Below are 144,179 nucleotides of genomic sequence, written 5' to 3' on the forward strand. Positions count from 1 at the left end.
TCGTTGATTTGAAGGTCCAAGGGATACAGTAAACCTGCAATGGTGCATCAGAATCTAATACTGCTGTCCCAGGAAAGGCTAAAAGCACGAACTATTAGAAGAGTTACTCGTCTTGTAAATAAGTCTTCATTTTGCCTTTTATATTCAATGTTTATGCAATTTCTGTGTTTCATCGTTGATTTGAAGGTCCAAGGGATACAGTAAATCTGCAGTGGATCATCGGAATCTAATACTGCTGTCCCAGGAAACGCTCAAAGCTCGAACTATTAGAAGAGTTACTCCCCTTGTAAATAAGTCCACATTTTGCATTTTGTATTCAATATCTATGCAATTTCTGTGTTTCATCGTTGATTTGATGGTCCAACAGGTACAGTAAATCTGCAGTGGTTCATCGGAATCTAATACTGCTGTCCCAGGAAACGCTCAAACACGAACTGTTAGAAGAGTTACTCCCCTTGTAAATAAGTCGACATTTTGCCCTTTGTATTCAATATCGATGCTATTTCTGTGTTTCATCGTTGATTTTAAGGTCCAAGGGATACAGTAAACCTTGCAATGGTGCGTCAGAATCCAATACTGCTGTCCCAGGAAACGCTCAAAGCACGAGCTTTTAGAAGAGTTACTCCTCTTGTAAATAAGTCGACATTTTGCCCTTTGTATTCAATATCGATGCAATTTCTGTGTTTCATCGTTGATTTGAAGGTCCAAGAGATACAGCAAATCTGCCATGGTTCATCGGAATCCAATACTGCTGTCCCAGGAAACGCTCAAAGAACGAACTATTAGAAGAGTTACTCCCCTTGTAAATTAGTCGACATTTTGCCCTTTGTATTCAATATCGATGCTATTTCTGTGTTTCATCGTTGATTTGAAGGTCCAAGGGATACAGTAAACCTGCAATGATGCATCAGAATCTAATACTGCTGTCCCAGGAAAGGCTAAAAGCACGAACTATTAGAAGAGTTACTCCTCTTGTAAATAAGTCGACATTTTGTCTTTTTATTCAATATCGATGCAATTTCTGTGTTTCATCGTTGATTTGAATGTCCAAGGGATAAAGGAACCCTGCAATGGTGCATCGGAATCTAATACTGCTGTCCCAGGAAAGGCTAAAAGCACGAACCATTAGAAGAGTTACTCCTCTTATAAATAAGTGGACATTTTGCATTTTGTATTAAATATCGATGCAATTTCTGTGTTTCATCGTTGATTTGAAGGTCCAAGGGATACAGTAAACCTGCAATGGTGCATCGGAATCTTTACTGCTTTCCCAGGAAAGGCTAAAAGCACGAACTGTTAGAAGACTTACTCCTCTTGTAAGTAAGTCGACATTTTGCCATTTGTATTCAATATCGATGCAATTTCTGTGTTTCATCGTTGTTTTGAAGGACCAAGGGATACAGTAAACCTGCAATGGTGCATCGGAATCCATTACTGCTGTCCCAGGAAAGGCTCAAAAGACGAACTATTAGAAGACTTACTCCTCTTGTAAATAAGTCGAAATTTTGCCTTTTGGTTTCAATATCGATGCAATTTCTATGCTTCATCGTTAATTTGAAGGTCCAAGGGATACAGTGAACCTGCAATGGTGAATCGGAATCTAATACTGCTGTCCCAGGAAAGGCTCAAAGCACGAACTATTAGAAGAGTTACTCCTGTTGTAAATAAGTCGATATTTTGCCTTTTGTATTCAATATCGATGCAATTTCTGTGTTTCATCGTTGATTTGAAGGTCCAAGGGATACAGTAAATCTGCAGTGGTTCATCGGAATCTAATACTGCTGTCCCAGGAAAGGCTAAAACAACGAACTATTAGAAGAGTTACTCCGCTTGGAAATAAGTCGAAATTTTGCCTTTTGTATTCAATATCGATGCATTTTCTGTGTTTCATCGTTGATTTGAAGCCCCAAGGGATACAGTAAACCTGCAATGTTGCATCGGAATCTAATACTGCTGTCCCAGGAAAGGCTCAAAGCACGAACTATTAGAAGAGTTACTCCTCTTGTAAATAAGTCGACATTTTGCCTTTTATATTGAATATCTATGCAATTTCTGTGTTTCATCGTTGATTTGAAGGTCCAAGGGATACAGTAAATCTGCAGTGGTTCATCGGAATCTAATACAGCAGTCCCAGGAAACGCTCAAAGCACGAACAATTAGAAGAGTTTCTCCTCTTATATATAGGTCGACATTTGGCATTTTGTATTCAATATCGATGCAATTTCTGTGTTTTATGGTTGATTTGAAGGTCCAAGGGATACGGTAAATCTGCAATGGTGCATCGGAATCTAATACTGCTGCCCCATGAGTAGCTCAAAACACGAACTATTAGAAGAGTTACTTCTCTTGTAAATAAGTCGACATCGTGCGTTTTGTATTCAAAATCGATGCAATTTCTGTGTTTCATCGTTGATTTGAAGGTCCAAGGAATACAGTAAATCTGCAATGTTGCATCGGAATCTAATACTGCTATCCGAGGAAAGGCTAAAACCACGAACTATTAGAAGAGTTACTCCCCTTGTAAATAAGTCGAGATTTTGCCCTTTGTATTCAATATCGATGCTATTTCTGTGTTTCATCGTTGATTTGAAGGTCCAAGGGATACAGTAATTCTGCAGTGGTTCATCGGAATCTAATACTGCTGTCCCAGGAAACGCTCAAAGCACGAACTATTGGAAGAGTTTCTCCTCTTATAAATAAGTCGGCATTTGGCCTTTTGTATTCAATATCGATGCAATTTCTGTGTTTCATCGTTGATTTGAAGGTCCAAGGGATACAGTAAATCTGCAGTGGTTCATCGGAATCTAATACTGCTGTCCCAGGAAACGCTTAAAGCACGAGCTCTTAGAAGAGTTTCTCCTCTTATAAATAGGTCGACATTTTGCCTTTTGTATTCAATATCGATACAATTTCTGTGTTTCATGGTTGATTTGAAGGTCCAAGGGATACGGTAAATCTGCAATGGTGCATCGGAATCTAATACTGCTGTCCCTGGAAAGGCTAAAAGCACGAACTACTAGAAGAGTTACTCCTCTTGTAAATAATTCGACATTTTGCCTTTTTTATTCAATATCGATGCAATTTCTGTGTTTCATCGTTGATTTGAAGGTACAAGGGATACAGTAAACCTGCAATGGTGCATCGAAGTCTAATACTGCTGTCCCTGGAAAGGCTAAAAGCACGAACTATTAGAAGAGTTACTCCTCTTGTAAATAAGTCGACATTTTGCCTTTTATATTCAATATCAATGCAATTTCTGTGTTTCATCATTGATTTGAAGGTCCAAGGGATACAGTAAATCTGCAGTGGTTCATCGGAATCTAATACTGCTGTCCCAGGAAACGCTCAAAGCACGAACTATTAGAAGAGTTTCTCCTCTTACATATTGGTCGACATTTGGCTTTTGTATTCAATATCGATGCAATTTCTGTGTTTCATGGTTGATTTGAAGGGCCAAGGGATACGGTAAATCTGCAATGGTGCATCGGAATCTAATACTGCTGCCCCAGGAGAGGCTCAAAACACGAACTATTAGAAGAGTTACTCCTCTTGTAAATAAGTCGACATTTTGCCTTTTGTATTCAATATCGATCCAATTTCTGTGTGTCATCGTTGATTTGAAGGTCCAAGGGATACAGTAAACCTGCAATGGTGCATCGGAATCTTTACTGCTGTCCCAGGAAAGGCTAAAACCACGAACTATTAGAACAGTTACTCCGCTTGTAAATAAGTCGACATTTTGCCTTTAGTATTCAATATCGATGCAATTTCTGTGTTTCATCGTTGATTTGAAGGTCCATGGGATACAGTAAACCTGCAATGGTGCATCGGAATCTAATACTGCTGTCCCAGGAAAGGCTCAAAGCACGAACTATTAGAACAGTTACTCCTCTAGTAAATAAGTCGACATTTTGCCTTTTTTATTTAATATCGATGCAATTTCTGTGTTTCATCGTTGATTTGAAGGTCCAAGGGATACAGTAAACCTGCAATGGTACATCGGAATCTTTACTGCTGTCCCAGGAAAGGCTAAAAGCACGAACTATTAGAAGAGTTACTCCTCTTGTAAATAAAACGACATTTTGGACTTTATATTCAATATCGATGCAATTTCTGTGTTTCATCGTTGATTTGAAGGTCCAAGGGATACAGTAAACCTGCAATGGTGCATCAGAATCTAATACTGCTGTCCCAGGAAAGGCTAAAAGCACGAACTATTAGAAGAGTTACTCCTATTGTAAATAAGTCGACATTTTGCATTTTATATTCAATATCTATGCAATTTCTGTGTTTCATCGTTGATTTGAAGGTCCAAGGGATACAGTAAGTCTGCAGTGGTTCATCGGAATCTAATACTGCTGTCCCAGGAAACGCTCAAAGAACGAACTATTAGAAGAGTTACTCCCCTTGTAAATTAGTCGACATTTTGCCCTTTGTATTCAATATCGATGCTACTTCTGTGTTTCATCGTTGATTTGAAGGTCCGAGGGATACAGTAAACCTGCAATGGCGCATCAGAATCTAATACTGCTGTCCCAGGAAAGGCTCAAATCACGAACTATTAGAAGACTTACTCCTCTTGTAAATAAGTCGACATTTTGCTTTTTATTCAATATCGATGCAATTTCTGTGTTTCATCGTTGATTTGAATGTCCAAGGGATAACGTAAACCTGTAATGGTGCATCGGAATCTAATACTGCTGTCCCAGGAAAATGCTAAAAGCACGAACTATTAGAAGAGTTACTCCTCTTATAAATAAGTGGGCATTTTGCACTTTGTACTCAATATCGATGCAATTTCTGTGTTTCATCGATGATTCGAATGTCCAAGGGATACAGTAAACCTGCAATGGTGCATCGGAATCTAATACTGCTGTCCCAGGAAAGGCTAAAAGCACGAACTGTTAGAAGACTTACTCCTCTTGTAAATAAGTCGACATTTTGCCATTTGTATTCAATATCGATGCAATTTCTAGTTTTCATCGTTGTTTTGAAGGACCAAGGGATGCAGTAAACCTGCAATGGTGCATCGGAATCTATTACTGCTGTCCCAGGAAAGGCTCAAAAGTCGAACTATTAGAAGAGTTACTCCTCTTGTAAATAAGTCGACATTTTGCCTTTTGTATTCAATATCGATTCAATTTCTATGCTTCATCGTTAATTTGAAAGTCCAAGGGATGCAGCAAACCTGCAATGGTGCATCGGATACCAATACTGCTGTCCCAGGAAAGGCTAAAAGCACGAACTATTAGAAGAGTTACTCCTCTTGTAAATAAGTTGACATTTTGCCTTTTGTATTCAATATCGATGCAATTTCTGTGTTTCATCGTTGATTTGAAGGTCCAAGGGATACAGCAAATCAGCAGTGGTTCATCGGAATCTAGTACTGCTGTCCCAGGAAACGCTCAAAGCACGAACTATTAGAAGAGTTACTCCCCTTGTAAATAAGTCGACATTTTGCCCTTTGTATTCAATATCGATGCAATTTCTGTGCTTCATCTTTGATTTGAAGGTCCAAGGGATACAGTAAACCTGCAATGGTGCATCAGAATCTAATACTGCTGTCCCAGGAAAGGCTAAAAGCACGGACTATTAGAAGTGTTACTCCTCTTGTAAATAAGTCGACATTTTGCCTTTTTATTCAATATCGATGCAATTTCTGTGTTTCATCGTTGATTTGATGGTCCAAGGGATAAAGTAAACCTGCAATGGTGCATCGGAATCTAATACTACTGTCCCAGGAAAGGCTAAAAGCACGAATTATTAGAAGAGTTACTCCTCTTATAAATAAGTGGACATTTTGCATTTTGTAATCAATATCGATGCAATTTCTGTGTTTCATCGTTGATTTGAAGGTCCAAGGGATACAGTAAACCTGCAATGGTGCATCGGAATCTAATACTGATGTCCCAAGAAAGGCTAAAAGCACGAAATGTTAGAAGACTTACTACTCTTGTAAATCAGTCGACATTTCGCCATTTGTATTCAATGTCGATGCAATTTCTGGGTTTCATCGTTGATTTGAAGGTCCAAGGGATACAGTAAACCTGCAATGGTGCATCGGAATCTATTACTGCTGTCCCAGGAAAGGCTCAAAGCACGAACTATTTGAAGAGTTACTACTCTTGTAAATAAGTCTACATTTGCCATTCGTATTCAATATCGATGCAATTTCTATGCTTCATCGTTAATTTGAAGGTCCAAGGGATTCAGTAAACCTGCAATGGTGCATCGGAATCTAATACTGCTGTCCCAGGAAACGCTCAAAGCACGAACTATTAGAAGAGTTACTCCCCTTGTAAATAAGTCGACATTTTGCCCTTTGTATTCAATATCGATGCAATTTCTGTGCTTCATCTTTGATTTGAAGGTCCAAGGGATACAGTAAACCTGCAATGGTGTATCGGAATCTAATACTGCTGTCCCAGGAAAGGCTAAAAGCACGAACTATTAGAAGAGTTACTCCTCTTGTAAATAAGTCGACATTTTGCCTTTTGTATTCAATATCGATGCAATATCTGTGTTTCATCGTAGATTTGAAAGTCCAAGGGATACAGTAAACCTGGAATGGTGCATCGGAATCTAATACTGCTGTCCCAGGAAAGGCTAAAATCACTAACTATTAGAAGAGTTACTAATCTTGTAAATAAGTCGACATTTTGCTTTTTGTATTAAATATCGATGCAATTTCTGTGTTTCATCGTTGATTTGAAGGTCCAAGGGATGCAGTAAACCTGCACTGGTGCATCGAAAACTAATACTGCTGTCCCAGGAAAAGCTAAAAGCACGAACTATTAGAAGAGTTACTCCTCTTGTAAATAATTCGGCATTTTGCTTCTTGTATTCAATATCGATGCAATTTTTGTGTTTCATCGTTGATTTGAAGGTCCAAAGGATACAGTAAACATGCAATGGTGCATCGGAATCTAATACTGCTGTCCAAGGAAAGGCTAAAAGCACGAACTATTAGAAGAGTTACTCCTCTTGTAAATAAGTTGACATTTTGCATTTTGTATTCAATACTGAAGCAATTTCTGTGTTTCATCGTTGATTTGAAGGTCCAAGGGATACAGTAAACCTGCAATGGTGTATCGGAATCTAATACTGCTGTCCCAGGAAAGGCTCAAAGCACGAACTATTAGAAGAGTTACTCCTCTCGTAAATAAGTCGGCATTTTGCCTTTTGCATTCAATATAGATGCAATTTTTGTGTTTCATCGTTGATTTGAAGGTCCAAGGGATACAGTAAACCTGCAATGGTGTATCGGAATGTAATACTGCTGTCCCAGGAAAGGTTAAAAGCACGAACTATTAGAAGAGTTACTCCTGTTGTATATAAGTCGACATTTTGCCTTTTGTATTCAATATCGACGTAATTTCTGTGTTTCATCGTTGATTTGAAGGTCCAAGGGATACAGTAAACCTGCAATGGTGCACGGAATCTAATACTGCTGTCCCAGGAAAGGCTCAAAGCACGAACTATTAGAAGAGTTACTCCTCTCGTAAATAAGTCGGCATTTTGCCTTTTGCATTCAATATAGATGCAATTTTTGTGTTTCATCGTTGATTTGAAGGTCCAAGGGATACAGTAAACCTGCAATGATGCATCGGAATCTAATAATGCTGTCCCAGGAAAGGCTCAACGCACGAACTATTAGGAGAGTTACTCCTCTTATAAATAAGTTGAAATTTTGCCTTTTGTATTCAATATCGATGCAATTTCTGTGTTACATCGTTGATTTGAAGGTCCAAGCGATACAGTAAAACTGCAATGGTGCATCGGAATCTAATACTGCTGTCCCAGGAAAGGCTCAATGCACGAACTATTAGAAGAGTTACTCCTCTTGTAAATAAGTCGACATTTTGCCTTTTGTATTCAATATCGATGCAATTTCTGTGTTTCATCGTTGATTTGAAGGTCCAAGGGATACAGTAAACTACAATGGTGCATCGGAATTTAATACTGCTGTCCCAGGAAAGGCTAAAAGCACGAACTGTTAGAAGAGTTACTCCTCTTGTAAATAAGTCGACATTTTGCCTTTTGTATTCAATATCGATGCAATTTCTGTGTTTCATCGTTGATTTGAAGGTCCAAGGGATACAGTAAACCTGCAATGGTGCATCGGAATCTAATACTACTGCTCCAGGAAAGGCTCAAAGCACGAACTGTTAGAAGAGTTACTCCTCTTGTAAATAAGTCGACATTTTGCCATTTGTATTCAATATAGATGCAATTTCTGTGTTTCATCGTTGATTTGAAGGTCCAAGAGATATAGTAAAACTGCAATGGAGTATCGGAATCTAATACTGCTGTTCCAGGAAGGACTCATAGCACGAACTATTAGAAGAGTTACTCCTCTTGTAAATAAGTCGACATTTTGCCTTTTGTATTCAATATCGATGCAATTTCTGTGTTTAACGTTGATTTGAAGGTCCAAGGGATACAGTAAACCTGGAATGGTGCATCGGAATCTAATACTGCTGTCCCAGGAAATGCTAAAAGCACGAACTATTAGAAGAGTTACTCCTCTTGTAAATAATTCGGCATTTTGCCTTTTGTATTCAATATCGATGCAATTTTTGTGTTTCATCGTTGATTTGAAGGTCCAAGGGATGCAGTAAACCTGCACTGGTGCATCGAAAACTAATACTGCTGTCCCAGGAAATGCTAAAAGCACGAACTATTAGAAGAGTTACTCCTCTTGTAAATAATTCGGCATTTTGCCTTTTGCATTCAATATCGATGCAATTTTTTTGTTTCATCGTTGATTTGAAGGTCCAAGGGATACAGTAAACCTGCAATGGTTCATCGGAATCTAATACTGCTGTCCCAGGAAAGGCTCAAAAACACGAACAATTAGAAGAGTTATTCCTCTTGTAAATAAGTTGACATTTTGCCTTTTGTATTCAATATCGATGTAATTTCTGTGTTTCATCGTTGATTTGAAGGTCCAAGGGATACGGTAAACTTGCAATGGTGCATCGTAATCTAATACTGCTGTCCCAGGAAAGGCTCAAAGCACGAGCTATTAGAAGAGTTACTCCTCTTGTAAATAAGTCGACATTTTGTCTTTTGTATTCAATATAGATGCAATTTCTGTGTTTCATCGTTGATTTGAAGGTCCAAGGGATACAGTAAACCTGCAATGGTGCATCGGAATCTAATACTGCTGTCCCAGGAGAGGCTAAAAGCACGAACTATTCGAAGAGTTACTCCCCTTGTAAATGAGTCGACATTTTGCCTTTTGTATTCAATATCGATACAATTTCTGTGTTTGATCGTTGATTTGAAGGTCCAAGGGATACAGTAATTCTGCAATGGTGCATCGGAATCTAATACTGCTGTTCCAGGAAAGGTTCAAAGCACGAACTATTAGAAGAGTTACTCCTCTTGTAAATAAGTTGACATTTTGCCTTTTGTATTCAATATCGATGCAATTTTTGTGTTTCATCGTTGATTTGCTGGTCCAAGGGATACAGTAAACCTGCATTGGTGCATTGGAATCTAATACTGCTGTCCCACGAAACGCTCAAAGCACGATATATTAGAAGAGTTACTCCTCTTGTAAATAAGTCGGCATTTTGCTTTTTGTATTCGATATCGATGCAATTTCTGTCTTTCATAGTTGATTTGTAGGTCCAAGGTATACAGTAATCCTGCAATGGTGCATCGGAATCTAATACTGCTGTCCCAGGAAAGGCTCAGAGCACGAACTATTAGAAGAGTTACTCCTCTTGTAAATAAGTCGATATTCTGCCTATTGTATTCAATATCCATGCAATTTCTGTGTTTCATCGTTGATTTGAAGGTATAAGGGATACAGTAGACCTGCAATGGTGCATCGTAATCTAATACTGCTGTCCCAGGAAAGGCTCACAGCACGAACTATTAGAAGAGTTACTCCTCTTGTAAATAAGTCGGCATTTTGCCTTTTGTATTCAATATCGATGCAGTTTTTGTGTTTCATCGTTGATTTGAAGGTCCAAGGGATACGGAAAACCTGCAATGGTGCATCGGAATCTAATACTGCTGTCCCAGGAAAGGCTCAGAGCACGAACTATTAGAAGAGTTACTCCTCTTGTAAATAAGTCGATATTCTGCCTATTGTATTCAATATCCATGCAATTTCTGTGTTTCATCGTTGATTTGAAGGTACAAGGGATACAGTAAACCTGCAATGGTGCATCGGAATCTAATACTGCTGTCCCAGGAAAGGCTAAGATCACGAACTATTAGAAGAGTTACTCCTCTTGTAAATAAGTTGACATTTTGACTTTTGTATTCAATATCGATGTAATATCTGTGTTTCATCGTTGATTTGAAGGTCCAAGCGATACAGTAAACCTGCAATGGTGCATCGGAATCTAATACTGCTGTCCCAGGAAAGGCTCAAAGCACGAGCAATTAGAAGAGTTATTCCTCTTGTAAACAAGTCGACATTTTGCCTTTTGTATTCAATATCGATGCAATTTCTGTGTTTCATCGTTGATTTGAAGGTCCAAGGGATACAGTAAACTACAATGGTGCATCGGAATTTAATACTGCTGTCCCAGGAAAGGCTCAAAGCACGAACTATTAGAAGAGTTACTTGTCTAGTAAATAAGTCGACATTTTGCCTTTTGTATTCAATATCGACGCAATTTCTGTTTTTCATCGTTGATTTGAAGGTCCAAGCGATACAGTAAACCTGCAATGGTGCGTCGGAAACTAATACTGTTGTCCCAGGAAAGGCTCAAAGCACGAACTATTAGAAGAGTTACTCCTCTTGGAAATAAGCCGACACTTAGCTTTTGTGTTCAATATCGATGCAATTTCTGTGTTTCATCGTTGATTTGAAGGTCCAAGCTATTCAGTAAATCTGAAATGGTGCATCGGAATCTAATACTGCTGTCCCAGGAAAGGCTCAAAGCACGAGCTATTAGAAGAGTTACTCCTCTTGTAAACAAGTCGACATTTTCCCCTTTGTATTCAATATCGATACAATTTCTGTGTTTCATCATTGATTTGAAGGTCCAAGGGATACAGTAAACCTGCAATGGTGTATCGGAATCTAATACTGCTGTCCCAGGAAAGGCTAAAAGCACGAACTATTCGAAGAGATACTCCTCTTGTAAATGAGTCGACATTTTGCCTTTTGTATTCAATATCGATACAATTTCTGTGTTTCATCGTTGATTTGAAGGTCCAAGGGATACAGTAAATCTGCAATGGTGCATCGGAATCTAATACTGCTGTTCCAGGAAAGGTTCAAAGCACGAACTATTAGAAGAGTTACTCCTCTTGTAAATAAGTCGGCATTTTGCCTTTTGTATTCGATATCGATGCAATTTCTGTGTTTCATAGTTGATTTGGAGGTCCAAGGTATACAGTAATCCTGCAATGGTGCATCGGAATCTAATACTGCTGTCCCAGGAAAGGCTCAGAGCACGAACCATTAGAAGAGTTACTCCTCTTGTAAATAAGACGACATTTTGCCTATTGTATTCAATATCGATACAATTTCTGTGTTTCATCGTTGATTTGAAGGTATAAGGGATACAGTAAACCTGCAAAGGTGCAACGGAATCTAATACTGCTGTCCCAGGAAAGGCTCAAAGCACGAACTATTAGAAGAGTTATTGCTCTTGAAAATAAGTCGGCATTTTGCCTTTTGTATTCAATATCGATGCAATTTTTCTGTTTCAACGTTGATTTGAAGGTCCAAGGGATACGGTAAACGTGCAATGGTGCATCGGAATCTAATACTACTGCTCCAGGAAAGGCTCAAAGCACGAACTGTTAGAAGAGTTACTCCTCTTGTAAATAAGTCGACATTTTGCCTTTTGTATTCAATATAGATGCAATTTCTGTGTTTCATCGTTGATTTGAAGGTCCAAGGGATATAGTAAACCTGCAATGGTGCATCGGAATCTAATACTGCTGTTCCAGGAAGGGCTCATAGCACGAACTATTAGAAGAGTTACTCCTCTTGTAAATAAGTCGACATTTTGCCTTTTGTATTCAATATCGATGCAATTTCTGTGTTTCATCAGTGATTTGAAGGTCCAAGGGATACAGTAAACCTGGAATGGTGCATCGGAATCTAATACTGTTGTCCCATGAAAGGCTAAAAGCACGAACTATTAGAAGAGTTACTAATCTTGTAAATAAGTCGACATTTTGCTTTTTGTATTGAATATCGATGCAATTTCTGTGTTTCATCGTTGATTTGAAGGTCCAAGGGATGCAGTAAACCTGCACTGGTGCATCGAAAACTAATACTGCTGTCCCAGGAAATGCTAAAAGCACGAACTGTTAGAAGAGTTACTCCTCTTGTAAATAATTCGGCATTTTGCCTTTTGTATTCAATATCGATGCAATTTTTGTGTTTCATCGTTGATTTGAAGGTCCAAGGGATACAGTAAACCTGCAATGGTTCATCGGAATCTAATACTGCTGTCCCAGGAAAGGCTCAAAACACGAACTATTAGAAGAGTTATTCCTCTTGTAAATAAGTTGACATTTTGCCTTTTGTATTCAATATCGATGTAATTTCTGTGTTTCATCGTTGATTTGAAGGTTTAAGGGATACGGTAAACCTGCAATGGTGCATCGGAATCTAATACTACTGCTCCAGGAAAGGCTCAAACCACGAACTATTAGAAGAGTTACTCCTCTTGTAAATAAGTCGACATTTTGCCTTTTGTATTCAATATAGATGCAATTTCTGTGTTTCATCGTTGATTTGAAGGTCCAAGGGATACAGTAAACCTGCATGGGTGAATCGGAATCTAATACTGCTGTTCCAGGAAAGGCTCAAGGCACGAACTATTAGAAGAGTTACTCCTCTTGTAAATAAGTCGACATTTTGCCATTTGTATTCAATACCGATGCAATTTCTGTGTTTCATCGTTGATTTGAAGGTCCAAAGGATACAGTAAACTTGCAATGGTGCATCGGAATCTAATACTGCTGTCCAAAGAAAGGCTAAAAGCACGAACTATTAGAAGAGTTACTCCACTTGTAAATAAGTCAACATTTTGCCTTTTGTATTGAATATCGATGCAATTTTTGTGTTTCATCGTTGATTTGAAGGTCAAAGGGATACAGTAAACCTGCACTGGTGCATCGAAATGTAATACTGCTGTCCCAGGAACGTCTCAAAGCACGAACTATTAGAAGAGTTAATCCTCTTGTAAATAAGTCGACATATTGCATTTTGTATTCAATACCGAAGCAATTTCTGTGTTTCATCGTTGATTTGAAGGTCCAAGGGATACAGTAAACCTGCAATGGTGTATCGGAATCTAATACTGCTGTCCCAGGAAAGGCTAAAAGCACGAACTATTAGAAGAGTTACTCCTCTTGTAAATAAGTCGACATTTTGCCTTTTGTATTCAATATCGATGCAATATCTGTGTTTCATCGTAGATTTGAAAGTCCAAGGGATACAGTAAACCTGGAATGGTGCATCGGAATCTAATACTGCTGTCCCAGGAAAGGCTAAAATCACCAACTATTAGAAGAGTTACTAATCTTGTAAATAAGTCGACATTTTGCTTTTTGTATTAAATATCGATGCAATTTCTGTGTTTCATCGTTGATTTGAAGGTCCAAGGGATGCAGTAAACCTGCACTGGTGCATCGAAAACTAATACTGCTGTCCCAGGAAAAGCTAAAAGCACGAACTATTAGAAGAGTTACGCCTCTTGTAAATAATTCGGCATTTTGCTTCTTGTATTCAATATCGATGCAATTTTTGTGTTTCATCGTTGATTTGAAGGTCCAAAGGATACAGTAAACCTGCAATGGTGCATCGGAATCTAATACTGCTGTCCCAGAAAAGGCTCAAAGCACGAACTATTAGAAGAGTTACTCCTCTTGTAAATAAAACGACATTTGGCCTTTTGTATTCAATATCGATGCAATTTCTGTGTTTCATCGTTGATTTGAAGGTCCAAGGGATACAGTAAACCTGCAATGGTGCATCGGAATCTAATACTGCTGTCCCAGGAAAGGCTCAAAGCACGAACTATTAGAAGAGTTACTCCTCTCGTAAATAAGTCGGCATTTTGCCTTTTGCATTCAATATAGATGCAATTTTTGTGTTTCATCGTTGATTTGAAGGTCCAAGGGATACAGTAAACCTGCAATGGTGTATCGGAATCTAATACTGCTGTCCCAGGAAAGGCTAAAAGCACGAACTATTAGAAGAGTTACTCCTGTTGTATATAAGTCGACATTTTGCCTTTTGTATTCAATATCGACGTAATTTCTGTGTTTCATCGTTGATTTGAAGGTCCAAGGGATACAGTAAACCTGCAATGGTGCACGGAATCTAATACTGCTGTCCCAGGAAAGGCTCAAAGCACGAACTATTAGAAGAGTTACTCCTCTCGTAAATAAGTTGGCATTTTGCCTTTTGCATTCAATATAGATGCAATTTTTGTGTTTCATCGTTGATTTGAAGGTCCAAGGGATACAGTAAACCTGCAATGATGCATCGGAATCTAATAATGCTGTCCCAGGAAAGGCTCAACGCACGAACTATTAGGAGAGTTACTCCTCTTATAAATAAGTTGAAATTTTGCCTTTTGTATTCAATATCGATGCAATTTCTGTGTTACATCGTTGATTTGAAGGTCCAAGCGATACAGTAAAACTGCAATGGTGCATCGGAATCTAATACTGCTGTCCCAGGAAAGGCTCAAGGCACGAACTATTAGAAGAGTTACTCCTCTTGTAAATAAGTCGACATTTTGCCTTTTGTATTCAATATCGATGCAATTTCTGTGTTTCATCGTTGATTTGAAGGTCCAAGGGATACAGTAAACTACAATGGTGCATCGGAATTTAATACTGCTGTCCCAGGAAAGGCTAAAAGCACGAACTGTTAGAAGAGTTACTTCTCTTGTAAATAAGTCGACATTTTGCCTTTTGTATTCAATATCGATGCAATTTCTGTGTTTCATCGTTGATTTGAAGGTCCAAGGGATACAGTAAACCTGCAATGGTGCATCGGAATCTAATACTACTGCTCCAGGAAAGGCTCAAAGCACGAACTGTTAGAAGAGTTACTCCTCTTGTAAATAAGTCGACATTTTGCCTTTTGTATTCAATATAGATGCAATTTCTGTGTTTCATCGTTGATTTGAAGGTCCAAGAGATATAGTAAAACTGCAATGGAGTATCGGAATCTAATACTGCTGTTCCAGGAAGGACTCATAGCACGAACTATTAGAAGAGTTACTCCTCTTGTAAATAAGTCGACATTTTGCCTTTTGTATTCAATATCGATGCAATTTCTGTGTTTAACGTTGATTTGAAGGTCCAAGGGATACAGTAAACCTGGAATGGTGCATCGGAATCTAATACCGCTGTCCCAGGAAATGCTAAAAGCACGAACAATTAGAAGAGTTACTCCTCTTGTAAATAATTCGGCATTTTGCCTTTTGTATTCAATATCGATGCAATTTTTGTGTTTCATCGTTGATTTGAAGGTCCAAGGGATGCAGTAAACCTGCACTGGTGCATCGAAAACTAATACTGCTGTCCCAGGAAATGCTAAAAGCACGAACTATTAGAAGAGTTACTCCTCTTGTAAATAATTCGGCATTTTGCCTTTTGCATTCAATATCGATGCAATTTTTTTGTTTCATCGTTGATTTGAAGGTCCAAGGGATACAGTAAACCTGCAATGGTTCATCGGAATCTAATACTGCTGTCCCAGGAAAGGCTCAAAAACACGAACAATTAGAAGAGTTATTCCTCTTGTAAATTAGTTGACATTTTGCCTTTTGTATTCAATATCGATGTAATTTCTGTGTTTCATCGTTGATTTGAAGGTCCAAGGGATACGGTAAACTTGCAATGGTGCATCGGAATCTAATACTGCTGTCCCAGGAAAGGCTCAAAGCACGAGCTATTAGAAGAGTTACTCCTCTTGTAAATAAGTCGACATTTTGCCTTTTGTATTCAATATAGATGCAATTTCTGTGTTTCATCGTTGATTTGAAGGTCCAAGGGATACAGTAAACCTGCAATGGTGCATCGGAATCTAATACTGCTGTCCCAGGAGAGGCTAAAAGCACGAACTATTCGAAGAGTTACTCCCCTTGTAAATGAGTCGACATTTTGCCTTTTGTATTCAATATCGATACAATTTTTGTGTTTCATCGTTGATTTGCTGGTCCAAGGGATACAGTAAACCTGCATTGGTGCATTGGAATCTAATACTGCTGTCCCACGAAACGCTCAAAGCACGATATATTAGAAGAGTTACTCCTCTTGTAAATAAGTCGGCATTTTGCTTTTGTATTCGATATCGATGCAATTTCTGTGTTTCATAGTTGATTTGTAGGTCCAAGGTATACAGTAATCCTGCAATGGTGCATCGTAATCTAATACTGCTGTCCCAGGAAAGGCTCACAGCACGAACTATTAGAAGAGTTACTCCTCTTGTAAATAAGTCGGCATTTTGCCTTTTGTATTCAATATCGATGCAGTTTTTGTGTTTCATCGTTGATTTGAAGGTCCAAGGGATACGGAAAACCTGCAATGGTGCATCGGAATCTAATACTGCTGTCCCAGGAAAGGCTCACAGCACGAACTATTAGAAGAGTTACTCCTCTTGTAAATAAGTCGGCATTTTGCCTTTTGTATTCAATATCGATGCAATTTCTGTGTTTCATCGCTGATTTGAAGGTCCACGGGATACAGTAAACCTGCCATGGTGCATCGGAATCTAATACTACTGCTCCAGGAAAGGCTCAAAGCACGAACTATTAGAAGAGTTACTCCTCTTGTAAATAAGTCGACATTTTGCCTTTTGTATTCAATATAGATGCAATTTCTGTGTTTCATCATTGATTTGAAGGTCCAAGGGAAACAGTAAACCTGCAATGGTGCATCGGAATATAAGACTGCTGTTCCAGGAAAGGCTTAAGGCACGAACTATTAGAAGAGTTACTCCTCTTGTAAATAAGTTGACATTTTGACTTTTGTATTCAATATCGATGTAATTTCTGTGTTTCATCGTTGATTTGAAGGTCCAAGGGATACAGTAAACCTGCAATGGTGTATCGGAATCTAATACTGCTGTCCCAGGAAAGGCTAAAATCACGAACTATTAGAAGAGTTACTCCTCTTGTAAATAATTCGGCATTTTGCCTTTTGTATTCAATATCGATGCAATTTTTGTGTTTCATCGTTGATTTGAAGGTACAAGGGATACAGTAAACCTGCAATGGTGCATCGGAATCTAATACTGCTGTCCCAGGAAAGGCTAAAATCACGAACTATTAGAAGAGTTACTCCTCTTGTAAATAAGTTGACATTTTGACTTTTGTATTCAATATCGATGTAATTTCTGTGTTTCATCGTTGATTTGAAGGTCCAAGCGATACAGCAAACCTGCAATGGTGCATCGGAATCAAATACTGCTGTCCCAGGAAAGGCTCAAAGCACGAGCAATTAGAAGAGTTATTCCTCTTGTAAACAAGTCGACATTTTGCCTTTTGTATTCAATATCGATGCAATTTCTGTGTTTCATCGTTGATTTGAAGGTCCAAGGGATACAGTAAACTACAATGGTGCATCGGAATTTAATACTGCTGTCCCAGGAAAGGCTCAAAGCACGAACTATTAGAAGAGTTACTTGTCTAGTAAATAAGTCGACATTTTGCCTTTTGTATTCAATATCGACGCAATTTCTGTTTTTCATCGTTGATTTGAAGGTCCAAGCGATACAGTAAACCTGCAATGGTGCGTCGGAAACTAATACTGTTGTCCCAGGAAAGGCTCAAAGCACGAACTATTAGAAGAGTTACTCCTCTTGGAAATAAGCCGACACTTAGCTTTTGTGTTCAATATCGATGCAATTTCTGTGTTTCATCGTTGATTTGAAGGTCCAAGCTATTCAGTAAATCTGCAATGGTGCATCGGAATCTAATACTGCTGTCCCAGGAAAGGCTCAAAGCACGAGCTATTAGAAGAGTTACTCCTCTTGTAAACAAGTCGACATTTTCCCCTTTGTATTCAATATCGATACAATTTCTGTGTTTCATCATTGATTTGAAGGTCCAAGGGATACAGTAAACCTGCAATGGTGTATCGGAATCTAATACTGCTGTCCCAGGAAAGGCTAAAAGCACGAACTATTCGAAGAGATACTCCTCTTGTAAATGAGTCGACATTTTGCCTTTTGTATTCAATATCGATACAATTTCTGTGTTTCATCGTTGATTTGAAGGTCCAAGGGATACAGTAAATCTGCAATGGTGCATCGTAATCTAATACTGCTGTTCCAGGAAAGGTTCAAAGCACGAACTATTAGAAGAGTTACTCCTCTTGTAAATAAGTCGGCATTTTGCCTTTTGTATTCGATATCGATGCAATTTCTGTGTTTCATAGTTGATTTGGAGGTCCAAGGTATACAGTAATCCTGCAATGGTGCATCGGAATCTAAGACTGCTGTCCCAGGAAAGGCTCAGAGCACGAACCATTAGAAGAGTTACTCCTCTTGTAAATAAGACGACATTTTGCCTATTGTATTCAATATCGATACAATTTCTGTGTTTCATCGTTGATTTGAAGGTATAAGGGATACAGTAAACCTGCAAAGGTGCAACGGAATCTAATACTGCTGTCCCAGGAAAGGCTCAAAGCACGAACTATTAGAAGAGTTACTCCTCTTGTAAATAAGTCGACATTTTGCCTTTTGTATTCAATATCGATGCAATTTCTGTGTTTCAACAGTGATTTGAAGGTCCAAGGGATACAGTAAACCTGGAATGGTGCATCGGAATCTAATACTGTTGTCCCATGAAAGGCTAAAAGCACGAACTATTAGAAGAGTTACTAATCTTGTAAATAAGTCGACATTTTGCTTTTTGTATTGAATATCGATGCAATTTCTGTGTTTCATCGTTGATTTGAAGGTCCAAGGGATGCAGTAAACCTGCACTGGTGCATCGAAAACTAATACTGCTGTCCCAGGAAATGCTAAAAGCACGAACTATTAGAAGAGTTACTCCTCTTGTAAATAATTCGGCATTTTGCCTTTTGTATTCAATATCGATGCAATTTTTGTGTTTCATCGTTGATTTGAAGGTCCAAGGGATACAGTAAACCTGCAATGGTTCATCGGAATCTAATACTGCTGTCCCAGGAAAGGCTCAAAACACGAACTATTAGAAGAGTTATTCCTCTTGTAAATAAGTCGACATTTTGCCTTTTGTATTCAATACCGATGCAATTTCTGTGTTTCATCGTTGATTTGAAGGTCCAAAGGATACAGTAAACTTGCAATGGTGCATCGGAAACTAATACTGCTGTCCCAGGAAAGGCTAAAAGCACGAACTATTAGAAGAGTTACACCACTTGTAAATAAGTTGACATTTTGCCTTTTGTATTGAATATCGACGCAATTTCTGTTTTTCATCGTTGATTTGAAGGTCCAAGCGATACAGTAAACCTACAATGGTGCGTCGGAAACTAATACTGTTGTCCCAGGAAAGGCTCAAAGCACGAACTATTAGAAGAGTTACTCCTCTTGGAAATAAGCCGACACTTAGCTTTTGTGTTCAATATCGATGCAATTTCTGTCTTCTGTCGTTGATTTGAAGGTCCAAGGGATACAGTAAACCTGCAATGGTGCATCGGAATCTAATACTGCTGTCCCAGGAAAGGCTCAAAGCACCAACTATTAGAAGAGTTACTCCTCTTGTAAATAAGTCGGCATTTTGCATTTTGTATTCAATATCGATGCAATTTCTGTGTTTAATCGTTGATTTGAAGGTCCAAGCTATTCAGTAAATCTGCAATGGTGCATCGGAATCTAATACTGCTGTCCCAGGAAAGGCTCAAAGCACGAGCTATTAGAAGAGTTACTCCTCTTGTAAACAAGTCGACATTTTCCCCTTTGTATTCAATATCGATACAATTTCTGTGTTTCATCGTTGATTTGAAGGTCCAAGGGATACAGTAAACCTGCAATGGTGCATCGGAATCTAATACTGCTGTCCCAGGAAAGGCTAAAAGCACGAACTATTCGAAGAGATACTCCTCTTGTAAATGAGTCGACATTTTGCCTTTTGTATTCAATATCGATACAATATCTGTGTTTCATCGTTGATTTGAAGGTCCAAGGGATACAGTAAATCTGCAATGGTGCATCGGAATCTAATACTGCTGTTCCAGGAAAGGTTCAAAGCACGAACTATTAGAAGAGTTACTCCTCTTGTAAATAAGTCGGCATTTTGCCTTTTGTATTCGATATCGATGCAATTTCTGTGTTTCATAGTTGATTTGGAGGTCCAAGGTATACAGTAATCCTGCAATGGTGCATCGGAATCTAATACTGCTGTCCCAGGAAAGGCTCAGAGCACGAACTATTAGAAGAGTTACTCCTCTTGTAAATAAGACGACATTTTGCCTATTGTATTCAATATCGATACAATTTCTGTGTTTCATCGTTGATTTGAAGGTATAAGGGATACAGTAAACCTGCAAAGGTGCAACGGAATCTAATACTGCTGTCCCAGGAAAGGCTCAAAGCACGAACTATTAGAAGAGTTATTCCTCTTGAAAATAAGTCGGCATTTTGCCTTTTGTATTCAATATCGATGCAATTTTTCTGTTTCAACGTTGATTTGAAGGTCCAAGGGATACGGTAAACCTGCAATGGTGCATCGGAATCTAATACTGCTGTCCCAGTAAAGGCTCAACGCACGAACTATTAGGAGAGTTACTCCTCTTATAAATAAGTTGACATTTTGCCTTTTGTATTCAATAACGATGCAATTTCTGTGTTACATCGTTGATTTGAAGGTCCAAGCGATACAGTAAAACTGCAATGGTGCATCGGAATCTAATACTGCTGTCCCAGGAAAGGCTCAAAGCACGAACTGTTAGAAGAGTTACTCCTCTTGTAAGTAAGTCGACATTTTGCCTTTTGTATTCAATATCGATGCAATTTCTGTGTTTCATCGTTGATTTGAAGGTCCAAGGGATGCAGTAAACCTGCACTGGTGCATCGAAAACTAATACTGCTGTCCCAGGAAATGCTAAAAGCACGAACTATTAGAAGAGTTACTCCTCTTGTAAATAATTCGGCATTTTGCCTTTTGTATTCAATATCGATGCAATTTTTGTGTTTCATCGTTGTTTTGAAGGTCCAAGGGATACAGTAAACCTGCAATGGTTCATCGGAATCTAATACTGCTGTCCCAGGAAAGGCTCAAAAACACGAACTATTAGAAGAGTTATTCCTCTTGTAAATAAGTTGACATTTTGCCTTTTGTATTCAATATCGTGTAATTTCTGTGTTTCATCGTTGATTTGAAGGTCCAAGGGATACGGTAAACCTGCAATGGTGCATCGGAATCTAATACTACTGCTCCAGGAAACGCTGAAAGCACGAACTACTAGAAGAGTTACTACTCTTGTAAATAAGTCGACATTTTGCCTTTTGTATTTAATATAGATGCAATTTCTGTGTTTCATCGTTGATTTGAAGGTCCAAGGGATACAGTAAACCTGCATGGGTGAATCGGAATCTAATACTGCTGTTCCAGGAAAGGCTCAAGGCACGAACTATTAGAAGAGTTACTCCTCTTGTAAATAAGTCGACATTTTGCCATTTGTATTCAATACCGATGCAATTTCTGTGTTTCATCGTTGATTTGAAGGTCCAAAGGATACAGTAAACTTGCAATGGTGCATCGGAATCTAATACTGCTGTCCCAGGAAAGGCTAAAAGCACGAACTATTAGAAGAGTTACTCCACTTGTAAATAAGTCAACATTTTGCCTTTTGTATTGAATATCGATGCAATTTTTGTGTTTCATCGTTGATTTGAAGGTCAAAGGGATACAGTAAACCTGCACTGGTGCATCGAAATGTAATACTGCTGTCCCTGGTAAGGCTCAAAGCACGAACTATTAGAAGAGTTACTCCTCTTGTAAATAAGTCGACATATTGCATTTTGTATTCAATACCGAAGCAATTTCTGTGTTTCATCGTTGATTTGAAGGTCCAAGGGATACAGTAAACCTGCAATTGTGTATCGGAATCTAATACTGCTGTCCCAGGAAAGGCTAAAAGCACGAACTATTAGAAGAGTTACTCCTCTTGTAAATAAGTCGACATTTTGCCTTTTGTAATCAATATCGATGCAATTTTATTGTTTCATCGTAGATTTGAAAGTCCAAGGGATACAGTAAACCTGGAATGGTGCATCGGAATCTAATACTGCTGTCCAAGGAAAGGCTCAAAGCACGAACTATTAGAAGAGTTACTCCTCTTGTAAATAATTCGGCATTTTGCTTCTTGTATTCAATATCGATGCAATTTTTGTGTTTCATCGTTGATTTGAAGGTCCAAAGGATACAGTAAACCTGCAATGGTGCATCGGAATCTAATACTGCTGTCCAAGGAAAGGCTAAAAGCACGAACTATTAGAAGAGTTACTCCTCTTGTAAATAAGTTGACATTTTGCATTTTGTATTCAATACTGAAGCAATTTCTGTGTTTCATCGTTTATTTGAAGGTCCAAGGGATACAGTAAACCTGCAATGGTGTATCGGAATCTAATACTGCTGTCCCAGGAAAGGCTAAAAGCACGAACTATTAGAAGAGTTACTCCTCTTGTAAATAAGTCGACATTTTGCCTTTTGTATTCAATATCGACGTAATTTCTGTGTTTCATCGTTGATTTGAAGGTCCAAGGGATACAGTAAACCTGCAATGGTGCACGGAATCTAATACTGCTGTCCCAGGAAAGGCTCAAAGCACGAACTATTAGAAGAGTTACTCCTCTCGTAAATAAGTCGGCATTTTGCCTTTTGCATTCAATATAGATGCAATTTTTGTGTTTCATCGTTGATTTGAAGGTCCAAGGGATGCAGTAAACCTGCAATGATGCATCGGAATCTAATAATGCTGTCCCAGGAAAGGCTCAACCCACGAACTATTAGGAGAGTTACTCCTCTTATAAATAAGTTGACATTTTGCCTTTTGTATTCAATATCGATGCAATTTCTGTGTTACATCGTTGATTTGAAGGTCCAAGCGATACAGTAAAACTGCAATGGTGCATCCGAATCTAATACTGCTGTCCCAGGAAAGGCTCAAAGCACGAACTATTAGAAGAGTTACTCCTCTTGTAAATAAGTCGACATTTTGCCTTTTGTATTCAATATCGATGCAATTTCTGTGTTTCATCGTTGATTTGAAGGTCCAAGGGATACAGTAAACCTGCAATGGTGCATCGGAATCTAATACTACTGCTCCAGGAAAGGCTCAAAGAACGAACTGTTAGAAGAGTTACTCCTCTTGTAAATAAGTCGACATTTTGCCTTTTGTATTCAATATAGATGCAATTTCTGTGTTTCATCGTTGATTTGAAGGTCCAAGAGATATAGTAAACCTGCAATGGAGCATCGGAATCTAATACTGCTGTTCCAGGAAGGGCTCATAGCACGAACTATTAGAAGAGTTACTCCTCTTGTAAATAAGTCGACAATTTGCCTTTTGTATTCAATATCGATGCAATTTCTGTGTTTCAACGTTGATTTGAAGGTCCAAGGGATACAGTTAACCTGGAATGGTGCATCGGAATCTAATACTGCTGTCCCAGGAAATGCTAAAAGCACGAACTATTAGAAGAGTTACTCCTCTTGTAAATAATTCGGCATTTTGCCTTTTGTAATCAATATCGATGCAATTTTTGTGTTTCATCGTTGATTTGAAGGTCCAAGGGATGCAGTAAACCTGCACTGGTACATCGAAAACTAATACTGCTGTCCCAGGAAATGCTAAAAGCACGAACTATTAGAAGAGTTACTCCTCTTGTAAATAATTCGGCATTTTGCCTTTTGCATTCAATATCGATGCAATTTTTGTGTTTCATCGTTGATTTGAAGGTCCAAGGGATACAGTAAACCTGCAATGGTTCATCGGAATCTAATACTGCTGTCCCAGGAAAGGCTCAAAAACACGAACAATTAGAAGAGTTATTCCTCTTGTAAATAAGTTGACATTTTGCCTTTTGTATTCAATATCGATGTAATTTCTGTGTTTCATCGTTGATTTGAAGGTCCAAGGGATACGGTAAACCTGCAATGGTGCATCGGAATCTAATACTACTGCTCCAGGAAAGGCTCAAAGCACGAACTATTAGAAGAGTTACTCCTCTTGTAAATAAGTCGACATTTTGCCTTTTGTATTCAATATAGATGCAATTTCTGTGTTTCATCGTTGAATTGAAGGTCCAAGGGATACAGTAAACCTGCAATGGTGAATCGGAATCTAAAACTGCTGTTCCAGAAAATGCTCAAGGCACGAACTATTAGAAGAGTTATTCCTCTTGTAAATAAGTCGACATTTTGCCTTTTGTATTCAATACCGATGCAATTTCTGTGTTTCATCGTTGATTTGAAGGTCCAAAGGATACAGTAAACTTGCAATGGTGCATCGGAAACTAATACTGCTGTCCCAGGAAAGGCTAAAAGCACGAACTATTAGAAGAGTTACACCACTTCTAAATAAGTCAACATTTTGCTTTTTGTATTGAATATCGATGCAATTTTTGTGTTTCATCGTTGATTTGAAGGTCCAAGGGATACAGTAAACCTGCACTGGTGCATCGAAATGTAATACTGCTGTCCCAGGAAAGGCTTAAAGCACGAACTATTAGAAGAGTTACTCCTCTTGTAAATAAGTCGACATTTTGCATTTTGTATTCAATACCGAAGAAACTTCTGTGTTTCATCGTTGATTTGAAGGTCCAAGGGATACAGTAAACCTGCAATGGTGTATCGGAATCTAATACTGCTGTCCCAGGAAAGGCTAAAAGCACGAACTATTAGAAGAGTTACTCCTCTTGTAAATAAGTCGACATTTTGCCTTTTGTATTCAATATCGATGCAATATCTGTGTTTCATCGTTGATTTGAAAGTCCAAAGGATACAGTAAACCTGGAATGGTGCATCGGAATCTAATACTGCTGTCCCAGGAAAGGCTAAAATCACTAACTATTAGAAGAGTTACTAATCTTGTAAATGAGTCGACATTTTGCTTTTAGTATTAAATATCGATGCAATTTCTGTGTTTCATCGTTGATTTGAAGGTCCAAGGGATGCAGTAAACCTGCACTGGTGCATCGAAAACTAATACTGCTGTCCCAGGAAATGCTAAAAGCACGAACTATTAGAAGAGTTACTCCTCTTGTAAATAAGTCGACATTTTGCCTTTTGTATTCAATATCGGCGCAATTTCTGTGTTTCATCGTTGATTTCAAGTTCCAAGCGATACAGTAAAACTGCAATGGTGCGCCGGAAACTAATACTGTGGCCCCAGGAAAGGCTCAAAGCAGGAACTACTAGAAGAGTTATTCCTCTTGTAAATAAGTCGACATTTTGCCTTTTGTAATCATTATCGAAGCAATTTCTGTGTTTCATCGTTGATTTGTAGTTCCAAGGGATACAGTAAACCTGCAATGGTGTATCGGAATCTAATACTGCTGTCCCAGGAAAGGCTAAAAGCACGAACTATTAGAAGAATTACTCCTCTTGTAAATAAGTCGACATTTTGCCTTTTGTATTCAATATCGACGTAATTTCTGTGTTTCATCGTTGATTTGAAGGTCCAAGGGATACAGTAAACCTGCAATGGTGCACGGAATCTAATACTGCTGTCCCAGGAAAGGCACAAAGCACGAACTATTAGAAGAGTTACTCCTCTCGTAAATAAGTCGGCATTTTGCCTTTTGTATTCAATATAGATGCAAATTTTGTGTTTCATCGTTGATTTGAAGGTCCAAGGGATACAGTAAACCTGCAATGATGCATCGGAATCTAATAATGCTGTCCCAGGAAAGGCTCACTGCACGAAATATTAGAAGAGTTACTCCTCTTGTAAATAAGTCGACATTTTTAATTTTGTTTTCAATATCGATGCAATTCCTGTGTTTCATCTTTGATTTGAAGGTCCAACGGATACAGTTAACCTGAAATGGTGCTTCAGAATCTAATACTGCTGTCCCAGGAAAGGCTCAAAGCACGGACTATCAGAAGAGTTACTCCTCTTGTAAATAAGTCGACATTTTGCCTTTTGTATTCAATATCGACGCAATTTCTGTGTTTCATTGTTGATTTGAAGGTCCAAGCGATACAGTAAACCTGCAATGGTGCATCGGAATCTAATACTCCTGTCCCAGGAAAGGCTCACAGCACGAACTATTAAAAGAGTTACTCCTCTTGTAAATAAGTCGACATTTTTAATTTTGTTTTCAATATCGATGCAATTTCTGTGTTTCATCGTTGATTTGAAGGTCCATCGGATACAGTAAACCTGCAATGGTGCTTCAGAATCTAATACTGTTGTCCCAGGAAAGGCTCAAAGCACGAACTATTAGAAGAGTTACTCCTCTTGTAAATAAGTCGACATTTTGCATTTTGTATTCAATACCGAAGCAATTTCTGTGTTTCATCGTTGATTTGAAGGTCCAAGGCATACAGTAAACCTGCAATGGTGTATCGGAATCTAATACTGCTGTCCCAGGACAGGCTAAAAAACGAACTATTAGAAGAGTTACTCCTCTTGTAAATAAGTCGACATTTCGCCTTTTGTATTCAATATCGATGCAATTTCTGTGTTTCATCGTTGATTTGAAGGTCCAAGGGATACAGTCAACCTGCAATGGTGCATCGGAATCTAATACTACTGCTCCAGAAAAGGCTCAAAGCACGAACTATTAGAAGAGTTACTCCTCTTGTAAATAAGTTGACATTTTGTCTTTTGTATTCAATATAGATGCAATTTCTGTGTTTCATCGTTGATTTGAAGGTCCAAGGGATACAGTAAACCTGCAATGTAGCACGGAATCTAATACTGCTGTCCCAGGAAATGCTCAAAGCACGAACTATTAGAACAGTTACTCCTCTCGTAAATAAGTCGGAATTTTGCCTTTTGTATTCAATATCGATGCAATTTTTGTGTTTCATCGTTGATTTGAAGGTCCAAGGGATACAGTAAACCTGCAATGGTGCATCGGAATCTAATACTGCTGTCCCAGGAAAGGCTCAAAGCACGAAATATTAGAAGAGTTACTCCTCTTGTAAATAAGTTGACATTTTGCATTTGTATTCAATATCGATGCAATTTCTGTGTTTCATCGTTGAATTGAAGGTCCAAGGGATACAGTAAACCTGCAATGGTGCATCGGAATCTAATACTGCTGTCCCAGGAAAGGCTCAAACTACGAACTATTAGAAGAGTTACTCCTCTTGTAAATAAGTCGACATTTTGCTTTTTGTATTCAATATCGATGCAATTTCTGTGTTTCATCGTTGATTTGAAGGTCCAAGCGATACAGTAAACCTGCAATGGTGCATTGGAATCTAATACTGCTGTCCCAGGAAAGGCTCACTGCACGAAGTATTAGAAGAGTTACTTCTCTTGTAAGTAAGTCGAGATTTTGCCTTTTGTATTCAATATCGACGCAATTTCTGTGTTTCATCGTTGATTTGAAGGTCCAAGGGATACAGTAAACCTGCAATGGTGCATCGGAATCTAATACTACTGCTCCAGGAAAGGCTCAAAGCACGAAATATTAGAAGAATTACTCCTCTTGTAAATAAGTCGACATTTTGCCTTTTGTATTCAATATAGATGCAATTTCTGTGTTTCATCGTTGATTTGAAGGTCCAAGGGATACAGTAAACCTGCAATGGTGAATCGGAATCTAATACTGCTGTTCCAGTAAAGGCTTAAGGCACGAACTATTAGATGAGTTACTCCTCTTGTAAATAAGTCGACATTTTGCCTTTTGTATTCAATTCCGATGCAATTTCTGTGTCTCATCGTTGATTTGAAGGTCCAAGGGATACAGTAAACTTCCAATGGTGCATCGGAATCTAATACTGCTGTCCCAGGAAAGGCTAAAAGCACGAACTATTAGAAGAGTTACTCCTCTTGTAAATAAGTCAACATTTTGCCTTTTGTATTGAATATCGATGCAATTTCTGTGTTTCATCGTTGATTTGAAGGTCCAACGGATACAGTAAACTTGCACTGGTGCATCGAAATCTAATACTGCTGTCCCAGGAAAGGCTCACAGCATGAACTATTAGAAGAGTTACTCCTCTTGTAAATAAGTCGACATTTTGAATTTTGTATTCAATACCGATGCAATTTCTGTGTTTCATCGTTGATTTGAAGGTCCAACGGATACAGTAAACCTGCAATGGTGCATCGGAATCTAATACTGCTGTCCCAGGAAAGGCTGAAAGCACGGACCATTAGAAGAGTTACTCCTTTTGTAAATAAGTCGACATTTTGCTTTTTGTATTCATTGTCAACGCAATTTCTGTGTTTCATTGTTGATTTGACGGTCCAATCGATACAGTAAACCTGCAATGGTGCGTCGGAATCTAATACTGTTGTCCCAGGAAAGGCTCAAAGCACGAACTATTAGAAGAGTTACTCCTCTTGTAAATAAGTCGACATTTTGCATTTTGTATTCAATACCGAAGCGATTTCTGTGTTTCATCGTTGATTTGAAGGTCCAAGGTATACAGTAAACCTGCAATGGTGTATCGGAATCTAATACTGCTGTCCCAGGAAAGGCAAAAAGTACGAACTATTAGAAGAGTTACTCCTCTTGTAAATAAGTCGACATTTTGCCTTTTGTATTCGATATCGATGCAATTTCTGTGTTTCATCGTTGATTTGAAGGTCCAAGGTATACAGTAAACCTGCAATGGTGTATCGGAATCTAATACTGCTGTCCCAGGAAAGGCAAAAAGTACGAACTATTAGAAGAGTTACTCCTCTTGTAAATAAGTCGACATTTTGTCTTTTGTATTCAATACAGATGCAATTTCTGTGTTTCATCGTTGGTTTGAAGGTCCAAGGGATACAGTAAACCTGCAATGGTGCATCGGAATCTAATACTGCTGTCGCAGGAGAAGCTAAAAGCACGAAGTATTAGAAGAGTTACTAATCTTGTAAATAAGTTGACATTTTGCCTTTTGTATAGAATATCGATGCAATTTCTGTGTTTCATCGTTGATTTTAAGGTCCAAGGGATACAGGAAACCTGCAATGGTGCAACGGATCTAATACTGCTGTTCCAGGAAAGGGTCAAAGCACGAACTATTAGAAGAGTTACTCCTCTAGTAAATAAGTCGACATTTTGAATATTGTATTCAATATCGATGCAATTTCTGTGTCTCATCGTTGATTTGAAGGTCCAAGTGATACAGTAAACCTGCAATGGTGCATCGGAATCTAATACTGCTGTCCCAGGAAAGGCTCAAAGCACGAACTATTAGAAGAGTTACTCCTCTTGTAAATAAGTCGACATTTTGCCTTTTGTATTCAATATCGACACAATTTCTGCGTTTCATCGTTGATTTGAAGGTCCAAGCGATTCAGTAAACCTGCAATGGTGCGTCTGAATCTAATACTGTTGTCCCAGGAAAGGCTCAAAGCACGAACTATTAGAAGAGTTACTCCTCTTGTAAATAAGTCGACATTTAGCCTTTTGTATTCAATATCGATGCAATTTCTGTGTTTCATCGTTGATTTGAAGGTCCAAGGGATACAGTAAACCTGATGTGGTGTATCGGAATCTAATACTGCTGTCCCAGGAAAGGCTAAAAGCACGAACTATTAGAAGAGTTACTCCTCTTGTAAATAAGTCGACATTTTGCCTTTTGTATTCAATATCGATGCAATTTCTGTTTTTCATCGTTGATTTGAAGGTCCAAGGGATACAGTAAACCTGCTATGGTGCATCGGAATCTAATACTACTGCTCCAGGAAAGGCTCAAAACACGACCTAATAGAAGAGTTACTCCTCTTGTATATAAGTCGACATTTTGCGTTTTGTATTAGATATGGATGCAATTTCGGTGTTTCATATTTGATTTGGAGATCCAAGTTATACAGTAATCCTGCAATGGTGCATCGGAATCTAATACTGCTGTCCCAGGAAAGGCTCAATGCACGAACTATTAGAAGAGTTACTCCTCTTGTAAATAAGTCGACATTTTGAATATTGTAGTCAATATCGATGCAATTTCTGTGTCTCATCGTTGATTTGAAGGTCCAAGTGATACAGTAAACCTGCAATGGTGCATCGGTATCTAATACTGCTGTCCCAGGATAGGCTCAAAGCACGAACTATTAGAAGAGTTACTCGTCTTGTAAATAAGTCGACATTTTGCCTTTTGTATTTAATATAGATGCAATTTCTGTGTTTCATCGTTGATTTGAAGGTCTAAGGGAAACAGTAAACCTACAATGGTGCATCGGAATCTAATACTGCTGTTCCAGAAAAGGCTCAAAGCACGAACTATTAAAAGAGTTACTCCTCTTGTAAATAAGTCGACATATTGCCTTTTGTATTCAATATCGATGCAATTTCTGTGTTTCATCGTTAATTTGAAGGTCCAAGGGATACAGTATACCTGCAATGGTGCATCGGAATCTAATACTGCTGTCCCAGGAAAGGCTCAAAGCACGAACTATTAGAAGAGTTACTCCTCTTGTAAATAAGTCGGCATTTTGCCTTTTGTATTCGATATCGATGCAATTTTTGTGTTTCATCGTTGAATTGAAGTTCCAAGGGATACAGTAAACCTGCAATGGTGCATCGGAATCTAATACTGCTGTCCCAGGAAAGGCTCAAAGCACGAACTATTAGAAGAGTTACTCCTCTTGTAAATAAGTTGACATTTTGCCTTTTGTATTCAATATCGATGCAATTTCTGTGTTTCATCGTTGATTTTAATGTCCAAGGGATACAGTAAACCTGCAATGGTGCATCGGAATCTAATACTGCCGTCCCAGGAAAGGCTCAAAGCACGAACTATTAGAAGAGTTACTCCTCTTGTAAATAAGTCGACATTTTGCCTTTTGTATTCAATATCGACACAATTTATGCGTTTCATCGTTGATTTGAAGGTCCAAGCGATACAGTAAACCTGCAATGGTGCGTCTGAATCTAATACTGTTGTCCCAGGAAAGGCTCAAAGCAGGAACTATTAGAAGAGTTACTCCGTTTGTAAATAAGTCGACATTTTGCATTTTGTATTCAATATCGATGCAATTTCTGTGTTCATCGTTGATTTGAAGGTCCAAGGGATATAGTAAACCTGATGTGGTGTATCGGAATCTAATACTGCTGTCCCAGGAAAGGCTAAAAGCACGAACTGTTAGAAGAGTTACTCCTCTTGTAAATAAGTCGACATTTTGCCTTTTGTATTCAATATCGATGCAATTTCTGTTTTTCATCGTTGATTTGAAGGTCCAAGGGATACAGTAAACCTGCAATGGTGCATCGGAATCTAATACTACTGCTCCAGGAAAGGCTCAAAACACGACCTAATAGAAGAGTTACTCCTCTTGTAAATAAGTCGACATTTTGCGTTTTGTATTCGATATGGATGCAATTTCGGTGTTTCATATTTGATTTGGAGATCCAAGTTATACAGTAATCCTGCAATGGTGCATCGGAATCTAATACTGCTGTCCCAGGAATAGCTCAATGCACGAACTATTAGAAGAGTTACTCCTCTTCTAAATAATTCGACATTTTGACTTTTGTATTCAATATCGATACAATTTCTGTGTTTCATCGTTATTTGAAGGTCCAAGGGATACAGTATACCTGCAATTGTGCATCGGAATCTAATACTGCAGTTCCAGAAAAGGCTCAAAGCACGAACTATTAGAAGAGTTACTCCTCTTGTAAATAAGTCGACATTTTGCCTTTTGTATTCAATATCGACGCAATTTCTGCGTTTCATCGTTGATTTGAAGGTCCAAGCGATACAGTAAACCTGCAATGGTGCGTCTGAATCTAATACTGTTGTCCCAGGAAAGGCTCATAGCACGAACTATTAGAAGAGTTACTCCTCTTGTAAATAAGTCGACATTTTGCCTTTTGTATTCAATATCGATGCAATTTCTGTGTTTCATCGTTGATTTGAAGGTCCAAGGGATACAGTAAACTTGCAATGGTGCATCGGAATCTAATACTGCTGTCCCAGGAAAGGCTAAAAGCACGAACTATTAGAAGAGTTACTCCTCTTGTAAATAAGTCGGCATTTTGCCTTTTGTATTGAATATCGATGCAATTTCTGTGTTTCATCGTTGATTTGAAGGTCCAAGGGATACAGTAAACTTGCAATGGTGCATCGGAATCTAATACTGCTGTCCCAGGAAAGGCTCAAAGCACGAACTATTAGAAGAGTTACTCCTCTTGTAAATAAGTTGACATATTGCCTTTTGTATCAATATTGATGCAATTTCTGTGTTTCATCGTTGATTTTAAGGTCCAAGGGATACAGTAATCCTGCAATGGTGCATCGAAATCTAATACTACTGCTCCAGGAAAGGCTCAAAGCACGAACTATTAGAAGAGTTACTCCTCTTGTAAATAAGTCGATATTTTGCCTTTTGTATTCAATATAGATGCAATTTCTGTGTTTCATCGTTGATTTGAAGGTCCAAGGGATACAGTATACCTGCAATGGTGCATCGGAATCTAATACTGCTGTTCCAGGAAAGGCTCAAAGCACGAACTATTAGAAGAGTTACTCCTCTTGTAAATAAGTCGACATTATGCCGTTTGTATTCAATATCGATGCAATTTCTGTGTTTCATCGTTGATTTGAAGGTCCAAGGGATACAGAAAAATTAAAATGGTGCATCGGAATCTAATACTGCTGTCCCAGGAAAGGCTCAAAGCACGAACTATTAGAAGAGTTACTCCTCTTGTAAATAAGTCGGCATTTTGCCTTTTGTATTCGATATCGATGCAATTTTTGTGTTTCATCGTTGAATTGAAGTTCCAAGGGATACAGTAAACCTGCAATGGTGCATCGGAATCTAATACTGCTGTCCCAGGAAAGGCTCAAAGCACGAACTATTAGAAGAGTTACTCCTCTTGTAAATAAGTTGACATTTTGCCTTTTGTATTCAATATCGATGCAATTTCTGTGTTTCATCGTTGATTTTAATGTCCAAGGGATACAGTAAACCTGCAATGGTGCATCGGAATCTAATACTGCCGTCCCAGGAAAGGCTCAAAGCACGAACTATTAGAAGAGTTACTCCTCTTGTAAATAAGTCGACATTTTGCCTTTTGTATTCAATATCGACACAATTTATGCGTTTCATCGTTGATTTGAAGGTCCAAGCGATACAGTAAACCTGCAATGGTGCGTCTGAATCTAATACTGTTGTCCCAGGAAAGGCTCAAAGCAGGAACTATTAGAAGAGTTACTCCGTTTGTAAATAAGTCGACATTTTGCATTTTGTATTCAATATCGATGCAATTTCTGTGTTCATCGTTGATTTGAAGGTCCAAGGGATATAGTAAACCTGATGTGGTGTATCGGAATCTAATACTGCTGTCCCAGGAAAGGCTAAAAGCACGAACTATTAGAAGAGTTACTCCTCTTGTAAATAAGTCGACATTTTGCCTTTTGTATTCAATATCGATGCAATTTCTGTTTTTCATCGTTGATTTGAAGGTCCAAGGGATACAGTAAACCTGCAATGGTGCATCGGAATCTAATACTACTGCTCCAGGAAAGGCTCAAAACACGACCTAATAGAAGAGTTACTCCTCTTGTAAATAAGTCGACATTTTGCGTTTTGTATTCGATATGGATGCAATTTCGGTGTTTCATATTTGATTTGGAGATCCAAGTTATACAGTAATCCTGCAATGGTGCATCGGAATCTAATACTGCTGTCCCAGGAATAGCTCAATGCACGAACTATTAGAAGAGTTACTCCTCTTCTAAATAATTCGACATTTTGACTTTTGTATTCAATATCGATACAATTTCTGTGTTTCATCGTTATTTGAAGGTCCAAGGGATACAGTATACCTGCAATTGTGCATCGGAATCTAATACTGCAGTTCCAGAAAAGGCTCAAAGCACGAACTATTAGAAGAGTTACTCCTCTTGTAAATAAGTCGACATTTTGCCTTTTGTATTCAATATCGACGCAATTTCTGCGTTTCATCGTTGATTTGAAGGTCCAAGCGATACAGTAAACCTGCAATGGTGCGTCTGAATCTAATACTGTTGTCCCAGGAAAGGCTCAAAGCACGAACTATTAGAAGACGTACTCCTCTTGTAAATAAGTCGACATTTTGCCTTTTGTATTCAATATCGATGCAATTTCTGTGTTTCATCGTTGATTTGAAGGTCCAAGGGATACAGTAAACTTGCAATGGTGCATCGGAATCTAATACTGCTGTCCCAGGAAAGGCTAAAAGCACGAACTATTAGAAGAGTTACTCCTCTTGTAAATAAGTCGGCATTTTGCCTTTTGTATTGAATATCGATGCAATTTCTGTGTTTCATCGTTGATTTGAAGGTCCAAGGGATACAGTAAACTTGCAATGGTGCATCGGAATCTAATACTGCTGTCCCAGGAAAGGCTCAAAGCACGAACTATTAGAAGAGTTACTCCTCTTGTAAATAAGTTGACATATTGCCTTTTGTATTCAATATTGATGCAATTTCTGTGTTTCATCGTTGATTTTAAGGTCCAAGGGATACAGTAATCCTGCAATGGTGCATCGAAATCTAATACTACTGCTCCAGGAAAGGCTCAAAGCACGAACTATTAGAAGAGTTACTCCTCTTGTAAATAAGTCGATATTTTGCCTTTTGTATTCAATATAGATGCAATTTCTGTGTTTCATCGTTGATTTGAAGGTCCAAGGGATACAGTATACCTGCAATGGTGCATCGGAATCTAATACTGCTGTTCCAGGAAAGGCTCAAAGCACGAACTATTAGAAGAGTTACTCCTCTTGTAAATAAGTCGACATTATGCCGTTTGTATTCAATATCGATGCAATTTCTGTGTTTCATCGTTGATTTGAAGGTCCAAGGGATACAGAAAAATTAAAATGGTGCATCGGAATCTAATACTGCTGTCCCAGGAAAGGCTAAAAGCACAAACTATTAGAAGAGTTACTCCTCTTGTAAATAAGTCGACATTTTGCCTTTTGTATTGAATATCGATGCAATTTCTGTGTTTCATCGTTGATTTGAAGGTCCAAGGGATACAGTAAACCTGCACTGGTGCATCGAAATCTAATTCTGCTGTCCCAGGAAATGCTAAAAGCACGAACTATTAGAAGAGTTACTCCTCTTGTAAGTAAGTAGGCATTTTGCCTTTTGTATTCAATATCGATGCAATTTTTGTGTTTCATCGTCGATTTGAAGGTCCAAGGGATACAGTAAACTTGCAATGGTGCATCGGAATCTAATACTGCTGTCCCAGGGAAGGCTCAAAGGACGAACTGTTAGAAGAGTTACTCCTCTTGTAAATAAGTCGACATTTTGAATATTGTATTCAATATCGATGCAATTTCTGTGTCTCATCGTTGATTTGAAGCTCCAAGTGATACAGTAAACTTGCAATGGTGCATCGGAATCTAATACTGCTGTCCCAGGAAAGGCTCAAAGCACGAACTATTAGAAGAGTTACTCCTCTTGTAAATAAGTCGACATTTTGCCTTTTGTATTCAATATCGATGCTATTTCTGTGTTTCATCGTTGATTTGAAGGTCCAAGCGATACAGTAAAACTGCAATGGTGTATCGGAATCTAATACTGCTGTCCCAGGAAAGGCTCAAAGCACGAACTATTAGAAGAGTTACTCCTCTTGTAAATAAGTCGACATTTTGCCTTTTGTATTCAATATCGATGCAATTTCTGTTTTTCATCGTTGATTTGAAGGTCCAAGGGATACAGTAAACCTGCAATGGTGCATCGGAACCTAATACTACTGCTCCAAGAAAGGCTCAAAGCACGACCTAATAGAAGAGTTACTTCTCTTGTAAATAAGTCGACATTTTGCGCTTTGTATTCGATATGGATGCAATTTCGGTGTTTCATATTTGATTTGGAGATCCAAGTTATACAGTAATCCTGCAATGGTGCATCGGAATCTAATACTGCTGTCCCAGGAAAGGCTCAATTCACGAACTATTAGAAGAGTTACTCCTCTTGTAAATAATTCGACATATTGCCTTTTGTATTCAATATCGATGCAATTTTTGTGTTTCATCGTTAATTTGAAGGTCCAAGGGATACAGTAAACCTGCAATGGTGCATCGGAATCTAATACTGCGGTCCCAGGAAAGGCTCAAAGCACGAACTATTAGAAGTGTTACTCCTCTTGTAAATAAATCGGAATTTTGCCTTTTGCATTCGATATCGATGCAATTTTTGTGTTTCATCGTTGAATTGAAGTTCCAAGGGATACAGTAAACCTGCAATGGTGCATCGGAATCTAATACTGCTGTCCCAGGAAAGGCTCAAATCACGAACTATTAGAAGAGTTACTCCTCTTGTAAATAAGTTGACATTTAGCATTTTGTATTCAATATCGATGCAATTTCTGTGTTTCATCGTTAATTTTAAGGTCCAAGGGATACAGTAAACCTGCAATGGTGCATCGGAATCTAATACTACTGCTCCAGGAAAGTCTCAAAGCACGAACTATTAGAAGAGTTACTCCTCTTGTAAATAAGTCGACATTTTGCCTTTTGTATTCAATATAGATGCAATTTCTGTTTTTCATCGTTGATTTGACGGTCCAAGGGATACAGTATACCTGCAATGGTGCATCGGAATCTAATACTGCTGTTCCAGGAAAGGCTCAAAGCACGAACTATTAGAAGAGTTGCTCCTCTTGTAAATAAGTCGACATTATGCCTTTTGTATTCAATATCGATGCAATTTCTGTGTTTCATCGTTGATTTGAAGGTCCAAGGGATACAGTAAACTTGCAAAGGTGCATCGGAATCTAATACTGCTGTCCCAGGAAAGGCTAAAAGCACGAACTATTAGAAGAGTTACTCCTCTTGTAATTAAATCGACATTTTGCCTTTTGTATTGATTATCGATGCAATTTCTGTGTTTCATCGTTGATTTGAAGGTCCAAGGGATACAGTAAACCTGCACTGGTGCATCGAAATCTAATACTGCTGTCCCAGGAAATGCTAAAAGCACGAACTATTAGAAGAGTTACTCCTCTTGTAAGTAAGTCGGCATTTTGCCTTTTGTATTCAATATCGATGCAATTTTTGTGTTTCATCGTTGATTTGAAGGTCCAAGGGATACAGTAAACTTGCAATGGTGCATCGGAATCTAATACTGCTGTCCCAGGGAAGGCTCAAAGCACGAACTGTTAGAAGAGTTACTCCTTTTGTAAATAAGTTGACATTTTGCCTTTTGTATTCAATATCAATGCAATTTCTGTGTTTCATCGTTGATTTGAAGGTCCAAGGGATACAGTAAACCTGCAATGGTGCATCGAAATCTAATACTGCTGTCCCAGGAAAGGCTCAAAGCACGAACTATTAGGAGAGTTACTCCTCTTGTATATAAGTCGACATTTTGCATTTTGTATTCAATATCGATAATATTTCTGTGTTTCATCGTTGATTTGAAGGTCCAAGGGATACAGTAAACCTGCAATGGTGCATCGGAATCTAATACTGCTGTCCCAGGAAAGGCTAAAAGCACGAACTATTAGAAGAGTTACTCCTCTTGTAAATAAGTCGACATTTTGCCTTTTGTATTCAATATCGATGCAATTTCTGTGTTTCATCGTTGATTTGAAGGTCCAAGGGATACAGTAAACCTGCAATGGTGCATCGGAATCTAATACTGCTGTCCCAGGAAAGGCTAAAAGCACGAACTATTAGAAGAGTTACTCCTCTTGTAAATAAGCCGACATTTTGCCTTTTGTATTCGATGTCGATGCAATTTCTGTGTTTCATAGTTGATTTGGAGGTCCAAGTTACACAGTAATCCTGCAATGGTGCATCGGAATCTAATACTGCTGTCCCAGGAAAGGCTCAAAGCACGAACTATTAGAAGAGTTACTCCTCTTGTAAATAAGTTGACATTTTGCCTTTTGTATTGAATATCGATGCAACTTCTGTGTTTCATCGTTGATTTGAAGGTCCAAGGGATACAGTAAACCTGCAATGGTGCATCGGAATCTAATACTGCTGTCCCAGGAAAGGCTCAGAACACGAACTATTAGACGAGTTACTCCTCTTGTAAATAAGTTGACATTTTGCCTTTTGTATTCAAAATCGATGCAATTTCTGTGTTTCATCTTTGATTTGAAGGTCCAAGGGATACAGTATACCTGCAATGGTGCATCGGAATCTAATACTGCTGTCCCAGGAGACGCTAAAAGCACGAACTATTAGAAGAGTTACTCCTCTTGTAAATAAGACGACATTTTGCCTTTTGTATTCAATATCGATATTATTTCTGTGTTTCATCGTTGATTTGAAGATCCAAGGGATACAATAAACCTGCAATGGTGCATCGGAATCTAATACTGCTGTCCCAGGAAAGGCTCAAAGCACGAACTATTAGAAGAGTTACTCCTCTTGTAAATAAGTCGACATTATGCCTTTAGTATTCAATATCGATGCCATTTCTGTGTTTCATCGTTGATTTGAAGGTCCAAGGGATACAGTAAAATTGGAATGGTGCATCGGAATCTAATACTGCTGTCCCAGGAAAGGCTAAATGCACGAACTATTAGAAGAGTTACTCCTCTTGTAAATAAGTCGACAATTTGCCTTTTGTATTGATTATCGATGCAATTTCTGTGTTTAATCGTTGATTTGAAGGTCCAAGGGATACAGTAAATCTGCATTGGTGCATCGAAAACTAATACTATTGTCCCAGGAAAGGCTCAAAGCACGAACTATTAGAAGAGTTACTCCTCTTGTATATAAGTCGACATTTTGATTTTTGTATTCAATATCGATAATATTTCTGTGTTTCATCGTTGATTTGAAGGTCCATTGGGATACAGTAAACCTGCGATGGTGCATCGGAATCTAATACTGCTGTCCCAGGAAAGGCTAAAAGCACGAACTATTAGAAGAGTTACTCCTCTTGTAAATAAGCCGACATTTTGCCTTTTGTTTTCAATATTGATGCAACTTCTGTGTTTCATCGTTGATTTGAAGGTCCAAGGGATACAGTAAACCTGCAATGGTGCATCGGAATCTTATACTGCTGTCCCAGGAAAGGCTAATAGCACGAACTATTAGAAGAGTTACTCCTCTTGTAAATAAGACGACATTTTGCCTTTTGTATTAAATATCGATTCAATTTCTGTGTTTCATCTTTAATTTGAAGCTCCAAGGGAAACAGTAAACCTGCAATGGTGCATCGGAATCTTATACTGCTGTCCCAGGAAAGGCTCAAAGCACGAACTATTAGAAGAGTTACTCCTCTTGTAAATAAGTCGGAATTTTGCTTTTTGTATTCAATATCGATGCAATTTTTGTGTTTCGTCGTTGAATTGAAGGTCCAAGGGATACAGTAAACCTGCAATGGTGCATCGGATTCTAATACTACTGCTCCAGGAAAGGCTCAAATCACGAACTAATAGAAGAGTTACTCCTCTTGTAAATAAGTCGACATTTTGCCTTTTGTATTCGATATCGATGCAATTTCTGTGTTTCATAGTTGATTTGGAGGTCCAAGTTACACAGTAATCCTGCAATGGTGCATCGGATCTAATACTGCTGTCCCAGGAAAGGCTCAAAGCACGAACTATTAGAAGAGTTACTCCTCTTGTAAATAAGATGACATTTTGCCTTTTGTATTGAATATCGATGCAATTTCTGTGTTTCATCGTTGATTTGAAAGTCCAAGGGATACAGTAAACCTGCAATGGTGCATCGGAATCTAATACTGCTGTCCCAGGAAAGGCTCAGAGCACGAACTATTAGACGAGTTACTCCTCTTGTAAATAAGTTGACATTTTGCCTTTTGTATTCAATATCGATGCAATTTCTGTGCTTCATCTTTGATTTGAAGTTCCAAGGGATACAGTATACCAGCAATGGTGCATCGGAATCTAATACTGCTGTCCCAGGAGAGGCTAAAAGCACGAACTATTAGAAGAGTTACTCCTCTTGTAAATAAGACGACATTTTGCCTTTTGTATTCAATATCGATTCAATTTCTATGTTTCATCGTTAATTTGCAGGTCCAAGGGACACAGTAAACCTGCAATGGTGCATCGGAATCTAATACTGCTGTCCCAGGAAAGGTTCAAAGCACGAACTATTAAAAGAGTTACTCCTCTTGTAAATAAGTCGGCATTTTGCCATTTGTATTCAATATCGATGCAATTTTTGTGTTTCATCGTTGATTTGAAGTTCCAAGGGATACAGTTAACCTGCAATGGTGCATCGGAATCTAATACTGCTGTCCCAGGAAAGGCTAAAATCACGAACTATTAGAAGAGTTACTCCTCTTGTAAATAAGTTGACATTTTGCCTTTTGTATTCAATATCGATGCAATTTCTGTGTTTCATCGTTGATTTTAAGGTCAGAGGGATACAGTAAACCTGCAATGGTGCATCGGAATCTAATACTACTGCTCCAGGAAAGGCTCAAAGCACGAACTATTAGAAGAGTTACTCCTCTTGTAAATAAGTCGACATTTTGCATTTTGTATTCAATATAGATGCAATTTCAGTGTTTCATCGTTGATTTGAAGGTCCAAGGGATACAGTAAACCTGCAATGGTGCATCGGAATCTAATACTGCTGTTCCAGGAAAGGCTCAAAGGTCGAACTATTAGAAGAGTTACTCCTCTTGTAAATAAGTCGACATTATGCCTTTTGTATTCAATATCGATGCAATTTCTGTGTTTCATCGTTGATTTGAAGGTCCAAGGGATACAGTAAACCTGCAATGGTGCATCGGAATCTAATACTGCTGTCCCAGGAAAGGCTGAAAACACGAACTATTAGAAGAGTTACTCCTCTTGTAAATAAGTCGACATTTTGCCTTTTGTATTGAATATCGATGCAATTTCTGTGTTTCATCGTTGATTTGAAGGTCCAAGGGATACAGTAAACCTGCACTGGTGCATCGAAATCTAATACTGCTGTCCCAGGAAATGCTAAAAGCACGAACTATTAGAAGAGTTACTCCTCTTGTAAATAAGTCGGCATTTTGCATTTTGTATCCAATATCGATGCAATTTTTGTGTTTCATCGTTGATTAGAAGGTCCAAGGGATACAGTAAACTTGCAATGGTGCATTGGAATCTAATACTGCTGTCCCAGGAAAGGCTCAAAGCACGATCTGTTAGAAGAGGTACTCCTCTTGAAAATAAGTTGACATTTTGCCTTTTGTATTCAATATCAATGCAATTTCTGTGTTTCATCGTTGATTTGAAGGTCCAAGCGATACAGTGAACCTGCAATGGTGCATCTGAATCTAATACTGCTGTCGCAGGAAAGGCTCAAAGCACGAACTATTAGAAGAGTTACTCCTCTTGTATATAAGTCGACATTTTGCCTTTTGTATTCAATATCGATAATATTTCTGTGTTTCGTCGTTGATTTGAAGATCCAAGGGATACAATATACCTGCAATGGTGCATCGGAATCTAATACTGCTGTCCCAGGAAAGGCTAAAAGAACGAACTGTTAGAAGAGTTACTCCTCTAGTAAATAAGCCGACATTTTGCCTTTTGTATTCAATATCGATGCAATTTCTGTGTTTCATCGTTGATTTGAAGGTCCAAGGGATACAGTAAACCTGCAATGGTGCATCGGAATCTAATACTACTGTCCCAGGAAAGGCTCAAAGCTCGAACTATTAGAAGAGTTACTCCTCTTGTAAATAAGGCATTTTGCCTTGTGTATTCGATATTGATGCGAATTCTGTGTTTCATCGTTGAGTTGTAGGTCCAAGGGATACAGTACACCTGCAATGGTGCATCGGAATCTAATACTGCTGTCCCACGAAAGGCTAAAAGCACGAACTATTAGAAGAGTTACTCCTCTTGTAAATAAGTTGACATTTAGCCTTTTGTATTCATTATCGATGCAATTTCTGTGTTTCATCGTTGATTTGAAGGTCCAAGGGATACAGTAAACCTGCAATGGTGCTTCGTAATCTAATACTGCTGTCCCAGGAAAGGCACAAAGCGCGAACTATTAGAAGAGTTACCCCTCTTGTAAATAAGTCGACATTTTGCCTTTTGTATTCAATATGGACGCAATTTCTGTGTATCATCGTTGATTTGAAGGTACAAGGGATACAGTAAACATGGAATGGTGCATCAGAATCAAATACTGCTGTCCCAGGAAAGGCTCAAATCACGAGCTATTAGAAGAGTTAGTCCTCTTGTAAATAAGTCGACATTTTGCCTTTTGTATTAAATATCGATGCAATTTCTGTGTTTCATCGTTGATTTGAAGGTCCAAGGTCTACAGTAAACCTGCAATGGTGCATCGGAATCAAATACTGCTGTCCCACGAAAGGCTCAAAGCACGAACTATTAGAAGAGTTAGTCCTCTTGTAAATAAGTCGACATTTTGCCTTTTGTATTCAATATCGATTCAATTTCTGTGTTTCATCGTTAATTTGAAGGTCCAAGGGAAACAGTAAACCTGCAATGAGGCATCGGAATCTAATACTGCTGTCCTACGAAAGTCTCAAAGCACGAACTAATAAAAGAGTTACTCCTCTTGTAAATAAGTCGACATTTTGCCCATTGTATTCAATATCGATGCAATTTCTGTGTTTCATCGTTGATTTGAAGGTCCAAGGGAAACAGTAAAACTGCAATGGGGCATCAGAATCTAATACTGCTGTTCCAGGAAGGGCTCAAAGCACGATCTATTTGAAGAGTTACTCCTCTTGTAAATAAGTCGACATTTTGCCTTTTGTAATCAATATCGATGCAATTTCTGTGTTTCATCGTTGATTTGAAGGTCCAAGGGATACAGTAAACCTGCAATGGTGCATCGGAATATAATGCTGCTCCCCCACGAAAGGCTCAAAGCACGAACTATTAGAAGAGTTACTCCTCTTGTAAATAAGTCGACATTTTGCCTTTTGTATTCAATATAGATGCAATTTCTGTATTTCATCGTTGACTTGAAGGTCCAAGGGAAACAGTAAACCTGCAATGGTGCATCGGAGTCTAATACTGCTGTTCCAGGAAAGGCTCAAAGCACGAACAATTAGAAGAGTTAATCCTCTTGTAAATAAGTCGACATTTTGCCTTTTGTATTCAATATCGATGCAATTTCTGTGTTTCATCGTTGATTTGAAGGTCCAAGGGATACAGTAAACTTGCAATGGTGCATCGGAATCTAATACTGCTGTCCCAGGAAAGGCTCAAAGCACGAACTATTAGAAGAGTTACTCCTCTTGTAAATAAGTCGAAATTTTGCCTTTTGTATTCAATATGGATGCAATTTCTGTGTTTCATCGTTAATTTGAAGGTCCAAGGGATACAGTAAACCTGCAATGGTGCATCGGAATCTAATACTGCTATCCCAGGAAAGGCTCAAAGCACGAACTATTAGAAGAGTTACCCCTCTTGTAAATAAGTCGACATTTTGCCTTTTGTATTCAATATCGACGCAATTTCTGTGTATCATCGTTGATTTGAAGGTACAAGGGATACATTAAACATGCAATGGTGCATCGGAATCTAATACTGCTGTCCCAGGGAATGCTCAAATCACGAACTATTAGAAGAGTTACTCCTCTTATAAATAAGTCGATATTTTGCCTCTTGTATTCAATATCGATGCAATTTCTTTGTTTCATCGTAGATTTGAAGGTCCAAGGGATACAGTATACCAGCAATGGTGCATCGGAATCTAATACTGCTGTCCCAGGAGACGCTAAAAGCACGAACTATTAGAAGAGTTACTCCTCTTGTAAATAAGACGACATTTTGCCTTTTGTATTCAATATCGATTCAATTTCTGTCTTTCATCGTTAATTTGAAGGTAAAAGGGAAACAGTAAACCTGCAATGGTGCATCGGAATCTAATACTGCTGTCCCAGGAAAGGCTCAAAGCACGAACTATTAGAAGAATTACTCCTCTTGTAAATAAGTCGGCATTTTGCCTTTTGTATTCAATATCGATGCAATTTTTGTGTTTCATCGTTGATTTGACGTTCCAAGGGATACAGTAAACCTGCAATGGTGCATCGGAATCTAATACTGCTGTCCCAGGAAAGGCTCAAAGCACGAACTATTAGAAGAGTTACTCCTCTTGTAAATAAGTTGACATTTTGCCTTTTGTATTCAATATCGATGCAATTTCTGTGTTTCATCGTTGATTTTAAGGTCCAAGGGATACAGTAAACCTGCAATGTTGCATCGGAATCTAATACTACTGCTCGAGGAAAGGCTCAAAGCACGAACTATTAGAAGAGTTACTCCTCTTGTAAATAAGTCGACATTTTGCCTTTTGTATTCAATATTGATGCAATTTCTGTGTTTTATCGTTGATTTGAAGGTCCAATGGATACAGTAAACCTGAAATGGCACATCGGAATCTAATACTGCTGTTCCAGGAAAGGCTCAAAGGTCGAACTATTAGAAGAGTTACTCCTCTTGTAAATAAGTCGACATTATGCATTTTGTATTCAATATCGATGCAATTTCTGTGTTTCATCGTTGATTTTTAGGTCCAAGGGATACAGTAAACCTGCAATGGTGCATCGGAATCTAATACTGCTGTCCCAGGAAAGGCTGAAAGCACGAACTATTAGAAGAGTTACTCCTCTTGTAAATAAGTCGACATTTTGCCTTTTGTATTGAATATCGATGCAATTTCTGTGTTTCATCGTTGATTTGAAGGTCCAAGGGATGCAGTAAACCTGCACTGGTGCATCTAAATCTAATACTGCTGTCCCAGGAAATGCTAAAAGCATGATCTATTAGAAGAGTTACTCCTCTTGTAAATAAGTCGGCATTTTGCATTTTGTATTCAATATCGATGCAATTTTTGTGTTTCATCGTTGATTAGAAGGTCCAAGGGATAAGTCGACATTTTGCCTTTTGTATTGAATATCGATGCAATTTCTGTGTTTCATCGTTGATTTGAAGGTCCAAGGGATACAGTAAACCTGCACTGGTGCATCGGAATCTAATACTGCTGTCCCAGGAAATGCTAAAAGCACGAACTATTAGAAGAGTTACTCCTCTTGTAAATAAGTCGGCATTTTGCATTTTGTATCCAATATCGATGCAATTTTTGTGTTTCATCGTTGATTAGAAGGTCCAAGGGATACAGTAAACTTGCAATGGTGCATTGGAATCTGATACTGCTGTCCCAGGAAAGGCTCAAAGCACGAACTGTTAGAATAGGTACTCCTCTTGAAAATAAGTTGACACTTTGCCTTTTGTATTCAATATCAATGCAATTTCTGTGTTTCATCGTTGATTTGAAGGTCCAAGCGATACAGTGAACCTGCAATGGTGCATCGGAATCTAATACTGCTGTCGCAGGAAAGGCTCAAAGCACGAACTATTAGAAGAGTTACTCCTCTTGTATATAAGTCGACATTTTGCCTTTTGTATTCAATATCGATAATATTTCTGTGTTTCATCGTTGATTTGAAGATCCAAGGGATACAATAAACCTGCAATGGTGCATCGGAATCTAATACTGCTGTCCCAGGAAAGGCTAAAAGCACGAACTGTTAGAAGAGTTACTCCTCTAGTAAATAAGCCGACATTTTGCCTTTTGTATTCAATATCGATGCAATTTCTGTGTTTCATCGTTGATTTGAAGGTCCAAGGGATACAGTAAACCTGCAATCGTGCATCGGAATCTAATACTACTGTCCCAGGAAAGGCTCAAAGCTCGAACTATTAGATGAGTTACTCCTCTTGTAAATAAGGCATTTTGCCTTGTGTATTCGATATTGATGCGAATTCTGTGTTTCATCGTTGAGTTGTAGGTCCAAGGGATACAGTACACCTGCAATGGTGCATCGGAATCTAATACTGCTGTCCCACGAAAGGCTAAAAGCACGAACTATTAGAAGAGTTACTCCTCTTGTAAATAAGTTGACATTTAGCCTTTTGTATTCAATATCGATGCAATTTCTGTGTTTCATCGTTGATTTGAAGGTCCAAGGGATACAGTAATCCTGCAATGGTGCATCGGAATCTAATACTGCTGTCCCAGGGAAGGCTCAAAACACGAACTATTAGAAGAGTTACTCCTCTTGTAAATAAGTCGACATTTTGCCTTTTGTATTCAATATCGATGCAATTTCTGTGCTTCATCGTTGATTTGAAGGTCAAAGGGATTCAGTAAACCTTCAATGGTGCATCGGAATCTAATACTGCTGTCCCAGGAAAGGCTCAAAACACGAAGTATTAGAAGAGTTACTCCTCTTATAAATAAGTCGACAATTTGCTTTTTGAATTCAATATCGATGCAATTTCTGGGTTTCATCGTTGATTTGAATATCCAAGGGATACAGTAAATCTGCAATGGTGCATCGGAATCTAATACTGCTGCCCCACTAAAGGCTCAAAACACGAACTATTAGAAGAGTTACTCCTCTTATAAATAAGTCGACATTTTGCCTTTTTCATTCAATATCGATGCAATTTCTGTGTTTCATCGTTGAATTGAAGGTCCAAGGGCTACAGTAAACCTGCAATGGTGCATCGGAATCTAATACTGCTGTCCCAGGAAAGGCTCAAAGCACGAACTATTAGAAGAGTTACTCCTCTTGTAAATAACTCGACATTTTGCCATTTGTATTCATTATCGATGCAATTTCTGTGTTTCATCGTTGATTTGAAGGTCCAAGGGATACAGTAAACCTGCAATGGTGCTTCGTAATCTAATACTGCTGTCCCAGGAAAGGCACAAAGCGCGAACTATTAGAAGAGTTACACCTCTTGTAAATAAGTCGACATTTTGCCTTTTGTATTCAATATCGATGCAATATCTGTGTTTCATCGTTGATTTGAAGGTCCAAGGTCTACAGTAAACCTGCAATGGTGCATCGGAATCAAATACTGCTGTCCCACGAAAGGCCCAAAGCACGAACTATTAGAAGAGTTAGTCCTCTTGTAAATAAGTCGACATTTTGCCTTTTGTATTCAATATCGATTCAATTTCTGTGTTTCATCGTTTATTTGAAGGTCCAAGGGAAACAGTAAACCTGCAATGAGGCATCGGAATCTAATACTGCTGTCCTACGAAAGGCTCAAAGCACGAACTAATAAAAGAGTTACTCCTCTTGTAAATAAGTCGACATTTTGCCCATTGTATTCAATATCGATGCAATTTCTGTGTTTCATCGTTGATTTGAAGGTCCAAGGGAAACAGTAAAACTGCAATGGGGCATCAGAATCTAATACTGCTGTTCCAGGAAGGGCTCAAAGCACGATCTATTGAAGAGTTACTCCTCTTGTAAATAAGTCGATATTTTGCCTTTTGTAATCAATATCGATGCAATTTCTGTGTTTCATCGTTGATTTGAAGGTCCAAGGGATACAGTAAACCTGCAATGGTGCATCGGAATATAATGCTGCTCCCCCACGAAAGGCTCAAAGCACGAACTATTAGAAGAGTTACTCCTCTTATAAATAAGTCGATATTTTGCCTCTTGTATTCAATATCGATGCAATTTCTTTGTTTCATCGTAGATTTGAAGGGCCAAGGGATACAGTAAACCTGCAATGGTGCATCGGAATCTAATACTACTGTCCCAGGAAAGGCTCAAAGCTCGAACTATTAGAAGAGTTACTCCTCTTGTAAATAAGATGACATTTAGCCTTTTGTATTCAATATCGATGCAATTTCTGTGTCTCATCGTTGATTTGAAGGTCCAAGGGATACAGTTATCCTGCAATGGTGCATCGGAATCTAATACTGCTGTCCCAGGGAGGCTCAAAACACGAACTATTAGCAGAGTTACTCCTCTTGTAAATAAGTCGACATTTTGCTTTTTGTATTCAATATCGATGCAATTTCTGTGTTTCATCGTTGATTTGAAGGTCAAAGGGATTCAGTAAACCTTCAATGGTGCATCGGAATCTAATACTGCTGTCCCAGGAAAGGCTCAAAACACGAAGTATTAGAAGAGTTACTCCTCTTATAAATAAGTCGACAATTTGCTTTTTGAATTCAATATCGATGCAATTTCTGGGTTTCATCGTTGATTTGAATATCCAAGGGATACAGTAAACCTGCAATGGTGCATCGGAATCTAATACTGCTGCCCCACGACAGGCTCAAAACACGAACTATTAGAAGAGTTACTCCTCTTATAAATAAGTCGACATTTTGCCTTTTTTATTCAATATCGATGCCATTTCTGTGTTTCATCGTTGAATTGAAGGTCCAAGGGCTACAGTAAACCTGCAATGGTGCATCGGAATCTAATACTGCTGTCCCAGGAAAGGCTCAAAGCACGAACTATTAGAAGAGTTACTCCTCTTGTAAATAACTCGACATTTTGCCATTTGTATTCATTATCGATGCAATTTCTGTGTTTCATCGTTGATTTGAAGGTCCAAGGGATACAGTAAACCTCCAATGGTGCATCGTAATCTAATACTGCTGTCCCAGGAAAGGCACAAAGCGCGAACTATTAGAAGAGTTACCCCTCTTGTAAATAAGTCGACATTTTGCCTTTTGTATTCAATATGGACGCAATTTCTGTGTATCATCGTTGTTTTGAAGGTACAAGGGATACAGTAAACATGGAATGGTGCATCAGAATCAAATACTGCTGTCCCAGGATGGCTCAAATCACGAGCTATTAGAAGAGTTAGTCCTCTTGTAAATAAGTCGACATTTTGCCTTTTGTATTCAATATCGATGCAATTTCTGTGTTTCATCGTTGATTTGATTGTCCAAGGGCTACAGTAAACCTGCAATGGTACATCGGAATCAAATTCTGCTGTCCCACGAAAGGCTCAAAGCACGAACTATTAGAACAGTTAGTCCTCTTGTAAATAAGTCGACATTTTGCCTTTTGTATTCAATATCGATTCAATTTCTGTGTTTCATAGTTAATTTGAAGGTCCAAGGGAAACAGTAAACCTGCAATGGTGCATCGGAATCTAATACTGCTGTCCTACGAAAGGCTCAAAGCACAAACTAATAAAAGAGTTACTCCTCTTGTAAATAAGTCGACATTTTGCCCATTGTATTCAATATCGATGCAATTTCTGTGTTTCATCGTTGATTTGAAGGTACAAGGGATACAGTAAACCTGCAATGGTGCATCGGAATTTCATACTGCTGTCCCAGGAAAGGCTCAAAACACGAACTATTAGAAGAGTTACTCCTCTTGTTAATAAGTCGAAATTTTGCCTTTTGTATTCAATATAGATGCAATTTCTGTGTTTCATCGTTGATTTGAAGGTCCAAGGGAAACAGTAAAACTGCAATGGGGCATCAGAATCTAATACTGCTGTTCCAGGAAGGGCTCAAAGCACGATCTATTTGAAGAGTTACTCCTCTTGTAAATAAGTCGACATTTTGCCTTTTGTAATCAATATCGATGCAATTTCTGTGTTTCATCGTTGATTTGAAGTTCCAAGGGATACAGTAAACCGGCAATGGTGCATCGGAATCTAATACTGCTCCCTCACGAAAGGCTCAAAGCACGAACTATTAGAAGAGTTACTCCTCTTGTAAATAAGTCGACATTTTGCCATTTGTATTCAATATAGATGCAATTTCTGTATTTCATCGTCGACTTGAAGGTCCAAGGGAAACAGTAAACCTGCAATGGTGCATCGGAATCTAATACTGCTGTTCCAGGAAAGGCTCAAAGCACTAACTATTAGAAGAGTTAATCCTCTTGTAAATAAGTCGACATTTTGCCTTTTGTATTCAATATCGATGCAATTTCTGTGTTCCATCGTTGATTTGAAGGTCCAAGGGATAGAGTAAACTTGCAATGGTGCATCGGAATCTAATACTGCTGTCCCACGAAAGGCTCAAAGCACGAACTATTAGAAGAGTTACTCCTCTTGTAAATAAGTCGAAATTTTGCCTTTTGTATTCAATATGGATGCAATTTCTGTGTTTCATCGTTAATTTGAAGGTCCAAGGGATACAGTAAACCTGCAATGGTGCATCGGAATCTAATACTGCTATCCCACGAAAGGCTCAAAGCACGAACTATTAGAAGAGTTACTCCTCTTGTAAATAAGTCGACATTTGGCTTTTGTATTCAATGTCGATGCAATTTCCGTGTTTCATCGTTGATTTGAAGGTCCAAGGGATACAGTAAACCTGCAATGGTGCATCGGAATCTAATACTGCTGTCCCAGGAAAGGCTCAAAGCACGAACTATTAGAAGAGTTACCCCTCTTGTAAATAAGTCGACATTTTGCCTTTTGTATTCAATATCGACGCAATTTCTGTGTATCATCGTTGATTTGAAGGAACAAGGGATACATTAAACATGCAATGGTGCATCGGAATCTAATACTGCTGTCCCAGGGAAGGCTCAAATCACGAACTATTAGAAGAGTTACTCCTCTTATAAATAAGTCGATATTTTGCCTTTTGTATTCAATATCGATGCAATTTCTTTGTTTCATCGTAGATTTGAAGGGCCAAGGGATACAGTAAACTTGCAATGGTGCATCGGAATCTAATACTGCTGTCCCAATAAAGGCTCAAAGCACGAACTATTAGAAGAGTTACTCCTCTTATAAATAAGTCGACATTTTGCCTTTTGTATTCAATATCCATGTAATTTCTGTGCTTCGTCGTTGATTTGAAGGTCCAAGAGACACAGTAAACCTGCAATGGTGCATCGGAATCTAATACTGCTGTCCCAGGAAAGGCTCAAAGCACGAACTATTTGAAGACTTACTCCTCTTATAAATAAGTCGCCATTTTGCCTTTTGTATTCAATATCGATGCAATTTCTGTGCTTCATCGTTGATTTGAAGGTCCAAGGGATACAGTAACCTTGCAATGGTGCATCGGAATCTAAAACTTCTGTCCCAGGAAAGGCTCAAAGCACGAAATATTAGAAGAGATTCCCCTCTTGTAAATAAGTCGTCATTTTGCCTTTTGTATTCAATTTCGATGCAATTTCTGTGTTTCATCGTTGATTTGAAGGTCCAAGGGATACAGTAAACCTGCAATGGTGCATCGGAATCAAATACTGCTGTCCCAGGGAAGGCTCAAAACACGAACTATTAGCCGAGTTACTCCTCTTCTAAATAAGTCGACATTTTGCCTTTTGTATTCAATATCGATGCTATCTCTATGTTTCATCGTTCATTTGAAGGTCCCAGGGATACAGTAAACCTGCAATGGTGCATCGGAATCTAATACTGCTGTCCCAGGAAAGGCTCAAAGCACGAACTATTTGAAGAGTTACTCCTCTTATAAATAAGTCGCCATTTTGCCTTTTGTATTCAATATCGATGCAATGTCTGTGCTTCATCGTTGATTTGAAGGTCCAAGGGATACAGTAAACCTGCAATGGTGCATCGGAAACTAATACTTCTGTCCCAGGAAAGGCTCAAAGCAAGATATATTAGAAGAGTTTCCCCTCTTGTAAATAAGTCGTCATTTTGCCTTTTGTATTCAATTTCGATGCAATTTCTGTGTTTCATCGTTGATTTGATGGTCCATGGGATACAGTAAACCTGCAATGGTGCATCGGAATCTAATACTACTGTCCCATTAAAGGCTCAAATTACGAAACATTAGAAGAGTTACTCCTCTTGTAATTAAGTCGACATTTTGCCTTTTGTATTCAATATCGATGCAATAACTGAGTTTCATCTTTGATTTGAATGTCCAAGGGATACAGTAAACCTGCAATGGCGCATCGGAATCTAATACTGCTGTCCCAGGAATATCTCAAAGCACGAACTATTAGAACAGTTACTTCTCTTGCAAATAAGTCGACATTTTGCCTTTTGAATTCAATATCGATGCAATTTCAGTGTTTCATCGTTGATTTGAATGTCCAAGGGATACAGTAAACCTGCAATGGTGCATCGGAATCTAATACTGCTGTCCCAGGAAAGGCTCAAACACGAACTATTAGAAGAGTTACTCCCCTTGTAAATAAGTCGACATTTTGCCTTTTGTAATCAATATCGATGCAATTTCTGTGTTTCATCGTTGATTTGAAGGTCAAGGGATACAGTAAACCTGCGATGATGCATCGGAATCTAATACTGCTGTCCCAGGAAAGCCTCAAAGCACGAACTATTAGATGAGTTACTCCTCTTATAAATAATTCGACATTTTGCCTTTTTTATTCAATATCGATGCAATTTCTGTGTTTCATCGTTGATTAGTAGGTATAAGGGTACAGTAAACCTGCAATGGTTCATCGGAATCTAATACTGCTATCACAGGAAAGGCTCAAACACGAACTATTAGAAGAGTTACTCCTCTTGTAAATAAGTCGACATTTTGCCTTTTGTATTCAATATCGATGCAATTTCTGTGTTTCATCGTTGATTTGAAGGTCCAAGGGATACAGTAAACCTGCAATGGTGCATCGGAATCTTATACTGCTATCCCAGGATAGGGTAAAAGCCCGAACTATTAGAAGAGTTACTCCTCTTGTAAAGAAGTCGGAATTTTGCCTTTTGTATTCAATATCGATGCAATTTTTGTGTTTCATCGTTGATTTGAAGGTCCAAGGGATACAGTAAACCTGCAATGGTGCATCGGAATCTAATACTGCTGTCCCAGGAACGGCTCAAGCACGAACTATTAGAAGAGTTACTCCTCTTGTAAATAAGTTGACATTTTGCCTTTTGTATTCAATATCGATGCAATATCTGTGTTTTATCGTTGATTTGAAGGTCCAAGCGATACAGTAAACCTGCAATGGTGCATCGGAATCCAATACTGCTCCCCCACGAAAGGCCCAAAGCACGAACTATTAGAAGAGCTACTCCTCTTGTAAATAAGTCGACATTTTGCCTTTAGTATTCAATATCGATGCAATTTCTGTGTTTCATCGTTGATTTGAAGGTCCAAGGGAAACAGTAAACCTTCAACGGTGCATCGGAATCTAATACTGCTGTTCCAGGACAGGCTCAAAGCATGAACTATTAGAAGAGTTTTTCCTCTTGTAAATATGTCGACATTTTGACTATTATATTCAATATCGATGCAATTTCTGTGTTTCATCGTTGATTTGAAGGTCCAATGGATACAGTAAACCTGCAATGGTGCATCGGAATCTAATACTGCTGTCCCAGGAAAGGCTCAAAACACGAACTATAGAGAAGAGTTACTCCTCTTGTAAATATGTCGAAATTTTGCCTTTTGTATTCAATATAGATGCAATTTCTGTGTTTCATCGTTGATTTGAATGTCCAAGGGATACAGTAAACCTGCAATGGTGCATCGGAATCTAATACTCCTGTCCCAGGAAAGGCTCAAAGCACGAACTATTAGAAGAGTTACTCATCTTATAAATAAGTCGACATTTTGCATTTGGACTGAATATCGATGTAATTTCTGTGATTCATCGTTGATTTGAAGGTCCAAGGGATACAGTAAACCTGCAATGGTACATCTGAATCTAATACTACTGTCCCAGGAAAGGCTCAAAGCGCGAACTATTAGCAGAGTTACTCCTCTTGTAAATAAGTCGACATTTAGCCTTTTGTATTCAATATCGATGCAATTTCTGTGTTTCATCGTTGATTTGAAGGTATAAGGGATACAGTAATCCTGCAATGGTGCATCGGAATCTAATACTGCTGCCCCACGAAAGGCTCAAAACACGAACTATTAGAAGAGTTACTCCTCTTATAAATAAGTCGACATTTTGCCTTTTTCATTCAATATCGATGCAATTTCTCTGTTTCATCGTTGAATTGAAGGTCCAAGGGCTACAGTAAACCTGCAATGGTGCATCGGAATCTAATACTGCTGTCCCAGGAAAGGCTCAAAGCACGAACTATTAGAAGAGTTACTCCTCTTGTAAATAAGTCTACATTTTGCCTTTTCTATTCATTATCGATGCAATTTCTGTGTTTCATCGTTGATTTGAAGGTCCAAGGGATACAGTAAACCTGCAATGGTGCATCGTAATATAATACTGCTGTCCCAGGAAAGGCACAAAGCGCGAACTATTAGAAGAGTTACCCCTCTTGTAAATAAGTCGACATTTTGCCTTTTGTATTCAATTTCTGTGTATCATCGTTGATTTGAAGGTACAAGGGATACAGTAAACATGGAATGGTGCATCAGAATCAAATACTGCTGTCCCAGGAAAGGCTCAAATCACGAACTATTAGAAGAGTTAGTCCTCTTGTAAATAAGTCGACATTTTGCCTTTTGTATTCAATATCGATGCAATTTCTGTGTTTCATTGTTGATTTGAAGGTCCAAGGGCTACAGTAAACCTGCAATGGTGCATCGGAATCAAATACTGCTGTCCCACGAAAGACTCAAAACACGAACCATTAGAAGAGTTACTCCTCTTGTAAATAAGTCGACATTTTGCCTATTGTATTCAATATCGATGCAATTTCTGTGTTTCATTGTTGATTTGAAGGTCCAATGGCTACAGTAAACCTGCAATGGTGCATCGGAATTTAATACTGCTGTCCTAGGAAAGGCTCAAAGCACGAACTATTAGAAGAGTTACTCCTCTTGTAAATAAGTCGAAATTTTGCCTTTTGTATTCAATATAGATGCAATTTCTGTATTTCATCGTTGACTTGAAGGTCCAAGGGAAACAGTAAACCTGCAATAGTGCATCGGAATCTAATACTGCTGTTCCAGGAAAGGCTCAAAGCACGAACTATTAGAAGAGTTAATCCTCTTGTAAATAAGTCGACATTTTGCCTTTTGTATTGAATATCGATGCCATTTCTGTGTTTCATCGTTGATTTGAAGGTCCAAGGAGTCAGTAAACCTGCAATGGTGCATCGGAATCTAATACTGCTGTCCCAGGGAAGGCTCAAATCACGAACTATTAGAAGAGTTACTCCTCTTATAAATAAGTCGATATTTTGCCTTTTGCATTCAATATCGATGCAATTTCTTTATTTCATCGTAGATTTGAAGGGCCAAGGGATACAGTAAACTTGCAATGGTGCATCGGAATCTAATACTGCTGTCCCAGGAAACGCTCAAAGTACGAACTATTAGAAGAGTTACTCCTCTTATAAATAAGTCGCCATTTTGTCTTTTGTATTCAATATCGATGCAATTTCTGTGCTAAATCGTTGATTTGAAGGTCCAAGGGATACAGTATACCTGCAATGGTGCATCGGAATCTAATACTGCTGTCCCAAGAAAGGCTCAAACACGAACTATTAGAAGAGTTACTCCTCTTATAAATAAGTCGACATTTTGCCTTTTGTATTCAATATCGATGCTATTTCTGTGCTTCGTCGTTGATTTGAAGGTCCAAGAGACACAGTAAACCTGCAATGGTGCATCGGAATCTAATACTGCTGTCCCAGGAAATGCTCAAAACACGAACTATTTGAAGAGTTACTCCTCTTATAAATAAGTCGCCATTTTGCCTTTTGTATTCAATATCGATGCAATTTCTGTGCTTCATCGTTGATTTGAAGGTCCAAGGGATACAGTAAACCTGCAATGGTGCATCGGAATCTAATACTTCTGTCCCAGGAAAGGCTCAAAGCACGAAATATTAGAAGTGTTTCCCCTCTCGTAAATAAATCGTCATTTTGCCTTTTGAATTCAATTTCGATGCAATTTCTGTGTTTCATCGCTGATTTGAAGGTCCAAGGGATACAGTAAACCTGCAATGGTGCATCGGAATCTAATACTACTGTCCAAGGAAAGGCTCAAAGTACGTTCCATTAGAAGAGTTACTCCTCTTGTAAATAAGTCGACATTTTACCTTTTGTATTCAATATCGAAGCAATTTCTGTGTTTCATCGTTGATTTGAAGGTCCAAGGGATACATTGAAACTGCAAGGGTGCATCGGAATCTAATACTGCTGTCCCAGGAAAGGCTAAAGCACGAACTATTAGAAGAGTTACTCCTCTTGTAAATAAGTCGACATTTTGCCTTTTGTATTCAATATCGATGCAATATCTGTGTTTCATCGTTGATTTGAAGGTCCAAGGGATACAGTAAACCCGCAATGGTGCATCGGAATCTAATACTGCTGTCCCAGGAAAGGCTCAAAGCACGAACTATTAGAAGAGTTACTCCTCTCATAAAAAAGTCGCCATTTTGCCTTTGTATTCAATATCGATGCAATTTCTGTGTTTCATCGTTGATTTGAAGGTCCAAGGGGTACAGTAAACCTGCAATGGTGCATCGGAATCTAATACTGCTGTCCCAGGAAAGGCTCAAAACACGAACTATTAGAAGAGTTACTCCTCTTATAAATAAGTCGACATTTTGCCTTTTGTTTTCAATATCGATGCAATTTCTGCGTTTCATCGTTGATTTGAAGGTCCAAGGGATACAGTAAACCTGCAATGGTGCATCGGAATCTAATACTGCTGTCCCAGGGAAGGCTCAAAACACGAACTATTAGCCGAGTTACTCCTCTTGTAAATAAGTCGACATTTTGCCTTTTGTATTCAATATCGATGCAATCTCTATGTTTCATCGTTCATTTGAAGGTCCAAGGGATACAGTAAACCTGCAATGGTGCATCGGAATCTTATACTACTGTCCCAGGAAAGGCTCAAATTACGAACCATTAGAAGACTTACTCCTCTTGTAAATAAGTCGACATTTTGCCTTTTGTATTCAATATCGATGCAATTTCTGTGTTTCATCGTTGATTTGAACGTCCAAGGGATACAGTAAACCTGCAATGGTGCATCGGAATCTAATACTGCTGTCCCAGGAATATCTCAAAGCACGAACGATTAGAACAGTTACTTCTCTTGCAAATAAGTCGACATTTTGCCTTTTGAATTCAATATCGATGCAATTTCTGTGTTTCATCGTTGATTTCAATGTCCAAGGGATACAGTAAACCTGCAATGGTGCATCGGAATCTAATACTGCTGTCCCAGGAAATGCTCAAAACACGAACTATTAGAAGAGTTACACCTCTTGAAAATAAGTCGACATTTTGCCTTTTGTAATCAATATCGATGCAATTTCTGTGTTTCATCGTTGATTTGAAGGTCAAGGGATACAGTAAACCTGCGATGATGCATCGGAATCTAATACTGCTGTCCCAGGATAGCCTCAAAGCATGAACTATTAGATGAGTTACTCCTCTTATAAAAAAGTCGACATTTTGCCTTTTTTATTCAATATCGATGCAATTTCTGTGTTTCATCGTTGATTAGTAGGTACAAGGGTACAGTAAACCTGCAATGGTGCATCGGAATCTAATACTGCTATCGCAGGAAAGGCTCAAAGCACGAACTATTAGAAGAGTTACTCCTCTTCTAAATAAGTCGACATTTTGCCTTTTGTATTCAATATCGATGCAATTTCAGTGTTTCATCGTTGATTTGAAGGGCCAAGGGATACAGTAAACTTGCAATGGTGCATCGGAATCTAATACTGCTGTCCCAGGAAAGGCTCAAAGTACGACCTATTAGAAGAGTTACTCCTCTTATAAATAAGTCGCCATTTTGTCTTTTGTATTCAATATCGATGCAATTTCTGTGCTTCATCGTTGATTTGAAGGTCCAAGGGATACAGTAAACCTGCAATGGTGCAGCGGAATCTAATACTGCTGTCCCAAGAAAGGCTCAAACACGAACTATTAGAAGAGTTACTCCTCTTATAAATAAGTCGACATTTTGCCTTTTGTATTCAATATCGATGCTATTTCTGTGCTTCGTCGTTGATTTGAAGGTCCAAGAGACACAGTAAACCTGCAATGGTGCATCGGAATCTAATACTGCTGTCCCAGGAAAGGCTCAAAGCACGTACTATTTGAAGAGTTACTCCTCTTATAAATAAGTCGCCATTTTGCCTTTTGTATTCAATATCGATGCAATTTCTGTGCTTCATCGTTGATTTGAAGGTCCAAGGGATACAGTAAACCTGCAATGGTGCATCGGAATCTAATACTTCTGTCCCAGGAAAGGCTCAAAGCACGAAATATTAGAAGTGTTTCCCCTCTTGTAAATAAGTCGTCATTTTGCCTTTTGAATTCAATTTCGATGCAATTTCTGTGTTTCATCGCTGATTTGAAGGTCCAAGGGATACAGTAAACCTGCAATGGTGCATCGGAATCTAATACTACTGTCCAAGGAAAGGCTCAAAGTACGTTCCATTAGAAGAGTTACTCCTCTTGTAAATAAGTCGACATTTTACCTTTTGTATTCAATATCGAAGCAATTTCTGTGTTTCATCGTTGATTTGAAGGTCCAAGGGATACATTGAACCTGCAATGGTGCATCGGAATCTAATACTGCTGTCCCAGGAAAGGCTAAAGCACGAACTATTACAAGAGTTACTCCTCTTGTAAATAAGTCGACATTTTGCCTTTTGTATTCAATATCTATGCAATTTCTGTGTTTCATCGTTGATTTGAAGGTCCAAGGGATACAGTAAACCCGCAATGGTGCATTGGAATCTAATACTGCTGTCCCAGGAAAGGCTCAAAGCACGAACTATTAGAAGAGTTACTCCTCTCATAAAAAAGTCGCCATTTTGCCTTTGTATTCAATATCGATGCAATTTCTGCGTTTCATCGTTGATTTGAAGGTCCAAGGGATACAGTAAACCTGCAATGGTGCATCGGAATCTAATACTGCTGTCCCAGGGAAGGCTCAAAACACGAACTATTAGCCGAGTTACTCCTCTTGTAAATAAGTCGACATTTTGCCTTTTGTATTCAATATCGATGCAATCTCTATGTTTCATCGTTCATTTGAAGGTCCAAGGGATACAGTAAACCTGCAATGGTGCATCGGAATCTTATACTACTGTCCCAGGAAAGGCTCAAATTACGAACCATTAGAAGACTTACTCCTCTTGTAAATAAGTCGACATTTTGCCTTTTGTATTCAATATCGATGCAATTTCTGTGTTTCATCGTTGATTTGAACGTCCAAGGGATACAGTAAACCTGCAATGGTGCATCGGAATCTAATACTGCTGTCCCAGGAATATCTCAAAGCACGAACGATTAGAACAGTTACTTCTCTTGCAAATAAGTCGACATTTTGCCTTTTGAATTCAATATCGATGCAATTTCTGTGTTTCATCGTTGATTTCAATGTCCAAGGGATACAGTAAACCTGCAATGGTGCATCGGAATCTAATACTGCTGTCCCAGGAAAGGCTCAAAACACGAACTATTAGAAGAGTTACACCTCTTGAAAATAAGTCGACATTTTGCCTTTTGTAATCAATATCGATGCAATTTCTGTGTTTCATCGTTGATTTGAAGGTCAAGGGATACAGTAAACCTGCGATGATGCATCGGAATCTAATACTGCTGTCCCAGGAAAGCCTCAAAGCATGAACTATTAGATGAGTTACTCCTCTTATAAAAAAGTCGACATTTTGCCTTTTTTATTCAATATCGATGCAATTTCTGTGTTTCATCGTTGATTAGTAGGTACAAGGGTACAGTAAACCTGCAATGGTGCATCGGAATCTAATACTGCTATCGCAGGAAAGGCTCAAAGCACGAACTATTAGAAGAGTTACTCCTCTTCTAAATAAGTCGACATTTTGCCTTTTGTATTCAATATCGATGCAATTTCAGTGTTTCATCGTTGATTTGAAGGGCCAAGGGATACAGTAAACTTGCAATGGTGCATCGGAATCTAATACTGCTGTCCCAGGAAAGGCTCAAAGTACGACCTATTAGAAGAGTTACTCCTCTTATAAATAAGTCGCCATTTTGTCTTTTGTATTCAATATCGATGCAATTTCTGTGCTTCATCGTTGATTTGAAGGTCCAAGGGATACAGTAAACCTGCAATGGTGCATCGGAATCTAATACTGCTGTCCCAAGAAAGGCTCAAACACGAACTATTAGAAGAGTTACTCCTCTTATAAATAAGTCGACATTTTGCCTTTTGTATTCAATATCGATGCTATTTCTGTGCTTCGTCGTTGATTTGAAGGTCCAAGAGACACAGTAAACCTGCAATGGTGCATCGGAATCTAATACTGCTGTCCCAGGAAAGGCTCAAAGCACGTACTATTTGAAGAGTTACTCCTCTTATAAATAAGTCGCCATTTTGCCTTTTGTATTCAATATCGATGCAATTTCTGTGCTTCATCGTTGATTTGAAGGTCCAAGGGATACAGTAAACCTGCAATGGTGCATCGGAATCTAATACTTCTGTCCCAGGAAAGGCTCAAAGCACGAAATATTAGAAGTGTTTCCCCTCTTGTAAATAAGTCGTCATTTTGCCTTTTGAATTCAATTTCGATGCAATTTCTGTGTTTCATCGCTGATTTGAAGGTCCAAGGGATACAGTAAACCTGCAATGGTGCATCGGAATCTAATACTACTGTCCAAGGAAAGGCTCAAAGTACGTTCCATTAGAAGAGTTACTCCTCTTGTAAATAAGTCGACATTTTACCTTTTGTATTCAATATCGAAGCAATTTCTGTGTTTCATCGTTGATTTGAAGGTCCAAGGGATACATTGAACCTGCAATGGTGCATCGGAATCTAATACTGCTGTCCCAGGAAAGGCTAAAGCACGAACTATTACAAGAGTTACTCCTCTTGTAAATAAGTCGACATTTTGCCTTTTGTATTCAATATCTATGCAATTTCTGTGTTTCATCGTTGATTTGAAGGTCCAAGGGATACAGTAAACCCGCAATGGTGCATTGGAATCTAATACTGCTGTCCCAGGAAAGGCTCAAAGCACGAACTATTAGAAGAGTTACTCCTCTCATAAAAAAGTCGCCATTTTGCCTTTGTATTCAATATCGATGCAATTTCTGTGTTTCATCGTTGATTTGAAGGTCCAAGGGGTACAGTAAACCTGCAATGGTACATGGAATCTAATACTGCTGTCCCAGGAAAGGCTCAAAGCACGAACTATTAGAAGAGTTACTCCTCTTATAAATAAGTCGACATTTTGCCTTTTGTTTTCAATATCGATGCAATTTCTGCGTTTCATCGTTGATTTGAAGGTCCAAGGGATACAGTAAACCTGCAATGGTGCATCGGAATCTAATACTGCTGTCCCAGGGAAGGCTCAAAACACGAACTATTAGCCGAGTTACTCCTCTTGTAAATAAGTCGACATTTTGCCTTTTGTATTCAATATCGATGCAATCTCTATGTTTCATCGTTCATTTGAAGGTCCAAGGGATACAGTAAACCTGCAATTGTGCATCGGAATCTAATACTGCTGTCCCAGGAAAGGCTCAAAGCACGAATTATTTGAAGAGTTACTCCGCTTATAAATAAGTCGCCATTTTGCCTTTTGTATTCAATATCGATGCAATTTCTGTGCTTCATCGTTGATTTGAAGGTCCAAGGGATAAAGTAAACCTGCAATGGTGCATCAGAAACTAATACTTCTGTCCCAGGAAAGGCTCAAAGCAAGATATATTAGAAGAGTTTCCCCTCTTGTAAATAAGTCGTCATTTTGCCTTTTGTAATCAATTTCGATGCAATTTCTGTGTTTCATCGTTGATTTGATGGTCCAAGGGATACAGTAAACCTGCAATGGTGCATCGGAATCTAATACTACTGTCCCAGGAAAGGCTCAAATTACGAACCATTAGAAGAGTTACTCCTCTTGTAAATAAGTCGACATTTTGCCTTTTGTATTCAATTTCGATGCAATTTCTGTGTTTCATCGTTGATTTGAAGGTCCAAGGGATACAGTAAACCTGCAATGGTGCATCGGAATCTAAAACTGCTGTCCCAGGAAAGGCTCAAAACACGAACTATTAGAAGAGTTACACCTCTTGAAAATATGTCGACATTTTGCCTTTTGTAATCAATATCGATGCAATTTCTGTGTTTCATCGTTGATTTGAAGGTCAAGGGATACAGTAAACCTGCGATGATGCATCGGAATCTAATACTGCTGTCCCAGGAAAGCCTCAAAGCACGAACTATTAGATGAGTAACTCCTCTTATAAAAAAGTCGACATTTTGCCTTTTTTATTCAATATCGATGCAATTTCTGTGTTTCATCGTTGATTAGTAGGTACAAGGGTACAGTAAACCTGCAATGGTGCATCGGAATCTAATACTGCTATCGCAGGAAAGGCTCAAAGCACGAACTATTAGAAGAGTTACTCCTCTTCTAAATAAGTCGAAATTTTGCCTTTTGTATTCAATATCGATGCAATTTCAGTGTTTCATCGTTGATTTGAAGGTCCAAGGGGTACAGTAATCCTGCAATGGTACATCGGAATCTAATACTGCTGTCCCAGGGAAGGCTCAAAACACGAACTATTAGCAGAGTTACTCCTCTTGTAAATAAGTCGACATTTTGCCTTATGTATTCAATATCGATGCAATTTCTGTGTTTCATCGTTGATTTGAAGGTCCAAGGGATACAGTAAACCTGCAATGGTGCATCGGAATCTAATACTACTGTCCCAGGAAAGGCTCAAATCACGAACTATTAGAAGAGTTACTCCTCTTGTAAATAAGTCATTTTGTCTTTTGTATTCAATATTGATGCGAATTCTGTGTTTCATCGTTGAGTTGAAAGTCCAAGGGATACAGTACACCTGCAATGGTGCATCGGAATCTAATACTGCTGTCCCAGGAAAGGCTCAAAGTACGAACCATTAGAAGAGTTACTCCTCTTATAAATAAGTCGCCATTTTGTCTTTTGTATTCAATATCGATGCAATTTCTGTGCTTCATCGTTGATTTGAAGGTCCAAGGGATACAGTAAACCTGCAATGGTGCATCGGAATCTAATACTGCTGTCCGAAGAAAGGCTCAAAGCACGAACTATTAGAAGAGTTACTCCTCTTATAAAAAAGTCGACATTTTGCCTTTTGTATTCAATATCGATGCTATTTCTGTGCTTTGTCGTTGATTTGAAGGTCCAAGAGACACAGTAAACCTGCAATGGTGCATCGGAATCTAATACTGCTGTCCCAGGAAAGGCTCAAAGCACGAACTATTTGAAGAGTTACTCCTCTTATAAATAAGTCGATATTTTGCCTTTTGTATTCAATATCGATGCAATTTCTTTGTTTCATCGTAGATTTGAAGGGCCAAGGGATACAGTAAACTTGCAATGGTGCATCGGAATCTAATACTGCTGTCCCAGGAAAGGCTCAAAGTACGAACTATTAGAAGAGTTTCTCCTCTTATAAATAAGTCGCCATTTTGTCTTTTGTATTCAATATCGATGCAATTTCTGTGATTCATCGTTGTTTTGAAGGTCCAAGGGATACAGTAAACCTGCAATGGTGCATCGGAATCTAATACTGCTGTCCCAAGAAAGGCTCAAAGCACGAATTATTAGAAGAGTTACTCCTCTTATAAATAAGTCGACATTTTGCCTTTTGTATTCAATATCGATGCTATTTCTGTGCTTCGTCGTTGATTTGAAGGTCCAAGAGACACAGTAAACCTGCAATGGTGCATCGGAATCTAATACTGCTGTCCCAGGAAAGGCTCAAAGCACGAACTATTTGAAGAGTTACTCCTCTTATAAATAAGTCGCCATTTTGCCTTTTGTATTCAATATCGATGCAATTTCTGTGCTTCATCGTTGATTTGAAGGTCCAAGGGATACAGTAAACCTGCAATGGTGCATCGGAATCTAATACTTCTGTCCCTGGAAAGGCTCAAAGCACGAAAAATTAGAAGAGTTTCCCCTCTTGTAAATAAGTCGTCATTTGGCTTTTGTATTCAATTTCGATGCAATTTCTGTGTTTCATCGTTGATTTGAAGGTCCAAGGGATACAGTAAACCTGCAATGGTGCATCGGAATCTAATACTGCTGTCCGAGGAAAGGCTAAAGCACGAACTATTAGAAGAGTTACTCCTCTTGTAAGTAAGTCGACATTTTGCCTTTTGTATTCAATGTTGATGCAATTTCTGTGTTTCATCGTTGATTTTAAGGTCCAAGGGATACAGTAATCCTGCAATGGTGCATCGGAATCTAATACTGCTGTCCCAGGAAAGGCTCAAAGCACGAACTATTAGAAGAGTTACTCCTCTCATAAAAAAGTCGCCATTTTGCCTTTGTATTCAATATCGATGCAATTTCTGTGTTTCATCGCTGATTTGAAGGTCCAAGGGATACAGTAAACCTGCAATGGTGCATCGGAATCTAATACTGCTGTCCCAGGAAAGGCTCAAAGCACGAACTATTAGAAGAGTTACTCCTCTTGTAAATAAGTCGACATTTTGCCTTTTGTATTCAATATCGATGCAATCTCTATGTTTCATCGTTCATTTGAAGGTCCAAGGGATACAGTAAACCTGCAATCCTGCATCGGAATCTAATACTGCTGTCCCAGGAAAGGCTCAAAGCACGAACTATTTGAAGAGTTACTCCGCTTATTAATAAGTCTCCATTTTGCCTTTTGTATTCATTATCGATGCAATTTCTGTGCTTCATCGTTGATTTGAAGGTCAAAAGGATACAGTAAACCTGCAATGGTGCATCGGAATCTAATACTGCTATCGCAGGAAAGGCTCAAAGCACGAACTATTAGAAGAGTTACTCCTCTTCTAAATAAGTCGAAATTTTGCCTTTTGTATTCAATATCGATGCAATTTCAGTGTTTCATCGTTGATTTGAAGGTCCAAGGGGTACAGTAATCCTGCAATGGTACATCGGAATCTAATACTGCTGTCCCAGGGAAGGCTCAAAACACGAACTATTAGCAGAGTTACTCCTCTTGTAAATAAGTCGACATTTTGCCTTATGTATTCAATATCGATGCAATTTCTGTGTTTCATCGTTGATTTGAAGGTCCAAGGGATACAGTAAACCTGCAATGGTGCATCGGAATCTAATACTACTGTCCCAGGAAAGGCTCAAATCACGAACTATTAGAAGAGTTACTCCTCTTGTAAATAAGTCATTTTGTCTTTTGTATTCAATATTGATGCGAATTCTGTGTTTCATCGTTGAGTTGAAAGTCCAAGGGATACAGTACACCTGCAATGGTGCATCGGAATCTAATACTGCTGTCCCAGGAAAGGCTCAAAGTACGAACCATTAGAAGAGTTACTCCTCTTATAAATAAGTCGCCATTTTGTCTTTTGTATTCAATATCGATGCAATTTCTGTGCTTCATCGTTGATTTGAAGGTCCAAGGGATACAGTAAACCTGCAATGGTGCATCGGAATCTAATACTGCTGTCCGAAGAAAGGCTCAAAGCACGAACTATTAGAAGAGTTACTCCTCTTATAAAAAAGTCGACATTTTGCCTTTTGTATTCAATATCGATGCTATTTCTGTGCTTTGTCGTTGATTTGAAGGTCCAAGAGACACAGTAAACCTGCAATGGTGCATCGGAATCTAATACTGCTGTCCCAGGAAAGGCTCAAAGCACGAACTATTTGAAGAGTTACTCCTCTTATAAATAAGTCGATATTTTGCCTTTTGTATTCAATATCGATGCAATTTCTTTGTTTCATCGTAGATTTGAAGGGCCAAGGGATACAGTAAACTTGCAATGGTGCATCGGAATCTAATACTGCTGTCCCAGGAAAGGCTCAAAGTACGAACTATTAGAAGAGTTTCTCCTCTTATAAATAAGTCGCCATTTTGTCTTTTGTATTCAATATCGATGCAATTTCTGTGATTCATCGTTGTTTTGAAGGTCCAAGGGATACAGTAAACCTGCAATGGTGCATCGGAATCTAATACTGCTGTCCCAAGAAAGGCTCAAAGCACGAATTATTAGAAGAGTTACTCCTCTTATAAATAAGTCGACATTTTGCCTTTTGTATTCAATATCGATGCTATTTCTGTGCTTCGTCGTTGATTTGAAGGTCCAAGAGACACAGTAAACCTGCAATGGTGCATCGGAATCTAATACTGCTGTCCCAGGAAAGGCTCAAAGCACGAACTATTTGAAGAGTTACTCCTCTTATAAATAAGTCGCCATTTTGCCTTTTGTATTCAATATCGATGCAATTTCTGTGCTTCATCGTTGATTTGAAGGTCCAAGGGATACAGTAAACCTGCAATGGTGCATCGGAATCTAATACTTCTGTCCCAGGAAAGGCTCAAAGCACGAAAAATTAGAAGAGTTTCCCCTCTTGTAAATAAGTCGTCATTTGGCTTTTGTATTCAATTTCGATGCAATTTCTGTGTTTCATCGTTGATTTGAAGGTCCAAGGGATACAGTAAACCTGCAATGGTGCATCGGAATCTAATACTGCTGTCCGAGGAAAGGCTAAAGCACGAACTATTAGAAGAGTTACTCCTCTTGTAAGTAAGTCGACATTTTGCCTTTTGTATTCAATGTTGATGCAATTTCTGTGTTTCATCGTTGATTTTAAGGTCCAAGGGATACAGTTATCCTGCAATGGTGCATCGGAATCTAATACTGCTGTCCCAGGAAAGGCTCAAAGCACGAACTATTAGAAGAGTTACTCCTCTCATAAAAAAGTCGCCATTTTGCCTTTGTATTCAATATCGATGCAATTTCTGTGTTTCATCGCTGATTTGAAGGTCCAAGGGATACAGTAAACCTGCAATGGTGCATCGGAATCTAATACTGCTGTCCCAGGAAAGGCTCAAAGCACGAACTATTTGAAGAGTTACTCCTCTTGTAAATAAGTCGACATTTTGCCTTTTGTATTCAATATCGATGCAATCTCTATGTTTCATCGTTCATTTGAAGGTCCAAGGGATACAGTAAACCTGCAATCCTGCATCGGAATCTAATACTGCTGTCCCAGGAAAGGCTCAAAGCACGAACTATTTGAAGAGTTACTCCGCTTATTAATAAGTCTCCATTTTGCCTTTTGTATTCATTATCGATGCAATTTCTGTGCTTCATCGTTGATTTGAAGGTCAAAAGGATACAGTAAACCTGCAATGGTGCATCAGAAACTAATACTTCTGTCCCAGGAAAGGCTTAAAGCAAGAAATATTAGAAGAGTGTCCCCTCTTGTAAATAAGTCGTCATTTTGCCTTATGTATTCAATTTCGATGCAACTTCTGTGTTTCATCGTTGATTTGATGGTCCAAGGGATACAGTAAACCTGCAATGGTGCATCGGAATCTAATACTACTGTCCCAGGAAAGGCTCAAATTACGAACCATTAGAAGAGTTACTCCTCTTGTAAATAAGTCGACATTTTGCCTTTTGTATTCAATATCGATGCAATTTCTGTGTTTCATCGTTGATTTGAAGGTCCAAGGGAAACAGTAAACCTTCAACGGTGCATCGGAATCTAATACTGCTGTTCCAGGACAGGCTCAAAGCATGAACTATTAGAAGAGTTATTCCTCTTGTAAATATGTCGACAATTTGCCTATTATATTCAATATAGATGCAATTTCAGTGTTTCATCGTTGATTTGAAGGTCCAATGGATACAGTAAACCTGCAATGGTGCATCGGAATCTAATAGTGCTGTCCCAGGAAAGGCTCAAAACACGAACTATTAGAAGAGTTACTCCTCTTGTAAATAAGTCGAAATTTTGCCTTTTGTATTCAATATAGATGCAATTTCTGTGTTTCATCGTTGATTTGAAGGTCCAAGGGATACAGTAAACCTGCAATGGTGCATCGGAATCTAATACTCCTGTCCCAGGAAAGGCTCAAAGCACGAACTATTAGAAGAGTAACTCATCTTATAAATAAGTCGACATTTTGCATTTGGATTGAATATCGATGCAATTTCTGTGTTTCATCGTTGATTTGAAGGTCCAAGGGATACAGTAAACCTGCAATGGTGCATCGGAATCTAATACTACTGTCCCAGGAAAGGCTCAAAGCTCGAACTATTAGAAGAGTTACTCCTCTTGTAAATAAGTCATTTTGCCTTTTGTATTCCATATTGATGCGAATTCTGTGTTTCATCGTTGAGTTGAAGGTCCAAGGGATACATTACACCTGCAATGGTGCTTCGGAATCTAATACTTCTGTCCCACGAAAGGCTAAAAGCACGTACTATTAGAAGAGTTACTCCTCTTGTAAATAAATCGACATTTAGCCTTTTGTATTCAATATCGATGCAATTTCTGTGTTTCATCGTTGATTTGAAGGTCCAAGGGATACAGTAATCCTGCAATGGTGCATCGGAATCTAATACTGCTGTCCCAGGGAAGGCTCAAAACACGAACTATTAGCAGAGTTATTCCTCTTGTAAATATGTCGACATTTTGCCTATTATATTCAATATCGATGCAATTTCTGTGTTTCATCGTTGATTTGAAGGTCCAATGGATACAGTAAACCTGCAATGGTGTATCGGAATCTAATACTGCTGTCCCAGGAAAGGCTCAAAACACGAACTATTAGAAGAGTTACTCCTCTTGTAAATAAGTCGAAATTTTGCCTTTTGTATTCAATATAGATCCAATTTCTGTGTTTCATCGTTGATTTGAAGGTCCAAGGGATACAGTAAACCTGCAATGGTGCATCGGAATCTAATACTCCTGTCCTAGGAAAGGCTCAAAGCACGAACTATTAGAAGAGTTACTCATCTTATAAATAAGTCGACATTTTGCATTTGGATTGAATATCGATGCAATTTCTGTGTTTCATCGTTGATTTGAAGGTCCAAGGGATACAGTAAACCTGCAATGGTGCATCGGAATCTAATACTTCTGTCCCAGGAAAGGCTCAAAGCGCGAACTATTAGAAGAGTTACTCCTCTTGTAAATAAGTCATTTTGCCTTTTGTATTCGATATTGATGCGAATTCTGTGTTTCATCGTTGAGTTGAAGGTCCAAGGGATACAGTACACCTGCAATGGTGCTTCGGAATCTAATACTGCTGTCCCACGAAAGGCTAAAAGCACGAACTATTAGAAGAGTTACTCCTCTTGTAAATAAGTCGACATTTAGCCTTTTGTATTCAATATCGATGCAATTTCTGTGTTTCATCGTTGATTAGAAGGTCCAAGGTATACAGTAATCCTGCAATGGTGCATCGGAATCTAATACTGCTGTCCCAGGGAAGGCTCAAAACACGAACTATTAGCAGAGTTACTACTCTTGTAAATAAGTCGACATTTTGCCTATTGTATTCAATATCGATGCAATTTCTGTGTTTCATCGTTGATTTGAAGGTCAAAGGGATACAGTAAACCTTCAATGGTCCATCGGAATCTAATACTGCTGTCCCAGGAAAGGCTCAAAACACGAAGTATTAGAAGAGTTATTCCTCTTATAAATAAGTCGACAATTTGCTTTTTGAATTCAATATCGATGCAATTTCTGGGTTTCATCGTTGATTTGAATGTCCAAGGGATACAGTAAACCTGCAATGGTGCATCGGAATCTAATACTGCTGCCCCACGAGAGGCTCAAAACACGAACTATTAGAAGAGGTACTCCTCTTATTAATAAGTCGACATTTTGCCTTTTTCATTCAATATCGATGCAATTTCTGTGTTTCATCGTTGAATTGAAGGTCCAAGGGCTACAGTAAACCTGCAATGGTGCATCGGAATCTAATACTGCTGTCCCAGGAAAGGCTCAAAGCACGAACTATTAGAAGAGTTACTCCTCTTGTAAATAAGTCGACAATTTGCCTTTTGTATTTATTATCGATGCAATTTCTGTGTTTCATCGTTGATTTGAAGGTCCAAGGGATACAGTAAACATGGAATGGTGCATCAGAATCAAATACTGCTGTCCCAGGAAAGGCTCAAATCACGAACTATTAGAAGAGTTAGTCCTCTTGTAAATAAGTCGACATTTTGCCCTTTGTATTCAATATCGATGCAATTTCTGTGTTTCATCGTTGATTTGAAGGTCCAAGGGCTACAGTAAACCTGCAATGGTGCATCGGAATCTAATACTGCTGTCCCAGGAAAGGCACAAAGCGCGAACTATTAGAAGAGTTACCCCTCTTGTAAATAAGTCGACATTTTGCCTTTTGTATTCAATATCGACGCAATTTCTGTGTATCATCGTTTATTTGAAGGTACAAGGGATACAGTAAACATGGAATGGTGCATCAGAATCAAATACTGCTGTCCCAGGAAAGGCTCAAATCACGAACTATTAGAAGAGTTAGTCCTCTTGTAAATAAGTCGACATTTTGCCCTTTGTATTCAATATCGATGCAATTTCTGTGTTTCATCGTTGATTTGAAGGTCCAAGGGCTACAGCAAACCTGCAATGGTGCATCGGAATCGAATACTGCTGTCCCACGAAAGGCTCAAAGCTCGAACTATTAGAAGAGTTAGTCCTCTTGCAAATAAGTCGCATTTTGCCTTTTGTATTCAATATCGATTCAATTTCTGTGTTTCATCGTTAATTTGAAGGTCCAAGGGAAACAGTAAACCTGCAATGGTGCATCGGAATCTAATACTGCTGTCCTACGAAAGGCTCAAAGCACGAACTATTAAAAGAGTTACTCCTCTTGTAAATAAGTCGACATTTTGCCTTTTGTATTCAATATCGATGCAATTTCTGTGTTTCATCGTTGATTTGAAGGTCCAAGGGAAACAGTAAACCTTCAACGGTGCATCGGAATCTAATACTGCTGTTCCAGGACAGGCTCAAAGCATGAACTATTACAAGAGTTATTCCTCTTGTAAATATGTCGACAATTTGCCTATTATATTCAATATAGATGCAATGTCAGTGTTTCATCGTTGATTTGAAGGTCCAATGGATACAGTAAACCTGCAATGGTGCATCGGAATCTAATAGTGCTGTCCCAGGAAAGGCTCAAAACACGAACTATTAGAAGAGTTACTCCTCTTGTAAATAAGTCGAAATTTTGCCTTTTGTATTCAATATAGATGCAATTTCTGTGTTTCATCGTTGATTTGAAGGTCCAAGGGATACAGTAAACCTGCAATGGTGCATCGGAATCTAATACTCCTGTCCCAGGAAAGGCTCAAAGCACGAACTATTAGAAGAGTAACTCATCTTATAAATAAGTCGACATTTTGCATTTGGATTGAATATCGATGCAATTTCTGTGTTTCATCGTTGATTTGAAGGTCCAAGGGATACAGTAAACCTGCAATGGTGCATCGGAATCTAATACTACTGTCCCAGGAAAGGCTCAAAGCTCGAACTATTAGAAGAGTTACTCCTCTTGTAAATAAGTCATTTTGCCTTTTGTATTCCATATTGATGCGAATTCTGTGTTTCATCGTTGAGTTGAAGGTCCAAGGGATACATTACACCTGCAATGGTGCTTCGGAATCTAATACTTCTGTCCCACGAAAGGCTAAAAGCACGAACTATTAGAAGAGTTACTCCTCTTGTAAATAAATCGACATTTAGCCTTTTGTATTCAATATCGATGCAATTTCTGTGTTTCATCGTTGATTTGAAGGTCCAAGGGATACAGTAATCCTGCAATGGTGCATCGGAATCTAATACTGCTGTCCCAGGGAAGGCTCAAAACACGAACTATTAGCAGAGTTATTCCTCTTGTAAATATGTCGACATTTTGCCTATTACATTCAATATCGATGCAATTTCTGTGTTTCATCGTTGATTTGAAGGTCCAATGGATACAGTAAACCTGCAATGGTGTATCGGAATCTAATACTGCTGTCCCAGGAAAGGCTCAAAACACGAACTATTAGAAGAGTTACTCCTCTTGTAAATAAGTCGAAATTTTGCCTTTTGTATTCAATATAGATCCAATTTCTGTGTTTCATCGTTGATTTGAAGGTCCAAGGGATACAGTAAACCTGCAATGGTGCATCGGAATCTAATACTCCTGTCCCAGGAAAGGCTCAAAGCACGAACTATTAGAAGAGTTACTCATCTTATAAATAAGTCGACATTTTGCATTTGGATTGAATATCGATGCAATTTCTGTGTTTCATCGTTGATTTGAAGGTCCAAGGGATACAGTAAACCTGCAATGGTGCATCGGAATCTAATACTACTGTCCCAGGAAAGGCCTAAAACGCGAACTATTAGAAGAGTTACTCCTCTTGTAAATAAGTCATTTTGCCTTTTGTATTCGATATTGATGCGAATTCTGTGTTTCATCGTTGAGTTGAAGGTCCAAGGGATACAGTACACCTACAATGGTGCTTCGGAATCTAATACTGCTGTCCCACGAAAGGCTAAAAGCACGAACTATTAGAAGAGTTACTCCTCTTGTAAATAAGTCGACATTTAGCCTTTTGTATTCAATATCGATGCAATTTCTGTGTTTCATCGTTGATTAGAAGGTCCAAGGTATACAGTAATCCTGCAATGGTGCATCGGAATCTAATACTGCTGTCCCAGGGAAGGCTCAAAACACGAACTATTAGCAGAGTTACTACTCTTGTAAATAAGTCGACATTTTGCCTATTGTATTCAATATCGATGCCATTTCTGTGTTTCATCGTTGATTTGAAGGTCAAAGGGATACAGTAAACCTTCAATGGTCCATCGGAATCTAATACTGCTGTCCCAGGAAAGGCTCAAAACACGAAGTATTAGAAGAGTTATTCCTCTTATAAATAAGTCGACAATTTGCTTTTTGAATTCAATATCGATGCAATTTCTGGGTTTCATCGTTGATTTGAATGTCCAAGGGATACAGTAAACCTGCAATGGTGCATCGGAATCTAATACTGCTGCCCCACGAGAGGCTCAAAACACGAACTATTAGAAGAGTTACTCCTCTTATTAATAAGTCGACATTTTGCCTTTTTCATTCAATATCGATGCAATTTCTGTGTTTCATCGTTGAATTGAAGGTCCAAGGGCTACAGTAAACCTGCAATGGTGCATCGGAATCTAATACTGCTGTCCCAGGAAAGGCTCAAAGCACGAACTATTAGAAGAGTTACTCCTCTTGTAAATAAGTCGACAATTTGCCTTTTGTATTTATTATCGATGCAAATTCTGTGTTTCATCGTTGATTTGAAGGTCCAAGGGATACAGTAAACCAGCAATGGTGCATCGTAATCTAATACTGCTGTCCCAGGAAAGGCACAAAGCGCGAACTATTAGAAGAGTTACCCCTCTTGTAAATAAGTCGACATTTTGCCTTTTGTATTCAATATCGACGCAATTTCTGTGTATCATCGTTTATTTGAAGGTACAAGGGATACAGTAAACATGGAATGGTGCATCAGAATCAAATACTGCTGTCCCAGGAAAGGCTCAAATCACGAACTATTTGAAGAGTTAGTCCTCTTGTAAATAAGTCGACATTTTGCCCTTTGTATTCAATATCGATGCAATTTCTGTGTTTCATCGTTGATTTGAAGGTCCAAGGGCTACAGTAAACCTGCAATGGTGCATCGGAATCGAATACTGCTGTCCCACGAAAAGCTCAAAGCTCGAACTATTAGAAGAGTTAGTCCTCTTGCAAATAAGTCGACATTTTGCCTTTTGTATTCAATATCGATTCAATTTCTGTGTTTCATCGTTAATTTGAAGGTCCAAGGGAAACAGTAAACCTGCAATGGTGCATCGGAATCTAATACTGCTGTCCTACGAGAGGCTCAAAGCACGAACTATTAAAAGAGTTACTCCTCTTGTAAATAAGTCGACATTTTGCCTATTGTATTCAATATCGATGCAATTTCTGTGTTTCATCGTTGATTTGAAGGTCCAAGGGATACAGTAAACCTTCAATGGTGCATCGGAATTTAATACTGCTGTCCCAGGAAAGGCTCAAAACACGAACTATTAGAAGAGTTATTCCTCTTGTAAATAAATCGAAATTTTGCCTTTTGTATTCTATATAGATGCAGTTTCTGTGTTTCATCGTTGATTTGAAGGTCCAAGGGAAACAGTAAAACTGCAATGGTGCATCAGAATCTAATACTGCTGTTCCAGGAAGGGCTCAAAGCACGATCTATTTGAAGAGTTACTCCTCTTGTAAATAAGTCGACATTTTGCCTTTTGTAATCAATATCGATGCAATATCTGTGTTTCATCGTTGATTTGAAGGTCCAAGGGATACAGTAAACATGCAATGGTGCATCGGAATCTAATACTGCTGTCCCAGGAAAGGCTCAAGGCGCGATCTATTAGAAGAGTTACCCCTCTTTTAAATAAGTCGACATTTTGCCTTTTGTATTCAATATCGACGCAATTTCTGTGTATCATCGTTGATTTGAAGTTACAAGGGATACATTAAACATGCAATGGTGCATCGGAATCTAATACTGCTGTCCCAGGGAAGAATCAAATCACGAACTATTAGAAGAGTTACTCCTCTTATAAATAAAACGATATTTTGCCTTTTGTATTCAATATCGATGCAATTTCTTTGTTTCATCGTAGATTTGAAGGGCCAAGGGATACAGTAAACCTGCAATGGTGCATCGGAATCTAATACTGCTGTCCCAGGAAAGGCTCAAAGCACGAACTATTTGAAGAGCTACTCCTCTTATAAATAATTCGCCATTTTGCCTATTGTATTCAATATCGATGCAATTTCTGTGCTTCATCGTTGATTTGAAGGTCCAAGGGATACAGTAAACCTGCAATGGTGCATCGGAATCTAATACTGCTGTCCCAGGAATGGCTCAAAGCACGAACTATTAGAACAGTTACTTCTCTTGCAAATAAGTCGACATTTTGCCTTTTGAATTCAATATCGATGCACTTTTTGTGTTTCATCGTTGATTTGAATTTCCAAGGGATACAGTAAACCTGCAATGGTGCATCGGAATCTAATACTGCTGTCCCAGGAAAGGCTAAAGCACGAAATATTAGAAGAGTTAGTCCTCTTGTAAATAAGACGACATTTTGCCTTTTGTATTCAATATCGATGCAATTTCTGTGTTTAATCGTTGATTTGAAGGTCCAAGGGATACAGTAAACCTGCAATGGTGCATCGGAATCTAATACTGCTGTCCCAGGAAAGGCTCAAAGCACGAACTATTAGAAGAGTTACTCCTCTTATAAATAAGTCGACATTTTGCCTTTTGTTTTCAATATCGATGCAATTTCTGTGTTTCATCGTTGATTTGAAGGTCCAAGGGATACAGTAAACCTGCAATGGTGCATCGGAATCTAATACTGCTGTCCCAGGGAAGGCTCAAAACACGAACTATTAGCCGAGTTACTCCTCTTGTAAATAAGTCGACATTTTGCCTTTTGTATTCAATATCGATGCAAACTCTATGTTTCATCGTTCATTTGAAGGTCCAAGGGATACAGTAAACCTGCAATTGTGCATCGGAATCTAATACTGCTGTCCCAGGAAAGGCTCAAAACACGAACTATTTGAAGAGTTACTCCGCTTATAAATAAGTCGCCATTTTGCCTTTTGTATTCAATATCGATGCAATTTCTGTGCTTCATCGTTGATTTGAAGGTCCAAGGGATACAGTAAACCTGGAATGGTGCATCAGAAACTAATACTTCTGTCCCAGGAAAGGCTCAAAGCAAGAAATATTAGAAGAGTTTCCCCTCTTGTAAATAAGTCGTCATTTTGCCTTTTGTATTCAATTTCGATGCAATTTCTGTGTTTCATCGTTGATTTGATGGTCCAAGGGATACAGTAAACATGCAATGGTGCATCGGAATCTAATACTACTGTCCCAGGAAAGGCTCAAACTACGAACCATTAGAAGAGTTACTCCTCTTGTAAATAAGTCGACAATTTGCCTTTTGTATTCAATATCGATGCAATTTCTGTGTTTCATCGTTGATTTGAAGGTCCAATTGATACAGTAAACCTGCAATGGTGCATCGGAATCTAATACTGCTGTCCCAGGAATATCTCAAAGCATGAACTATTAGAACAGTTATTTCTCTTGCAAATAAGTCGACATTTTGCCTTTTGAATTCAATATCGATGCAATTTCTGTGTTTCATCGTTGATTTCAATGTCCAAGGGATACAGTAAACCTGCAATGGTGCATCGGAATCTAATACTGCTGTCCCAGGAAAGGCTCAAAACACGAACTATTAGAAGAGCTACACCTCTTGTAAATAAGTCGACATTTTGCCTTTTGTAATCAATATCGATGCAATTTCTGTGTTTCATCGTTGATTTGAAGGTCAAGGGATACAGTAAACCTGCGATGATGCATCGGAATCTAATACTGCTGTCCCAGGAAAGCCTCAAAGCACGAACTATTAGATGAGTTACTCCTCTTATAAAAAAGTCGACATTTTGCCTTTTTTTTTCAATATCGATGCAATTTCTGTGTTTCATCGTTGATTTGAAGTTCCAAGGGATACAGTAAACCTGCAATGGTGCATCGGAATCTAATACTGCTCCCCCACGAACGGCTCAAAGCACGAACTATTAGAAGAGTTACTCCTCTTGAAAATAAGTCGACATTTTGCCTTTTGTATTCAATATAGATGCAATTTCAGTGTTTCATCGTTGATTTGAAGGTCCAAGGGATACAGTAATCCTGCAATAGTACATCGGAATCTAATACTGCTGTCCCAGGGAAGGCTCAAAACACGAGCTATTAGCAGAGTTACTCCTCTTGTAAATAAGTCGACATTTTGCCTTATGTATTCAATATCGATGCAATTTCTGTGTTTCATCGTTGATTTGAAGGTCCAAGGGATACAGCAAACCTGCAATGGTGCATCGGAATCTAATACTGCTGTCCCAGGAAAGGCTCAAAGTACGAACTATTAGAAGAGTTACTCCTCTTGTAAATAAGTCGCAATTTTGCTTTTTGTATTCAATATCGATGCAATTTCTGTGCTTCATCGTTGATTTGAAGGTCCAAGGGATACAGTAAATCTGCAATGGTGCATCGGAATCTAATACTACTGTCCCAGGAAAGGCTCAAAGCACGAACTATTAGAAGAGTTACTCCTCTTGTAAATAAGTCATTTTGTCTTTTGTATTCAATATTGATGCGAATTCTGTGTTTCATCGTTGAGTTGAAGGTCCAAGGGATACAGTACACCTGCAATGGTGCTTCTGAATCTAATACTGCGTTCCCAGGAAAGGCTAAAAGCACGAACTATTAGAAGAGTTATTCCTCTTGTAAATAAGTCGACATTTTGCCTTTTGTATTCAATATCGATGCAATTTCTGTGTTTCATCGTTGATTTGAAGGTCCAAGGGATACAGTAATCCTGCAATGGTGCGTCGGAATCTAATACTGCTGTCCCAGGGAAGGCTCAAAGCACGAACTATTTGAAGAGTTACTCCTCTTATAAATAAGTCGATATTTAACATTTGGATTCAATATCGATGCAATTTCTTTGTTTCATCGTAGATTTGAAGGGCCAAGGGATACAGGGAACTTGCAATGGTGCATCGGAATTTAATACTGCTGTCCCAGGAAAGGCTCAAAGTACGAACTATTAGAAGAGTTACTCCACTTATAAATAAGTCGCCATTTTGTCTTTTGTATTCAATATCGATGCAATTTCTGTGCTTCATCGTTGATTTGAAGGTCCAAGGGATACAGTAAACCTGCAATGGAGCATCGGAATCTAATACTGCTGTCCCAAGAAAGGCTCAAAGCACGAACTATTAGAAGAGTTACTCCTCTTATAAATAAGTCGACATTTAGCCTTTTGTATTCAATATTGATGCTATTTCTGTGCTTAGTCGTTGATTTGAATGTCCAAGAGACACAGTAAACCTGCAATGGTGCATCGGATCTAATACTGCTGTCCCAGGAAAGGCTCAAAGCACGAACTATTTGAAGAGTTACTCCTCTTATAAATAAGTTGCCATTTTGCCTTTTGTATTCTATATCGATGCAATTTCTGTGCTTCATCGTTGATTTGAAGGTCCAAGGGATACAGTAAACCTGCAATTTTGCATCGGAATCTAATACTTCTGTCCCAGGAAAGGCTCAACGCACGAAATATAAGAATAGTTTCCCCTCTTGTAAATAAGTCGTTATTTTGCATTTTGTATTTAATTTCGATGCAATTTCTGTGTTTTATCGTTGATTTGAAGGTCCAAGGGATACAGTAAACCTGCAATGGTGCATCGGAATCTAATACTACTGTCCCAGGAAAGGCTCAAAGTACGTTCCATTAGAAGAGTTACTCCTCTTGTAAATAAGTCGACATTTTACCTTTTGTATTCAATATCGAAACAATTTCTGTGTTTCATCGTTGATTTGAAGGTCCAAGGGATACAGTAAACCTGCAATGGTGCATCGTAATCTAATACTGCTGTCCCAGGAATGGCTCAAAGCACGAACTATTAGAACAGTTACTTCTCTTGCAAATAAGTCGACATTTTGCCTTTTGAATTCAGTATCGATGCAATATCTGTGTTTCATCGTTGATTTGAATTTCCAAGGGATACAGTAAACCTGCAATGGTGCATCGGAATCTAATACTGCTGTCCCAGGAAAGGCTAAAGCACGAACTATTAGAAGAGTTACTCCTCTTGTAAATAAGTCGACAATTTGCTTTTGTATTCATTATCGATGCAATTTCTGTGTTTCATCGTTGATTTGAATTTCCAAGGGATACAGTAAACCTTCAATGGTCCATCGGAATCTAATACTGCTGTCCCAGGAAAGGCTCAAAACACGAAGTATTAGAAGAGTTATTCCCCTTATAAATAAGTCGACAATTTGCTTTTTGAATTCAATATCGATGCAATTTCTGGGTTTCATCGTTGATTTGAATGTCCAAGGGATACAGTAAACCCGCAATGGTGCATCGGAATCTAATACTGCTGCCCCACGAAAGGCTCAAAACACGAACTATTAGAAGAGTTACTCCTCTTATAAATAAGTCGACATTTTGCCTTTTTCATTCAATATCGATGCAATTTCTGTGTTTCATCGTTGAATTGAAGGTCCAAGGGCTACAGTTAACCTGCAATGGTGCATCGGAATCTAATACTGCTGTCCCAGGAAAGGCTCAAAGCACGAACTATTAGAAGAGTTACTCCTCTTGTAAATAAGTCGACAATTTGCCTTTTGTATTCATTATCGATGCAATTTCTGTGTTTCATCGTTGATTTGAAGGTCCAAGGGCTACAGTAAACCTGCAATGGTGCATCGGATTCAAATACTGCTGTCCCACGAAAGGCTCAAAGCACGAACTTATAGAAGAGTTAGTCCTCTTGTAAATAAGTCGACATTTTGCCTTTTGTATTCAATATCGATTCAATTTCTGTGTTTCATCGTTAATTTGAAGGTCCAAGGGAAACAGTAAACCTGCAATGGTGCATCGGAATCTAATACTGCTGTCCTACGAAAGGCTCAAAGCACGAACTGATAAAAGAGTTACTCCTCTTGTAAATAAGTCGACATTTTGCCTATTGTATTCAATATCGATGCAATTTCTGTGTTTCACCGTTGATTTGAATGTCCAAGGGATACAGTAAACCTGCAATGGGGCATCGGAATTTAATACTGCTGTCCCAGGAAAGGCTCAAAACACGAACTATTAGAAGAGTTACTCCTCATGTAAATAAGTCGAAATTTTGCCTTTTGTATTCAATATAGATGGAATTTCTGTGTTTCATCGTTGATTTGAAGGTCCAAGGGAAACAGTAAAACTGCAATGGTGCATCAGAATCTAATACTGAAGTTCCAGGAAGGGCTCAAAGCACGATCTATTTGAAGAGTTACTCCTCTTGTAAATAAGTCGACATTTTGCCTTTTGTAATCAATATCGATGCAATTTCTGTGTTTCATCGTTGATTTGAAGTTCCAAGGGATACAGTAAACCTGCAATGGTGCATCGGAATCTAATACTGCTCCCCCACGAACGGCTCAAAGCACGAACTATTAGAAGAGTTACTCCTCTTGTAAATAAGTCGACATTTTGCCTTTTGTACCCAATATAGATGCAATTTCTGTATTTCATCGTTGACTTGAAGGTCCAAGGGAAACAGTAAACCTGCAATGGTGCATCGGAATCTAATACTGCTGTTCCAGGAAAGGCTCAAAGCACGAACTATTAGAAGAGTTAATCCTCTTGTAAATAAGTCGACATTTTGCCTTTTGTATTGAATATCGATGCAATTTCTGTGTTTCATCGTTGATTTAAAGGTCCAAGGGATACAGTAAACCTGCAATGGTGCATCGGAATCTAATACTGCTGTCCCAGGAAAGGCTCAAGGCTCGAAGTATTAGAAGAGTTACCCCTCTTTTAAATAAGTCGACATTTTGCCTTTTGTATTCAATATGGATGCAATTTCTGTGTTTCATCGTTGATTTGAAGGTACAAGGGATACATTAAACATGCAATGGTGCATCGGAATCTAATACTGCTGTCCCAGGGAAGGCTCAAATCACGAACTATTTGAAGAGTTACTCCTCTTATAAATAAAACAATATTTTGCCTTTTGTATTCAATATCGATGCAATTTCTTTGTTCCATCGTAGATTTGAAGGGCCAAGGGATACAGTAAACTTGCAATGGTGCATCGGAATCTAATACTGCTGTCCCAGGAGAGGCTCAAGGTACGAACTATTAGAAGAGTTACTCCTCTTATAAATAAGTCGCCATTTTGTCTTTTGTATTCAATATCGATGCAATTTCTGTGCTTCATCGTTGATTTGAAGGTCCAAGGGATACAGTAAACCTGCAATGGTGCATCGGAATCTAATACTTCAGTCCCAGGAAAGGCTCAACGCACGAAATATAAGAATAGTTTCCCCTCTTGTAAATAAGTCGTTATTTTGCATTTTGTATTTAATTTCGATGCAATTTCTGTGTTTTATCGTTGATTTGAAGGTCCAAGGGATACAGTAAACCTGCAATGGTGCATCGGAATCTAATACTGCTGTCCCAGGAAAGGCTCAAAGCACGAACTATTTGAAGAGCTACTCCTCTTATAAATAAGTCGCCATTTTGCCTTTTGTATTCAATGTCGATGCAATTTCTGTGTTTCATCGTTGATTTGAAGGTCCAAGGGATACAGTAAACCTGCAATGGTGCATCGGAATCTAATACTGCTGTCCCAGGAATGGCTCAAAGCACGAACTATTAGAACAGTTACTTCTCTTGCAAATAAGTCGACATTTTGCCTTTTGAATTCAATATCGATGCAATTTCTGTGTTTCATCGTTGATTTGAATTTCCAAGGGATACAGTAAACCTGCAATGGTGCATCGGAATCTAAAACTGCTGTCCCAGGAAAGGCTAAAGCACGAACTATTAGAAGAGTTACTCCCCTTGTAAATAAGACGATATTTTGCCTTTTGTATTCAATATCGATGCAATTTCTGTGCTTCATCGTTGATTTGAAGGTCCAAGGGATACAGTAAACCTGCAATGGTGCATCAGAAACTAATACTTCTGTCCCAGGAAACGCTCAAAGCAAGAAATATTAGAAGAGTATCCCCTCTTGTAAATAAGTCGTCATTTTGCCTTTTGTATTCAATTTCGATGCAATTTCTGTGTTTCATCGTTGATTTGATGGTCCAAGGGATACAGTAAACCTGCAATGGTGCATCGGAATCTAATACTACTGTCCCAGGAAAGGCTCAAACTACGAACCATTAGAAGAGTTACTCCTCTTGTAAATAAGTCGACAATTTGCCTTTTGTATTCAATATCGATGCAATTTCTGTGTTTCATCGTTGATTTGAAGGTCCAAGGGATACAGTAAACCTGCAATGGTGCATCGGAATCTAATACTGCTGTCCCAGGATTAACTCAAAGCACGAACTATTAGAACAGTTATTTCTCTTGCAAATAAGTCGACATTTTGCCTTTTGAATTCAATATCGATGCAATTTCTGTGTTTCATCGTTGATTTCAATGTCCAAGGGATACAGTAAACCTGCAATGGTGCATCGGAATCTAATACTGCTGTCCCAGGAAAGGCTCAAAACACGAACTATTAGAAGAGTTACTCCTCTTGTAAATAAGTCGACATTTTGCCTTTTGTAATCAATATCGATGCAATTTCTGTGTTTCATCGTTGATTTGAAGGTCAAGGGATACAGTAAACCTGCGATGATGCATCGGAATCTAATACTGCTGTCCCAGGAAAGCCTCAAAGCACGAACTATTAGATGAGTTACTCCTCTTATAAAAAAGTCGACATTTTGCCTTTTATTTTCAATATCGATGCAATTTCTGTGTTTCATCGTTGATTTGAAGTTCCAAGGGATACAGTAAACCTGCAATGGTGCATCGGAATCTAATACTGCTCCCCCACGAACGGCTCAAAGCACGAACTATTAGAAGAGTTGCTCCTCTTGAAAATAAGTCGACATTTTGCCTTTTGTATCCAATATAGATGCAATTTCAGTGTTTCATCGTTGATTTGAAGGTCCAAGGGATACAGTAATCCTGCAATAGTACATCGGAATCTAATACTGCTGTCCTAGGGAAGGCTCAAAACACGAGCTATTAGCAGAGTTACTCCTCTTGTAAATAAGTCGACATTTTGCCTTATGTATTCAATATCGATGCAATTTCTGTGTTTCATCGTTGATTTGAAGGTCCAAGGGATACAGCAAACCTGCAATGGTGCATCGGAATCTAATACTGCTGTCCCAGGAAAGGCTCAAAGTACGAACTATTAGAAGAGTTACTCCTCCTGTAAATAAGTCGCAATTTTGCTTTTTGTATTCAATATCGATGCAATTTCTGTGCTTCATCGTTGATTTGAAGGTCCAAGGGATACAGTAAATCTGCAATGGTGCATCGGAATCTAATACTGCTGTCCCAGGGAAGGCTCATAGCACGTACTATTTGAAGAGTTACTCCTCTTATAAATAAGTCGATATTTAACCTTTTGTATTCAATATCGATGCAATTTCTTTGTTTCATCGTAGATTTGAAGGGCCAAGGGATGCAGGGAACTTGCAATGGTGCATCGGAATTTAATACTGCTGTCCCAGGAAAGGCTCAAAGTACGAACTATTAGAAGAGTTACTCCTCTTATAAATAAGTCGCCATTTTGTCTTTTGTATTCAATATCGATGCAATTTCTGTGCTTCATCGTTAATTTGAAGGTCCAAGGGATACAGTAAACCTGCAATGGTGCATCGGAATCTAATACTGCTGTCCCAAGAAAGGCTCAAAGCACGAACTATTAGAAGAGTTACTCCTCTTATAAATAAGTCGACATTTTGCCTTTTGTATTCAATTTCGATGCTATTTCTGTGCTTAGTCGTTGATTTGAATGTCCAAGAGACACAGTAAACCTGCAATGGTGCATCGGATCTAATACTGCTGTCCCAGGAAAGGCTCAAAGCACGAACTATTTGACGAGTTACTCCTCTTATAAATAAGTTGCCATTTTGCCTTATGTATTCAATATCGATGCAATTTCTGTGCTTCATCGTTGGTATGAAGGTCCAAGGGATACAGTAAACCTGCAATGGTGCATCGGAATGTAATACTTCTGTCCCAGGAAAGGCTCAACGCACGAAATATAAGAATAGTTTCCCCTTTTGTAAATAAGTCGTTATTTTGCATTTTGTATTTAATTTCGATGCAATTTCTGTGTTTTATCGTTGATTTGAAGGTCCAAGGGATACAGTAAACCTGCAATGGTACATCGGAATCTAATACTACTGTCCCAGGAAAGGCTCAAAGTACGTTCCATTAGAAGAGTTACTCCTCTTGTAAATAAGTCGAAATTTTACCTTTTGTATTCAATATCGAAACAATTTCTGTGTTTCATCGTTGATTTGAAGGTCCAAGGGATACAGTAAACCTGCAATGGTGCATCGTAATCTAATACTGCTGTCCCAGGAATGGCTGAAACACGAACTATTAGAACAGTTACTTCTCTTGCAAATAAGTCGACATTTTGCCTTTTGAATTCAATATCGATGCAATTTCTGTGTTTCATCGTTGATTTGAATTTCCAAGGGATACAGTAAACCATCAATGGTCCATCGGAATCTAATACTGCTGTCCCAGGAAAGGCTCAAAACACGAAGTATTAGAAGAGTTATTCCCCTTATAAATAAGTCGACAATTTCCTTTTTGAATTCAATATCGATGCAATTTCTGGGTTTCATCGTTGATTTGAATGTCCAAGGGATACAGTAAACCCGCAATGGTGCATCGGAATCTAATACTGCTGCCCCACGAAAGGCTCAAAACACGAACTATTAGGAGAGTTACTCCTCTTATAAATAAGTCGACATTTTGCCTTTTTCATTCAATATCGATGCAAATTCTGTGTTTCATCGTTGAATTGAAGGTCCAAGGGCTACAGTTAACCTGCAATGGTGCATCGGAATCTAATATTGCTGTCCCAGGAAAGGCTCAAAGCACGAACTATTAGAAGAGTTACTCCTCTTGTAAATAAGTCGACAATTTGCCTTTTGTATTCATTATCGATGCAATTTCTGTGTTTCATCGTTGATTTGAAGGTCCAAGGGATACAGTAAACCTGCAATGGTGCATCGTAATCTAATACTGCTGTCCCAGGAAAGGCACAAAGCGCGAACTATTAGAAGAGTTACCCCTCTTGTAAATAAGTCGACATTTTGCCTTTTGTATTCAATATCGACGCAATTTCTGTGTATCATCGTTGATTTGAAGGTACAAGGGATACAGTAAACATGGAATGGTGCATCAGAATCAAATACTGCTGTCCCAGGAAAGGCTCAAATCACGAACTATTAGAAGAGTTAGTCCTCTTGTAAATAAGTCGACATTTTGCCTTTTGTATTCAATATCGATGCAATTTCTGTGTTTCATCGTTGATTTGAAGGTCCAAGGGCTACAGTAAACCTGCAATGGTGCATCGGATTCAAATACTGCTGTCCCACGAAAGGCTCAAAGCACGAACTTATAGAAGAGTTAGTCCTCTTGTAAATAAGTCGACATTTTGCCTTTTGTATTCAATATCGATTCAATTTCTGTGTTTCATCGTTAATTTGAAGGTCCAAGGGAAACAGTAAACCTGCAATGGTGCATCGGAATCTAATACTGCTGTCCTACGAAAGGCTCAAAGCACGAACTGATAAAAGAGTTACTCCTCTTGTAAATAAGTCGACATTTTGCCTATTGTATTCAATATCGATGCAATATCTGTGTTTCACCGTTGATTTGAAGGTCCAAGGGATACAGTAAACCTGCAATGGTGCATCGGAATTTAATACTGCTGTTCCAGGAAGGGCTCAAAGCACGATCTATTTGAAGAGTTACTCCTCTTGTAAATAAGTCGACATTTTGCCTTTTGTAATCAATATCGATGCAATTTCTGTGTTTCATCGTTGATTTGAATTTCCAAGGGATACAGTAAACCTGCAATGGTGCATCGGAATCTAATACTGCTCCCCCACGAACGGCTCAAAGCACGAACTATTACAAGAGTTACTCCTCTTGTAAATAAGTCGACATTTTGCCTTTTGTACTCAATATAGATGCAATTTCTGTATTTCATCGTTGACTTGAAGGTCCAAGGGAAACAGTAAACCTGCAATGGTGCATCGGAATCTAATACTGCTGTTCCAGGAAAGGCTCAAAGCACGAACTATTAGAAGAGTTAATCCTCTTGTAAATAAGTCGACATTTTGCCTTTTGTATTGAATATCGATGCAATTTCTGTGTTTCATCGTTGATTTAAAGGTCCAAGGGATACAGTAAACCTGCAATGGTGCATCGGAATCTAATACTGCTGTCCCAGGAAAGGCTCAAGGCACGAAGTATTAGAAGAGTTACCCCTCTTTTAAATAAGTCGACATTTTGCCTTTTGTATTCAATATCGACGCAATTTCTGTGTATCATCGTTGATTTGAAGGTACAAGGGATACATTAAACATGCAATGGTGCATCGGAATCTAATACTGCTTTCCCAGGGAAGGCTCAAATCATGAACTATTTGAAGAGTTACTCCTCTTATAAATAAAACGATATTTTGCCTTTTGTATTCAATATCGATGCAATTTCTTTGTTCCATCGTAGATTTGAAGGGCCAAGGGATACAGTAAACTTGCAATGGCGCATCGGAATCTAATACTGCTGTCCCAGGAGAGGCTCAAAGTACGAACTATTAGAAGAGTTACTCCTCTTATAAATAAGTCGCCATTTTGTCTTTTGTATTCAATATCGATGCAATTTCTGTGCTTCATCGTTGATTTGAAGGTCCAAGGGATACAGTAAACCTGCAATGGTGCATCGGAATCTAATACTGCTGTCCCAGGAATGGCTCAAAGCACGAACTATTAGAACAGTTACTTCTCTTGCAAATAAGTCGACATTTTGCCTTTTGAATTCAATATCGATGCAATTTCTGTGTTTCATCGTTGATTTGAATTTCCAAGGGATACAGTAAACCTGCAATGGTGCATCGGAATCTAATACTGCTGTCCCAGGAAAGGCTAAAGCACGAACTATTAGAAGAGTTACTCCTCTTGTAAATAAGACGACATTTTGCCTTTTGTATTCAATATCGATGCAATTTCTGTGCTTCATCGTTGATTTGAAGGTCCAAGGGATACAGTAAACCTGCAATGGTGCATCAGAAACTAATACTTCTGTCCCAGGAAAGGCTCAAAGCAAGAAATATTAGAAGAGTATCCCCTCTTGTAAATAAGTCGTCATTTTGCCTTTTGTATTCAATTTCGATGCAATTTCTGTGTTTCATCGTTGATTTGATGGTCCAAGGGATACAGTAAACCTGCAATGGTGCATCGGAATCTAATACTACTGTCCCAGGAAAGGCTCAAACTACGAACCATTAGAAGAGTTACTCCTCTTGTAAATAAGTCGACAATTTGCCTTATGTATTCAATATCGATGCAATTTCTCTGTTTCATCGTTGATTTGAAGGTCCAAGGGATACAGTAAACCTGCAATGGTGCATCGGAATCTAATACTGCTGTCCCAGGATTATCTCAAAGCACGAACTATTAGAACAGTTATTTCTCTTGCAAATAAGTCGACATTTTGCCTTTTGAATTCAATATCGATGCAATTTCTGTGTTTCATCGTTGATTTCAATGTCCAAGGGATACAGTAAACCTGCAATGGTGCATCGGAATCTAATACTGCTGTCCCAGGAAAGGCTCAAAACACGAACTATTAGAAGAGTCACTCCTCTTGTAAATAAGTCGACATTTTGCCTTTTATTTTCAATATCGATGCAATTTCTGTGTTTCATCGTTGATTTGAAGTTCCAAGGGATACAGTAAACCTGCAATGGTGCATCGGAATCTAATACTGCTCCCCCACGAACGGCTCAAAGCACGAACTATTAGAAGAGTTGCTCCTCTTGAAAATAAGTCGACATTTTGCCTTTTGTATTCAATATAGATGCAATTTCAGTGTTTCATCGTTGATTTGAAGGTCCAAGGGATACAGTAATCCCGCAATAGTACATCGGAATCTAATACTGCTGTCCCAGGGAAGGCTCAAAACACGAGCTATTAGCAGAGTTACTCCTCTTGTAAATAAGTCGACATTTTGCCTTATGTATTCAATATCGATGCAATTTCTTTGTTACATCGTTGATTTGAAGGTCCAAGGGATACAGCAAACCTGCAATGGTGCATCGGAATCTAATACTGCTGTCCCAGGAAAGGCTCAAAGTACGAACTATTAGAAGAGTTACTCCTCCTGTAAATAAGTCGCAATTTTGCTTTTTGTTTTCAATATCGATGCAATTTCTGTGCTTCATCGTTGATTTGAAGGTCCAAGGGATACAGTAAATCTGCAATGGTGCATCGGAATCTAATACTACTGTCCTAGGAAAGGCTCAAAGCACGAACTATTAGAAGAGTTACTCCTCTTGTAAATAAGTCATTTTGTCTTTTGTATTCAATATTGATGCGAATTCTGTGTTTCATCGTTGAGTTGAAGGTCCAAGGGATACAGTACACCTGCAATGGTGCTTCTGAATCTAATACTGCGTTCCCAGGAAAGGCTAAAAGCACGAACTACTAGAAGAGTTATTCCTCTTGTAAATAAGTCGACATTTTGCATTTTGTATTCAATATCGATGCAATTTCTGTGTTTCATCGTTGATTCGAAGGTCTAAGGGATACAGTAATCCTGCAATGGTGCATCGGAATGTAATACTGCTGTCCCAGGGAAGGCTCAAAACACGAACTATTAGCAGAGTTACTCCTCTTGTAAATAAGTCGACATTTTGAATTTTGTATTCAATATCGATGCAATTTCTGTGTTTCATCGTTGATTTGAAGGTCCAAGGGATACAGTAATCCTGCAATGGTGCGTCGGTATCTAATACTGCTGTCCCAGGGAAGGCTCATAGCACGTACTATTTGAAGAGTTACTCCTCTTATAAATAAGTCGATATTTAACCTTTTGTATTCAATATCGATGCAATTTCTTAGTTTCATCGTAGATTTGAAGGGCCAAGGGATGCAGGGAACTTGCAATGGTTCATCGGAATTTAATACTGCTGTCCCAGGAAAGGCTCAAAGTACGAACTATTAGAAGAGTTACTCCTCTTATAAATAAGTCGCTATTTTGTCTTTTGTATTCAATATCGATGCAATTTCTGTGCTTCATCGTTGATTTGAAGGTCCAAGGGATACAGTAAACCTGCAATGGTGCATCGGAATCTAATACTGCTGTCCCAAGAAAGGCTCAAAGCACGAACTATTAGAAGAGTTACTCCTCTTATAAATAAGTCGACATTTTGCCTTTTGTATTCAATATCGATGCTATTTCTGTGCTTAGTCGTTGATTTGAATGTCCAAGAGACACAGTAAACCTGCAATGGTGCATAGGATCTAATACTGCTGTCCCAGGAAAGGCTCAAAGCACGAACTATTTGAAGAGTTACTCCTCTTATAAATAAGTTGCCATTATGCCTTTTGTATTCAATATCGATGCAATTTCTGTGCTTCATCGTTGGTTTGAAGGTCCAAGGGATACAGTAAACCTGCAATGGTGCATCGGAATGTAATACTTCTGTCCCAGGAGAGGCTCAACGCACGAAATATAAGAATAGTTTCCCCTCTTGTAAATAAGTCGTTATTTTGCATTTTGTATTTAATTTCGATGCAATTTCTGTGTTTTATCGTTGATTTGAAGGTCCAAGGGATACAGTAACCCTGCAATGGTACATCGGAATCTAATACTACTGTCCCAGGAAAGGCTCAAAGTACGTTCCATTAGAAGAGTTACTCCTCTTGTAAATAAGTCGACATTTTACCTTTTGTATTCAATATCGAAACAATTTCTGTGTTTCATCGTTGATTTGAAGGTCCAAGGGATACAGTAAACCTGCAATGGTGCATCGTAATCTAATACTGCTGTCCCAGGAATGGCTCAAACACGAACTATTAGAACAGTTACTTCTCTTGCAAATAAGTCGACATTTTGCCTTTTGAATTCAATATCGATGCAATTTCTGTGTTTCATCGTTGATTTGAATTTCCAAGGGATACAGTAAACCTTCAATGGTCCATCGGAATCTAATACTGCTGTCCCAGGAAAGGCTCAAAACACGAAGTATTAGAAGAGTTATTCCCCTTATAAATAAGTCGACAATTTGCTTTTTGAATTCAATATCGATGCAATTTCTGGGTTTCATCGTTGATTTGAATGTCCAAGGGATACAGTAAACCTGCAATGGTGCATCGGAATCTAATACTGCTGTCCCAGGAAAGGCTCAAAGCACTAACTATTAGAAGAGTTACTCCTCTTGTAAATAAGTCGACAATTTGCCTTTTGTATTCATTATCGATGCAATTTCTGTGTTTCATCGTTGATTTGAAGGTCCAAGGGATACAGTAAACCTGCAATGGTGCATCGTAATCTAATACTGCTGTCCCAGGAAAGGCACAAAGCGCGAACTATTAGAAGAGTTACCCCTCTTGTAAATAAGTCGACATTTTGCCTTTTGTATTCAATATCGACGCAATTTCTGTGTATCATCGTTGATTTGAAGGTACAAGGGATACAGTAAACATGGAATGGTGCATCAGAATCAAATACTGCTGTCCCAGGAAAGGCTCAAATCACGAACTATTAGAAGAGTTAGTCCTCTTGAAAATAAGTCGACATTTTGCCTTTTGTATTCAATATCGATGCAATTTCTGTGTTTCATCGTTGATTTGAAGGTCCAAGGGCCACAGTAAACCTGCAATGGTGCATCGGATTCAAATACTGCTGTCCCACGAAAGGCTCAAAGCACGAACTATTAGAAGAGTTAGTCCTCTTGTAAATAAGTCGACATTTTGCCTTTTGTATTCAATATCGATTCAATTTCTGTGTTTCATCGTTAATTTGAAGGTCCAAGGGAAACAGTAAACCTGCAATGGTGCATCGGAATCTAATACTGCTGTCCTACGAAAGGCTCAAAGCACAAACTGATAAAAGAGTTACTCCTCTTGTAAATAAGTCGACATTTTGCCTATTGTATTCAATATCGATGCAATTTCTGTGTTTCATCGTTGATTTGAAGGTCCAAGGGATACAGTAAACCTGCAATGGTATATCGGAATTTAATACTGCTGTCCCAGGAAAGGCTCAAAACACGAACTATTAGAAGAGTTACTCCTCATGTAAATAAGTCGAAATTTTGCCTTTTGTATTCAATATAGATGCAATTTCTGTGTTTCATCGTTGATTTGAAGGTCCAAGGGAAACAGTAAAACTGCAATGGTGCATCAGAATCTAATACTGCTGTTCCAGGAAGGGCTCAAAGCACGATCTATTTGAAGAGTTACTCCTCTTGTAAATAAGTCGACATTTTGCCTTTGGTAATCAATATCGATGCAATTTCTGTGTTTCATCGTTGATTTGAAGTTCCAAGGGATACAGTAAACCTGCAATGGTGCATCGGAATCTAATACTGCTCCCCCACGAACGGCTCAAAGCACGAACTATTAGAAGAGTTACTCCTCTTGTAAATAAGTCGACATTTTGCCTTTTGTATTCAATATAGATGCAATTTCTGTATTTCATCGTTGACTTGAAGGTCCAAGGGAAACAGTAAACCTGCAATGGTGCATCGGAATCTAATACTGCTGTTCCAGGAAAGGCTCAAAGCACGAACTATTAGAAGAGTTAATCCTCTTGTAAATAAGTCGACATTTTGCCTTTTGTATTGAATATCGATGCAATTTCTGTGTTTCATCGTTGATTTAAAGGTCCAAGGGATACAGTAAACCTGCAATGGTGCATCGGAATCTAATACTGCTGTCCCAGGAAAGGCTCAAGGCACGAACTATTTGAAGAGCTACTCCTCTTATAAATAAGTCGCTATTTTGCCTTTTGTATTCAATGTCGATGCAATTTCTGTGCTTCATCGTTGATTTGAAGGTCCAAGGGATACAGTAAACCTGCAATGGTGCATCGGAATCTAATACTGCTGTCCCAAGAAAGGCTCAAAGCACGAACTATTAGAAGAGTTACTCCTCTTATAAATAAGTCGACATTTTGCCTTTTGTATTCAATATCGATGCTATTTCTGTGCTTCGTCGTTGATTTGAAGGTCCAAGAGACACAGTAAACCTGCAATGGTGCATCGGAATCTAATACTGCTGTCCCAGGAAAGGCTCAAAGCACGAACTATTTGAAGAGCTACTCCTCTTAAAAATAAGTCGCTATTTTGCCTTTTGTATTCAATGTCGATGCAATTTCTGTGCTTCATCGTTGATTTGAAGGTCCAAGGGATACAGTAAACCTGCAATGGTGCATCGGAATCTAATACTGCTGTCCCAGGAATGGCTCAAAGCACGAACTATTAGAACAGTTACTTCTCTTGCAAATAAGTCGACATTTTGCCTTTTGAATTCAATATCGATGCAATTTCTGTGTTTCATCGTTGATTTGAATTTCCAAGGGATACAGTAAACCTGCAATGGTGCATCGGAATCTAATACTGCTGTCCCAGGAAAGGCTAAAGCACAAACTATTAGAAGAGTTACTCCTCTTGTAAATAAGACGACATTTTGCCTTTTGTATTCAATATCGATGCAATTTCTGTGTTTCATCGTTGATTTGAAGGTCCAAGGGATACAGTAAACCTGCAATGGTGCATCGGAATCTAATACTGCTGTCCCAGGAAAGGCTCAAAACACGAACTATTAGAAGAGTTACTCCTCTCATAAAAATGTCGCCATTTTGCCTTTGTATTCAATATCGATGCAATTTCTGTGTTTCATCGTTGATTTGAAGGTCCAAGGGATACAGTAAACCTGCAATGGTGCATCGGAATCTAATACTGCTGTCCCAGGAAAGGCTCAAAGCACGAACTATTAGAAGAGTTACTCCTCTTATAAATAAGTCGACATTTTGCCTTTTGTTTTCAATATCGATGCAATTTCTGTGTTTCATCGTTGATTTGAAGGTCCAAGGGATACAGTAAACCTGCAATGGTGCATCGGAATCTAATACTGCTGTTCCAGGAATATCTCAAAGCACGAACTATTAGAACAGTTACTTCTCTTGCAAATAAGTCGACATTTTGCCTTTTGAATTCAATATCGATGCAATTTCTGTGTTTCATCGTTGATTTCAATGTCCAAGGGATACAGTAAACCTGCAATGGTGCATCGGAATCTAATACTGCTGTCCCAGGAAAGGCTCAAAACACGAACTATTAGAAGAGTTACTCCTCTTGTAAATAAGTCGACATTTTGCCTTTTGTAATCAATATCGATGCAATTTCTGTGTTTCATCGTTGATTTGAAGGTCAAGGGATACAGTAAACCTGCGATGATGCATCGGAATCTAATACTGCTGTCCCAGGAAAGCCTCAAAGCACGAACTATTAGATGAGTTACTCCTCTTATAAAAAAGTCGACATTTTGCCTTTTTTTTCAATATCGATGCAATTTCTGTGTTTCATCGTTGAATTTTAGGTACAAGGGTACAGTAAACCTGCAATGGTGCATCGGAATCTAATACTGCTATCGCAGGAAAGGCTCAAAGCACGAACTATTAGAAGAGTTACTCCTCTTCTAAATAAGTCGACATTTTGCCTTTTGTATTCAATATCGATGCAATTTCAGTGTTTCATCGTTGATTTGAAGGTCCAAGGGATACAGTAATCCTGCAATGGTACATCGGAATCTAATACTGCTGTCCCAGGGAAGGCTCAAAACACGAGCTATTAGCAGAGTTACTCCTCTTGTAAATAAGTCGACATTTTGCCTTATGTATTCAATATCGATGCAATTTCTGTGCTTCATCGTTGATTTGAAGGTCCAAGGGATACAGCAAACCTGCAATGGTGCATCGGAATCTAATACTGCTGTCCCAGGAAAGGCTCAAAGTACGAACTATTAGAAGAGTTACTCCTCTTGTAAATAAGTCGCCATTTTGCTTTTTGTATTCAATATCGATGCAATTTCTGTGCTTCATCGTAGATTTGAAGGTCCAAGGGATACAGTAAACCTGCAATGGTGCATCGGAATCTAATACTACTGTCCCAGGAAAGGCTCAAAGCACGAACTATTAGAAGAGTTACTCCTCTTGTAAATTAGTCATTTTGACTTTTGTATTCAATATTGATGCGAATTCTGTGTTTCATCGTTGAGTTGAAGGTCCAAGGGATACAGTACACCTGCAATGGTGCTTCTGAATCTAATACTGCGTTCCCAGGAAAGGCTCAAAACACGAACTATTAGCAGAGTTACTCCTCTTGTAAATAAGTCGACATTTTGCCTTTTGTATTCAATATCGATGCAATTTCTGTGTTTCATCGTTGACTTGAAGGTCCAAGGGATACAGTAATCCTGCAATGGTGCATCGGAATCTAATACTGCTGTCCCAGGGAAGGCTCAAAGCACGAACTATTTGAAGAGTTACTCCTCTTATAAATAAGTCGATATTTAACCTTTTGTATTCAATATCGATGCAATTTCTTTGTTTCATCGTAGATTTGAAGGGCCAAGGCATACAGTGAACTTGCAATGGTGCATCGGAATCTAATACTGCTGTCCCAGGAAAGGCTCAAAGTTCGAACTATTAGAAGAGTTACTCCTCTTATAAATAAGTCGCCATTTTGTCTTTTGTATTCAATATCGATGCAATTTCTGTGCTTCATCGTTGATTTGAAGGTCCAAGGGATACAGTAAACCTGCAATGGTGAATCGGAATCTAATACTGCTGTCCCAAGAAAGGCTCAAAGCACGAACTATTAGAAGAGTTACTCCTCTTATAAATAAGTCGACATTTTGCCTTTTGTATTCAATATCGATGCTATTTCTGTGCTTAGTCGTTGATTTGAAGGTCCAAGAGACACAGTAAACCTGCAATGGTGCATCGAAATCTAATACTGCTGTCCCAGGAAAGGCTGAAAGCACGAACTATTTGAAGAGTTACTCCTCTTATAAATAAGTCGCCATTTTGCCTTTTGTATTCAATATCGATGCAATTTCTGTGCTTCATCGTTGATTTGAAGGTCCAAGGGATACAGTAAACCTGCAATGGTGCATCGGAATCTAATACTTCTGTCCCAGGAAAGGCTCAACGCACGAAATATAAGAATAGTTTCCCCTCTTGTAAATAAGTCGTCATTTTGCCTTTTGTATTTAATTTCGATCCAATTTCTGTGTTTTATCGTTGATTTGAAGGTCCAAGGGATACAGTAAACCTGCAATGGTGCATCGGAATCTAATACTACTGTCCCAGGAAAGGCTCAAAGTACGTTCCATTAGAAGAGTTACTCCTCTTGTAAATAAGTCGACATTTTACCTTTTGTATTCAATATCGAAGCAATTTCTGTGTTTCATCGTTGATTTGAAGGTCCAAGGGATACAGTAAACCTGTAATGGTGCATCGGAATCTAATACTGCTGTCCCAGGAATGGCTCAAATCATGAACTATTAGAACAGTTACTTCTCTTGCAAATAAGTCGACATTTTGCCTTTTGGATTCAATATCGATGCAATTTCTGTGTTTCATCGTTGATTTGAAATTCCAAGGGATACAGTAAACCTGCAATGGTGCATCGGAATCTAATACTGCTGTCCCAGGAAAGGCTAAATCACGAACTATTAGAAGAGTTACTCATCTTGTAAATAAGTCTACATTTTGCCTTTTGTATTCAATATCGATGCAATTTCTGTGTTTCATCGTTGATTTGAAGGTCCAAGGGATACAGTAAACCTGCAATGGTGCATCGGAATCTAATACTGCTGTCCCAGGAAAGGCTCAAGGCACGAAGTATTAGAAGAGTTACCCCTCTTTTAAATAAGTCGACATTTTGCCTTTTGTATTCAATATCGACGCAATTTCTGTGTATCATCGTTGATTTGAAGGTACAAGGGATACATTAAACATGCAATGGTGCATCGGAATCTAATACTGCTGTCCCAGGGAAGGCTCAAATCACGAACTATTTGAAGAGTTACTCCTCTTATAAATAAAACGATATTTTGCCTTTTGTATTCAATATCGATGCAATTTCTTTGTTCCATCGTAGATTTGAAGGGCCAAGGGATACAGTAAACTTGCAATGGTGCATCGGAATGTAATACTGCTGTCCCAGGAGAGGCTCAAAGTACGAACTATTAGAAGAGTTACTCCTCTTATAAATAAGTCGCCATTTTGTCTTTTGTATTCAATATCGATGCAATTTCTGTGCTTCATCGTTGATTTGAAGGTCCAAGGGATACAGTAAACCTGCAATGGTGCATCGGAATCTAATACTGCTGTCCCAAGAAAGGCTCAAAGCACGAACTATTAGAAGAGTTACTCCTCTTATAAATAAGTCGACATTTTGCCTTTTGTATTCAATATCGATGCTATTTCTGTGCTTCGTCGTTGATTTGAAGGTCCAAGAGACACAGTAAACCTGCAATGGTGCATCGGAATCTAATACTGCTGTCCCAGGAAAGGCTCAAAGCACGAACTATTTGAAGAGCTACTCCTCTTATAAATAAGTCGCTATTTTGCCTTTTGTATTCAATGTCGATGCAATTTCTGTGCTTCATCGTTGATTTGAAGGTCCAAGGGATACAGTAAACCTGCAATGCTGCATCGGAATCTAATACTGCTGTCCCAGGAATGGCTCAAAGCACGAACTATTAGAACAGTTACTTCTCTTGCAAATAAGTCGACATTTTGCCTTTTGAATTCAATATCGATGCAATTTCTGTGTTTCATCGTTGATTTGAATTTCCAAGGGATACAGTAAACCTGCAATGGTGCATCGGAATCTAATACTGCTGTCCCAGGAAAGGCTAAAGCACAAACTATTAGAAGAGTTACTCCTCTTGTAAATAAGACGACATTTTGCCTTTTGTATTCAATATCGATGCAATTTCTGTGTTTCATCGTTGATTTGAAGGTCCAAGGGATACAGTAAACCTGCAATGGTGCATCGGAATCTAATACTGCTGTCCCAGGAAAGGCTCAAAGCACGAACTATTAGAAGAGTTACTCCTCTCATAAAAATGTCGCCATTTTGCCTTTGTATTCAATATCGATGCAATTTCTGTGTTTCATCGTTGATTTGAAGGTCCAAGGGATACAGTAAACCTGCAATGGTGCATCGGAATCTAATACTGCTGTCCCAGGAAAGGCTCAAAGCACGAACTATTAGAAGAGTTACTCCTCTTATAAATAAGTCGACATTTTGCCTTTTGTTTTCAATATCGATGCAATTTCTGTGTTTCATCGTTGATTTGAAGGTCCAAGGGATACAGTAAACCTGCAATGGTGCATCGGAATCTAATACTGCTGTCCCAGGAATATCTCAAAGCACGAACTATTAGAACAGTTACTTCTCTTGCAAATAAGTCGACATTTTGCCTTTTGAGTTCAATATCGATGCAATTTCTGTGTTTCATCGTTGATTTCAATGTCCAAGGGATACAGTAAACCTGCAATGGTGCATCGGAATCTAATACTGCTGTCCCAGGAAAGGCTCAAAACACGAACTATTAGAAGAGTTACTCATCTTGTAAATGAGTCGACATTTTGCCTTTTGTAATCAATATCGATGCAATTTCTGTGTTTCATCGTTGATTTGAAGGTCAAGGGATACAGTAAACCTGCGATGATGCATCGGAATCTAATACTGCTGTCCCAGGAAAGCCTCAAAGCACGAACTATTAGATGAGTTACTCCTCTTATAAAAAAGTCGACATTTTGCCTTTTTTTTTCAATATCGATGCAATTTCTGTGTTTCATCGTTGATTAGTAGGTACAAGGGTACAGTAAACCTGCAATGGTGCATCGGAATCTAATACTGCTATCGCAGGAAAGGCTCAAAGCACGAACTATTAGAAGAGTTACTCCTCTTCTAAATAAGTCGACATTTTGCCTTTTGTATTCAATATCGATGCAATTTCAGTGTTTCATCGTTGATTTGAAGGTCCAAGGGATACAGTAATCCTGCAATGGTACATCGGAATCTAATACTGCTGTCCCAGGGAAGGCTCAAAACACGAGCTATTAGCAGAGTTACTCCTCTTGTAAATAAGTCGACATTTTGCCTTATGTATTCAATATCGATGCAATTTCTGTGCTTCATCATTGATTTGAAGGTCCAAGGGATACAGCAAACCTGCAATGGTGCATCGGAATCTAATACTGCTGTCCCAGGAAAGGCTCAAAGTACGAACTATTAGAAGAGTTACTCCTCTTGTAAATAAGTCGCCATTTTGCTTTTTGTATTCAATATCGATGCAATTTCTGTGCTTCATCGTTGATTTGAAGGTCCAAGGGATACAGTAAACCTGCAATGGTGCATCGGAATCTAATACTACTGTCCCAGGAAAGGCTCAAAGCACGAACTATTAGAAGAGTTACTCCTCTTGTAAATAAGTCATTTTGTCTTTTGTATTCAATATTGATGCGAATTCTGTGTTTCATCGTTGAGTTGAAGTTCCAAGGGATACAGTACACCTGCAATGGTGCTTCTGAATCTAATACTGCGTTCCCAGGAAAGGGTTAAAACACGAACTATTAGCAGAGTTACTCCTCTTGTAAATAAGTCGACATTTTGCCTTTTGTATTCAATATCGATGCAATTTCTGTGTTTCATCGTTGATTTGAAGGTCCAAGGGATACAGTAATCCTGCAATGGTGCATCGGAATCTAATACTGCTGTCCCAGGGAAGGCTCAAAGCACGAACTATTTGAAGAGTTACTCCTCTTATAAATAAGTCGATATTTAACCTTTTGTATTCAATATCGATGCAATTTCTTTGTTTCATCGTAGATTTGAAGGGCCAAGGGATACAGTGAACTTGCAATGGTGCATCGGAATCTAATACTGCTGTCCCAGGAAAGGCTCAAAGTTCGAACTATTAGAAGAGTTACTCCTCTTATAAATAAGTCGCCATTTTGTCTTTTGTATACAATATCGATGCAATTTCTGTGCTTCATCGTTGATTTGAAGGTCCAAGGGATACAGTAAACCTGCAATGGTGCATCGGAATCTAATACTGCTGTCCCAAGAAAGGCTCAAAGCACGAACTATTAGAAGAGTTACTCCTCTTATAAATAAGTCGACATTTTGCCTTTTGTATTCAATATCGATGCTATTTCTGTGCTTAGTCGTTGATTTGAAGGTCCAAGAGACACAGTAAACCTGCAATGGTGCATCGGAATCTAATACTGCTGTCCCAGGAAAGGCTGAAAGCACGAACTATTTGAAGAGTTACTCCTCTTATAAATAAGTCGCCATTTTGCCTTTTGTATTCAATATCGATGCAATTTCTGTGCTTCATCGTTGATTTGAAGGTCCAAGGGATACAGTAAACCTGCAATGGTGCATCGGAATCTAATACTTCTGTCCCAGGAAAGGCTCAACGCACGAAATATAAGAATAGTTTCCCCTCTTGTAAATAAGTCGTCATTTTGCCTTTTGTATTTAATTTCGATGCAATTTCTGTGTTTTATCGTTGATTTGAAGGTCCAAGGGATACAGTAAACCTGCAATCGTGCATCGGAATCTAATACTACTGTCCCAGGAAAGGCTCAAAGTTCGTTCCATTAGAAGAGTTACTCCTCTTGTAAATAAGTCGACATTTTACCTTTTGTATTCAATATCGAAGCCATTTCTGTGTTTCATCGTTGATTTGAAGGTCCAAGGGATACAGTAAACCTGTAATGGTGCATCGGAATCTAATACTGCTGTCCCAGGAATGGCTCAAATCATGAACTATTAGAACAGTTACTTCTCTTGCAAATAAGTTGACATTTTGCCTTTTGGATTCAATATCGATGCAATTTCTGTGTTTCATCGTTGATTTGAAATTCCAAGGGATACAGTAAACCTGCAATGGTGCATCGGAATCTAATACTGCTGTCCCAGGAAAGGCTAAAGCACGAACTATTAGAAGAGTTACTCATCTTGTAAATAAGTCTACATTTTGCCTTTTGTATTCAATATCGATGCAATTTCTGTGTTTCATCGTTGATTTGAAGGTCCAAGGGATACAGTAAACCTGCAATGGTGCATCGGAATCTAATACTGCTGTCCCAGGAAAGGCTCAAAGCACGAACTATTTGAAGAGTTACTCCTCTTATAAATAAGTCGATATTTTGCCTTTTGTATTCAATATCGATGCAATTTCTTTGTTTCATCGTAGATTTGAAGGGCCAAGGGATACAGTAATCTTCCAATGGTGCATCGGAATCTAATACTGCTGTCCCAGGAAAGGCTCAAAGTACGAACTATTAGAAGAGTTACTCCTCTTAGAAATAAGTCGCCATTTTGTCTTTTGTATTCAATATCGATGCAATTTCTGTGCTTCATCGTTGATTTGAATGTCCAAGGGATACAGTAAACCTGCAATGGTGCATCGGAATCTAATACTGCTGTCCCAAGAAAGGCACAAAATATGAACTATTAGAAGAGTTACTCCTCTTATAAATAAGTCGACATTTTGAATTTTGTATTCAATATCGATGCTATTTCTGTGCTTAGTCGTTGATTTGAAGGTCCAAGAGACACAGTAAACTTGCAATGGTGCATCGGAATCTAATACTGCTGTCCCAGGAAAGGCTCAAAGCACGAACTATTTGAAGAGTTACCCCTCTTATAAATAAGTCGCCATTTTGCCTTTTGTATTCAATATCGATGCAATTTCTGTGCTTCATCGTTGATTTGAAGGTCCAAGGGATACAGTAAACCTGCAATGGTGCATCGGAATCTAATACTGCTGTCCCAGGAATGGCTCAAAGCACGAACTATTAGAACAGTTACTTCTCTTGCAACTAAGTCGACATTTTGCCTTTTGAATTCAATATCGATGCAATTTCTGTGTTTCATCGTTGATTTGAAGGTCCAAGGGAAACAGTAAAACTGCAATGGTGCATCAGAATCTAATACTGCTGTTCCAGGAAGGGCTCAAAGCACTATCTATTTGAAGAGTTACTCCTCTTGTAAATAAGTCGACATTTTGCCTTTTGTAATCAATATCGATGCAATTTCTGTGTTTCATCGTTGATTTGAAGTTCCAAGGGATACAGTAAACCTGCAATGGTGCATCGGAATCTAATACTGCTCCCCCACGAACGGCTCAAAGCACGAACTATTAGAAGAGTTACTCCTCTTGTAAATAAGTCGACATTTTGCCTTTTGTATTCAATATAGATGCAATTTCTGAATTTCATCGTTGACTTGAAGGTCCAAGGGAAACAGTAAACCTGCAATGGTGCATCGGAATCTAATACTGCTGTTCCAGGAAAGGCTCAAAGCACGAACTATTAGAAGAGTTAATCCTCTTGTGAATAAGTCGACATTTTGCCTTTTGTATTGAATATCGATGCAATTTCTGTGTTTCATCGTTGATTTGAAGGTCCAAGGGATACAGTAAACCTGCAATTGTGCATCGGAATCTAATACTGCTGTCCCAGGAAAGGCTCAAGGCACGAACTATTAGAAGAGTTACCCCCCTTTTAAATAAGTCGACATTTTGCCTTTTGTATTCAATATCGACGCAATTTCTGTGTATCATCGTTGATTTGAAGGTACAAGGGATACATTAAACATGCAATGGTGCATCGGAATCTAATACTGCTGTCCCAGGGAAGGCTCAAATCACGAACTATTTGAAGAGTTACTCCTCTTATAAATAAAACGATATTTTGCCTTTTGTATTCAATATCGATGCAATTTCTTTGTTCCATCGTAGATTTGAAGGGCCAAGGGATACAGTAAACTTGCAATGGTGCATCGGAATCTAATACTGCTGTCCCAGGAAAGGCTCGAAGTACGAACTATTAGAAGAGTTACTCCTCTTATAAATAAGTCGCCATTTTGTCTTTTGTATTCAATATCGATGCAATTTCTGTGCTTCATCGTTGATTTGAAGGTCCAAGGGATACAGTAAACCTGCAATGGTGCATCGGAATCTAATACTGCTGTATCAAGAAAGGCTCAAAGCACGAACTATTAGAAGAGTTACTCCTCTTATAAATAAGTCGACATTTTGCCTTTTGTATTCAATATCGATGCTATTTCTGTGCTTCGTCGTTGATTTGAAGGTCCAAGAGACACAGTAAACCTGCAATGGTGCATCGGAATCTAATACTGCTGTCCCAGGAAAGGCTCAAAGCACGAACTATTTGAAGAGCTACTCCTCTTATAAATAAGTCGCCATTTTGCCTTTTGTATTCAATGTCGATGCAATTTCTGTGCTTCATCGTTGATTTGAAGGTCCAAGGGATACAGTAAACCTGCAATGGTGCATCGGAATCTAATACTGCTGTCCCAGGAATGGCTCAAAGCACGAACTATTAGAACAGTTACTTCTCTTGCAAATAAGTCGACATTTTGCCTTTTGAATTCAATATCGATGCAATTTCTGTGTTTCATCGTTGATTTGAATTTCCAAGGGATGCAGTAAACCTGCAATGGTGCATCGGAATCTAATACTGCTGTCCCAGGAAAGGCTAAAGCACGAACTATTAGAAGAGTTACTCCTCTTGTAAATAAGACGACATTTTGCCTTTTGTATTCAATATCGATGCAATTTCTGTGTTTCATCGTTGATTTGAAGGTCCAAGGGATACAGTAAACCTGCAATGGTGCATCGGAATCTAATACTGCTGTCCCAGGAAAGGCTCAAAGCACGAACAATTAGAAGAGTTACTCCTCTCATAAAAATGTCGCCATTTTGCCTTTGTATTCAATATCGATGCAATTTCTGTGTTTCATCGTTGATTTGAAGGTCCAAGGGAAACAGTAAACCTGCAATGGTGCATCGGAATCTAATACTGCTGTCCCAGGAAAGGCTCAAAGCACGAACTATTAGAAGAGTTACTCCTCTTATAAATAAGTCGACATTTTGCCTTTTGTTTTCAATATCGATGCAATTTCTGTGTTTCATCGTTGATTTGAAGGTCCAAGGGATACAGTAAACCTGCAATGGTGCATCGGAATCTAATACTGCTGTCCCAGGGAAGGCTCAAAGCACGAACTATTAGCCGAGTTACTCCTCTTGTAAATAAGTCGACATTTTGCCTTTTGTATTCAATATCGATGCAATCTCTATGTTTCATCGTTCATTTGAAGGTCCAAGGGATACAGTAAACCTGCAATTGTGCATCGGAATGTAATACTGCTGTCCCAGGAAAGGCTCAAAGCACGAACTATTTGAAGAGTTACTCCGCTTATAAATAAGTCGCCATTTTGCCTTTTGTATTCAATATCGATGCAATTTCTGTGCTTCATCGATGATTTGAAGGTCCAAGGGATACAGTAAACCTGCAATGGTGCATCAGAAACTAATACTTCTGTCCCAGGAAAGGCTCAAAGCAAGAAATATTAGAAGAGTTTCCCCTCTTGTAAATAAGTCGTCATTTTGCCTATTGTATTCAATTTCGATGCAATTTCTGTGTTTCATCGTTGAGTTGATGGTCCAAGGGATACAGTAAACCTGCAATGGTGCATCGGAATCTAATACTGCTGTCCCAGGAATATCTCAAAGCACGAACTATTAGAACAGTTACTCCTCTTGTAAATAAGTCGACATTTTGCCTTTTGTAATCAATATCGATGCAATTTCTGTGTTTCATCGTTGATTTGAAGGTCAAGGGATACAGTAAACCTGCGATAATGCATCGGAATCTAATACTGCTGTCCCAGGAAAGCCTCAAAGCACGAACTATTAGATGAGTTACTCCTCTTATAAAAAAGCCGACATTTTGCCGTTTTTTTTCAATATCGATGCAATTTCTGTGTTTCATCGTTGATTAGTAGGTACAAGGGATACAGTAATCCTGCAATGGTACATCGGAATCTAATACTGCTGTCCCAGGGAAGGCTCAAAACACGAGCTATTAGCAGAGTTACTCCTCTTGTAAATAAGTCGACATTTTGCCTTATGTATTCAATATCGATGCAATTACTGTGCTTCATCGTTGATTTGAAGGTCCAAGGGATACAGCAAACCTGCAATGGTGCATCGGAATCTAATACTGCTGTCCCAGGAAACGCTAAAAGCACGAAATATTAGAAGAGTTACTCGTCTCGTAAATAAGTCGACATTTTGCCTTTTGTATTCAATATCGATGCAATTTCTGTGTTTAATCGTTGATTTGAAGATCCAAGGGATACAGTAAACCTGCAATGGTGCATCGGAATCTAATACTACTGTCCCAGGAAAGGCTCAAAGCACGAACTATTAGAAGAGTTACTCCTCTTGTAAATAAGTCATTTTGTCTTTTGTATTCAATATTGATGCGAATTCTGTGTTTCATCGTTGAGTTGAAGGTCCAAGGGATACAGTACACCTGCAATGGTGCTTCTGATTCTAATACTGCGTTCCCAGGAAAGGCTCAAAACACGAACTATTAGCAGAGTTACTCCTCTTGTAAATAAGTCGACATTTTGCCTTTTGTATTCAATATCGATGCAATTTCTGTGTTTCATCGTTGATTTGAAGGTCCAAGGGATACAGTAATCCTGCAATGGTGCATCGGAATCTAATACTGCTGTCCCAGGGAAAGCTCAAAGCACGAACTATTTGAAGAGTTACTCCTCTTATAAATAAGTCGATATTTAACCTTTTGTATTCAATATCGATGCAATTTCTTCGTTTCATCGTAGATTTGAAGGGCCAAGGGATACAGTGAACTTGCAATGGTGCATCGGAATCTAATTCTGCTGTCCCAGGAAAGGCTCAAAGCACGAACTATTTGAAGAGTTACTCCTCTTATAAATAAGTCGCCATTTTGCCTTTTGTATTCAACATCGATGCAATTTCTGTGCTTCATCGTTGATTTGAAGGTCCAAGGGATACAGTAAACCTGCAATGGTGCATCGGAATCTAATACTTCTGTCCCAGGAAAGGCTCAACGCACGAAATATAAGAATAGTTTCCCCTCTTGTAAATAAGTCGACATTTTGCCTTTTGTATTCAATATCGATGCTATTTCTGTGCTTAGTCGTTGATTTGAAGGTCCAAGAGACACAGTAAACCTGCAATGGTCCATCGGAATCTAATACTGCTGTCCCAGGGAAGGCTCAAATTACGAACCATTAGAAGAGTTACTCCTCTTATAAAAAAGTCGAAATTTTGCCTTTTTTATTCGATATCGATGCAATTTCTGTGTTTCATCGTTGATTAGTAGGTCCAAGGGTACAGTAAACCTGCAATGGTGCATCGGAATCTAATACTGCTATCGCAGGAAAGGCTCAAAGCACGAACTATTAGAAGAGTTACTCCTCTTCTAAATAAGTCGACATTTTGCCTTTTGTATTCAATATCGATGCAATTTCAGTGTTTCATCGTTGATTTGAAGGTCCAAGGGATACAGTAATCCTGCAATGGTACATCGGAATCTAATACTGCTGTCCCAGGGAAGGCTCAAAACACGAACTATTAGCAGAGTTACTCCTCTTGCAAATAAGTCGACATTTTGCCTTATGTATTCAATATCGATGCAATTTCTGAGCTTCATCGTTGATTTGAAGGTCCAAGGCATACAGTAATCCTGCAATGGTACATCGGAATCTAATACTGCTGTCCCAGGGAAGGCTCAAAACACGAACCATTAGAAGAGTTGCTCCTCTTGTAAATAAGTCGACATTTTGCCTTTTGTAATCAATATCGATGCAATTTCTGTGTTTCATCGTTGATTTGAAGGTCAAGGGATACAGTAAACCTGCGATGATGCATCGGAATCTAATACTGCTGTCCCAGGAAAGCCTAAAAGCACGAACTATTAGATGAGTTACTCCTCTTATAAATAAGTCGACATTTTGCCTTTTGTATTCAATATCGATGCAATTTCTGTGTTTCATCGTTGATTTGAAGGTCCAAGGGATACAGTAAACCTGCAATGGTGCATCGGAATCTTATACTGCTGTCCCAGGAATGGCTCAAAGCACGAACTATTAGAACAGTTACTTCTGTTGCAAATAAGTCGACATTTTGCCTTTTGAATTCAATATCGATGCAATTTCTGTGTTTCATCGTTGATTTGAATTTCCAAGGGATTCAGTAAACCTGCAATGGTGCATCGGAATCTAATACTGCTGTCCCAGGAAAGGCTAAAGCACGAACTATTAGAAGAGTTACTCCTCTTGTAAATAAGTCGACATTTTGCCTTTTGTATTCAATATCGATGCAATTTCTGTGTTTCACCGTTGATTTGAAGGTCCAAGGGATACAGTAAACCTGCAATGGTGCATCGGAATCTAATACTGCTGTCCCAGGAAAGGCTCAAAGCACGAACTATTAGAAGAGTTACTCCACTCATAAAAAAGTCGCCATTTTGCCTTTGTATTCAATATCGATGCAATTTCTGTGTTTTATCGTTGATTTGAAGGTCCAAGGGATACAGTAAACTTGCAATGGTGCATCGGAATCTAATACTGCTGTCCCAGGAAAGGCTCAAAGCACGAACTATTAGAAGAGTTACTCCTCTTATAAATAAGTTGACACTTTGCCTTTTGTTTTCAATATCGATGCAATTTCTGTGTTTCATCGTTGATTTGAAGGTCCAAGGGATACAGTAAACCTGCAATGGTGCATCGGAATCTAATACTGCTGTCCCACGGAAGGCTCAAAGCACGAACTATTAGCCGAGTTACTCCTCTTGTAAATAAGTCGACATTTTGCCTTTTGTATTCAATATCGATGCAATCTCTATGTTTCATCGTTCATTTGAAGGTCCAAGGGATACAGTAAACCTGCAATTGTGCATCGGAATCTAATACTGCTGTCCCAGGAAAGGCTCAAAGCACGAACTATTTGAAGAGTTACTCCGCTTATAAATAAGTCGCCATTTTGCCTTTTGTATTCAATATCGATGCAATTTCTGTGCTTCATCGTTGATTTGAAGGTCCAAGGGATACAGTAAACCTGCAATGGTGCATCAGAAACTAATACTTCTGTCCCAGGAAAGGCTCAAAGCAAGAAATATTAGAAGAGTTTCCCCTCTTGTAAATAAGTCGTCATTTTGCCTTTTGTATTCAATTTCGATGCAATTTCTGTGTTTCATCGTTGATTTGATGGTCCAAGGGATACAGTAAACCTGCAATGGTGCATCGGAATCTAATACTACTGTCCCACGAAAGGCTCAAATTACGAACCATTAGAAGAGTTACTCCTCTTGTAAATAAGTCGACATTTTGCCTTTTGTATTCAATATCGATGCAATTTCTGTGTTTCATCGTTGATTTGAAGGTCCAAGGGATACAGTAAACCTGCAATGGTGCATCGGAATCTAATACTGCTGTCCCAGGAATATCTCAAAGCACGAACAATTAGAACAGTTACTTCTCTTGCAAATAAGTCGACATTTTGCCTTTTGAATTCAATATCGATGCAATTTCTGTGTTTCATCATTGATTTTAATGTCCAAGGGATACAGTAAACCTGCAATGGTGCATCGGAATCTAATACTGCTGTCCCAGGAAAGCCTAAACGCACGAACTATTAGATGAGTTACTCCTCTTATAAAAAAGTCGACATTTTGCCTTTTTTATTCAATATCGATGCAATTTCTGTGTTTCATCGTTGATTAGTAGGTACAAGGGTACAGTAAACCTGCAATGGTGCATCGGAATCTAATACTGCTATCGCAGGAAAGGCTCAAAGCACGAACTATTAGAAGAGTTACTCCTCTTCTAAATAAGTCGACATTTTGCCTTTTGTATTCAATATCGATGCAATTTCAGTGTTTCATCGTTGATTTGAAGGTCCAAGGGATACAGTAATCCTGCAATGGTACATCGGAATCTAATACTGCTGTCCCAGGGAAGGCTCAAAACACGAACTATTAGCACAGTTACTCCTCTTGTAAATAAGTCGAAATTTGCCTTATGTATTCAATATCGATGCAATTTCTGTGTTTCATCGTTGATTTGAAGGTCCAAGGCATACAGCAAACCTGCAATGGTGCATCCGAATCTAATACTGCTGTCCCAGGAAAGGCTCAAAGTACGAACTATTAGAAGAGTTACTCCTCTTGTAAATTCTTGTAAATTTCTGTGTTTCATCGTTGATTTGAAGGTCCAAGGGATACAGTAATCCTGCAATGGTGCATCGGAATCTTATATTGCTGTCCCAGGGAAGGCTCAAAACACGAACTATTAGCAGAGTTACTCCTCTTGTAAATAAGTCATTTTGTCTTTTGTATTCAATATTGATGCGAATTCTGTGTTTCATCGTTGAGTTGAAGGTCCAAGGGATACAGTACACCTGCAATGGTGCTTCTGATTCTAATACTGCGTTCCCAGGAAAGGCTCAAAACACGAACTATTAGCAGAGTTACTCCTCTTGTAAATAAGTCGACATTTTGCCTTTTGTATTCAATATCGATGCAATTTCTGTGTTTCATCGTTGATTTGAAGGTCCAAGGGATACAGTAATCCTGCAATGGTGCATCGGAATCTAATACTGCTGTCCCAGGGAAAGCTCAAAGCACGAACTATTTGAAGAGTTACTCCTCTTATAAATAAGTCGATATTTAACCTTTTGTATTCAATATCGATGCAATTTCTTCGTTTCATCGTAGATTTGAAGGGCCAAGGGATACAGTGAACTTGCAATGGTGCATCGGAATCTAATTCTGCTGTCCCAGGAAAGGCTCAAAGCACGAACTATTTGAAGAGTTACTCCTCTTATAAATAAGTCGCCATTTTGCCTTTTGTATTCAACATCGATGCAATTTCTGTGCTTCATCGTTGATTTGAAGGTCCAAGGGATACAGTAAACCTGCAATGGTGCATCGGAATCTAATACTTCTGTCCCAGGAAAGGCTCAACGCACGAAATATAAGAATAGTTTCCCCTCTTGTAAATAAGTCGACATTTTGCCTTTTGTATTCAATATCGATGCTATTTCTGTGCTTAGTCGTTGATTTGAAGGTCCAAGAGACACAGTAAACCTGCAATGGTCCATCGGAATCTAATACTGCTGTCCCAGGGAAGGCTCAAATTACGAACCATTAGAAGAGTTACTCCTCTTATAAAAAAGTCGAAATTTTGCCTTTTTTATTCGATATCGATGCAATTTCTGTGTTTCATCGTTGATTAGTAGGTCCAAGGGTACAGTAAACCTGCAATGGTGCATCGGAATCTAATACTGCTATCGCAGGAAAGGCTCAAAGCACGAACTATTAGAAGAGTTACTCCTCTTCTAAATAAGTCGACATTTTGCCTTTTGTATTCAATATCGATGCAATTTCAGTGTTTCATCGTTGATTTGAAGGTCCAAGGGATACAGTAATCCTGCAATGGTACATCGGAATCTAATACTGCTGTCCCAGGGAAGGCTCAAAACACGAACTATTAGCAGAGTTACTCCTCTTGCAAATAAGTCGACATTTTGCCTTATGTATTCAATATCGATGCAATTTCTGAGCTTCATCGTTGATTTGAAGGTCCAAGGCATACAGTAATCCTGCAATGGTACATCGGAATCTAATACTGCTGTCCCAGGGAAGGCTGAAAACACGAACCATTAGAAGAGTTGCTCCTCTTGTAAATAAGTCGACATTTTGCCTTTTGTAATCAATATCGATGCAATTTCTGTGTTTCATCGTTGATTTGAAGGTCAAGGGATACAGTAAACCTGCGATGATGCATCGGAATCTAATACTGCTGTCCCAGGAAAGCCTAAAAGCACGAACTATTAGATGAGTTACTCCTCTTATAAATAAGTCGACATTTTGCCTTTTGTATTCAATATCGATGCAATTTCTGTGTTTCATCGTTGATTTGAAGGTCCAAGGGATACAGTAAACCTGCAATGGTGCATCGGAATCTTATACTGCTGTCCCAGGAATGGCTCAAAGCACGAACTATTAGAACAGTTACTTCTGTTGCAAATAAGTCGACATTTTGCCTTTTGAATTCAATATCGATGCAATTTCTGTGTTTCATCGTTGATTTGAATTTCCAAGGGATACAGTAAACCTGCAATGGTGCATCGGAATCTAATACTGCTGTCCCAGGAAAGGCTAAAGCACGAACTATTAGAAGAGTTACTCCTCTTGTAAATAAGTCGACATTTTGCCTTTTGTATTCAATATCGATGCAATTTCTGTGTTTCACCGTTGATTTGAAGGTCCAAGGGATACAGTAAACCTGCAATGGTGCATCGGAATCTAATACTGCTGTCCCAGGAAAGGCTCAAAGCACGAACTATTAGAAGAGTTACTCCACTCATAAAAAAGTCGCCATTTTGCCTTTGTATTCAATATCGATGCAATTTCTGTGTTTTATCGTTGATTTGAAGGTCCAAGGGATACAGTAAACTTGCAATGGTGCATCGGAATCTAATACTGCTGTCCCAGGAAAGGCTCAAAGCACGAACTATTAGAAGAGTTACTCCTCTTATAAATAAGTTGACATTTTGCCTTTTGTTTTCAATATCGATGCAATTTCTGTGTTTCATCGTTGATTTGAAGGTCCAAGGGATACAGTAAACCTGCAATGGTGCATCGGAATCTAATACTGCTGTCCCACGGAAGGCTCAAAGCACGAACTATTAGCCGAGTTACTCCTCTTGTAAATAAGTCGACATTTTGCCTTTTGTATTCAATATCGATGCAATCTCTATGTTTCATCGTTCATTTGAAGGTCCAAGGGATACAGTAAACCTGCAATTGTGCATCGGAATCTAATACTGCTGTCCCAGGAAAGGCTCAAAGCACGAACTATTTGAAGAGTTACTCCGCTTATAAATAAGTCGCCATTTTGCCTTTTGTATTCAATATCGATGCAATTTCTGTGCTTCATCGTTGATTTGAAGGTCCAAGGGATACAGTAAACCTGCAATGGTGCATCAGAAACTAATACTTCTGTCCCAGGAAAGGCTCAAAGCAAGAAATATTAGAAGAGTTTCCCCTCTTGTAAATAAGTCGTCATTTTGCCTTTTGTATTCAATTTCGATGCAATTTCTGTGTTTCATCGTTGATTTGATGGTCCAAGGGATACAGTAAACCTGCAATGGTGCATCGGAATCTAATACTACTGTCCCACGAAAGGCTCAAATTACGAACCATTAGAAGAGTTACTCCTCTTGTAAATAAGTCGACATTTTGCCTTTTGTATTCAATATCGATGCAATTTCTGTGTTTCATCGTTGATTTGAAGGTCCAAGGGATACAGTAAACCTGCAATGGTGCATCGGAATCTAATACTGCTGTCCCAGGAATATCTCAAAGCACGAACAATTAGAACAGTTACTTCTCTTGCAAATAAGTCGACATTTTGCCTTTTGAATTCAATATCGATGCAATTTCTGTGTTTCATCATTGATTTTAATGTCCAAGGGATACAGTAAACCTGCAATGGTGCATCGGAATCTAATACTGCTGTCCCAGGAAAGCCTAAACGCACGAACTATTAGATGAGTTACTCCTCTTATAAAAAAGTCGACATTTTGCCTTTTTTATTCAATATCGATGCAATTTCTGTGTTTCATCGTTGATTAGTAGGTACAAGGGTACAGTAAACCTGCAATGGTGCATCGGAATCTAATACTGCTATCGCAGGAAAGGCTCAAAGCACGAACTATTAGAAGAGTTACTCCTCTTCTAAATAAGTCGACATTTTGCCTTTTGTATTCAATATCGATGCAATTTCAGTGTTTCATCGTTGATTTGAAGGTCCAAGGGATACAGTAATCCTGCAATGGTACATCGGAATCTAATACTGCTGTCCCAGGGAAGGCTCAAAACACGAACTATTAGCACAGTTACTCCTCTTGTAAATAAGTCGAAATTTGCCTTATGTATTCAATATCGATGCAATTTCTGTGTTTCATCGTTGATTTGAAGGTCCAAGGCATACAGCAAACCTGCAATGGTGCATCGGAATCTAATACTGCTGTCCCAGGAAAGGCTCAAAGTACGAACTATTAGAAGAGTTACTCCTCTTGTAAATTCTTGTAAATTTCTGTGTTTCATCGTTGATTTGAAGGTCCAAGGGATACAGTAATCCTGCAATGGTGCATCGGAATCTTATATTGCTGTCCCAGGGAAGGCTCAAAACACGAACTATTAGCAGAGTTACTCCTCTTGTAAATAAGTCGATATTTTGCCTTTTGTATTCAATATCGATGCAATTTCTGTGTTTCATCGTTGATTTGAAGGTCCAAGGGATACAGTAATCCTGCAATGGTGCATCGGAATCTAATACTGCTGTCCCAGGGAAGGCTCAAAACACGAACTATTAGCAGAGTTATTCCTCTTGTAAATATGTCGACATTTTGCCTATTATATTCAATATCGATGCAATTTCTGTGTTTCATCGTTGATTTGAAGGTCCAATGGATACAGTAAATCTGCAATGGTGCATCGGAATCTTACACCGCTGTCCCAGGAAAGGCTCAAAACACGAACTATTAGAAGAGTTACTCCTCTTGTAAATAAGTCGAAATTTTGCCTTTTGTATTCAATATAGATGCAATTTCTGTGTTTCATCGTTGATTTGAAGGTCCAAGGGATACAGTAAAACTGCAATGGTGCATCGGAATCTAATACTCCTGTCCCAGGAAAGGCTCAAAGCACGAACTAATAGAAGAGTTACTCATCTTACAAATAAGTCGACATTTTGCATTTGGATTGAATATCGATGCAATTTCTGTGTTTCATCGTTGATTTGAAGGTCCAAGGGATACAGTAAACCTGCAGTGGTGCATCGGAATCTAATACTACTGTCCCAGGAAAGGCTCAAAGCTCGAACTATTAGAAGAGTTACTCCTCTTGTAAAAAAGTCATTTTGCCTTTTGTATTCGATATTGATGCGAATTCTGTGTTTCATCGTTGAGTTGAAGGTCCAAGGGATACAGTACACCTGCAATGGTGCATCGGAATCTAATACTGCTGTCCAAGGAAAGGCTCAAAACACGAAGTATTAGAAGAGTTACTCCTCTTCTAAATAAGTCGAAATTTTGCTATTTGAACTCAGTATCGATGCAATTTCTGTGTTTCATCGTTGATTTGAATGTCCAAGGATACAGTAAACCTGCAATGGTGCATCGGAATCTAATACTGCTGCCCCACGAAAGGCTCAAAACACGAACTATTAGAAGAGTTACTCCTGTTATAACTAAGTCGACATTTTGCCTTTTTTATTCAATATCGATGCAATTTCTGTGTTTCATCGTTGAATTGAAGGTCCAAGGGATACAGTAAACCTGCAATGGTGCATCGGAATCCAACACTGCTGTCCCAGGAAAGGCTCAAAGCACGAACTATTAGAAGAGTTACTCCTCTTGTAAATAAGTCGACATTTTGCCTTTTGTATTCAATATCGACGCAATTTCTGTGTATCATCGTTGATTTGAAGGTACAAGGGATACAGTAAACATGTAATGGTGCATCGTAATCTACTACTGCTGTCCCAGGAAAGGCTCAAATCACGAACTATTAGAAGAGTTACTCCTCTTGTAAATAAGTCGACATTTTGCCTTTTGTATTCAATATCGATGCAATTTCTTTGTTTCATCGATGATTTGAGGGTCCAAGGGATACAGTAAACCTGCAATGGTGCATCGGAATCTAATACTGCTGTCCCAGGAAAGGCGCAATCACGGACTATTGGAAGAGTTACTCCTCTTACAAATAAGTCGACATTTTGCTTTTTGTATTAAATATCGATGCAATTTCTGTGTTTCATCGTTGATTAAAGGTCCAAGGGATACAGTAAACCTGCAATGGTGCATCGGAATCTAATACACCATCAGGAGTAACTCTTCCAATAGTTCGTGCCTTGAGCCTTTCCTGGGACAGCAGTATTAGATTCCGATGCACCATTGTAGGTTTCCTGTATACCTTGGACCTTCAAATCAACGATAAAACACTGAAATTGCACCGATATTGAATACAAATGGCAAAATGTCGACTTATTCACAAGAGGAGTAACTCTTCTTATAGTTCGTGCATTCAGCCTTTCCTGGGACAGCAGTATTAGATTCCGATGCACCATTGCAGGTTTACTGTATCCCTTGGACCTTCAAATCAAAGATGAAACACAGAAATTGCATCGATATTGAATACAAAAGGCAAAATGTCGACTTATTTACAAGAAGAGTAAGTCTTCTAATAGTTCGTTCTTTGAGCCTTTCCTGGGACAGCAGTATTAGATTCCGATGCACCATTGCAGGTTTACTGTATCCCATGGACCTTCAAATCAACAATGAAACACAGAAATTGCATCGATATTGAATACAAAATGCAAAATGTCGACTTATTTACAAGATGAGTAACTCTTCTAATAGTTCGTAATTTGAGCCTTTCCTGGGACAGCAGTATTACATTCCGAAGCACCATTGCAGGTTTACTGTATCTCTTGGACCTTCAAATCAACGATGAAACACAGAAATTGCTTCGATATTGAATACAAAAGGCAAAATGTCGACTTATTTACAAGAGGAGTAACTCATGTAATAGTTCGTGCTACGAGCCTTTCCTGCGACAGCAGTATTAGATTCCGATGCACCATTGCAGGTTTACTGTATCCCTTGGACCTTCAAATCAACGATGAAACACAGAAATTGAATCGATATTCAATACAAAAGGCAAAATGTCGACTTATTGACAAGAGGAGTAACTCTTCTAATAGTTCGTGCTTTCAGCCTTTCCTGGGATAGCAGTATTAGATTCCGATGCACCATTGCAGGTATACTGTATCCCTTGGTCCTTCAAATCAACGATGAAACATAGAAATTGCACCAATATTGAATACAAAAGGCAAAATGTCGATTAATTTAAAAGAGGAGTAACTCTTCTAATAGATCGTGCCTTTAGCCTTTCCTGGGACAGCAGTATTAGATTCTGATGCACCATTGCAGGTTTACTGTATCCCTTGGACCTTCATATCAACGATTAAACACAGAAATTGCATCGATATTGAATACAAATGGCAAAATGACGACTTATTTACAAGAGGAGTAACTCTTCTAATAGTTCGTGCTTTGAGAATTTCCTGGGACAGCAGTGTCAGATTCCGATGCACCATTGCAAGTTTAATGTATCACTTGGACCTTCAAATCAACGATGAAACACAGAAATTGCCTCGATATTGAATACAAAAGGTAAAATGTCGACTTATTTACAAGAGGAGTAACTCTTCTAATGGAACGTACTTTGAGCCTTTCCTGTGACAGTAGTATTAGACTCCGATGCACCATTGCAGGTTTACTGTATCCCTTGGACCTTCAAATCAACGATAAAACACAGAAATTGAATCGAAATTAAATACAAAAGGCAAAATGACGACTTATTTACAAGAGGGGAAACTATTCTTATATTTCGTGCGTTGAGCCTTTCCTGGGACAGAAGTATTAGATTCCGATGCACCATTGCAGATTTACTGTATCCCTTGGACCTTCAAATCAACGATGAAACACAGATATTGCATCGACATTGAATACAAAAGGCAAAAGGTCGACTTATTTCTAAGGGGAGTAACTCTTCTAATAGTTCGTGCTTTGAGCCTCTCCTGGGACAGCAGTGTTAGATTCCGATGCACCATTGCAGGTTTACTGTATCTCTTGGACCTTCAAATCAACGATGAAACACAGAAATTGCACCAATATTGAATACAAAAGGCAAAATGTCGACTTATTTACAAGAGGAGTAACTCTTCTAATAGTACGTGATTTGAGCCTTTCCTGGGACAACAATATTTGATTCCGATGCACCATTGCAGGTTTACTGTATCCCTTGGACCATCAAATCTACGATGAAACACAGAAATTGCATCGATATTGAATACAAATGGCAAAATGGCGACTTATTTATAAGCGGAGTAACTCTTCTAATAGTTCGTGCATTAAGCCTTTCCTGCGACAGCAGTATTAGATTCCGATGCACCATTGCAGGTTTGCTGTATCCCTTGGACCTTCAAATCAAAGGTGAAACACAGAAATTGCATCGATATGGAATACAAAAGGCAAAATGTCGACTTATTTACAAGAGGAGTAAGTCTTCTAATAGTTCGTGATTTGAGCCTTTCCTGTGACAGCGGTATTAGATTCCGATGCACCATTGCAGGTTTACTGTATCCCATGGACCTTCAAATCAACGATGAAACACAGACATTGCATCGATATTGCATACAAAAGGAAAAATGTCGACTTATTTACAAGATGAGTAACTCTTCTGATAGTTCGTGCTTTGAGCCTTTCCTGGGACAGCAGTATTACATTCCGAAGCACCATTGCAGGTTTACTGTATCTCTTGGACCTTCAAATCAACGATGAAACACAGAAATTGCATCGATATTGAATACAAAAGGCAAAATGTCGACTTATTTACAAGAGGATTAACTCTTCTAATAGTTCGTGCTTTTGCCTTTCCAGGGACAGCAGTATTAGATTCTGATGCACCATAGCACGTTTACTGTATCTCTTGGACCTTCAAATCAACGATGAAACACAGATATTGCCTCGATATTGAATAGAAAAGGCAAAATGTCGACTTATTTACAAGAGGAGTAACTCATCTAATAGTTCTTGCTATGAGCCTTTCCTGCGACAGCAGTATTAGATTCCGATGCACCATTTTAGGATTACTGTATCCCTTGGACCTTCAAATCAACGATGAAACACAGAAATTGCATCGATATTGAATACAAAAGGCAAAATGTCGACTTATTTACAAGAGGAGTAACTCTTCTAATAGTACGTGCTCTGAGCCTTTCCTTGGACAGCAGTATTAGATTCCGATGCACCATTGCAGGTTTACTGTATCTCTTGGACATTCAAATCAACTATGAAGCACAGAAATTGCGTCGATATCGAATACAAAATGCAAAATGTCGACTTATTTACAAGAGGAGTAACTCTTCTAATAGTTCGTGTTTGAGCCTTTCCTGGGACAGCAGTATTAGATTTCGATGCACCATTGCAGGTTTATTGTATCCCTTGGACCTTCATATCAACGATGAAACACAGAAATTGCATCCATATTGAATACAAAAGGCAAAATGTCCACTTATTTACAAGAGGAGTATTTCTTCTAATGGTTCGTGTTTTGAGCCTTTCCTGCGACAGCAGTATTAGATTCCGATGCACCATTGCAGGTTTACTGTATCCCTTGGACCTTCAAATCAACGATGAAACACAGAAATTGTATCGATATTGAATCCAAAAGGCAAAATGTCGACTTATTTACAAGAGGAGTAACTCTTCTAATAGTTCGTGCTTTGAGCCTTTCCTGGGACAGTAGTATTAGATTCCGATGCACCATTGCAGGTTTACTGTATCCCTTGGACCTTAAAACCAACGATGAAACACAGAAAATGCATCGATATTGAATACAAAAGGCAAAATGTCGACTTATTTACAAGAGGAGTAACTCTTCTAATAGTTCGTGCTTTCAGCCTTTCCTGGTTTAGCAGTATAAGATTCCGATGCACCATTGCAGGTATACTGTATCCCTTGGTCCTTCAAATCAACGATGAAACACAGAAATTGCATCGATATTGAACACTAAAGGCAAAATGTCGACTTATTTACAAGAGGAGTAACTCTTGTAATGGTTCGTGCATTGAGCCTTTCCTGGGACCGCAGTATTAGATTCCGATGCACCATTGCAGGTATACTGTATCCCTTGGACCTTCATATCAACGGTGACACACAGAAATTGCACCGATATTGAATACAAATGGCAAAATGTCGACTTATTTACAAGAGGAATAACTCTTCTAATAGTTCGTGTTTTGAGCCTTTCCTGGGACAGCAGTGTTAGATTCCGATGCACCATTGCAGGTTTACTGTATCCCTTGGACCTTCAAATCAACGATGAAACACAGAAATTGCATCGACATTGAATGCAAAAGGCAAAAGTTCGACTTATTTCTAAGGGGAGTAACTCTTCTAATAGTTCGTGCTTTGACCCTTTCCGGGGACAGCAGTGTTAGATTCCGATGCACCATTGCAGGTTTACTGTATCTCTTGGACCTTCAAATCAACGATGAAACACAGAAATTGCACCAATATTGAATACAAAAGGCAAAATGTCGACTTATTTACAAGAGGAGTAACTCTTCTAATAGTTCGTGATTTGAGCCTTTCCTGGGACAGCATTATTTTATTCCGATGCACCATTGCAGGTTTACTGTATCCCTTGGACCTTCAAATCAACGATGAAACACAGAAATTGCATTGATATTGAACACAAAAGGCAAAATTTAAACTTATTTAAAAGAGGAGTAACTCTTCCAGTAGTTCGTGATTTTAGCCTTTATTGGGACAGCAGTATTAGATTCCGATGCACCATTGCAGGTTTACTGTATCCCTTGGTCCTTCAAATCAACGATGAAACACAAAAATTGCATCGATATTGAATACAAAACGCAAAATGTCGACTTATTTACAAGATTAGTAACTCTTCTAGTACTTCGTGCTTTGAGCCTTTCCTGCGACAACAGTATTAGATTCCGATGCACCATTGCAGGTTTACTGTATCCCTTGGACCTTCAAATCAACGATGAAACACAGATATTGCATCGATATTGAATACAAAACGCAAAATGTCGAATTATTTACAAGAGGAGTAACTCTTCTAATAGTTCGTGCGTTGAGCCTTTCCTGGGACAGCAGTATTAGATTCCGATGCAAAATTGCAGGTTTACTGTATCCCTTGGACCTTCAAATCAACGATGAAACACAGAAATTGCATCGATATTGAATACAAAATTCAAAATGTCGGCTTATTTAGAAGAGGAGTAACTCTTCTAATAGTTCGTGCTTTGTGCCTTTCCTGGGACAGCAGTGTTAGATTCCGATGCACCATTGCAAATTTACTGTATCCCTTGGACCTTCAAATCAACTATGAAACAGAGAAATTGCATCGATATTGAATACAAAAGGCAAAATGTCGACTTATTTACAACAGGAGTAACTCTTCTAATAGTTCGTGTTTTAGCCTTTCCTGGGAAAGCAGTATTAGATTCCGATGCACCATTGCAGGTTTACTGTATCCCTTGGACCTTCAAATCAACCATGAAACACAGAAATAGCATCGATATTGAATAAAAAAGCAAAATGTCGGCTTATGTATAAGAGGAGTAACTCTTCTAATAGTTCGTGCTTTGAGCCTTTCCTGGGACAGCAGTATTAGATTCCGATGCACCATTGCAGGTTTACTGTATCCCTTGGACATTCAAATCAACGATGAAACACAGAAATTGCATCGATATTCAATACTAAAGCAAAATGTCGACTTATTTATAAGAGGAGTAACTCTTCTAATACTTCGTGCTTTGAGCCTTTCCTGGGACAGCAGTATTAGTTTCCGATGCACCATTGCAGGTTTTCTGTATCCCTTGGACCTTCAAATCAACGATGAAACACAGAAATTGCATCGATATTGAATACAAAAGGCAAAATGTCGACTCATTTACAAGAGGAGTAACTCTTCTAATGGTTCGTCCTTTGAGCCTTTACTGGGACAGCAGTATTAGATTCCGATGCACCATTGCAGGTTTACTGTATCCCTTGGACCTTTAAATCAACGATGAAATACAGAAATTGCATCGATATTGAATACAAAATTCAAAATGTCGACTTATTTACAAGAGGAGTAACTCTTCTAATAGTTCGTGCTTTGAGCCTTTTTTGGGACAGCAGTATTAATTTCCGATGCACCGTTGCAGGTTTACTGTACCCCTTGGACCTTCAAATCACCCATGAAACACAGAATATGTATCGATATTGAATACAAAAGGCAAAATGTCGACTTATTTACTAGAGGAGTAACTCTTCAAATAGTTCGTGCTCTGAGCCTTTCCTGGGACAGCAGTATTTGATTCCGATGCACCATTGCAGGTTTACTGTATTCGTTGGACCTTCAAATCAACCATGAAACACAGAAATTGCATCGATATTGTATACAAAAGGCAAAATGTCGACTTATTTACAAGAGGAATAACTCTTCTAATAGTTCGTGCTTTCAGTCTTTCCTGGGATAGCAGTATTAGATTCCGATGCACCATTGCAGGTATACTGTATCCCTTGGTCCTTCAATTCAACGATGAAACACAAAAATTGCATCGATAATGAATACAAAAGGCAAAATGTCGACTTATTTACAAGACCAGTAACTCTTCTAATAGTTCGTGCATTGAGCCTTTCCTGGGACCGCAGTATTAGATTCCGATGCACCATTGCAGGTTTACTGTATCCCTTAGACCTTCATATCAACGATGAAACACAGACATTGCATCGATATTGAATACAAAAAGCAAAATGTCGACTTATTTACAAGAGGAGTAACTCTTCTAATAGTTCGTGATTTGAGAATTTCCTGGGACAGCAGTGTTAGATTCCGATGCACAATTGCAGGTTTAATGTATCCCTTGGACCTTCAAATCAACGATGAAACACAGAAATTGCATCGACATTGAATACAAAAGGCAAAATATCGACTTATTTCTAAGGGGAGTAACTCTTCTAATAGTTCGTGCTTTGAGCCTTTCCTGGGACAGCAGTATTAGATTCCGATGCACCATTGCAGGTTTACTGTATCCCTTGGATCTTCAAATCAACGATGAAACACAGAAGTTGCATCGACAATGAATACAAAAGGCAAAAGGTCGACTTATTTCTATGGGGAGTAACCATTCTTATAGTTCGTGCTTTGAGCCTTTCCTGGGACAGCAGTGTTAGATTCCGATGCAAAATTGCAGGTTTACTGTATCCCTTGGACCTTCAAATCAACGATGAAACACAAAAATTGCATCAATATTGAATACAAAACGCAAAATGTCGACTTATTTACAAGAGGAGTAACTCTTCTAATAGTTCGTGCATTCAGCCTTTCCTGGGACAGCAGTATTAAATTCCGATGCACCATTGCAGGTTTCCTGTATCCCTCGGACCTTCAAACCAACGATGAAACACAGAAATTACATCGATATTGAATACAAAAGGCAAAATGTCGACTTTTTTACAAGAGGAGTAACTCTTGTAATAGTTCGTGTTTTGAGCCTTTCCTGGGACAGCAGTATTAGATTCCGATGCACCATTGCAGGTTTACTGTATCCCTTGGACCCTCAAATCAACCATCAAACACAAAAATTGCATCGATATTGAATACAAAAGGCTAAATGTCGGCTTATTTATAAGAGGAGTAACTCTTCTAATAGTTCGTGTTTTGAGCCTTTCCTGGGACAGCAGTATTAGATTCCGATGCACCATTGCAGGTTTACTGTATCCCTTGGACCTTCAAATCAACGATGTAACACAGAAATTGCAATGATATTGAATACAAAAGGCATAATGTCGACTTATTTACAAGAGGAGTAACTATTCTAATACCTTACGATTTGAGCCTTTCCTGGGACAGCAGTGTTAGATTCCGATGCACCATTGCAGGTTTACTGTATCTCTTGGACCTTCAAATCAACGATGAAACACAGAAATTGCATCGACATTGAATACAAAATGCCAAATGTCGACTTATTTCTAAGGGGAGTAACTCTGCTAATAGTTCGTGCTTTGAGCCTTTCCTGGGACAGCAGTGTTAGATTCCGATGCATCATTGCAGGTTTACTATATCTCTTGGACCTTCAAATCAACGATGAAACGCAGAAATTGCACCAATATTGAATACAAAAGGCAAAATGTCGACTTATTTACAAGAGGAGTAACTCTTCTAATAGTTCGTGATTTGAGCCTTTCCTGGGACAGCATTATTTTATTCCGATGCACCATTGCAGGTTTACTGTATCCCTTGGACCTTCAAATCAACCATGAAACACAGAAATTGCATCGATATTGAATAAAAAAGCAAAATGTCGGCTTATGTATAAGAGGAGTAACTCTTCTAATAGTTCGTGCTTTGAGCCTTTCCTGGGACAGCAGTATTAGATTCCGATGCACCATTGCAGGTTTACTGTATCCCTTGGACATTCAAATCAACGATGAAACACAGAAATTGCATCGATATTCAATACTAAAGCAAAATGTCGACTTATTTATAAGAGGAGTAACTCTTCTAATACTTCGTGTTTTGAGCCTTTCCTGGGACAGCAGTATTAGTTTCCGATGCACCATTGCAGGTTTTCTGTATCCCTTGGACCTTCAAATCAACGATGAAACACAGAAATTGCATCGATATTGAATACAAAAGGCAAAATGTCGACTCATTTACAAGAGGAGTAACTCTTCTAATGGTTCGTGCTTTGAGCCTTTACTGGGACAGCAGTATTAGATTCCGATGCACCATTGCAGGTTTACTGTATCCCTTGGACCTTTAAATCAACGATGAAACATAGAAATTGCATCGATATTGAATACAAAATTCAAAATGTCGACTTATTTACAAGAGGAGTAACTCTTCTAATAGTTCGTGCTTTGAGCCTTTTTTGGGACAGCAGTATTAAATTCCGATGCACCATTGCAGGTTTACTGTACCCCTTGGACCTTCAAATCACCCATGAAACACAGAATATGTATCGATATTGAATACAAATGGCAAAATGTCGACTTATTTACTAGAGGAGTAACTCTTCTAATAGTTCGTGCTCTGAGCCTTTCCTGGGACAGCAGTATTTGATTCCGATGCACCATTGCAGGTTTACTGTATTCGTTGGACCTTCAAATCAACCATGAAACACAGAAATTGCATCGATATTGTATACAAAAGGCAAAATGTCGACTTATTTACAAGAGGAATAACTCTTCTAATAGTTCGTGCTTTCAGTCTTTCCTGGGATAGCAGTATTAGATTCCGATGCACCATTGCAGGTATACTGTATCCCTTGGTCCTTCAATTCAACGATGAAACACAGAAATTGCATCGATAATGAATACAAAAGGCAAAATGTCGACTTATTTACAAGACCAGTAACTCTTCTAATAGTTCGTGCATTGAGCCTTTCCTGGGACCGCAGTATTAGATTCCGATGCACCATTGCAGGTTTACTGTATCCCTTAGACCTTCATATCAACGATGAAACACAGACATTGCATCGATATTGAATACAAAAAGCAAAATGTCGACTTATTTACAAGAGGAGTAACTCTTCTAATAGTTCGTGATTTGAGAATTTCCTGGGACAGCAGTGTTAGATTCCGATGCACCATTGCAGGTTTAATGTATCCCTTGGACCTTCAAATCAACGATGAAACACAGAAATTGCATCGACATTGAATACAAAAGGCAAAATATCGACTTATTTCTAAGGGGAGTAACTCTTCTAATAGTTCGTGCTTTGAGCCTTTCCTGGGACAGCAGTATTAGATTCCGATGCACCATTGCAGGTTTACTGTATCCCTTGGATCTTCAAATCAACGATGAAACACAGAAGTTGCATCGACAATGAATACAAAAGGCAAAAGGTCGACTTATTTCTATGGGGAGTAACCATTCTTATAGTTCGTGCTTTGAGCCTTTCCTGGGACAGCAGTGTTAGATTCCGATGCAAAATTGCAGGTTTACTGTATCCCTTGGACCTTCAAATCAACGATGAAACACAAAAATTGCATCAATATTGAATACAAAACGCAAAATGTCGACTTATTTACAAGAGGAGTAACTCTTCTAATAGTTCGTGCATTCAGCCTTTCCTGGGACAGCAGTATTAAATTCCGATGCACCATTGCAGGTTTCCTGTATCCCTCGGACCTTCAAACCAACGATGAAACACAGAAATTACATCGATATTGAATACAAAAGGCAAAATGTCGACTTTTTTACAAGAGGAGTAACTCTTGTAATAGTTCGTGTTTTGAGCCTTTCCTGGGACAGCTGTATTAGATTCCGATGCACCATTGCAGGTTTACTGTATCCCTTGGACCCTCAAATCAACCATCAAACACAAAAATTGCATCGATATTGAATACAAAAGGCTAAATGTCGGCTTATTTATAAGAGGAGTAACTCTTCTAATAGTTCGTGTTTTGAGCCTTTCCTGGGACAGCAGTATTAGATTCCGATGCACCATTGCAGGTTTACTGTATCCCTTGGACCTTCAAATCGACGATGTAACACAGAAATTGCAATGATATTGAATACAAAAGGCATAATGTCGACTTATTTACAAGAGGAGTAACTATTCTAATACCTTACGATTTGAGCCTTTCCTGGGACAGCAGTGTTAGATTCCGATGCACCATTGCAGGTTTACTGTATCTCTTGGACCTTCAAATCAACGATGAAACACAGAAATTGCATCGACATTGAATACAAAAGGCCAAATGTCGACTTATTTCTAAGGGGAGTAACTCTGCTAATAGTTCGTGCTTTGAGCCTTTCCTGGGACAGCAGTGTTAGATTCCGATGCATCATTGCAGGTTTACTATATCTCTTGGACCTTCAAATCAACGATGAAACGCAGAAATTGCACCAATATTGAATACAAAAGGCAATATGTCGACTTATTTACAAGAGGAGTAACTCTTCTAATAGTTCGTGATTTGAGCCTTTCCTGGGACAGCATTATTTTATTCCGATGCACCATTGCAGGTTTACTGTATCCCTTGGACCTTCAAATCAACGACGAAACACAGAAATTGCATTGATATTGAACACAAAAGGCAAAATTTCAACTTATCTAAAAGAGGAGTAACTCTTCCAATAGTTCGTGATTTTAGCCTTTATTGGGACAGCAGTATTAGATTCCGATGCACCATTGCAGGTTTACTGTATCCCTTGGTCCTTCAAATCAACGATGAAACACAAAAATTGCATCGATATTGAATACAAAACGCAAAATGTCGACTTATTTACAAGATTAGTAACTCTTCTAGTACTTCGTGCTTTGAGCCTTTCCTGCGACAACAGTATTAGATTCCGATGCACCATTGCAGGTTTACTGTATCCCTTGGACCTTCAAATCAACGATGAAACACAGATATTGCATCGATATTGAATACAAAACGCAAAATGTCGAATTATTTACAAGAGGAGTAACTCTTCTAATAGTTCGTGCGTTGAGCCTTTCCTGGGACAGCAGTATTAGATTCCGATGCAAAATTGCAGGTTTACTGTATCCCTTGGACCTTCAAATCAACGATGAAACACAGAAATTGCATCGATATTGAATACAAAATTCAAAATGTCGGCTTATTTAGAAGAGGAGTAACTCTTCTAATAGTTCGTGCTTTGTGCCTTTCCTGGGACAGCAGTGTTAGATTCCGATGCACCATTGCAGGTTTACTGTATCCCTTGGACCTTCAAATCAACTATGAAACACAGAAATTGCATCGATATTGAATACAAAAGGCAAAATGTCGACTTATATACAAGAGGAGTAACTCTTCTAATAGTTCGTGTTTTAGCCTTTCCTGGGAAAGCAGTATTAGATTCCGATGCACCATTGCAGGTTTACTGTATCCCTTGGACCTTCAAATCAACCATGAAACACAGAAATTGCATCGATATTGAATAAAAAAGCAAAATGTCGGCTTATGTATAAGAGGAGTAACTCTTCTAATACTTCGTGCTTTGAGCCTTTCCTGGGACAGCAGTATTAGATTCCGATGCACCATTGCAGGTTTACTGTATCCCTTGGACATTCAAATCAACGATGAAACACAGAAATTGCATCGATATTCAATACAAAAGCAAAATGTCGACATATTTATAAGAGGAGTAACTCTTCTAATACTTCGTGCTTTGAGCCTTTCCTGGGACAGCAGTATTAGATTCCGATGCACCATTGCAGGTTTTCTGTATCCCTTGGACCTTCAAATCAACGATGAAACACAGAAATTGCATCGATATTGAATACAAAAGGCAAAATGTCGACTTATTTACAAGAGGAGTAACTCTTCTAATTGTTCGTGATTTGAGCCTTTCCTGGGACAGCAGTATTAGATTCCGATGCACCATTGCAGCTTTACTGTATCCCTTGGACCTTCAAATCAACGATGAAACATAGAAATTACATCGATATTGAATACAAAAGGCAAAATTTCGACTTATTTACAAGAGGAGTAACTCTTCTAATAGTTCGTGCTTTGAGCCTTTTTTGGGACAGCAGTATTAAATTCCGATGCACCATTGCACGTTTACTGTACCCCTTGGACCTTCAAATCAACCATGAAACACAGAATATGCATCGATATTGAATACAAAAGGCAAAATGTCGACTTATTTACAAGAGGAGTAACTCTTCTAATAGTTCGTGCTTTCAGCCTTTCCTGGGATAGCAGTATTAGATTCCGATGCACCATTGCAGGTATACTGTATCCCTTGGTCCTTCAATTCAACGATGAAACACAGAAATTGCATCGATAATGAATACAAAAGGCAAAATGTCGACTTATTTACAAGACAAGTAACTCTTCTAATAGTTCGTGCATTGAGCCTTTCCTGGGACCGCAGTATTAGATTCCGATGCACCATTGCAGGTTTACTGTATCCCTTAGACCTTCATATCAACGATGAAACACAGACATTGCATCGATATTGAATACAAATGGCAAAATGTCGACTTATTTACAAGAGGAGTAACTCTTCTAATAGTTCGTGATTTGAGAATTTCCTGGGACAGCAGTGTTAGATTCCGATGCACCATTGCAGGTTTAATGTATCCCTTGGACCTTCAAATCAACGATGAAACACAGAAATTGCATCGACATTGAATACAAAAGGCAAAATATCGACTTATTTCTAAGGGGAGTAACTCTTCTAATAGTTCGTGCTTTGAGCCTTTCCTGGGACAGCAGTATTAGATCCCGATGCACCATTGCAGGTTTACTGTATCCCTTGGACCTTCAAATCAACGATGAAACACAGAAAATGAATCGACATTGAATACAAAAGGCAAAGGGCGACTTATTACTATGGGGAGTAACCATTCTAATAGTTCGTGCTTTGAGCCTTTCCTGGGACAGCAGTGTTAGATTCCGATGCAAAATTGCAGGTTTACTGTATCCCTTGGACCTTCAAATCAACGATGAAACACAGAAATTGCATCAATATTGAATACAAAACGCAAAATGTCGACTTATTTACAAGAGGAGTAACTCTTCTAATAGTTCGTGCATTCAGCCTTTCCTGGGACAGCAGTATTAAATTCCGATGCACCATTGCAGGTTTCCTGTATCCCTCGGACCTTCAAATCAACGATGAAACACAGAAATTACATCGATATTGAATACAAAAGGCAAAATGTCGACTTATTTACAAGAGGAGTAACTCTTCTAATAGTTCGTGTTTTGAGCCTTTCCTGGGACAGCAGTATTAGATTCCGATGCACCATTGCAGGTTTACTGTATCCCTTGGACCCTCAAATCAACCATGAAATACAAAAATTGCATCGATATTGAATACAAAAGGCTAAATGTCAGCTTATTTATAAGAGGAGTAACTCTTCTAATAGTTCGTGCTTTGAGCCTTTCCTGGGACAGCAGTATTAGATTCCGATGCACCATTGCAGGTTTACTGTATCCCTCGGACCTTCAAATCAACGATGAAACACAGAAATTGCATCGATATTGAATCCAAAAGGCAAAATGTCGACTTATTTACAAGAGGAGTAACTCTTCCAAAAGTTCGTGCATTCAGCCTTTCCTGGGACAGCAGTATTAGATTCCGATGCACCATTGCAGGTTTACTGTATCCCTTGGACCTTCAAATCAACGATGAAACACAGAAATTAAATCGATATTGAATACAAAAGGCAAAATGTCGACTTATTTACAAGAATAGTAACTATTCTAATACTTTACGATTTGAGCCTTTCCTGGGACAGCAGTATTAGATTCCTCGCACCATTGCAGGTTTACTGTATCCCTTGGACCTTCAAATCAACGATGAAACACAGAAATTACATCGATATTTAATACAAAACTCAAAATGTCGACTTATTTACAAGAGGAGTAACTCTTCCAATAGTTCGTGCATTCAGCCTTTCCTGGGACAGCAGTATTAGATTCCGATGCACCATTGCAGGTTTACTGTATCCCTTGGACCTTCAAATCAACGATGAAACACAGATATTGCATCGATATTGAATACAAAAGGCAAAATGTCGATATATTTAGAAGAGGAGAAACTCTTCTAATAGTTCGTGTTTTAGCCTTTCCTGGGAAAGCAGTATTAGATTCCGATGCACCATTGCAGGTTTACTGTATCCCTTGGACATTCAAATCAACCATGAAACACATAAATTGCATCGATATTGAATACAAAAGGCAAAATGTAGGCTTATTTTTAAGAGGAGAAGCTCTTCTAATAGTTCGTGCTTTGAGCCTTTTTTGGGACAGCAGTATTAGATTACGATGCACCATTGCAGGTTTACTGTATCCCTGGACCTTCAAATCAACGATGAAACACAGAAATTGCATCGATACTGAATACAAAAGGCAAAATGTCGACTTATTTACGAGAGGGGTAATTCTTCTAATAGTTCGTGAATTCAGCCTTTCCTGGGACAGCAGTATTAGATTCCGATGCACCATTGCAGGTTTACTGTATCCCTTGGACCTTCAAATCAACGATGAAACACAGAAATTACATCGATATTGAATACAAAAGGCAAAATGTCGACTTATTTACAAGAGGATTAACTCTTCTAATAGTTCGTGCTTTGAGCCTTTCCTGGGACAGCAGTGTTAGATTCCGATGCACCATTGCAGGTTTACTGGATCCCTTGGACCTTCAATTCAACGATGAAACACAGAAATAGCATCGATAATGAATACAAGACTCAAAATGTCGGCTTATTTAGAAGAGGAGTAACTCTTCTAATAGTTCGTGCTTTGAGCCTTTCCTGGGACAGCAGTATTAGATTCCGATGCACCATTGCAGGTTTACTGTATCCTTTGGACATTCAAATCAACCATGAAACACAGAAATTGCATCGATATTGAATACAAAAGGCAAAATGTCGACTTATTTACAAGAGGAGTAACTCTTCTAATAGTTTGTGTTTTAGTCTTTCCTGGGACAGCAGTATTAGATTCCGATGCACCATTGCAGGTTTACTGTATCCCTTGGACCTTCAAATCTACCATGAAACACAGAAATTGCATCGATATTGAATACAAAAGGCAAAATGTCGGCTTATGTATAAGAGGAGTAACTCTTCTAATAGTTCGTGCTTTGAGCCTTTCTAGGGACAGCAGTATTAGATTCCGATGCACCATTGCAGGTTTACTGTATCCCTTGGACATTCAAATCAACGTTGAAACACAGAAATTGCATCGATATTCAATACAAAAGCAAAATGTCGAGTTATTTATAAGAGGAGTAACTCTTCTAATACTTCGTGCTTTGAGCCTTTCCTGGGACAGCAGTATTAGATTCCGATGCACCATTGCAGGTTTTCTGTTTTCCTTGGACCTTCAAATCAACCATGAAACACAGAAATTGCATCGATATTAAATACAAAAAGCAAAATGTCGACTTATTTGCAAGAGGAGTAACTCTTCTAATAGTTCGTGCTTTCAGCCTTTCCTGGGATAGCAGTATTAGATTCCGATGCACCATTGCAGGTATACTGTATCCCTTGGTCCTTCATTTCAACGATGAAACACAGAAATTGCATCGATAATGAATACAAAAGGCAATATGTCGACTTATTTACAAGAGAAGTAACTCTTCTAATAGTTCGTGCATTGAGCCTTTCCTGGGACCGCAGTATTAGATTCCGATGCACCATTGCAGGTTTACTGTATCTGTTGGACCCTCAAATCAACGATGAAACACAGAAATTGCACCAATATTGAATACAAAAGCAAAATGTCGACTAATTTAAAAGAGGAGTAACTCTTCTAATAGTTCGTGCTTTTAGCCTTTCCTGGGACAGCAGTATTAGATTCCGATGCACCATTGCAGGTTTACTGTATCCCTTGGACCTTCATATCAACGATGAAACACAGACATTGCATCGATATTGAATACAAATGGCAAAATGTCGACTTATTTACAAGAGGAGTAACTCTTCTAATAGTTCGTGATTTGAGAATTTCCTGGGACAGCAGTGTTAGATTCCGATGCACCATTGCAGGTTTAATGTATCCCTTGGACCTTCAAATCAACGATGAAACACAGAAATTGCATCGACATTGAATACAAAAGGCAAAAAATCGACCTATTTCTAAGGGGAGTAACTCTTCTAATAGTTGGTGCTTTGAGCCTTTCCTGGGACAGCAGTATTAGATTCCTATGCACCATTGCAGGTTTACTGTATCCCTTGGACCTTCAAATCAACGATGAAACACAGAAGTTGCATCGACATTGAATAAAAAGGCAAAAGGTCGACTTATTACTAAGGGGAGTAACCATTCTAATAGTTCGTGCTTTGAGCCTTTCCTGGGACAGCAGTGTTAGATTCCGATGCAAAATTGCAGGTTTATTGTATCTCTTGGACCTTCAAATCAACGATGAAACACAGAAATTGCACCAATATTGAATACAAAATGCAAAATGTCGACTTATTTACAAGAGGAGTAACTCTTCTAATAGTTCGTGATTTGAGCCTTTCCTGGGACAGCATTATTTGATTCCTATGCACCATTGCAGATTCACTGTATCCCTTGGACCTTCAAATCAACGATGAAACACAGAAATTGCATTGATATCGAATACAAAAAGCAAAATTTCGACTTATTTAAAAGAGGAGTAACTCTTCTAATAGTTCGTGCTTTAAGCCTTTCCAGGGACAGCAGTATTAGATTCCGATGCACCATTGCGGGTTTACTGTATCCCTTGGTCCTTCAAATCAACGATGAAACACAGAAATTGCATCGATATTGAATACAAAAGGCCAAATGTCGACTTATTTACAAGATTAGTAACTCTTCTAGTACTTCGTGCTTTGAGCCTTTCCTGCAACAGCAGTATTAGATTCCGATGCACCATTGTAGGTTTACTGTATCCCTTGGACCTTCAAATCAACGATGAAACACAGAAATTGCATCAATATTGAATACAAAACGCAAAATGTCGACTTATTTACAAGAGGAGTAACTCTTCTAATAGGTAGTGCATTCAGCCTTTCCTGGGACAGCAGTATTAAATTCCGATGCACCATTGCAGGTTTACTGTATCCCTCGGACCTTCAAATCAACGATGAAACATAGAAATTGCGTCGATATTGAATGCAAAAGGCAAAATGTCGACTTATTTCCAAGAGGAGTAACTCTTCTAATAGTTCGTGTTTTAGCCTTTCCTGGGAAAGCAGTATTAGATTCCGATGCACCATTGCAGGTGTACTGTATCCCTTGGACCCTCAAATCAACCATGAAACACAGAAATTGCATCGATATTGAATACAAAAGACAAAATGTCGGCTTATTTATAAGAGGAGTAACTCTTCTAATAGTTCGTGCTTTGAGCCTTTCCTGGGACAGCAGTATTAGATTCCGATGCACCATTGCAGGTTTACTGTATCCCTCGGACCTTCAAATCAACGATGAAACATAGAAATTGCATCGATATTGAATACAAAAGGCAAAATGTCGACTTATTTACAAGAGGAGTAACTATTCTAATACTTTACGATTTGAGCCTTTCCTGGGACAGCAGTATTAGATTCCGACGCACCATTGCAGGTTTACTGTATCCCTTGGACCTCCAAATCAACGATGAAACACAGAAATTACATCGATATTTAATACAAAACTCAAAATGTCGACTTATTTACAAGAGGAGTAACTCTTCTAATAGTTAGTGATTTGAGCCTTTCTGTGCGACAGCAGTATTACAATCCGATGCACCATTGCAGGTTTACTGTATCCCTTGGACCTTCAAATCAACGATGCATCATTGCAGGTTTACTGTATCCCTTGGACGTTCAAATCAACGATGAAACATAGAAATTGCATCGAAATTGAATACAAAAGCAAACTGTCGACTTATTTATAAGAGGAGTAACACTTCTAATACTTCGTGCTTTGAGCCTTTCCTGGGACAGCAGTATTAGATTCCGATGCACCATTGCAGGTTTACTGTATCCCTTGGACCTTCAAATCAACGAAGAAACACAGAAATTGCATCGATATTGAATACAAAATTCCAAATGTCGACTTATTTACAAGAGGAGTAACTCTTCTAATAGTTCGTGCTTTGAGCCTTTCCTAGGACTGCAGTATTAGATTCCGATGGACCATTGCAGGTTTACTGTATCCCTTGGACCTTCAATTCAACGATGAAACACAGAAATTGCATCGATATTGAATACAAAATGCAAAATGTCGGCTTATTTTTAAGAGGAGTAGCTCTTCTAATAGTTCGTGCTTTGAGCCTTTTTTGGGACAGCAGTATTAAATTCCGATGCACCATTGCAGGTTTACTGTATCCCTGGACCTTCAAATCAACGATGAAACACAGAAATTGCATCGATATTGAATACAAAAGGCAAAATGTCGACTTATTTACGAGACGAGTAACTCTTATAATAGTTCGTGCATTCAGCCTTTCCTGGGACAGCAGTATTAGATTCCGATGCACCATTGCAGGTTTACTGTATCCCTTGGACCTTCAAATCGACGATGAAACATAGAAATTACATCAATATTGAATACAAAAGGGAAAATGTCGGCTTATTTACAAGAGGAGTAACTATTCTAATAGTCTGTGATTTAGCCATTCGTAGGACAGCAGTATTAGATCCTGATGCACCATTGCAGGTTTACTGTATCCCTTGGACCTTCAAATCAACGATGAAACACAGAAATTACATCGATATTGAATACAAAAGGCAAAATGTCGACTTATTTACAAGAGGATTAACTCTTCTAATACTTCGTGCTTTGAGCCTTTCCTGGGACAGCAGTATTAGATTCCGATGCACCATTGCAGGTTTACTGTATCCCTTGGACCTTCAAATCAACGATGAAACACAGAAATTGCATCGATATTGAATACAAGATTCAAAATGTCGGCTTATTTAGAAGAGGAGTAACTCTTCTAATAGTTCGTGCTTTGAGCCTTTCCTGGGACAGCAGTGTTAGATTCCGATGCACCATTGCAGGTTTACTGTATCCCTTGGACCATCAAATCAACGATGAAACACAGAAATTACATCGATATTGAATACAAAAGGTAAAATGTCGACTTATTTACAAGAGGAGTAACTCTTCTAATAGTTTGTGTTTTAGCCTTTCCTGGGAAAGCAGTATTAGATTCCGATGCACCATTGCAGGTTTACTGTATCCCTTGGACCTTCAAAACTACCATGAAACACAGAAATTGCATCGATATTGAATACAAAAGGCAAAATGTCGGCTTATGTATAAGAGGAGAAACTCTTCTAATAGTTCGTGCTTTGAGCCTTTCCTGGGACAGCAGTATTAGATTCCGATGCACCATTGCAGGTTTACTGTATCCCTTGGACATTCAAATCAACGATGAAACACAGAAATTGCATCGATATTCAATACAAAAGCAAAATGTCGACTTATTTATAAGAGGAGTAACTCTTCTAATACTTCGTGCTTTGAGCCTTTCCTGGGACAGCAGTATTAGATTCCGATGCACCATTGCAGGTTTTCTGTATTCCTTGGACCTTCAAATCAACGATGTAACACAGAAATTGCATCGATAATGAATACAAAAGGCAAAATGTCGACTTATTTACAAAAGGAGTAACTCTTATAATAGTTCGTGCATTGATCCTTTCCTGGGACCGCAGTATTAGATTCCGATGCACCCTTGCAGGTTTACTGTATCCCTTGGACCTTCAAATCAACGATGAAACATAGAAATTGCGTCGATATTGAATGCAAAAGGCAAAATGTCGACTTATTTCCAAGAGGAGTAACTCTTCTAATAGTTCGTGTTTTAGCCTTTCCTGGGAAAGCAGTATTAGATTCCGATGCACCATTGCAGGTGTACTGTATCCCTTGGACCCTCAAATCAACCATGAAACACAGAAATTGCATCGATATTGAATACAAAAGACAAAATGTCGGCTTATTTATAAGAGGAGTAACTCTTCTAATAGTTCGTGCTTTGAGCCTTTCCTGGGACAGCAGTATTAGATTCCGATGCACCATTGCAGGTTTACTGTATCCCTCGGACCTTCAAATCAACGATGAAACATAGAAATTGCATCGATATTGAATACAAAAGGCAAAATGTCGACTTATTTACAAGAGGAGTAACTATTCTAATACTTTACGATTTGAGCCTTTCCTGGGACAGCAGTATTAGATTCCGACGCACGATTGCAGGTTTACTGTATCCCTTGGACCTCCAAATCAACGATGAAACACAGAAATTACATCGATATTTAATACAAAACTCAAAATGTCGACTTATTTACAAGAGGAGTAACTCTTCTAATAGTTAGTGATTTGAGCCTTTCTGTGCGACAGCAGTATTACAATCCGATGCACCATTGCAGGTTTACTGTATCCCTTGGACTTTCAAATCAACGATGCATCATTGCAGGTTTACTGTATCCCTTGGACGTTCAAATCAACGATGAAACATAGAAATTGCATCGAAATTGAATACAAAAGCAAACTGTCGACTTATTTATAAGAGGAGTAACACTTCTAATACTTCGTGCTTTGAGCCTTTCCTGGGACAGCAGTATTAGATTCCGATGCACCATTGCAGGTTTACTGTATCCCTTGGACCTTCAAATCAACGAAGAAACACAGAATTTGCATCGATATTGAATACAAAATTCCAAATGTCGACTTATTTACAAGAGGAGTAACTCTTCTAATAGTTCGTGCTTTGAGCCTTTCCTAGGACTGCAGTATTAGATTCCGATGGACCATTGCAGGTTTACTGTATCCCTTGGACCTTCAATTCAACGATGAAACACAGAAATTGCATCGATATTGAATACAAAATGCAAAATGTCGGCTTATTTTTAAGAGGAGTAGCTCTTCTAATAGTTCGTGCTTTGAGCCTTTTTTGGGACAGCAGTATTAAATTTCGATGCACCATTGCAGGTTTACTGTATCCCTGGACCTTCAAATCAACGATGAAACACAGAAATTGCATCGATATTGAATACAAAAGGCAAAATGTCGACTTATTTACGAGACGAGTAACTCTTATAATAGTTCGTGCATTCAGCCTTTCCTGGGACAGCAGTATTAGATTCCGATGCACCATTGCAGGTTTACTGTATCCCTTGGACCTTCAAATCGACGATGAAACATAGAAATTACATCAATATTGAATACAAAAGGGAAAATGTCGGCTTATTTACAAGAGGAGTAACTATTCTAATAGTCTGTGATTTAGCCATTCCTAGGACAGCAGTATTAGATCCTGATGCACCATTGCAGGTTTACTGTATCCCTTGGACCTTCAAATCAACGATGAAACACAGAAATTACATCGATATTGAATACAAAAGGCAAAATGTCGACTTATTTACAAGAGGATTAACTCTTCTAATACTTCGTGCTTTGAGCCTTTCCTGGGACAGCAGTATTAGATTCCGATGCACCATTGCAGGTTTACTGTATCCCTTGGACCTTCAAATCAACGATGAAACACAGAAATTGCATCGATATTGAATACAAGATTCAAAATGTCGGCTTATTTAGAAGAGGAGTAACTCTTCTAATAGTTCGTGCTTTGAGCCTTTCCTGGGACAGCAGTGTTAGATTCCGATGCACCATTGCAGGTTTACTGTATCCCTTGGACCATCAAATCAACGATGAAACACAGAAATTACATCGATATTGAATACAAAAGGTAAAATGTCGACTTATTTACAAGAGGAGTAACTCTTCTAATAGTTTGTGTTTTAGCCTTTCCTGGGAAAGCAGTATTAGATTCCGATGCACCATTGCAGGTTTACTGTATCCCTTGGACCTTCAAATCTACCATGAAACACAGAAATTGCATCGATATTGAATACAAAAGGCAAAATGTCGGCTTATGTATAAGAGGAGAAACTCTTCTAATAGTTCGTGCTTTGAGCCTTTCCTGGGACAGCAGTATTAGATTCCGATGCACCATTGCAGGTTTACTGTATCCCTTGGACATTCAAATCAACGATGAAACACAGAAATTGCATCGATATTCAATACAAAAGCAAAATGTCGACTTATTTATAAGAGGAGTAACTCTTCTAATACTTCGTGCTTTGAGCCTTTCCTGGGACAGCAGTATTAGATTCCGATGCACCATTGCAGGTTTTCTGTATTCCTTGGACCTTCAAATCAACGATGTAACACAGAAATTGCATCGATAATGAATACAAAAGGCAAAATGTCGACTTATTTACAAAAGGAGTAACTCTTATAATAGTTCGTGCATTGATCCTTTCCTGGGACCGCAGTATTAGATTCCGATGCACCCTTGCAGGTTTACTGTATCTCTTGGACCTTCAAATCAACGATGAAACTCAGAAATTGCATCGATATTGAATACAAATGGCAAAATGTCGACTTATTTACAAGAGGATTACTCTTCTAATAGTTCGTGATTTGTGCCATTCCTGGGACAGCATTATTTGATTCCGATGCACCATTGCAGATTTACTGTATCCCTTGGACATTCAAATCAACGATGAAACACAGAAATTGCATCGATATTGAATACAAATGGCAAAATGTCGACTTATTTACAAGAGGAGTAACTCTCTAATAGTTCGTGCTTTGAGAATTTCCTGGGACAGCAGTGTTAGATTCCGATGCACCATTGCAGGTTTAATGTATCCCTTGGACCTTCAAATCAACGATGAAACACAGAAATTGCATCGACATTGAATACAAAAGGCAAAATATCGACTTATTTCTAAGGGGAGTAACTCTTGTAATAGTTCGTGCTTTGAGCCTTTCCTGGGACAGCAGTATTAGATTCCGATGCACCATTGAAGGTTTACTGTATCCCTTGGACCTTCAAATCAACGAAGAAACACAGAAATTGCATCGACATTGAATACAAAAGGCAAAAGGTCGACTTATTTCTAAGGGGAGTAACTCTTCTAATAGTTCGTGCTTTGAGCCTTTCCTGGGACAGCAGTGTTAGATTCCGATGCACCATTGCAGGTTTATTGTATCTCTTGGACCTTCAAATCAACGATGAAACACAGAAATTGCACCAATATTGAATACAAAAGGCAAAATGTCGACTTATTTACAAGAGGAGTAACTCTTCTAATATTTCGTGATATGTGCCATTCCTGGGACAGCATTATTTGATTCCGATGCACCATTGCAGATTTACTGTATCCCTTGGACATTCAAATCAACGATGAAACACAGTAATTGCATCGACATTGAATACAAAAGGCAATATATCGACTTATTTCTAAGGGGAGTAACTCTTCTAATGGTTCGGGCTTTGAGCCTTTCCTGGGACAGCAGTGTTAGATTCCGATGCACCATTGCAGGTTTACTGTATGCCTTGGACCTTCAAATCAACGATGAAACATAGAAATTGCATCGATATTGGATACAAAAGGCAAAATGTCGACTTATTTACAAGAGGAGTAACTCTTCTAATAGTTCGTGTTTTAGCCTTTCCTGGGAAAGCTGTATTAGATTCCGATGCACCATTGCAGGTTTACTGTATCCCTTGGACCTTCAAATCAACCATGAAACACAGAAATTGAATCGATATTGAATACAAAAGGCAAAATGTCGGCTTTTTTATAAGAGGAGTAACTCTTCTAATAGTTCGTGCTTGAGCCTTTCCTGGGACAGCAGTATTAGATTCCGATGCACCATCGCAGGTTTACTGTATCCCTCGGACCTTCAAATCAACGATGAAACACAGAAATTGCATCGATATTGAATACTAAAGGCAAAATGTCGACTTCTTTACAAGAGGAGTAACTATTCTAATAGTTCGGGCTTTGAGCCTTTCCTGGGACAGCAGTGTTAGATTCCAATGCACCATTGCAGGTTTTCTGTATCTCTTGGACCTTCAAATCAACGATGAAACACAGAAATTGCACCGATATTGAATACGAAAGGCAAAATGTCGAATTATTTACAAGAGGAGTAATTCTTCTAATAGTTCGTGATTTGAGCCCTTCCTGAGACAGCATTATTTGATTCCGATGCACCATTGCAGGTTTACTGTATCCCTTGGACATTCAAATCAACGATGAAACACAGAAATTGCATTGATATTGAATACAAAAAGCAAAATTTCGACTTATTTAAGTGAGGAGTAACTCTTCTAATAGTTCGTGCTTTTAGCCTTTCCTGGGACAGCAGTATTAGATTCCGATGCACCATTGCAGGTTTACTGTATCCCTTGGTCCTTCAAATCAACGATGAAACACAGAAATTGCATCGATATTGAATACAAAAGGCAAAATGTCGACTTATTTACAAGATTAGTAACTCTTCTAGTACTTCGTGCTTTGAACCTCTCCTGCGACAGCAGTATTAGATTCCGATGCACCATTGCAGGTTTACTGTATGCCTTGGACCTTCAAATCAACGATGAAACATAGAAATTGCATCGATATTGAATACAAAAGGCAAAATGTCGACTTATTTACAAGAGGAGTTACTCTTCTAATAGTTCGTGTTTTAGCCTTTCCTGTGACAGCAGTATTAGATTCCGATGCACCATTGCAGGTTTACTGTATCCCTCGGACCTTCAAATCAACGATGAAACACAGATATTGCATCGATATTGAATACAAAAGGCAAAATGTCGACTTCTTTACAAGATGAGTAACTATTCTAATACTTTACGATTCGAGCCTTTCCTGGGACAGCAGTATAAGATACTGACGCACCATTGCAGGTTTACTGTATCCCTTGGACCTTCAAATCAACGATGCACCATTGCAGGTTTACTGTATCCCTTGGACCTTCAAATCAACGATGAAACACAGAAATTGCATCGAAATTAAATACAAAAGCAAAATATCGACTTATTTATAAGAGGAGTAACCCTTCTAATACTTCGTGCTTTGAGCCTTTCCTGGGACAGCAGTATTAGATTCTGATGCACCATTGCAGGTTTACTGTATCCCTTGGACCTTCAAATCAAAGATGAAACACAGAAATTGCATCGATATTGAATACAAAATTCCAAATGTCGACTTATTTACAAGAGGAGTAACTCTTCTAATAGTTCGTGCTTTGAGCCTTTCCTAGGACAGCAGTATTAGATTCCGATGCACCATTGCAGGTTTACTGTATCCCTTGGACATTCAAATCAACCATGAAACACATAAATTGCATCGATATTGAATACAAAAGGTAAAAAGTCGGTTTATTTTTAAGAGGAGTAGCTCTTCTAATAGTTCGTGCTTTGAGCCTTTTTTGGGACAGCAGTATTAGATTCCGATGCACCATTGCAGGTTTACTGTATCCCTGGACCTTCAAATCAACGATGAAACACAGAAATTGCATCGATATTGAATACAAAAGGCAAAATGTCGACTTATTTACGAGAGGAGTAACTCTTCTAATAGTTCGTGCATTCAGCCTTTCCTGGGACAGCAGTATTAGATTCCGATGCACCATTGCAGGTTTACTGTATCCCTTGGACCTTCAAATCGACGATGAAACATAGAAATTACATCAATATTGAATACAAAAGGCAAAATGTCGACTTATTTACAAGAGGAGTAACTCTTCTAATAGTTCGTGCTTTTAGCCTTTCCTGGGACAGCAGTAGTTGGTTCCGATGCACCATTGCAGGTTTACTGTATCCCTTGGACCTTCAAATCAAAGATGAAACACAGAAATTGCATCGATATTGAATACAAAAGGCAAAATGTCGACTTATTTACAAGAGGAGTAACTCTTCTAATAGTTCGTGTTTTAGCCTTTCCTGGGACAGCAGTATTAGATTCCGATGCACCATTGCAGTTTTACTGTATCCCTTCGACCTTCAAATCAACGATGAAACACAGAAATAGCATCGGTAATGAATACAAAATTCAAAATGTCGACTTATTTGCAATAGGAATAACTCATCTAATAGTTCGTGCTTTCAGCCTTTCCTGGGACAGCAGTATTAGATTCCGATGTGCCATTGCAGGTTTTCTGTATCCCTTGGACCTTCAAATCAACGATGAAACACAGAAATTACATCTATATTGAATGCAAAAGGCCAAATGTCGACTTATTTACAAGAGGAGTAACTCTTCTAATAGTTCGTGTTTTAGCCTTTCCTGGGAAAGCTGTATTAGATTCCGATGCACCATTGCAGGTTTACTGTATCCCTTGGACATTCAAATCAACCATGAAACACAGAAATTGCATCGATATTGAATACAAAAGGCAAAATGTCGGCTTTTTTATAAGAGGAGTAACTCTTCTAATAGTTCGTGCTTGAGCCTTTCCTGGGACAGCAGTATTAGATTCCGATGCACCATTGCAGGTTTACTATATGCCCCGGACCTTCAAATCAACGATGAAACGCAGAAATTGCATCGATATTGAATACAAAAGGCAAAATGTCGACTTCTTTACAAGAGGAGTAACTATTCTAATACTTTACGATTTGAGCCTCTCCTGCGACAGCAGAATTAGATTCCGACGCACCGTTGCAGGTTTACTGTATCCCTTGGACCTTCAAAACAACGATGAAACACAGAAATTACATCGATATTTAATACAAAACTCAAAATGTCGACTTATTTACAAGAGGAATAACTCTTCTAATAGTTAGTGCTTTGACCCTTTCCTGCGACAGCAGTATTACAATCCGATGCACCATTGCAGGTTTACTGTATCCCTTGGACCTTCAAATCAACGATGCACCATTGCAGGTTTACTGTATCCCTTGAACCTTCAAATCAACGATGAATCACTGAAATTGCATCGAAATTAAATACAAAAGCAAAATGTCGACTTATTTATAAGAGGAGTAACCCTTCTAATACTTCGTGCTTTGAGCCTTTCCTGGGACAGCAGTATTAGATTCCGATGCACCATTGCAGGTTTACTGTATCCCTTGGACCTTCAAATCAACGATGAAACACAGAAATTGCATCGATATTGAATACAAAATTCCAAATGTCGATTTATTTACAAGAGGAGTAACTCTTCTAATAGTTCGTGCTTTGAGCCTTTCCTAGGACAGCAGTATTAGATTCCGATGGACCATTGCAGAATTACTGTATCCCTTGGACCTTCAAATCAACGATGAAACACAGAAATTGCATCGATATTGAATACAAAAGGCAAAATGTCGGCTTATTTTTAAGAGGAGTAGCTCTTCTAATAGTTCGTGCTTTGAGCCTTTTCTGGGACAGCAGTATTAGATTCCGATGCACCATTGCAGGTTTACTGTATCCCTGGACCTTCAAATCAACGATGAAACACAGAAATTGCATCGATATTGAATACAAAAGGCAAAATGTCGACTTATTTACAAGAGGGGTTACTCTTCTAATAGTTCGTCTTTTAGCCTTTCCTGGGACAGCAGTATTAGATTCCGATGCACCATTGCAGGTTTACTGTATCCCTCGGACCTTCAAATCAACGATGAAACACAGATATTGCATCGATATTGAATACAAAAGGCAAAATGTCGACTTCTTTACAAGATGAGTAACTATTCTAATACTTTACGATTCGAGCCGTTCCTGGGACAGCAGTATAAGATACTGACGCACCATTGCAGGTTTACTGTATCCCTTGGACCTTCAAATCAACGATGCACCATTGCAGGTTTACTGTATCCCTTGGACCTTCAAATCAACGATGAAACACAGAAATTGCATCGAAATTAAATACAAAAGCAAAATATCGACTTATTTATAAGAGGAGTAACCCTTCTAATACTTCGTGCTTTGAGCCTTTCCTGGGACAGCAGTATTAGATTCTGATGCACCATTGCAGGTTTATTGTATCCCTTGGACCTTCAAATCAACGATGAAACACAGAAATTGCATCGATATTGAATACAAAATTCCAAATGTCGACTTATTTACAAGAGGAGTAACTCTTCTAATAGTTCGTGCTTTGAGCCTTTCCTAGGACAGCAGTATTAGATTCCGATGCACCATTGCAGGTTTACTGTATCCCTTGGACATTCAAATCAACCATGAAACACATAAATTGCATCGATATTGAATACAAAAGGTAAAAAGTCGGTTTATTTTTAAGAGGAGTAGCTCTTCTAATAGTTCGTGCTTTGAGCCTTTTTTGGGACAGCAGTATTAGATTCCGATGCACCATTGCAGGTTTACTGTATCCCTGGACCTTCAAATCAACGATGAAACACAGAAATTGCATCGATATTGAATACAAAAGGCAAAATGTCGACTTATTTACGAGAGGAGTAACTCTTCTAATAGTTCGTGCATTCAGCCTTTCCTGGGACAGCAGTATTAGATTCCGATGCACCATTGCAGGTTTACTGTATCCCTTGGACCATCAAATCGACGATGAAACATAGAAATTACATCAATATTGAATATAAAAGGCAAAATGTCGACTTATTTAGAAGAGGAGTAACTCTTCTAATAGTTCGTGCTTTTAGCCTTTCCTGGGACAGCAGTATTTGGTTCCGATGCACCATTGCAGGTTTACTGTATCCCTTGGACCTTCAAATCAAAGATGAAACACAGAAATTGCATCGATATTGAATACAAAAGGCAAAATGTCGACTTATTTACAAGAGGAGTAACTCTTCTAATAGTTCGTGTTTTAGCCTTTCCTGGGACAGCAGTATTAGATTCCGATGCACCATTGCAGTTTTACTGTATCCCTTCGACCTTCAAATCAACGATGAAACACAGAAATTGCATCGGTAATGAATACAAAATTCAAAATGTCGAATTATTTGCAATAGGAATAACTCTTCTAATAGTTCGTGCTTTCAGCCTTTCCTGGGACAGCTGTATTAGATTCCGATGTGCCATTGCAGGTTTTCTGTATCCCTTGGACCTTCAAATCAGCGATGAAACACAGAAATTACATCTATATTGAATGCAAAAGGCCAAATGTCGACTTATTTACAAGAGGAGTAATTCTTCTAATAGTTCGTGTTTTAGCCTTTCCTGGGAAAGCTGTATTAGATTCCGATGCACCATTGCAGGTTTACTGTATCCCTTGGACATTCAAATCAACCATGAAACACAGAAATTGCATCGATATTGAATACAAAAGGCAAAATGTCGGCTTTTTTATGAGAGGAGTAACTCTTCTAATAGTTCGTGCTTGAGCCTTTCCTGGGACAGCAGTATTAGATTCCGATGCACCATTGCAGGTTTACTGTATGCTCCGGACCTTCAAATCAACGATGAAACGCAGAAATTGCATCGATATTGAATACAAAAGGCAAAATGTCGACTTCTTTACAAGAGGAGTAACTATTCTAATACTTTACGATTTGAGCCTCTCCTGCGACAGCAGTATTAGATTCCGACGCACCATTGCAGGTTTACTGTATCCCTTGGACCTTCAAATCAACGATGCACCATTGCAGGTTTACTGTATCCCTTGAACCTTCAAATCAACGATGAATCATTGAAATTGCATCGAAATTAAATACAAAAGCAAAATGTCGACTTATTTATAAGAGGAGTAACCCTTCTAATACTTCGTGCTTTGAGCCTTTCCTGGGACAGCAGTATTAGATTCCGATGCACCATTGCAGGTTTACTGTATCCCTTGGACCATCAAATCAACGATGAAACACAGAAATTGCATCGATATTGAATACAAAATTCCAAATGTCGATTTATTTACAAGAGGAGTAACTCTTCTAATAGTTCGTGTTTGAGCCTTTCCTAGGACAGCAGTATTAGATTCCGATGGACCATTGCAGAATTACTGTATCCCTTGGACCTTCAAATCAACGATGAAACACAGAAATTGCATCGATATTGAATACAAAAGGCAAAATGTCGGCTTATTTTTAAGAGGAGTAGCTCTTCTAATAGTTCGTGCTTTGAGCCTTTTCTGGGACAGCAGTATTAGATTCCGATGCACCATTGCAGGTTTACTGTATCCCTGGACCTTCAAATCAACGATGAAACACAGAAATTGCATCGATATTGAATACAAAAGGCAAAATGTCGACTTATTTACGAGAGGAGTAACTCTTCTAATAGTTCGTGCATTCAGCCTTTCCTGGGACTGCGGTATTAGATTCCGATGCACCATTGCAGGTTTACTGTATCCCTTGGACCTTCAAATCGACGATGAAACATAGAAATTACATCAATATTGAATACAAAAGGCAAAATGTCGACTTATTCACAAGAGGAGTAACTATTCTAATAGTTTGTGATTTAGCCTTTCCTGGGACAGCAGTATTAGATCCCGATGCACCATTGCAGGTTTACTATATCCCTTGGACCTGCAAATCAACGATGAAACACAGAAATTACATCGATATTGAATACAAAAGGCTAAATGTCGACTTATTTACAAGAGGAGTAACTCTTCTAACAGTTTGTGCTTTGAGCCTTTCCTGGGACAGCAGTATTAGATTCTGATGCACCATTTCAGGTTTACTGTATCCCTTGGACCTTCAAATCAACGATGAAACACAGAAATTGCATCGATATTGAATACAAAAGGCAAAATTTCGACTTATTTACAAGAGGAGTAACTCTTCTAATAGTTCGTGCTTTTAGCCTTTCCTGGGACAGCAGTATTTGGTTCCGATGCACCATTGCAGGATTACTGTATCCCTTGGACCTTCAAATCAAAGATGAAACACAGAAATTGCATCGATATTGAATACAAAAGGCAAAATGTCGACTTATTTACAAGAGGAGTAACTCTTCTAATAGTTCGTGTTTTAGCCTTTCCTGGGACAGCAGTATTAGATTCCGATGCACCATTGCAGTTTTACTGTATCCCTTCGACCTTCAAATCAACGATTAAACACAGAAATAGCATCGGTATTGAATACAGAAGTCAAAATGTCGACTTATTTGCAAGAGGAATAACTCTTCTAATAGTTCGTGTTTTCAGCCTTTCCTGGGACAGCAGTATTAGATTCCGATGCGCCATTGCAGGTTTACTGTATCCCTTGGACCTTCAAATCAACGATGAAACACAGAAATTGCATCGTTATTGAATACTAAAGGCAAAATGTCGACTTCTTTACAAGAGGAGTAACTATTCTAATAGTTCGTGTTTTAGCCGTTCCTGGGACAGCAGTATTAGATTCCGATGCACCATTGCAGTTTTACTGTATCCCTTCGACCTTCAAATCAACGATTAAACACAGAAATAGCATCGGTATTGAATACAGAAGTCAAAATGTCGACTTATTTGCAAGAGGAATAACTCTTCTAATAGTTCGTGATTTGAGCCTATCCTGGGACAGCAGTATTAGATTCCGAT

The sequence above is a fragment of the Schistocerca cancellata genome, chromosome 11 (assembly GCF_023864275.1).
Source record: "Schistocerca cancellata isolate TAMUIC-IGC-003103 chromosome 11, iqSchCanc2.1, whole genome shotgun sequence".
Lineage (NCBI taxonomy): Eukaryota > Metazoa > Arthropoda > Insecta > Orthoptera > Acrididae > Schistocerca > Schistocerca cancellata.